The sequence below is a fragment of the Acomys russatus genome, chromosome 25 (assembly GCF_903995435.1).
Source record: "Acomys russatus chromosome 25, mAcoRus1.1, whole genome shotgun sequence".
NCBI classification, from domain to species: domain Eukaryota; kingdom Metazoa; phylum Chordata; class Mammalia; order Rodentia; family Muridae; genus Acomys; species Acomys russatus.
Window position 1 is genome coordinate 154,222 of NC_067161.1, and position 121,896 is coordinate 276,117.

General features: G+C 47.1%; 1 protein-coding gene across 1 annotated transcript; it reads right to left on the reverse strand.

The window, feature by feature from the left end:
* Nucleotides 1-24,663: 24,663 nt before the first annotated feature.
* Abcc1 (ATP binding cassette subfamily C member 1) lies at nt 24,664-121,370 on the reverse strand. Its single transcript, XM_051168230.1, is given in 32 exon segments — nt 24,664-25,057; nt 25,512-25,706; nt 26,359-26,525; nt 27,861-28,019; nt 29,176-29,322; nt 29,985-30,086; nt 31,292-31,418; nt 32,305-32,504; nt 38,634-38,944; nt 39,898-40,111; nt 40,793-40,928; nt 42,034-42,115; nt 49,651-49,834; nt 51,329-51,496; nt 53,493-53,657; nt 53,659-53,670; nt 55,510-55,636; nt 58,295-58,370; nt 60,524-60,611; nt 61,609-61,755; nt 65,487-65,690; nt 68,293-68,385; nt 70,161-70,322; nt 72,501-72,678; nt 73,198-73,431; nt 76,515-76,646; nt 77,857-77,918; nt 83,271-83,396; nt 84,728-84,865; nt 87,731-87,856; nt 89,222-89,398; nt 121,271-121,370. Coding segments are annotated over 32 exon segments (4,596 nt in total). The 5' UTR covers nt 121,319-121,370; the 3' UTR covers nt 24,664-24,948.
* Nucleotides 121,371-121,896: the final 526 nt, after the last annotated feature.

A 121,896-nucleotide genomic window follows, 5' to 3' on the forward strand; every position in this document is an offset into this window, starting at 1 on the left:
TGTTCAGAGCAAATAAAAGTGAAGTGTAGTCCCATTCTTAGGAATACACAGCATGTGATTAAACTGTATTACAGAAAAGACAGAACTTGGTAATATACTTTAAAAGCTTTTTTTATTTTATATACATTGGTGTCTTGCCTGCATGTGTGTCTATGTCAGGTGATCCCCTGGAACAGGAGTTACAGGCAGTTATGAGCTGCCATGTGGTGTTGGGAATCGTACCTGGGTCCTCTGAGATAACAGTCAGTGCTCTTAACTCCTGTGCCATCTCTCCAGCCCCTTTAAAAGTGTTTTACACATTTTCTGTGTATATGTGTGCTTCATGCTCATATGCCATGGCATGTACATGGAAGTGTGTATGTGTGCGTGCATGCTCATATGTCATGACATGTACATGGAAGTGTCAGAGGACTTGATGGACTCAATATTCTCTTTCCACCAGTCCTGGGAATGACACTCAGGACATTAGTTTTAGTGGCAAGTGCCTTTAATGCCTGCCTTTATCCTCTGCCATCTCAGCAGCCTAGTTGTGTGCTTTGTGCTTTTATATAGTGAATGGATATATGCTGTCTTTTGGGGGGCAGGGGGCTGTATTTTGTTTTGGTTTTGGTTTTGGTTTTGGTTTTGAGATAGGGTTTCTCTCTGTGACCTTGGCTGTCCTGCATTCACTCTGTAGACCAGGCTGGCCTCGAACTCATGAAGAGCCACCTGCCCCTGCTTCCTGAGTTCTGGGATTACAGGCATGCACCACCACACCCAGCACAGCCTTATATAATGTATGGTTAAACTACAAACTCATACATATCCAGCACTAGAGGAATTGTATGGTACTTTTAAACTAAGAGTGTATAACTATATTCCCTTCTCTATACTGTAGTTTAACCACACACTATATAAGATTGCATGTGCCTCCTCTTCCTCCAGCTTCCCCAGCAGAAGCAACAGAATTGGGTAGTCTGCAGGACCATGAGGAAGACACCAGCCATGAGAGGCCTTGGGCAATGGCGTCCTTAGGTGCCAGTGTTTGCAGGCATAGCAAACTTGGAGTCCCTGGCAATGAGCCTCTCTCCATCCCCACCTTCCTCGCTTCCTTTCACAGACTGCATTTGTTGTCCCCAGTTCTGTATCAAGAGGATCTGAGAGAGCAACACAGCCATCCACCCTCACCTTGCGAGCTGCCAACACTGCCATGTTGCTTCTCCTGCTCTCAGCGTGTATTTATTTTTTGTTTTCATTGAAAAGTAAAAGCAAGCAGGGCAGTGGTGGCATACACCTTTACCCTTTACCTTTACTAAGATAAATGACCTAAGTTCAGTCCCCAGAACTCACCTGGCAGGAGAACACTGACTCCCTCAAGTCCTCTGACACTTCCATGTACGTGTCATGGCACTGAGCGTGCATGCACACATACACTCAATGAACATATTCCAGCACTTGAGGGGCAGAGGCAGGCAGATCTCTGGGTGTTCAGGGCCAGCCTGGTCTGCAGAACTCGTTGCAGGACAACCAGGACTACACAGAGAAAATCAAAGTTATCCCACAAAGCTTATAAATATTTTTAGATTTATTTCACGCATTTGAGTGTTTACCTGCATATGTGTAAGTGCGCCTCATATGTGACTGGTGCCTGTGGAGGACAAAAGAGGGGGTCAGAGCCTCCAGAAGTAGAGGTACAGATGACCACAAGCCACTATGTGGGTGCTGGGAACTAAGCCTCTGTCTTGTACCAGAACAGCAAGTTCTCTTAACCTTTGATCCATCTCTCCAGGCCCCAAGAGTGTTTTGTTTTATCTGGAGTTTTGCTTGTGTTTACTGTCATTTGAGGGAGGCTCTCTGTAACAGGCTGCTTCAACTTGCTGTGGCCTTAGCTCCTTATCCTCCATCCTGACCTCCCCAATACTGAGACAGTGAATCTGAGAGCACCATGCCCACTGCTCTGAGTGTTGTGAGGAGAGGAGGGGGACATGCTTTCTAAAGGACAACCCTGGTCTCAGTTGCTTTCCTGTCACCACGGCTTCTTTTCCCATGTGTGTTCCAGGCTGAGATTTTAATGGGCCTTGCAGTGAATAACCCAACTGAGGCTGGGAAGGCTGCATGGGCTCTCCTAGAATGGGGGCTGCCAGGTCGCGGTCATTACCTTAGGGGCTTCAGGATGTGTGACCCTGTCACAGGAGGAGCCAGTTCCAAAGCACATTCCCACGGAAGCAGTCAAGGCGGTGGACACCACAGTAGATTCCAAACTTTCAGAATCCTTTTTATATTTAATAACAAAGAAAGCCTATCTAAAGATGTAGATGGTGACATAAGGCCTAGGAGGGGAGTGGCAGAAGAAAGCCAAGTTAGAGAACCCTCTCCTAGTCCCCTCAAAGTCACGGGGAGACTTTATGTCATCGACGCTCTCAAGCCTTTGTTTCCCTATCCATAAAATACTGTAATTTCCTATATACATTCATTCAGTAAATAAATATTCACTGACTGTGTGTTGAGTGCCAGCCGTGCTCTGGGTGCTGCGTACATAGAGGGAAGAAGACTGGAGCTTAAACTGCAGCAGTAAACGCAGCCACGGCTTATGAGCCTCTTGGTGGCAGGAATGGCAAGGCACACTGTTAAGAGAGCTCATTCTTTGTTTTGCTTTCTGTTGTTTAATCTTTAGGTTAGTAAACACAGCAATAGGTTTCATTCCAGCGTCTGCACATGCAAGTGTCATACAGTCACTTTCCTCTCATGTGCTCTCCTCCTGGCACTCCACCCTCCTGCTGAGCCATCTCTCCAGGCCCTCTTGTTTGCTTTCTTCTTGCACATGTCTTCCCACTCACTCTACTTCCCTGAACATCTCTTCCTCTCCTCTCATTATCTTCTTCCTGGCTGCACACACGCATGTGTGCATGCACACACACATACACACACACACTTACTTTTAAAACTGGGTTCTGCGTATAAGAGAAAATATGCCACTTGTCTTTGAGTCTGGTTTACGTTGCTTCGCGTCATGAACTCCACTTATGTCCTTTTCCTGTGATTGTCATGGTTTCACCTTTCTTCTGACTACATAACATTCCATTGTGTGTATGTGCCACGTGTTCTTTATCCGTTCATCTGTTCTATTTCCTGCTAGCTTGAATACTAGGACAATAAACACGGGGGTGCAAGTGCACAGACCACTCTTTTACACCGCAGACGATAACAGGTAACATCATGGCAAGCTTCTGTGTCTCCTGCATCTATCTCATTTAATCCTTGCCCAAAAAAAAATCACACAAAGCAACTGTACTCTTATCCTTGTTTTACCTCCTAGTGAGTAACAGAACTGTGGCTCCAAAAGCCGGTTTGTTTCCCCCACACAGGTGCTTTTGCAGGAAGGCCCTGCATTCATGGAAGGGCATGAAGCAGACAAGTCATGGCTACAACATGAAATGAAAAAGTGACAAATTGGAAAAATGGCTCCTGATACTCTAGCTAGGGAAATAAAAGCTCTTAGAATTCAGAAGAGCTAACCAGAAAAATGAGAAAGCAACATTGATAAAGAAAAAATTTTTAGGGTTTTCATTTATAAGGAATTTACGTACGTTTATTTTTAAAATACATTCTGGTCTGTTTTTATTAAGAAACAACTGCCTTTCTTGTTGTTTTCGAGACAGGATTTCTCTTAAGAAACAACTTTTAAATATAACTCATTTATCAAAAATGAAGCCTGGGGTGGGGGGAACCTGTTGAAAGTATAACTAAGTACTTTGCAAAATATCCCATCACTCTGGCAGCTGATACAGGAGGATTGTCACCAGATTGAGGACAGCCTGGACTACAGTATTAGACTCTCCATCCCACCCACTCACCCCCAAAATGAAAAGAAAGCTATAATCAAGCAAGAAGACTTGCACTATGAAGCTAATGCCCCTGGTTGCCTTCCATAGTGCGCCTCCTCAGGCACCCGTAGACTTGTGCTTGGTCTGCTGCCTTCATACTCAGGCACTTCTAGCAGTTACTTTATCTTTTCTGGTCTGTCAAGAAGGAAGGACCCTAAATTGGAAAGGTTCCTCAGTTCACTTCTCCATCTGACTAAAGTTGCTCCAAGTGTGGACCAAAGCAAGAGAAATTTCTTTTTCTTTTGCCAGCGTGACAAGAGGGGTCCTGAGGGATGTCAGACCTATACAGGTATGTGGAAGTGGCTTGGCCTCTGCTCAGCCTGTGGCAGTCACAGCCCTGCTTGGTTGCACACAGAAGCCCAATCTATCAGAGGCACGTGTGGTGCCTCCTGACTTGCTCCCCTGTCAGCTTTGTTCATCTTGTCATGGGCTTTGGACTCAGTAAGGCTCTTTCTTGAGTGTTCCCCTAAAATTCTGTTCCCTATCATGTGCCTCGCCACATCCCCCATCTTAAGACAAACAACTTCTAAGGAATTCATGCTCAAAACCACACAAGGGCACTAGATGGGTGGCAGGAGGCTGGGAACATTGAATGGGTGACAATGACTTGATTATTTCAGCTTGGAAGACTGGATTCCTTAGGTCCTGCTAATCAAAGCTTTGCCAATATTAACACAGCAACCTGTGCTCAGAGTTTTCACATTTTGGTGATGCTTTTTGTGTCTTTTATGTGGAGTCTGAGCACTTAGTGTTAAGTTTTAGGTTTCAGAAAATTAAATAAGTTTGAAGAGCTCAAATCCCAGTCAGTACAAAAGGTCTCCTCTGTAAGAGTCAACTAGAGGGGCCCTGCAGCTCTGCAGCCTGCTCCTCAGCAGTCAGCCAGGACTTGGGCAGGTCAGAACACCTCTTAGAGCCTTGAACACCTCCCTACCAAGCGCAGATCCTGGACTGGAAAGGGCACCTGGCCAGAGGACATGACAGACAGCTTCCTTCTGACTCAGAGTGCTGACTCGATATCCTCATTTCAGCTCCAGATGTTTGCATTCATTCATTCAACAAATGCCAGTTAAATTCTGACCATATACCAAGGAAAGAACTTTAAAAAGAAATAGTATGCATCCCAGCATTTGAAAGACTGAAACAGGGACTGTGAGCTTGAGGCCAGTCTGGCCTGTGTAGCTAGACCCTATGAGAGATAGAGACCAACAATGAGACAGAGAGAAAAATAGTAACATACCTAGGATGGTGAATATAGCCAGATTTTTTTATTTCCTTGCATAATCTGAAAGCGGATTAGAAACTGATATGGAAAACACTGAGGAAGTGGACTGGAAATTTAGCTTGCCTTGCATGGAAGAAGTCCAAAATGACCCCCTTAACAAAAGCAACAACATCAACAACAACAACAAAATGGGGATAACGATTGTATTGTAAAAATGAAAAGATAAAATGATTGTGTGTTTGTGTACACTAAATGGTCATCTTCCATATTTGAAAGTTAAGAAATATATCTAAGCCAGGCGAGGTGGTGCACGCGAGTAATCCCAGCACTTGGGACACAGAGGCAGGCCGATCTCTATGATTTTTGAGGCCAGCCTGATCCACAGAGCAAGTCCAGGACAGCCAGGATTACACAGAGAAACCATGTCTCAAAAAAACTAAAAACAAAACAAAACAAAAAAACAGAGAGAGAGAGAGAGAGAGAGAGAGAGAGAGAGAGAGAGAGAGAGTTGAAATGACAGCACAACACATTACCAGAAGTTCAAGATAAATGACAGAAATAAACTGTCAGAATTTAAAGACCTTACTTTATAGATAAGGGAATGGAGCATAATGGAGCATGTCATGTTGTCGAACATGAATGCATGGCTTTGACTTTAAAAATAACACAGAGGCTGGAGCAAGAGATCAGCAGTTAAGAGAACTGGCTGTTCTTACAAAGGATGCAAGTTCTGTTCCCAGCACTCACGTGGCAGCTCACAACCACTTGTAACTGCAGTTCAGGAGATCATATGTCCTCTTCTAGCCTCTGGGGTACCAGGTACATACATCGTACACATACATACATGCAGGCAAAACACTCATATGCATAACATAAATAAATATGCTTAAAAATTAGCACAGTGAGATACTTTATACCCACTAGAATATCCTAAACTAAACTCCAAGAGTAACAAGTGTGATCTAGACTGGAGACATTGGAACTCTTGTACATTGGTAGCAGGAGCTTGAAATAAAACATTCACTTTGGAGAATAGTCCGGAAGAAAAAAGTTAAGTATAAAGTCCACGAGTGACCAACAATGCTACTTCTAGGTAGATACCCAAGAAAAATGAAAATAAATGTATACACATATTCTAAGTAGCATCATTCCTAGGCACCCCAAACTAGAAAATCCCCAATGTTCACCAGTAGATAAGCAGACAAGCACTGTAGCATATCCGTACAGCTGAACAGCACTGAACACTAAAGGGACACTGTGTGCTTGGCTAGTGCTTTACGGATGTGGCATTCTCCCTAGCTCCTCCCTTGTCTCTTTCATGCTGTGTTTTTTCTTCTCATCCAGCAGCCTTGCCACCAATACTCTTGCCTGTTTAAGAAGTTAAAATAATGTCCCTGGTGGGGTGAGAAATTCCTGAACGAGACTCTCCCCTGAGCAAACAGCCCCTTGCTCTCTGCCAGCAGAGTATCACTTGCTGCTCTTGGCTCCTAACATTCTCACTGTCTCCTCCTCCAATTACAGACATCAGGCATGACATGGATGGTGAAGTATCCATTGGTTGGCACACTGTCCATCCAAGGCAGCCTGTACATCAGTGCTGCTGCATGCTGCTATATTCAGTTTTGCCTCTGTTAATAGTTGAATATATCATTTCTATTTTAACATCTGTTTTTCTTATTGTTCTGGTGATGCAGATGTTCTCCATGCAGTTTGGAATACATGACAGACGTGTCTCTTTACCCGTTTCTGTATCTCAGCCTCAGAGTGACAGTACTCATGTGTGTTCTATTCAGGAGTCATTGGCAGTGCATTCTGTATATTTCACACACACACACACACACACACACACACACACACACACACGGGGGGGGGGGGGGCTGGAGGGAGGGAGGGAGAGAGAAAGAGAGAAGAAGAAGAAGAAGAAGAAGAAGAAGAAGAAGAAGAAGAAGAAGAAGAAGAAGAAGAAGAAGAAGAAGAAGAAGAAGAAGAAGACTTAGGGATTATCATGTTAGTGTAATGAAATGGCACATTATATAATGCTGTCCTGTCATTTGGCACTGTGAGCTCTGTAATATCCTAATAATTGTTTTCCTTTTACAAATGCTTAAGTCCTAGAATCTTCCCTCTCACTGTCATTTCAAGAATGCAGGCCACAGGATAAATCTGTGCCTTCCTGGATCACTTGCTTTACTATACTATACCATAAATCAGGACAGATGAGTTAACCAAGAGTAAACAAAAGCCAGAGGCGAGGGCATCATCTTCTCTCTCTTTACTGTCCTTCCTTCTGTCTGCCTGAGTCTGGTAGGATTCAGAGCTGTTGGTGAGGCTCCCATCACATCTGCCCACATGCATGGACATCCCCTGGTGACTCAGAGCCTGAGAGTTTGCTCTAGCCTGGTAGGAAGTTCAGATTGTTCTGTGAGTTATCAGGGAAGCATGTGATTGCAGAGACTTGCTAGATACTCACAGAGTGACTTCTCTGGTGTAGTCTGCATCCTGGGGTCTGGCTTCAGCTGACTAGGTTGTGCTCAGGGGCAGGTTTCCCTTAATCCATCACTCACGTACAATAGCACTGGTAGCGCAAGCTGGAAACCCAGCATCTGAGGGGTTATTACTCCCATCTTAGTAGACCTGTATCCCACCTTTCTCCCTCCCTGCCCCCTGCACCTGGTCCCTTCCTGCTACATCACTACAACCAGTGCAAAGTACAACAGATAATGCCAAATGTAATTAGAACCAATGAATGTAGGTCACCCTAAGAGGTGTTTCACATCCCAGGTGCTCTGTAGCACGGTTTGCTCCCTAGCCATACGGAAGTCCACTGAAAAGACTGACAACTCCACTGTCAAAATAGCCTCTGACATTGGCCTGCTTTTCCCCAATTCCACACTTCATTCCTCCCTCTTTTTGCTTTCCAGTCAGTGTGCACCTTCATTATATGGGTGGAGTTTCTGCTGAGTCTTTGTAGCTATCTGTCCAGAACATAACAGAATGTTTGGGTGTCTTTCACTGTTGAACACTTAAGAGCTGGGAGAATAATGTAAAGAATAATAGAATGCTGGATACAGAAGAGATGACTGTTAATCCCTATAACTTTGGGAGCCTCTTCTGAAAGAAATAGCTTAAGGCGTATTATTCCCCCAAGCTGCTCTACCGACCAGAGACACAACCCAAAATTTTTGTCTTGTTGCCAAGTAGTTTGTCTTTTACCCTGGTCAGTAAAAGAAAGTATGAGTTGATTGCAGGGTGTGGGGTTACTTTGAATGTTATCAGTGACTGTCCATTTACATTTAGCATATTTGGGGTCTCTGGACAATTGGATGAGTCCAGTGGAAATAGATTTCCAGTGAGTGACATATTCCTCAAATCCCCATTCTGCACAGTACATGTCAACCATGGTCCCACAGTGTTCCCACCACCAAGGAGAATCAAAGGGGGCAGGACACATATAAAAATGTACCTTGGAACCTTCAGCTCTATATCTTGCTTATGTCTCTGATGGCATGGCAAGACCTAGGTCAAAGCTTAACTAGGGGAACCAAGTATTTTGAGGAACTACCCAAGATGCTGTAGCCAAAATGTTGCCATATTCACCCTACAGGACCCAAGTGTTATTTATAGGATTGTGGGGATTCCCAACAGTGGTACATACCATTAACATCCCTATCATGAATGTGATAGTTTTAGCTTGAGTGGTTAGGGTCTCTTTTTCACTTTCCATTTTGTTTCAGCGGGGGTCAAGGGGTCTTCTTGAGTTGATGGTGGGTTAGCTGGCTTAGCATGCGTGTGATGGACCCACGAAGTGATGCTGTTGGCCTTCAACGCAGTTGGGGTTGTCACAATATCACATATGGTCCCTTCAAACATGGTTCCAGTGACCCCTGGAGATATCTTCTAATGTAGACCCAATCTCCTGGTTGGAACCAGTGAGGTTCTGGTAGATTCATAAAGAGCTCTGAGTCTAGGCCAAGCATGTTCATGAGGCCACTGTATTCTTTTGAGGTCATCTAGCAGGTGCCGGTCCTCGAATTCTGTGATGACCTGCACCTAGAGGTTGCTGATAATGAGGAGAGGAGTACCAAACATAATCTCAAAAGGGGTGAGTCCCATCTGGTATGGAGAGTTTCACACTCAATAGAGTGTAAAAGGAAGAAAAGCCACCCAGTCCCCTCCGGTCTTCAAGGCCAATTTTGTTAAGGTCTCTTTTAGGGTTCTATTCATCCTCTCTACCTGTCATGACCTCTCTACCTGGGGTCTATAGGCACAATGTAGCTCTCAGAACTATGGCCAAACTTGACTTACCTTGGACACAAAAGCTGGTCCATTCATTGCCTGACCCTATCAACTGAGGGAATCCATACCTTGGGAGAATGACTTTATAGCACGCTTCTCATGACTGCCGACCTCACTGATTTCACAGGTTCAGTGACTACTACTACATGTGCCACAGAATGAGCTTTCCTCACCCTCACTTAGTCACTCAACCATTTACTCATTCATTCCTTGTGCAGGTACTGAGCTAAAAATCCCAGTCCTGGCCTTGAGGAGCTCTCCCAGCAGCAGAGAATCAGTTCTCCTCCTGGCTTTACCATTGCAGAGGCTTAGGGCAAGAAGCAACAAGAGATCTTTCCATACCTCAGCATTCCATCCCATACACCACCCAACAAGCCAGGCAGCCTGAGATGTGGGCCCTCAGAGTAAGGAAAGCTGGAGAACATCCAGGCCCCAGGACTCACAAGCCTGGACTATCCTACTTCCCAGAAGAAGCTTCCAGCCAAAAGGTTGTACCTATACAGACCCAAATGGTCAATCTGCTTTGAATGATACATGTTACATAGTGAAATCTGTATCCAATTGATTATTAATTAATTGTCAGGTCCCAAAGAAAGCCAGGACAAGGCTCACTCAGTACCTGTGGCTCCTCCCATCACTTCTCATCCTGCCCCCTACCCTAAACCTCTCCAGTGTGGGGCTCAGTCTCTTCCCAGCTCCTCATATTTATAGAAACCTGCCATTTTGGCCACACACTCTCTTGGGTCTCCTGGTCTGTGGTTCCTCTTGTTCCCTGCCCTCTCTCATCTTCTCTCCTCTTTGTTTCCTATCTCTCTCCTTCTTCCCCCTCTTCTCATGGCCTGGTTCTGTGTGATGGTCATGTTTTGTCCACCACTTTCTCTTCTTAGTCCAGAGACTTCCCAGATGCCTCTGGTTGTTCTCTCCCTCATATCTACAATAAAATCATTTTCCTCAACCAGACCTTGGAGTGGCCATGTCCTCATTCTCATTAATAATAAAAATTAAATTCACAGAGAAGTATGGTACCTTGATAATTTCCATTTATTTCCAGCCAAAAATACAATTTTTACTCTGGAAATCAACCATGTCACAGGAAGACACCAAGCCTAAACTAATGACGCATATGAAGTTCTCATCTTACTTGTCCATTTCCAGTGTGACTACTGATTTGGGGCTGTTTTTAAAAAGAGGTATTGTCTCATTGTGCTGCCTAGGTCAGCTCCAAATCCCTGCCAGCCTCCTGAGTAGATGGAATATGTGTGCCACTGTACTCAGCTTGAATTTTGTCAAGTGATAGCAGAATCACTTTGACTGTGAGAAAATATACAATATCAGAACCCAAGCTGGACATGGTGGTGCATGACTTTGATCCCTGTACTTAGGAGGCAGAGTCAGGTGGATCTCTATGAGTCCGAGGCTAACTTGGTCTACAAATCTAGTCCAGGACAGCCAGAGCTACACAGAGAAACCCAGACTCAAAAATGAACAAACAATCCCCACCCTACACCCCCCAAAAACCAACATCAGAACCCAGATGACCTGTAAGTCATATAAGTGTACTAACTACTTCATTTTAGAAATAGAAATTGGGGCTCAAGACATGGCTCAGCCGTTAAAATCACAGGCTGCTCTTGTAGAGGACCAGGGATCAGTTCTCACCCTATGTGGAAACTCAACCATCCTAACTACAGTCCAAGGGAATCTGATGCCCTCTTCTGCCCTCTTTCTGAAAGCAAAGTCACTATTTCTACGGACAACTGAATACACTAAACAAACACATGTATAAGATTCTCTCTCTAAAACTAAGCTCCCTGCTCACAGAAAAGTGAGAGAAACGTTCATTTCACTAAACACAGTCACTCAGAACTTGTACAACTGCATTGATAGGCAAAAGTTGTGTACTCTAAGGCATTACTCCTTAGGGGGAAAAAAAGATTTCTAATGATAGTAAACATATGCATCACTCACATCAGTAAGTTACTTCTTTAAAAGTACAGTACTTCTACACATGTGTTTGTTTGAGGAAGAAACACACATTAACGCATGTTTCTGAAAGCAAAGTCAGTTTCTTTGGAAAACTGAATACACTAAACAAATATGTGTGTAAGCCTCTCTCACTAAAACTAAGCTCCCTACACACAGAAAAGTGAGAGAAATGGTGATTTCACTAAGAATAGTCACATACTCAGAACCTGTACAATTGCATTGATAGACAACTGTTGTTTTCACTAAGGCATCGCTCCTTAGGAAAAAACCTGTTTCTAAAGAAAGTGAACACATGCATCACTCATGTTAGTAAGTTGCTTCCTTGGTAAGAACACATGTGTAAAAAAAGTCATTTTTTGAAAGCACAGTAAATCTACACATGTGTTTGTTTCAGGAAGAAGCACACTGTAAAGCATGTCTCGAAAGCAAAGTCACTGTTTCTATGGAAAACTAAATACACTAAACAAACATGTGTGTAAGCCTCTTTTGCTAAAACTAAGTTCCCTACTCACAGAAAAGTGAGAGAAACTGATTTCACTAAGCACAGTCACTTACTCAGCACCTGTACAACTGCATTTATAGGCAAAAGTAGTGTATTCTAAGGGAGCACTGCTTAGGCAAAAAACAAAAACAAAAACAACTGTTTCTAGAGAAACTGAACAAATGCATTTCCAACATTTGTAACTTGCTTCTTTGGTCAGAAAACTTGGAAAACCAGTCAGTTTTTGAAAGCACAGTACTTCTACACAGGTGTTTGTTTCAGGAAGAAACAACAGTGTAACACATGTTTCTGAAAGCAAAGTCACTGTTTCTATGGAAAACTGAACACACTGAACAAACACATGTGTGAGTTTCTGTCATTAAAACTAAGGTCCCTGTCCCCTGAAAAGTGAGAAAAATGCTGGTTTCACTAAGGACAGTCACTTACTCAGAACCAGTACAACTGCATTGATGGGTAAAAGTTTTGTACTGTAAGGCATCACTCCTTGGGGGGGAAAATCTATTTTAACAAAAGTTAACACATGTACCACTCACAAAGTTGTTTCTTTGGTTTGAAAACTTGTAGAAACATTTATTTCTCAAAGCACAGTCATTGTACAAAAATGTTTGTTTCAGGAATAATACACTCTAATGTGTCTTTTTTTTTTTTTTTTTTTCGAGACAGGGTTTCTCTGTGTATCCCTGGCTGTCCTAGACTCACTTTGTAGACCAGGCTGGCCTCAAACTCACAGCAATCCACCTGCCTCTGCCTCCCAAGTGCTGGGATTACAGGCCTGCGCCACCACACCCAGCTAATGTGTCTTTATTAAAGTAAAGTCACCGTTTCTAAGGAAAATTGAATACACTAACCACACATGTGAAAGCTTTGCAAACTAAATCTAAGCTCACTTCCTATTTTCAGAAATGTGTGGGAATCTTTCATTTCATCAAGAATGGTCAGTTATTGAGAACCTGTAAAACTGGGTTGGTTGACAAAAACCTGTGCTGTCTAAGACATCATTCCTTAGGGGGAAAACCTTGTTTCTAACAAAAGTGAACACATGCAACAGGCATGTTACTAATTTGGTTTTCTGGTTTGAAAACTTGTAGAAACACTCATTACTGAAAGCACAGTCCTTTTAGAAATCTATTTGTTTCAGGAAGAAATAAACTTTAACGCATGTATATTAAAGCAAGCCCACCATTTCTAAGGAAAACAGAATACACTAAACACACATGAGTAAGCTTCCCAGACTAAATCTCAGCTTCCTATTCTCAGAAATGTGTAAGAAATTTTGATTTCACTAAGCACAGTTACTTCTTCAAAACCTGTACAATTGGGTTGGTTGACAAAAACCTGTGCACTCCAATATATCACTCTTTAAGGGAAAAAATCTGTTACTAAGGAAAATGAGCACATTCAAGACTCACATTAGTAAGTTGCTTCTTGGTTTGAAAACTTATTACTGAAGCAAAGTCACTGTTTCTAAGGAAAACTCAATACACTAAACAAACATATCTGTAAGCTTCTCTCAATGAATCTAAGCTTTCGACTCTTAGAAAAGTGTGGCAAACTTTGATTTCACTAAGCACAGTAACTTACTCAGAACTTGTACAACTGCTTTGGTTGGCAAAAGCTGTATACTTTAACATACCATGCATGCCTTAGAGGGGGGAAAAACGTTTCTAAGAAAATGAATGCATTCAATACTCACGTTAGTAAGTTGCTTCTTTGGTTTGAAAACATGTAGAAATACTCATTTCTGAAAGTACAGTAATAGTACAAGTGTGTTTGTTTTAGGAAGAAACACATTGTAAAGAAAAGTCACCATTTCTAAGGAAAACTCAGTGCATTGAGCAAACAGATGTGTAAGCTTTTCTTACTAAATCTAACCTTCCTACTCTAGAGAAGTATGAGAAACATTGATTTCACTAAGTACAGTCACTTACTCAGACCTGTACAACTCTATTGGTTGGGAAAGCTGCACTCAGACATCATTCCTTAGGGGGGAAAATCCCATTTCTAATGAATGTTAAGTGATTCATCACTGTCATAAGTAAGCTGTTTCTTTGTATGGAAAACTTGTAAGAACACTCATGTCTGAAAGCACAGTACTTGTAGAAATATGTTTGTTTCAAGAAAAAACACTCTATAACGTATCTTTCTTAAAGAAAAGTCACCGTTTCTAAGGAAAACAGAATATGCTAAACACACTTATGTAAGCTTCTCTATCTAAAGCTAAGCTTCCTATTCTCAGAAATGTGTGAGAAATTTTGATTTCACTAAGCATAGTCACTTATTCAGAACTTGTACAAGTGGGTTGGCTGGCAAAACCTGTGCACTTTAATATATCACTCTTAAACACTCATTTCTGAAAGCACAGGGTTTTTGCAAATGTGTTTGTTTCAGGAAGAAATGTACTGTAACGTATTTTTCTTAAAGCAAAGTCACTGTTTTTATGGAAAACTGAATACACTAAAGAAACACAAGTGTAAGCTTCTCTTAATAAGTCTAACTTTCCTACTTATTGAAAAGTTTGAGAGACATTTATTTCACTAAGCAGAGTCACTTACTCACTACCTGTACAACTGCATTTGTTGGCAAAAGCAGTGCACTCTAAAAAACCATTCCTTGGGGCGGGGGGCGAGAATCGATTCTAATGAAAGTGAACACATGCAACACTCAGTAAGTTGTTTCTTTGGTTTTAAAACTTGTAGAAACACTCATTTCTGAAAGCACAGTACCTTACAATTCCCATCTATAATACCTGGATGCACAATAAAGCCTTGAGAAGTTAATTCACTTCTTCCCAAAGTTATTCTACTGTCCTTGAAGGTAAAGGATCATAAACACCGGTGGTTATTTTGTAACATACAACCTGTGGGGATAGTGTAAAAGACTTATCTGAGGCCAGATCCAAAGTCGTGCTGCCTTCAGTAGCATGCATTAAATCATTGATACCTAGTCTTCATCTTCTTGCATGTTTGTTACCTCCTGGCTGACCAAAGAAAGTTGGCTTATATTGTTTGCTGTGGCCTTGAGCTAACAAGCCCCTCCTTTCATTTCCTGATGGCAAGAGATTACCTCGTACTTCTCTCTAAGATTGGCAATCCCTAGACCAATATTTTCCCTTCCTACAGAGGTTACAATACCCTGGAAATCTTGGCATACCTTTACAATCATGGCCAGAATCTCCTTGTTCTCCTCTACAAGTACCATTTTCTCCAGAGTTAGTGCACCTGCTCTTTTGAGGTCTGGAACTTTCAACCTTACAGTTTCTTTGTAAATGGCCAAATTTATCACAATTAAAGCACTGGGTGTTTTGGTATCTGAGGCCTCTAGGTACAGCTTGTCCTATTATATTTGGCTTGATGCTCCTGAGAGCAAATGTTAGCTGTCTCTCTTACCCATTCATCTAAGGAGGCTCCTCATGCTTTTAACGGTCTAATTGCTCTCTTACATTCAGTATTTTCATTCTCACATGCCATGATCAGTGTCAAGGCCATTACCTGGGCAGGGCAAATGAGATGGGTGTGGCTAAGGTTCCTGAGCTAGGAGACAGAGAGAATCTTGGGAAGAAGAAAGGCCAGAGAAGAGAGAAGAAGGTTGTGCCATCATGGATTAGATGGACGAGAAGCACATGGCCAGCATAGACAGAAGATTTGGCCCAGAATAAAAACATTGCAAGTATATGGGATTATGGGTGGGAAGCAGCTTGATAAAATTATTAGAAACAGGTAGCATGGGATACCTGACCAACTATGGGAAGTAGTTTAGTGGATTAATGTCTGCCCTGCCCCAGATTAACTAAGACTGTTTTGAAATATAACAGTTGCCTGTGTCTTGATTGATGGCTAGCAGGCTATACTGCTGTAATAATAATAATTACAGGCCAAATAATAAACATTATTAAGCTGTACTGATAAATTAACAACAGATGGGTAGAAGAAAAAATAAGATCTGGGAGGAGGCATAAACTGAACAGGATAATTGAAGAGTATGCCTAGATGGATGGGGAGTGGAGGAGACTGCCTCAGCATAAAGGAAAGACAAGAAGCAAAATGCCTGGTGGAGAGAAGCTGGAGAGTGCCGAACAGAAGACAGGATAGACTGGTGGGTGGTTGTGTTGAAGGGGGTAGGCTAAAAGGATATTGAGTGTAGTGACAAGTCTTGTGCAGAAAAAAAAATCTTTCACATCCATGAGCTCTAAAGGCTGGGACAGACCTGCTTGGATGTGAACTTCATGCTCCTGTTACCTGGCAGGTGGACATTGTGGTCAGGACAGGACCCAGGAACTCCTTCCTGACTGGGAGCCTATTGTAGCTTCAGTTGGCAACTGAGGGTGGTGTCTGGATCAATAGGGACTCAAATCACCCATGTGGGGCTGCAACATTGTCCTGAATCACCATCATCTTCAGGTAAAGCCAGAGGCTGTGGAGAGGAGGCAGAGGAGGGAGTTATGGAATAGCCCAGCATCTCTCCTGCCAGGATCCTGTCATATTCCCAGGTTTTCTATGAATGAATCTGGTCCTGCTTCAGGAGCAAACAGATGAAGGCATTTGGAAAGAGTGCAGCCCAAGGCCTCCATAATAAGACTGCCAGGCCAGCTGCAATACAAACACACTGACCAGGAAGATGACATGAAAAATGGCCATCCACCAGTGGAAGTACCAGCTGGAAGTGTGAAAGGGCAGGGACATTCCTGGGCTCTGAACAGATTCCAGCAGCTCCTCAGTCCCCTTCTTCCAATCCAGGTCCCAATCCTCCACTACAGGTGCAAGACACAGAATCTCTTTGTCATGTTCCTTTTCATAGCAAAACCCAGTCTTGACTCTTCATCCCACTTTATTTTTACTACAAAAATACTATGCTTGATATTTGTTGGAGCTAAGTAATAACGTGTGTTCATCCATCTCTCTCTCTCTCTCTCTCTCTCTCTCTCTCTCTCTCTCTCTCTCTCTCTCTCTCTCTCTCTCTCTGTGTGTGTGTGTGTGTGGGTGTGTGTGTGTGTGTGTGTGTGTGGGTGGGTGGGTGTGGGTGTGGGTGTGTGTGTCACAGTTCAACCTTGAGTGTACTCTTCCGTTGTCTTGTTCTCCACCTTAGTTTCTGAGTCAGGGTCTCTCACTGAACCTGGAGATTATTGATTCTGCTAGACTGGCTGGCCAGCAAGCCCCAGGGATCCTCCTGTTTCTCCTTCTCCAGAGCTGGAATTACAGGTACATGCCATTGTGCTGTCAGGGAATCTGAACTTGGGTCCTCACATTTGTATGTCAGACATTTTGCTCACTGAGCAATCTTTCCAATAATGCTTTGTTTTTAGTAAGATATTTTAAGCATGAAATGCACATAACATCAACTTTATCATCATCGTTTTGTTTTTCAGTACAGGGCAATTAACGTAAGGCCTTGTACATGCTGAGTAAGTGTTCTACCACTGTACTACAGTTTATCTGGAATGGCACATAGCCTTTTCTGCTTAGCTCTGTAAAGTACCCTAATACATAGCTGGTCCTGGTGGTTCATGCTTGTGGTCCCAGCATTCAAGAGGTGGACACAGTAGGATTTCAAGTTTGAAGACAGTGAAACACTGTCAGGGGAGAACGGGCAGTTTCATACCTTTAAGACCAGACTTGGGAGGCGGAGGCAGGCAAATTTCTGAGTGCAAGACTGAGTCTATATAGTGTGCTCCAGGACAGCCAGAGCTACATAGTAAGACATGGTCTAAAACAAACAAAACAAAAAGATGACATTATCCGACTTTGTGGCTGATATGAAAACACTTAACAGGTTCTAATAGCAATGGCTGGAGAAGACTAGAGAGCAGGGGCTGGGGTGACTGGTGCTCAATAGGTAAAGTGCTTGCTGTGCAAGTGTAAGGCTGAGCACCCATGTAAATGCCAGGTGGGTGTAGCAGTTACCTACATTCTTAGTGTTCATGAACTGGAGGCAAGAGATCCTTAGGACAAACTGGCTAGCCAGGCTAGATAAATCACCCAGATCTGGGTTCAGGGAGAGACTCTGCTCCTATAAATTAAGTGGAGAGTGATTAAGGAAGATGTCTGATGTCAACCTCTGGCTTCTGCACATGTACACACATATACACCTGCAAGTGTGTGTCCACACACATGCACAGGGCACATGCAAAAGGAACGAAGCAAAGAAGCCATTTTACAGGCTGGGAAATGAAGGCACAGAAGGTGTGAATGACTTGCCCACAGTCAACCTACAAAACAAAAGAAATTGAGTTATCCAAGCCCAGCAGACTTTGATCATCATGGTGGGGACATCAGCAGCTGCCCCCAAAAGCCTGCTTGTGGAAAACCCTATTCTAAGTGATGACACCCACCTGGCCTAACCATGCAGCTTTTTCACAGTATTGATCAGAAGCAGCTTCCATGCTTGGAATATGTCCTTCTCCGGAAAATCCAGATCTTTATACTGGATGAGGCCACTGCCTCCAATAGACCCATGGACAGGGCTGCAGATGAAGGGAAACCTTGGGCACCCATTTACTAAACTAAACGCACAGTACTGGTCATCACTCAATGCCTGTGCTCTGTGACAAACTGTGATGGGTAGTGTTCCTCCTAACAGTGATGATAGGACCATGGAGGCATATAATGTGTTCATCTGGAAGTTTCTTGGGATGAATCAAGAAGTGCCCACTGTGCAGATGGCACAACCAAGGCCCCAGGGGAAAGAATGCAGCCTAGAATCTGTACTTGCAGGAAACTAGGTCAAGAAGCTGCTCAGAAAAATCAGACATTTTAGGGGTGAAATTTGGAGCAGAGCTGGGCTCTCAGTTATCCCAAGAACTGTTTCATGTCTCTCTTCCTTGCAGGGTGCTGGTCATGGACGAGGAGCAGGTAACAGTAGCAATGCAGGCCAGCTGCAGGCCCAGACAGGTCTACTTTACAGGCTAGCCCGGGAGTTGAGTCTTTCAATAGCCCCTTGAAGGCAGCTATAGAGTCTGCAGTGGCCAGAGATGCCAGAGACCCAAGGTCCCTCAGTGCTCCACCGGGTGTTCAATGTAGACTCCTCTATGGAAGGATGATGGCAAAGAAAGCAATGGACTGTTGGAATACCAACCTGGAAGGACCCAGCATGTCCAGATTGGCCTGGGCAAGGCCTGCACAGCCATGCTCACCCTACAAGCAGTGAACAGTGACTCTGAGCCCTAGCTGTCTACTCCAAGTCTACACCCACCCCAGGCCAATCAGGCTATAAGCCCTGAATCTCAGTGATGGTGTGCACATCTACCAACTCCTCTTATTTTGAGGTCATAGATTTCACATGCAGTTTTAAGAAATGAGAGGGAACCTATGGACCCTCTACCCTGCCTGTTTCTGGGACGTCCAATTCTAGGACAAGATCAAGTAACACATTGATACTATGTCCCTGTTTCCCCTATTGCTTGTGCATCTGCCTGTGAAACCAGTGCTTTTGTTGCCATTTTGTGAGACAGTGTGTCCCATAGCTCAGGCGGGCCTTAAACTCTTTGTAGTTGAGGATGGCCTTGAACTTCTGATGCTCCTGTATCCACTGCCAAAGTGCTGGTGTTACAGGCCAGTGTAACCATGCCCTGTGGGGCTCAAACCCAGGGCTTTGTGCATGCTAGGCAAGCACTCTACCAACTGCGTTACATTCACAGCTCTAGATTCATTTCGACACCTATTTAAAATTGTAAAATTGAGACTCTCACTACATAGCCCAGGCTGGACTCAAATTCAAGTTCCTCCTGTCTCAACAGCCAGAGAGCTGGAATAAGCTTGTGCCACTATATGCACCTTGATTCGTGACCGTTACCTAGCAACATCGCTGCCACTGCTGGCTGCAGGCTAGGGCTGGTGGGTCCTGTGCATACTACCTACGTTGAGCAGTATCACTGGGTTCTACTCAGAGATGTCCCTGTGGCAGAGCAATTCCCACACCAGGGCCCCATCACTAGTCTAATCTGCCCTAGTGCCATCCATTACTCACAAATACATGGGTCAGGAGAGGATGCCTGCCTGCTTCTAGGATACAGAACTCGCTCTACCCCAACCATTTCCAGAAGCTTTTCTGATAGCCCACCTTGATACAGGGTTCTAGGGTTGCCTTTCAGCCTCCTTTCCTAAGTATGCCCAGCGCAGAGGCTTTCCACATGGTGAAGTCAGCCTCATCACCATGCTGCCTTTGCTGTGCAGAAAAGGAAACAAACTAGAAAGTGGGATACAAGATGCCCAGTGACAAAGTGGAAACTTGCCCCTGGGCTTCTAATTACTCAGGTCCTGTTGGCAATTCTGCTCTGGGGAATGTAGTAATGCCTGGACTGGGCAGAGGCTGATGCATGTCTCTCAGTCCAGCTGGGGATGCTTACGAGGTTCAGTGGATACCCATGTCAGTCTAGGAATAGAGCCTGGGACACAGGGTGGTCGGCACATAGGAGCACCAGGTAAGACGACAGCAAGGTGATCCCGCCAAGGTCTCCTGCTGGCAGGGCCCAGCTGGTGGCAGAAGCAGGACTCAGGCCCAGCAGGCCTCAGCCACTCATCCTCAGCCTCTGACAGTTCCTGTAGGCTTCTTTCCTCCTCCTTTCTGTGGTGCTGGAGATGGAACCCATGCTGGGCAAACACTGAGCCACCTCCCAGGCTGGTACTGAAGATGTCTCACCTGTACCAGTTGTCTTCCTCACTACAGATACAGCTGTGTGCCGAGCATGGATGTAAATTGAGGTCACACAGCCATTCAGCCAGTGACAGCCACTGTCACTCACCCTTTCCTTCCTATGTCTCTTTGTGTATGTACTGACAGTCACTAAATCCATTTGACAGAAAGCTGAGGCCTGAGAATTTTAATGCCAATCTCTGCCCAGCAGCCTACCTTTCCAGTCAATCCAGCCTTCCTACCTCCTTAGCACATGCCCAGAACTGACTTCCATCCTAGACTCCCTTCTTAAGGGCAAACATGAGGAGCAAGTTTCCTTCCCTTCTTAAATTGAGAGATTCGCTTAAGAAGTTGCAGTTTCTCAGAGGAAGGATAGCAGGCTACTAAGAAGAGACTTAATACCCTATGAGCATATACAGAGGGAGGAGGTCCCCCTCAGTCACAGTCACAGGGGAGGGGAGTAGGGGGAAAGCGGAAGGGAGGGAGGAATGGGAGGATACAAGGGATGGGGTAACAACTGAGATGTAATATGAATAAATTAATAAAATATTTTTTTTTTAAAGATTTCTTCTACTCTAAAAAAAAAAAAAAAAAGAAATTGTAGTTTGTCTACAATGTCTCCAGAACCTTGCACAGTGCAAAACCCAGATACTCAATACATACTGACTGGGAGAGCCAGGGACAGGAAGTATTAGATAATACAAGCATTCTGATGGCAAATGGTCTCGGGGTCCAGGCATGGTACCAAGTGTCTTTCAACTGCTTCATATTCATTTAACTCCAGCCAGCAGTGTGACCTCAGTGGCAGGATCTATACTTCCTAGATGGGTCACATTCAAGAGTCCCTGGTGACAATGCACCTAGGCTCTGTGTAGGAGCTGCAGGAGATGCTCTAAAAGATACACTGGGCCTGGAGAAAACACAAATCGCAGAGGACTGTGCAGCAAAGCCAGCTTGAACCAGACCTGAGAGAGGACAGGAGGATGTGACAAGCATCACAGCATTGACTTATATATTCATGAAGCAAGTATGGCTGCTGGGCAGAAGACAGAGTATGCGGCTGGATGGGATGGTTAAGGACAGCCATTGAGAGAGCCTGGGGAGCTCTCTTTTTGCCTGTGCTCTGAAGTCCTAATCTGAGAATTTGATTGTTTTCTTTAACAGATTCTTCACAGGACTGATCAAGTTTGACCCCAGAACTCAATCCCAACTCTTTCTCCCCTCAGTGAGCTCTGAAGCCAGTCGAGGATCTGGCCTAGGACTGAGGCTCAGAAACACACCCCACATGTAAGGTTCAGGTCACACCAACAGGTCTTCACGGTCAGGGCTCCCCAGCCTCACTGCTTTGACATAGTCCCATTCCTGCTTTGTCCCCAAGCCAGACCAATGGTTTCAGTGAGGGACAGCAATGGCAGTATACCCATGCCTGGGGTATGATCTTAGTGCACAGCCCCCCACACACACACAGGAGGGGCATTCTTCAATACCCAAACTCCCCTGGACCAACCCAAAAGTCACCTCCCAGTCTTACTACCCCACTATCCAAACCGCTGAGCACTAGGAATGAGGAGATGGAGAAAATGTCCTTCTATCAGCACACTCCTCCACTTCGTGTTTTGGTTGTAGCCAAGCACATGGTTGACTTTGCCAAGGGACTGGGAGGGGACACAAGTATCCCCTCCAGTTTTAGAAATGTCTGGATGTCACCCACATTCTCCAGCCTCCCACCTATGAAGACCCAGAAGCCAGGCCTTGAGTGGCAAGGACAAGAGACCAATGTAAGTTCCTACTCTGGAGAGGGGCCCAACTCTCCTTGGAGATTGTCAAACCTGTGTCCATTTTGTGTGCATGTGTGGCCCAGAGACCATTTGGTATTTTTCCTCTACCCTTTTAAAAATATATCTATTTTATCTGTATGGGCATTTTGTCTACATATGTGCCTGTGCATGTTCATGCCTGGTGCTGAGGCCAGAAGAAACTGGAGTTACAGATGTTTGTGAGTTGCAAGCTACCATGTAGGTGTTAGGAATTGAACCCAGGTCCTCTGGAAGAACAACCAGTACTCTTAACCACTAAGCCATCTAACTTATCTATTTTGCTTTTTTAGATTCATTTCTTATGTAGATGTAAGCTTGTGTTTGTGTGCACGAGTGTGGATGACCTCAGAAGCCAGAAACTAATTACAGGTAGTTATGAGCTGCCCAGTGTGGGTGCTGGGGACTGAATCTGGCTCCTTTGCAAGAGCATCACCCATTTTAACCACTGAGCCATTGCCCCAGCCCCTACCTTATGCTGTCATTGAACAGAGTTTCACTGATTTGGCGAGGTTGGCTAGAGAGCCCCAGGAGCACTCCTGTTTTCTCCCCAGTGCTGGGACTATGTGCATATAATGTTACATCTGCTTTTGCTGAGGACTGCAATGCAGGGTCCTGCACACAAAGGGCAAGTGCTTTACCAACTGAGCCATCTCACCAGCCCCGTTTCCCAAGACCATAAGCATTCTTATTGCCCCCACCCCACGACAAAGAATTGGGCCACTGTGACTTTTGTCTCAGAACCTTAACTTGGCCACCTTACACAGACAGAATTGAGGCACACAGCTTAAGTGCCTGGCCCAGAGTCACACAACCAAAAAAATGACAGGACTTAAACCCATGTGTTTGTGTGCTTTGCCATTCTGCCTCACTGCCAGACCCCAGGCAGCTCTTAACCTTGGCCTCCCCAGTTTCTTTTTTATTTTTAATTTGTTTACTCAGAAGGGGACACTGGACCCCTTGGAGCTAGAAGTTTAGGCAACAGTCACCACTGGACGCAGGTACTGGGAATTGAGCTTCGGTCCTCTGCGAAAGGAGCAAGCACTCCTCACTGCTGAGCCGCCTCTCCAGTCCTGTCTTGTCACTGTTGACAGCAGCGGTAACACAGCTGTCCTAGCCTGGCTTTTCTAGAGTAGAGGCTGGAAACATTTGTGCCCAAAAGAAAATAAAGTGGCTGCTTAGAGAGAAATAAAATATTTTTTTTTACTGCAAATTATCTGTAAATATTCACATTTCCAGTGTCATTACAAAACAGACCCTCAGGAGAAATCTGGGTCCTTTAATGTGAAATGGTATTAATTTAACAACAACAACAACAAAAAATAAATACATATATTGACACCTGAAGAAAAAGGATGCTTCTCTGGGGCCTGAAATCAGGGCCAAAATTCAAAGCAAGCATGAACTGTGGCTGCCAGCAAGTTCTTGCTACCCATGGGCTCGTTCTCTGCTCTGTGACCCAAACACCTAGAAAAGCACTTTGAAGGATTCAGACTGAGGATCAACTGCAGAGCTGGGCACGGCTACTCCCTGAGTCTAGTACCTCCACCCTAGACGTCAAATTCTTGGGACCATCTCCCTGGAAAGATGCCCAAAACCTGGAGGGGAAGGGGGAAATCACTGGGAAGGGTTCTCTTCTTGTCCTGTAGGGAACTCCGGCTCTGTTTCTGGTGCCAGGTTCTTGCCTGTAGGTACCATGCCTTGCATTCTTGACATTCTTGACTTTTCCTGCTCGTAACTATCAATAGATTTTCTGTGAGGAGTGAGTCTTCCCCAGTGATGGGCAGAAGAGGTGGAGAACAAAGGAGGGATGGTGGGGCAGGGTGTAAGTCCTTGTGAAGCATGGAGTGTTGCCTGGCCGGGCTCCAAGCCTGCCTGACCAGGACCCATCACAAGAAAGGCTGCCTCTAAAGCAGGTCCAGCGGGAGCTGTGCTGGGCACAGGGAGCAGTGTCGGGGTGCCCGAAGACCAGATGGCAGGCAAGGAGACACCACTCTGAGGCAACATGGTTTTGCTTTTTTTTTCTTTCTTTTCTTTTCCTTTTGTTTTGTTTTTGGCGGTGGTGGTGGTGGTGGTGGTGGTTTGTTTGTTTCTTTCTTTTTGTTCTCATGTTTTCAACTGCAGGCCTCAAGAAAAGAAGCACTCTTCCATAACCAACAGGACTGTGGAAGTGATACAAGAGCTGGCAGGGCCGGGAGAGGCTTCCAAGGCTTGGCATCCATAGATGTGGCTGAAGAAACAGGCAGTGGCTTGTGTTTGGTCACTAGTGTGCTTAGCTGCCCAAGGCTGTGCTGTGGGCTACAGCAGGACCATGAGTGAGCCTCCAGGGGCTTCAGAGGTGGTGCCAGAGGCTACAGCAGGGCCATGAGTGAGACTCCAGGGGCCTCAGAAGTGGTGCCAGAGGCCAATGTGTATTTGAAATGGGTGCATCTGTCTCCCAGTCGCTTCCAGGTCAGAACCAGGATGGCACCAAATGGTGACTGCTGCTCTGTGAGTTTCGTTTCTTATTAGTTTGGTTTTCCTTTTCTTTATTTATTTTTTGGTTTTTGTCTAGGAAGCTATGTTCCCAGGGTTGCTGGCTCATCCCTAGACACTGGGATGCTGGCCCTGTAGTTCTTACCAGACATGCCAGAGGCCAGCTCACACCAAGCCAGAGTCCTTGGCCATGCTATAAAAGATGCCCCTCTGCTGCAGGAGCTCCGAGGGTGTACCGCACTCCCGAACTTCTCCTTTGTCCAGGACAATCACCCTGCATGGGGAGGGATGTAGATGTTAGCATTATCCAAAGAGATGCAGCTGATGTCTGTAGGATTGCTTGTTCTGCAGGAAGTATTATAACCTCTAGGGGCTGGAAAGATGGTATCAGCCTGGTACCACCCTCCCACCTCCTTCTTATCGCTTGTACCTAGCACATGCCAGCCTCTGAGATCACTGTTCTTTTTTGCTTAATTAAGTGTCCTGGTCCTTAAGATGGTTTTGAAGCCTTGTTTAAGAGGGGAACCGAGAGCCTAGAATAAAATGGGGCACATAACAGGCACCTCACACATATAAATAAGCTGACTGACATAATACTGGATAACTGGCTTCTTCTCGTGACACAAGAGTCCTACCAACTGGGGTTGTCCCTGAGCATAAAGAAGGTGACGCATGACTGTGAACATGGCCGACCCTTCAGGCCTACAGATCCATTCTGCAGAACTCACCTTGTATAGTCTATAATGGTATTAAGCCGATGAGCAATAGTAAGCACAGTACAGCCTTCAAACTGCGTCCGGATGGTGGACTGAATGAGGTCATCCGTCTCTAGGTCCACGGCTGCTGTAGCCTCATCCAACACTAGAATCTTTGTCTTCCTCAGCAGCGCCCGGGCCAGGCACACAAGCTGTCGCTGCCCCACACTAGGAAGGGAGAAAGGTCCAGAGACAGGGGCTCAAATTATCCTGATCGTGAACCAGGTCTGGTGAGGAGAAGGCTAGCAGACAGTCTGAGGGTGGGCTCTGGGGAGGAGAACAAGCCCACTCCCCATATCCCATGCCTGTAACAGACATTACTAATCAATCATGTTATACTTCCTGGTGAGCTTAGGATCATTCCTGGCTTAAAGCTCAGAGGTGATATTCAAAGTATCAGCCCAGCTCAGTGTGGATGACAGAGAGGATAGCACAGGTGGCTCAGTATCCACCATCTCACTGAGCTGCAGAGGCCTGGTTGGACTCAGCTATGTACCTGGCCTTAGCCAATGGGATACCAGGCAATGACTGCCAGTAGACACTGAGCATGCTCACTCTTACACATCATCATGACCACATGGGCCAGTCTGCTAGAGGATGAAAAACATACACACTGATTCTACTGAGGTCAAGCAACGCCAACGGTCAGCTGCACCCCAAGCCTGCCCCGTGAGTGAACCCAGCCCCTGGCTGACCCCCCGCACTGAAGCAGGACAGAAGCTGGCTGCGCTGGTGATGGACAACTGAAGGCAGCACAGAGGCAAGAGGGCGGAATCTTCCCACACCCAGCTCCTGCCCTCCTGCCCGCCTGCCCGCCTACCTCAGGTTTTCTCCTCCTTCTGCACACTCATGATTCAGCTTGTCAGGCAAGGCTGACACGAAGCCCTTCAGGTGAGCCAGCTCCAGGGCCATCCAAACTTCTTCATCAGAATACTGACTGAAAGGGTCCAGGTTCATGCGGAGGGAACCCGAGAACAAGACAGGATCCTGTGCAAGAACAGCAGGTGGCTTGTATGAGGGCCTGAATTTAGAGGTTCCCCACAGAGGTTCATATGTTTTGAGCACTTATTCCTCAGTTGGTGGTGTTATTTTGGGGTGCTGTGGAGTTTTTAAGGAGATGGAGCCTGGCTGAAAGAAGTAGGTTGCTAGGAGCAAACATCTGATTCTGGCTGGGCCCCGACTTCCTAATTGCTTAACATGGAGAAGTCATCAGCACATACACCATACTACATGACCATGCTCTCCCCACTGTTATGGACAGCAATCCTGTGACACTATGAATGAAAATAAACCTCTGTTCATGCAGATGATTCTATCAGAAAAGCAACTAAGAGCATATGATATTCACACCACAGTGAAGAAGGGAATCTTACAGATGTGAGGCATGAGATGTTCACACCAGAACAGAAAGAGGTCCCAGGGTCCCTCCAAAGCATGAACTCTGTGGGACTTCTGTAATGGAAAATGCCTGTAACTAGAATTTATGCAAAAGCTCTCCAAACTTTCAGTATACAAATCTTCTATGCTGCTTTTAGTGGTGGTGTTTCATCACGGCAACAGAAAAGTAATTACCTCACTCACTCAACCCCACCTCCAGAAGGCACTCTCAGAGAAACTTAAGGAAAACTCACAACCACAGGCAATGCATTAGAGAACTGCTGGCCACAGGGACTGGTTTAAAAAAATTCTTATTTGTAGTTTAGCTCCAGGAACTGTTAGAGATTATCACACTGACTCCTGCAACTGGCAAAGGCAAGTGTCTTATATTTTTGGTTGTGAGCCTAGCCTTTAATGGCTGAGCCATCTCTTCAGCCCATAGTCAGTGTCTTACTAAGTCTCCACCATCACCAAAACCCACAGATGCTTTGGTTATTTGAATGGAACAGTACAGTGTTTTCATATAACCTACTAGCAGCTCTTATATATAGCCATGTCTAGATGATGTACTGCCTAATGCCAAGAGAATGCTGGGAAAACAGCTGGGCACACTTAGAGATAAAAGTCTATGTATTAAATGGAAATACAAAACCCGGGGCTGGGGGAGGGGGGGGGGGGCACAGGGGGGCAGGCGGTGGGCAGGACACACGAGTCATGGGCTCGGTGATTAAAGGCGCATCCCACCAAGCTTGATGGCCTGAATTCGACCCTCAGAATCTACAAGGAAAGAAATGACGCCTGCAGGTTGTCATGGCTTTGACACACACATGTTCTGCTCCCTTACTCTCAATAAACACATGAATGGAAAAAACGCCATTCTCAATCTACCGTTGGCTGAGTCTATGGATGCAGAGGGTGGGTGTGGCTTCAGTGTGCAGGACCCACCTGGGGAATGATGGTGATCTTGAAGCGCAGGTTGTGCAGACCAATCTTGGCAATGTTCACCCCATCAATGATAATCTCCCCTTCTGAAGACTCATTGATCCGGAACAAACCCAGAGTGAGAGATGACTTCCCAGCTCCTGTACGACCCACAATACCAACCTGCAGTACAGAAAGAGGCTGTGGTGAGGTAGGAATGCTTCAGACTCAGTGTTCCCCCAGCAAGTGGCTGGGTCGGAGCTGGGTGGTCATCTGGCTGCTCCAATTACCATCACCCTCCCTGAGCTCCACCTTCAGAGGTTACTTTGACAAAAGGTTGGAAAGAACACCCTTTGCTTTGCAGGCTTCCAAAGGCTAAGGACTTTTTATAAGTCAGTAAAGATGTTCAAAGGAATAGGATGCAAACAGAGGAAGGTTTAGTTGAGCTTTGTTAGGTTCAGTTAAGAGTGTCAAAAAATTATGAGGTTTTACATGGTTTCCCACACAGTTCCTCTCTCCTCTGACAGGAATTCATTCCTGAGCCATAATAACACCTCAGATTCATGCAAGCCCCCCGAACCTATCTGCTATGACCTGGGCACCCCAGTGGCTGACCTTGCCAGTGTTCAGTGACAGTTCTTTCTCCTATGTTTGAGACAGACTCTCTCCCCTAGCACCTACACATGAATTCCCACAGCATATAAAGACTCAGACTATTTCATGGGAACAGGGCACATGTGGATGGACAGTTTAACAAATCAGTATGTATAGGATGTAAATGGCTGGGGTGATCCCTGACCAACTTTCCAAGAAAATTCTATGGGTCATAGTCTGGAATGTCTTTCAGGAACAGCTTGGAACCATAAGAAGGTCCTAAAATCCCAGCTCTTTCCTAATGTCCTTCGAGCCACCCTGGTGATGGTAACATCTCCTTACTACTCTAGGGCTCACATGCTTCAATGCCTTAGAGGGATCACATAAGCACATAGTACATGTTCTAACTGTCCAAGAAGAGCAGAGAGACCATTATATAAAATGTCGTGGACTTTTCAATATTTATAGTTCATGCAAATGTGCATGTCTACGCGCCTTGTCCTTCAGCAGTTCACCGTGAAGCCTGTTGAACACATTCAGCACCTTAATTTCCATGACTCCACCCTGTAAAAGCCCCTAAATCTCACAGTATGTATGTGCAGTGATTAACTACAAGCTGATGTGGGGGTTCATGATAGACCTTAAGTCAATAGAAATGGAGGGTGGCACACAGTCACCTTTTCTCCTTACTCCACTGACTATGAGTTGGTGCGGATGGGATGGGATGAGGGTAGTACACACCCACCTTTTCTCCACCCTCGATGGTGACATTTATGTGTTTGAGAACCAAGTCCAAGTCTTCTCGGTACCTCAAGCAGTAGTCCCGGAACTCCACACGGCCTGAATGGGGCCAGGTGCTGGGCGGAGCTGTCTCCTGGATTTGCCAAGGAGCCTGGATCACACAGCAAGAGGGATATGAGGAGAGCAAGTGCAAGCTGCCATACTCAGCTCTGGGGATCTGAACCCAGGTCCTCACACTTTCACCCACTGAGCTCCCCCCAGCCTCCTTCTAACACTGCCAATCAATTCATTTCTAGCTAATTCTTCAACTTACAAGGAAAATTTCTGCACAGACACGATTTAACTCCAGTTTAATTCCTTGTAACAAGAGGCCCTATAAACCTACATAGCAAATAGCAGACAGCTTGAGCAGGCAAAGGTTGCCCGGTGAAGGCTGTAAGAGAGAATGTTGCAGTTTACCAGTCAGTTGTGGAGAAACCATCTTAGTTAATAAGACGGTGGTGAGCCTCAAGCAAAAAGTAGTGCTAGGACTTTCTCTGTGACATCATCAGTGAAGGAAAGAATCCCAAGAGATAAGGCTCCTTAGTGAGTAACACAGCCCACAGGACCTGAGAGCACCTTGAGATTTCATATATGGAAAATACGACATGTGGGTGATTTTCTTCCTTTAAAATAAGGTAGCTCTAAGCAAGTGTTTAAAAAGACAGGACAAGCCTAAGAGGCCCTGGAAGGCATCCAGCTCACCCTCCGAATAAGGAGAGGACACCCACAGGAAGGCCAAGACCAAGGGGCCAGCCTGGGACCCTGCCTTACCTCCTTCTCCGTTTCAGAATACTCCTTCAGTCTCTCCACGGCCACAATGTTAGTCTCCATCTCAGAAGACATTCGAACCAGCCAGTTCAAATATGCAGTTATCTGCAGTGGAGAGAGCCATGTGAGGAGATCTCGTGGGGGAAGCACGGCTTCATCTTCATGAGTTATGCATCATGACATCGTTCAAACAAATAGAGAAACAAGTGACCCACAAAGAGGCATCACCTAGAGTGGACACACTGTACCTCTTAAGGACCACACCTGTCAAGGTGATGTATGATCTACACAAGTTGTCAGAAAGACTGCACCTCTCAAGGATCACACCTGTCAAGGTGACGTATGATCTACACAAGCTGTCAGAAGGAGGTCAGGAGCTGTGAGACAGCTGAGGGCAAAGCGCTTGCTGAGCAAGCCTGGTGACGTAAGTTCCACCTCTAGAACCATGTAAAGGTGCAAGGAAAGAAATTACTCTACAGAGCTGTCCCCTAACCTCCACATGTGCACTGTGGCACACTCTCCTGGAAGGAAGGGAGGAAGGGGGGAGGAGCGAGGGAGAGAGGGAGAAAAAAGAAGGAAGGAAGGAAGCAAGGAAGGGGAGAGGGCAGTGGGGGGGTGGGTGGGCAGAATGGATGGAAGGGAACAGAAAGAAAAGGAAGGGAAGGAAGCAAATGCCTATAATCCCAGCACTCAGGGAGGCAGAGGCAGGCGGATCTCTGAGTTCAAGGCCAGCCAGCCTGTTTTACAAAGCGAGTCCAGGACAGCCAAGGCTACGCAGAGAAACCCTGTCTCAAAACAAAAACAAAACAAAACAAAAAAAGAAATAAAAAGGGAAGAGGAAAAGTAGACAGAAAGAGAAAAAGAGAAGTCATATAGGAAATTGGAAAATATTGTGAACTAGGTGATTTTCATGTGATAGTTAGTGTCCACAGTTAATCCCAGTGCTCCAGAGCTGGAAACAAGAGAATTATGCTGAATTCTAGGCCAGCCTGACCTAGAGCAATAACCCATCTCAAGCACACAAAAGAAACTATTTTGAACTCAATGTGACAAATATCATAAGATACAATAACACAGTACTCGGAGGGAAACTCATAGCTTTGAAAACACTGAGAATATTTTGACTGAAGAAGAATGTAAGCCATGGGTCAGAATCTCCGTGCTGTAGTCACCAGGCTCTGTGACTACTTCTTAAACTCCACTCAAGCCCTCTCCCTTTCCGACCCCTGCAGCTACCCAAAGCCAAGATCCAGGAATTCAAAATCTGGTTGCCACAAGGAAACCACACAGCCCAAGACAGAATCTTCTACCTGCAGCGAGTAAGACACCGAGAGGCCCACCAAGCCAGCACTGAGCTTGTGCCGGGAGATGACTGCAAAGAGGGCAGCAAACATCACAATGCAGTTGCCCACACACTCAAGGCGCACAGCAAGCCACCTGTAAGGAGATACGTAGGAGTATAATTGACAAATAAGACAGATGCTCGGCTTCGAGCTGGGACAGAGCTGGGCCCTTCTGCTGACTGAGCTAATTTCCCAGCATTTATAGAGAAAGGCCTTGTGGGTACCACTCATCCAGGATGTGAGAACTAGATGGAGACAGGGGCGTGCACCAAGGCCCATGGGATTTGAGGTCCAGGGACTAAAATAGAATTCTCTGGAAACAATCACCATCCTGGAACCTCAACTTTTTCTTTAGAGAGACTTTTTCTTAGGATCTCTTTAAAATCAAAAAACAGTTCCCTGGAAATTCCTAAGATGTCACTGACAGTAAAAGCACTGCCATTTGCAAACAAGAGCCTTGGGGCAGGGGTGGATCACTGGCCTGACATGCACAAGGCCCTGGTTTTGAAAGTCACCACCATAAAATAACAGGATAATAAAAATAAAATAAATAAATAAAATCAGTCCCTTGGCAAGAGATGAACCTCGGCATAAGAAAGAAACAAGCTGCTGTTTCCAGGGTTAAACACTGAGCTCTTGGGACCACCCCCATCAGCACCCCACAATGCCAAGGTTATGTGGGAACACAAATATGGGTTCTTATACTTGCAGAGTAAGCAATTTTAGCCAACAAGCCATCTCTTCAGCCCTCAGACTGTTTCATTTTGGAGACAAGGTCTTATTCTATAGCCTAGCTGTCCTGGAACTCACTAGGTAATCAAGGCCTCTTCAAACTCATGCTAATCTTCCTACAGGCATGTGTCACCATGTTCTGTGCACTTTGGGTGACCTTTCTGTTTCCATTTCTCCCCTAGAAGAAGTGGAGGCTGCGGGACTGGACACTCAGCCGATTCCTCTATCCTACTGACCTCTGCACTCACCTGTTGGCCACAATGCTGGGGTAGTAGGCCTTCTGGTTCTCATCCACTTTCAGGTCGCTCTGCCTAATGAAACGCTCCTGCTCCTCAAAGGCACGGATGACACTAACACCCAGCAAGGTCTCATTGAAGTGTGAGTACACAGGGGAACGGCTGACAGACTCCAGGCGCTTCAGCTGTCGAGAGGAGGCCACGTAGAACCTCTGTGAGAGAGACACAGAATCAGCGCTGGTATTTCATCGCAGTCTCCTCAGGTATACTGGAAGAAGCTAGACACGGCTGATACCACCAGGGACCAAAACACTGGAGATGCACTGCTTACCTAGTAAACTTGTGAGACAGTAATGTCATTGACAGTAGTCACAGCTACCTGAATATGTATCTGCCACCTACAAACCTAGGCAGTGCTCTTTCTTGCTTTTGGATGCAGACTGCGAGACACAAGTGACCTCTTCTTTGGGTCCATGGCTAAAGAGCAGCAGGAAAGACCTGAGTATCTCCAAACTGACAGGCCTCTCAGAAGCCCTCGATGTTTGGGGCTTTCCTCTCACAACAGCACAGGATCAGAAACAGCCTTTGTGACTGCCAGATCTCTTTAATCTTCATTTGCTGCTAGCGCAAAAATCCAGTCAGGTCACTGTACTGCCTTAGCTTTTGTTTCTTCTGTACTGTAACAACACTAAAGCCATTTTGCACAGTGGGCTGTGAGGATAATAGCTAAGAGCCACGGGTGCTTCTCTGTGAGTCCCACACGTTTGCATGTACACAGATTGCACATGTCACACACATAGACATAGATGTCAATATGCATGGAAACCCATGAACTCCTTAAGCCAGAAGGAGCAATTGCCTGTGTCAACAGCCTTACTTGGCTGGCAACTCCACACCCTCCCATTTGCCCATCCTTGTTTTCTTTCAAATTCATAGCCTCTTCTTTCACTAATCACTACTGCATGCATAGAAGTGCATGTATACAAATAAATAGTCCTAAAAATAACCTGAGTAAAAATAATGCTGCCTATACATATGTCTTCAGGGCTGACCTTTTGGCACTGGACAACCAGCCAGTGTGCTCTTCCTTGGGAGAATTACCTCCCCTGTTCCTGGCTTTACTCAGTTGTGTATTGTCTTAGGCAGTTAGTTGCCTCGTTGCTGTGATGAAACACCACGACAAAAAGCAACTTTGAAACTCATAGTTCCATATAACAGTTCATCATTAAAAGCTGTGAGGGCATGCCGGGTGGTGATGGCGCACACTTTTAATCCCAGCACCTGGGAGGCAGAAACAGGCAGATTGCTGTGAGTTCAAGGCTAGCCTGGTCTACAGAGTTCCAGGACAGCCAGAGCTGCACAAAACCAAAAAAGAAAAATGATAAAAAGGGGGCGGGTGGAGTGAGGGAAGGAACTCAAGCAGGGCAGGAACCTGGAGGCAGGAGCTGATGCAGAGGCCATGGATGGTGCTGCTTACTGGCTTGCTCCCATGGCATGCACAGCATGCTGTCTTACAGAACCCAGAACCACCAGCCTAGGATGGCACCATTCATAATGGGCTGTGCCCTCCCACACTGATCACTAAATAAGAAAACGCCTTATAGGCTTGCCTGTATCCGTCGTGAGAAGCTATTTTCTCAATTTAGATTCCCTCCTCTCAGATGACTCTGGCTTGTGTTAAGGTGACATAAAACTATCCAGTACACCTGTATAGTTCTTTGTATACAAGGGCTAAGGCCTTGTAGGCTTTCTTCTATCCCTTTGGCATGTTCAGAGACTGAGCAACTCTTGTCTTCTTCTACCTCAGTGGGGGTCACCACTGTCCCTGGCTGACCTCATGTACCTGACTCTGCCTCTCCCTGCTGTCCTGTGCTAGTCACCTGACAGAAGAAAGACCAATGTCACTTCCTTTCTGTGTCCCCTCCCAGATACTGGGTCATAACCACGTTAGCCTTAAGACCTGTTTCACCTATCCTTGTGCACAGACGCCACATCCATCCTACTCCTGCCCTAGTCAAGTGCTCAGCACATGTTGAAAAACCTCAGTTCCTTCTTTCACCCTCTGGAAGCTACTGGAGGCCAATGAACAGACACTGCACTGACCCCCTGAGGATCCGTGAGTTCTTCTGGCCTCTGTAAAAACGAAATGAGTGAGAGTGAGGCCCCAGTTCTGAAGGTGCTGATGGGGTCCCTGGCAGGAAGTCACCTGATCATTAGTGGCACTCCTGTCCTTTTGTTGACTTGGACCACTGCAGCAGGGCAAGTTAATAAAGATGACCTCCAAGGTTCTTCCCCGGCCAGGAACAGGGAATACAGTGGTTCCCACCAGGCCATATACAGATGTGGCAGCCTCTGGGCAACTCTGCTGAGCTGAATCAGCTGCCCTGTCCTCTTGCATGGTTCACCCACATTACCTCCAGCCTGGCCTCTTCATCAGGCCACTCTCTCTATAGGCTCTCTTACAGACAGACTCTATCCTGACCAAATCACTCCATCTTCCACTTCAAATCCCATTACTACACAAATCCAAGCGGACATGAATTAAGCTCAAGAATGATCTCAGTTTTGCAAAAGTATTTGTTCTTTTTAATCCAAGCAAAGGAGCACAAACTATTGCTGGGTCTGAGCACCCTGAGACACCACTGCAGGAGAGCACATGGGACCAGGCGAGCCCCTGGAATTCTCAGCAGTGTGGCTAGCAGTTGCCATGAACACCAAATAAGTGCAACAGCAACCATGCTCCAGCCTAGTTGAATTCTGCATCACTGCACCTCCCACGCAAGTTTCTCAGGAAAAGCACTTATTTTTATTTATTTAATTTTAAATCTTATACGATGATGATGATGTGTTTGTGTGAGAGTGAGTGTGTGTGTGTGTGCGTGTGTGTGTGTGTGCGCGCGTGCGTGCGCAGTATGTGTGTGCATGCCCATGCCAGAATCCACATGTAGAGGTCAGAGAACAACGTTTGGTAGTCAATTCTATCTTTCCATCTTAGGATGTGATTCGAGAATAAGGTTTGTGTATCAAGAGTGGAGCAACCCTACCTGCTGAACTGTCTCATTGGCGCTGCTTTTAAAATTACAACAGCAACCACAAAGTATACTGACTATGGTAGTCTGAATGAGAATGTGCCCCAGAGGCTCAAATGTTTGAACACTTGGCCCTCAGTTGGTGGCACTGTTTGGGTAGGGTTAGGAGGAAGTGTGCCACTGGGTAATACCTGAGGTTTTAAAAGGCACATATGCCATTCCCAGTTTGTTTCCATCTCATCTTATAGTTCACGATGTGAGCTCTCAGCTATTCCTGTCACCAGGGCTAATGCTTATGATCAAGATTTGTTGATGTGAAGGTGTTAGACTCTTTTCACTCTGGAACTCTAAGTCTCAATAAACCCTTCCTTCAATAAGCTACCTTGGTCATGGCATTTTTATCACAGCCATGGAAATGTAATTAATACACTAAGAATGGTATAGAAAGAAAGACAAAGTAGTGCCTAAGTTTCAATGCGTAAGGGGCTGTGAGGGGAGTGTGGCTAAGTGGAAGACACTTGGCTGGTCTAGCGTATTTGAAGCTTTGGTTTCCATTCCCAGTACCACAAAATATGGATGGATAGATAGATAAATAGATAGATAGATAGATAGATAGATAGATAGATAGATAGATAGATAGATAGGAAGGAAGGAAAGAAGGAAGGAAGGAAGGAAGGAAGGAAGGAAGGAAGGAAGGAAGGAAATATGATGAATAGACCTTTCTTGGGGCGGGAGGGCTATGGGTACCTATAAATATGTATCTCAAAGCCAACTTTAAACTGTGGTACACATACACTGTTGTAACAGTGACTGATTGAGAGCTGCCAAAAGATCAGGGAAGCACAGCTTTGGGTGCAGGCACGAAAGTTTCCAGAGAGGATTAACTGAGGCCAGGTGACCTGCCTTGAATGTAAAAGCCACCACCTCATGGCCAGGTCTCTGGTGAAGACTGAATAAAGGAAAGAGGAAGCTGGCACGGGCATCTTCTTTTCCTACTTCCTGGCCATGCCATGCCCTGCCCTGCCCACCATCACAGACAGACACCGCTGAAACTGTGGGAAAAAAGTTCTCCTCCCTTAAGCTGTTTTGTCCGGTGTTTTGTCATGGTAACATAGAACTGACAGCACAGCTGTGAAGTGCACTAAATCCTCTCAGCAGCATCCTCTCAGCAGCATTGCTGAGCAAACACTCAAGGCTCAGGCTGAGGATCCACAGTCACAAGTTTGCCCAGCACACACGAGACTTGGGGCTCCATTCTCAGCACACAAAATAAAAACCACCATCTCACACTCATCTATTCCTGGAGAATGCCGTCAAGCTCTCCATGGCCCCCAGAGTTTCTCAGAGGCTCCTGGCAGTGATGCCCCTCCTCCAGACTTACCACTCCTCTGCCTTTAGTCACTAGTCATTGCATTGTTCTTAAACCTCCTGCCCATGGAGGGCAACAAGTGAGCTCTCAGCCTGGTGCTGCCCTTCTCTGTAGCACCTGTGAGGTTTATCCACAGGGTGTAGGGATGGGAAGCTCATGCCTTGCTAACGCAGCACCATGTTCAGCACACCACTGTACCAGAGTTATTTGCATATGTGCATGTTAATGTGCATAGAGGCCAGGGGTCAATGTCAAATCTTCCTTGATCTCTTTTCCAAATCTTGGTATCTGAGACAGGCTCTCTCACTAAACCTAGGGTTCACTCAATGGCTAGACTGTCTGGTTCATGAACCCCTGGGAACTCTCCATCTCTGCCTCCCCAGCTCTGGGATTATAAACACACTGGGCCTGCCTTTCTTTAAAAGAACAAACAAACAAACAAACAAAACCACCACTTTTTAAAAATTTATACTTCTTTATTTTGAGGAGCAGGGGGCATTCATGCTATAGAGCATGCAGAGAGGTCAGAGGTCAGAGACAATTTGAGAAAGCTAGGTTCTCACCTTCCACCATTTGGGTCCTGCTTGGTCATCAGGCTTGACAGCATCTTGATGGACCAGGCTTGGCTTTTTCTAGGGATCAAGCTCAGTTCTTCATGCTTGCAAAGTAAGTACTTTACTCTTATGAGGCCCTGAGGTCAAACCATTTCTAGTTTCTAGTGCTACACTGTACATGTTCTGACCTGGAGCCTTCAGGAAGCTTTCCAGGCAGCAATGAGCCCATTTACCACATTTTGGTAAATGCAGTCAAAATGTTCCATTAAACAGCTGGCACTGATTTAAAGAAGCTACAAAGGAGGTCTAGGATGTGGACTTTTTCCCTACAAGTCAATCTTTCTTTATGGTAATGTCACTGAACCACAGTGTGATGGGGTCCAGGTATGGGACAGGACAGCAGTACCAAGGTTCTCAGACCCTATGTGATGGTATTTTCAATTCTCCTCCCACCCCAGACAAGGTCTTGCTATGTAGCTTTGAACTCTCCATCCTCCTGTCTCAGTTCCCTGAATGCCATCATCCCCCCTACCCCGCGCCACCACAATCTCAACAGGCAACTTTATGAAACGAATACGCTTGAGCTAGAGCTCTCAGCGCACGCCTCAAAACCACACAGACCCAGGGTTCCACTCTTGACTCTGCCAGATGAGAAAGAGGCTTCCTCTCTGAGTCTCTACCCATTCATCTGTCACCTAAAAATGTAATCTACACAGAAATGACCCAAGAAAGTACACATATGCAAAGAAAAAAGTAGTTTCTACAGAAGAGACAAGGCATAAACCAGAACAGGCTGGCCCCTCCCAGAGGAAACTGGCTGCTAAGAGCCACAGTGTGCCCTGCCCTCCTTTGCGAATAGCAGCGGTCACACAACTACGCTGGGGGAATAGATGACTTAAGTGGGTAACTCTGGTCCAGTGGCCATAGGTTGCTTGCTTTGTTCACCTGTGCTCATCTCAGTGTCTGAACTACAGATACGACAGGATAAGCATTTTAGAGCATGAGACCAACTTAAAGACTGAAGACTATGTGAAGACAGCAAAGCGAACTTAACAAAAACAGAGGTGTTAGTGGCAGCAGTTAACAACCTGGGGTGTTGACTGAGCCACAGGGCCACACCAGTCTCTAAACAAGCTGCATCCTAATCTGCCATGAGTATCAGCATCCACCCAGATGAGGCTGTTTTTCATGTCTCCACTATAAAGTTTTGTATTTCAGTCTAATAACAACTGTCTTGGTAGCTGTAAGCTTTCCCCCTAATATACAACTTAAGAGTAACACCAATGAGAAAGAAAGCAAATATGGCTACTGCAAACTAAAAGCAGCCATGGTCACAGTCTCAGCAGCCCTCCCGGGGATACGGCAGACAAGGGAGCACCTGCAACTCACCTGCACAAAGAAGTAGACAAGGCCCAAGGGCGGGATGATGACAGCAGCAATGGGTGTGGCCAGCAGGATCACAATGACAGCTCCAATGACACTGAAGAGTGACCCCATGAACATCTTGATGACCTGCGGGATCATGGAGTCCACCGTGTCCAGCTCCTTGGAGAAGCGGTTCACTAGGTTCCCGCTGGGTGTACGCTCAAAGAAACTCATGGGTGATCGCAGAACATTGTGCAGCAGGTCCAGGTGCAGGCGACGGGAAGCAAAGATGCCCCCAATGGACACAGCCATGGAGTAGCCAAATATTGACACACCTAGGGCAGCAACAGAGATGCGAGTGTGAGATCCAGGAGTGTGATCTGGAGGCTGGCTCTAGGTGTTTCAGCAAGCCAAGGGTGATAGCCCTCTGTCACCAGAATTCACTGTATACTACACATTGTGCTGGGGCTTCTGAAGACCTGCATTTTCCTCTAATTATAATGAACTAAAATTCAAATCCCCTCTCATAGCTGGTGGCTACTGTACCAGGGAGCACAGCTCTAATAACAGATGCTGATGCTGTGTGAACTCAGGGAAATACCCCCCCTCCCCCGTTCTTTGCTTTTTCTCAAATACAAGATGAAGGCTGATGCAGTCCCTGGCTCTGTGGGAGAGGAGTGGGGGTTATAGATAGAGAAACTCAAGCATCACGCCTGATATTCTGATGGCTTATTCCAAAGCTACCTCAGAGATGAGGAGACATCTATGGCTCCCCCAAATAGCCCACAGTCCACAGAATTCTTTCTGGACTTCTATCTGAGCCTCTTTTACCAGCAACAGGGGAAAGGAGGGCTCTGGAGGCAGTGTTGTCAACCCTGTCGGCTGGAATCCTCCCATGTTAATCAATGTGAGTCACCTCATCTGTAAAATGGGGACAGTGACACGGAGCTCAGAGCCACAACCAGTACGAAGTGCCTTCCCAGCAGTGTGCCTGGATACGGGAGATGCTCATCCACCAAGAAGATTCATTTACTGCTCAAATTCATGAACCAAGGCTAGGGGCAGGACATGGGTGTACAAAGCAGTTTTATGAGCACAAAGGCCTACAGCTAGATCGCATGCTGCACAGCACAGCTTCAGAGTGAGCTCTGGACATGGGCTGCTTCCTTCAATGCCACCTGAGCCACCAATTAGCCATGTGGCTTGAACTGTGTGGCTCTGTAGAGAAATTCCCTGAGTACTTGGAGACTCAGTTATGAAATTACACATAAAGCAATCACAGCCATACCTTGCAAGATGCCCAAGGCCCCATAGACACTCAGTCGGAAATTCCTGTTCTCCTGAGTCCTATTGAGAGTGGAGGAGTGGTCATCTGTCCAGAGGCTCAGCCAATAATTGGAGGCCAGTGCAGACACATGGTTGCACAGGAAAAGGAAGATGCTCAAGAAGGAGATGAAGAGGCCAATGGCCTTCATGTAGCTCCAGTACACTGACAGCTTTACCTAGGACCCATAGAGTGCCAGCATGAGGTTAGCATCTCCTCTATGACTCCTCACAGCCCAGCTGACCCTCCTGTGCCCAGATCTGCCATACCCTGCCATCCCATTAGTCAATGATGTCGGCCAGCAGTGGCCAGGCCAGACTTTCTGCTTCCCACCGACCTTCCAGTTAAGCATCTGGACAGGCTAGTGCTCTATCATCACCACTCAAACACACAAGGACAGAAGGTCCATAAGAGGCACAGAACTCCATGCAAGTGCCCAGGTGGGTAGGTACCAGGGGAGGTTTTCCCTGAGGAAGTGGTGTTGATGACTTTAACCGCTATGAACGGAAAACCGGCAGGGAAGGGGGTGACCCTCGGGTGTAAAGGCCCTGAGGGGTGAGGGAACTCAACATGTTTGGGGAAGTGACAAAGATGGAGAGGTAGTTGCAGCTGCCCTATCTGCAGCCTGGATGTTCCCAGTCAATACTCCAGGCTGCTCACAGCCAGGTAGTCATGAGCATAGGCTGAGACTAAAGCACCAAGATGAAGTCAGCAGCTCAGATCCCAACTCCAGCAAAAGCCCCTTCAGCACTCTGACCCTGTCTCCAGCAACTGCGCAGAGCACCCTGACAGACTTGCTGTGAGCCTCATATACCAAGCAAAGCGCTCTGCCCTGTGCCTGGAATTGTGGTTCACTCACCTGCCCTGTCTGCACCTTGTCTGCTTCCATCAGCTTCCAGGTCTCCTCCTTGGCTCCAGCCCTCTGCAGTTCAGCCGTGCTGCCGTGCTGCTGGCCAGCATCCCCCCCACTGTGGGAGGAAGAGGTGCTGAGATGCCTGTTGCCAAGGAGAGTAGGGTACAGGTCAAGGAAGAGCCTTAGGGAGTACAAGTGCACATATGAGCACACATATTTGTGGTCCTGTGGCACTCCCTGGAAAAATCAAGTTTCCAGGGGAAAGGATGTGTATGTCAGGAATGGGGGGCTTCTGTGGTACGTGTGAGGAGCAACGGGCAGAAAGTATGTGGAAACAATATTTCATGTAAAGAAATTATTTGGGAGGTAGAGTTATAGCTCAGTTGGCAAAATGCATGAAGCCATGGGTTCAATCTCCAGCATAAACTAGGCATAGTAGCACACACATACAATCCCAACATCAAGGAGGTAGAAGCAGGATTAGGCATTCAAGTTCACCCTTAGCTACTTTTCCAGGATGCGTAAGACCCTGACTAAAAAAAAAAAAAATCTTGGGGCTGGAGAGATGGCTCAGTAGTTAAGAGCACTGGCTGCTCTTCCAGAGGTCCTGAGTTCAATTCCCAGTACCCACATGGTGGCTCACAACCATCTGTATTATGATCCGATGCCCACTTCTGGTATATATGAAGACAGAGTACTCATATACATAATAAATAAATATCCTTTTTTTAAAAAATCTTGAAGGAGCACAGATAGAACATAGGCCCACTGGCTCAGAGCCTCTGGGCACTGGGTCAAATCTGATCTGGGCATCTCTACAGTTGTACAACTGATAAGCCTCCGTCTGTTCGGTGTGAGACGGGAAAAGGCTAGAGCAAGCTAGAGCGTAGTAGACTGCAGGCCAGTAGCTGAGCCTAGCTCCCAAACAGGCATCATCACATGATGTGTGACTGCGTGATCACATGCTGGCTCACACAGCCCAACCTGTCAGGCCCTGCCTCAGGTACCTGAGAAGAGACACAAATCATACAGAAGGCAAGTCTGAGAAGTAGGAACAAATAATTCAAGGGCAGGCCTGTGTGAGTTGTAGGTCAGTGCTGGGAAGTTTCCTGAAGGATGAGGAGGCAGGCTAGATCGGCAGGTATTTCAAACACCTGGGGCTGTGGTGGGTTCAGTGAAGGTGCCACCTGCCCTTTCTCAGTTCCCACAGGCAGACATACAGGGCCAGGCTCCCTCCCGGTGCTTACCTCTGCAGGTGTTTCCCCACTGTGTCTGTCACCAGCATCCCATTCTCCACCGGCTTTGACTCCTTCCCTGAACCACTAACACCTGGCAGGAGACAGGAAGAGGGGAGAATGTGGCACAAAGCGCTGGGCAAGGCCAAAGAAAAGACCAGGAACCCAATCACTTCCAGAGGAGACAACTGTGACTTTGGCTGCCAGGGAGCTTGAGAAGACAAAACCACATTGTTCTCAGCTCCATCTACATCTCGGGCCCTCAGGGAGGGCTCTACTACTGACTGTTTGGCTGGGGACAGATGGCACCAGGAGCCATGGGTAAAATGCAACAACCACTCACAATCAAGTTCAGCTTCCTTGCAAGCCTCTGGAACCAAGGCAGGGAGAGGAGACAGGGCTGAGTGTGCTGGACTCTAAGTATCCAATAGGAGTCGCTGCATAACACAAACAAACTTCACACCACCCAAGCAGTGATGTAAGGAGGTCATCCAAGACTGGAGGATTGAAAGTTAAACACCAGCCTAGGCTACATGTTGAGACCTTGTCTCAAAAGCAAACAAGTGTCAACCACCACAGGTAAAGGCCCAGAGGCCTTCAGTGCCAGAGCTCACCCTGGGTGGTCCGATTACTCAGGAAATACCCAGAGCCCGGAGAAGCAGACCTGCTAAAACACCCATGTCTCTACTAAGCCAGTTTTGATGTCTGAACAATATAGAAGAGACCACGCGGGGCACAGCTGCTAGATGCCTGCCCTAATCCCCTGGGTCTCACTAGGGGCACCAGGCATCACTGTCCCTCCCACTCACCAGCCATCAATCTGGACTCCCACCCTACACTGGCTTCTCCATTCTTTGGTACTAAGAGAGAAGGACAGCCAGAGAAGACAGCAAAGACTGGGGCAGGTAGGGGTGTGTGTGCAAGTGCATGTGCAGAGGCTGCTATAGATATAAGCACAGGGCTAGCAACACTGTCGTGATGGCCTAGGGACTCCAAGGGTGACACACAGATCAACAGAAAATGCAGAGCCGGGCTCCCTCATGACAGTCCTGAGAGGCAGACGGTTAGAGGGAACAAGGGGCCCAGGATAGTCCCTGAGCTAGGGGACGGCTCCAAGCTGGGTTAGACTTAGCTAACAAAGAATCATTCCAAGGTGGGAGAGGCTCTATAAATGAGCAGGTCCCTGGCTCCTGCCTGGACCCGTACAAGGACTCCGTTCCAGCAGTCTGTGCGGCTGAGTTTTCACTTAGCTGTGTGCCCTGTGGAAATACAAAACCTCTCCCAGCCTCAAGCTGCACATCTGTACGTAAAAATGAGAATGTACCTGTCCCTCATATGCAGGAGGCACTGGGTTTATAAATATACACCATACTTGACGTTTTATATGGGCCCTGGGAATGCCACAAACCCCAAAACAGCTACATTACAAGGGTAAATAATAGCAAGCAGGCCTTCCCAGACACAAGCACGGCGCAGTCCCTCAATGGCTCCAGACAGGCTTCTGTGGGAGCTCCTTCTCCATCTACCAGGTGCCCATGGGCTGCTGGTCCACCTGGATCATCTTAGGGCATACTCTGCAAGAGGGAGTCTCAGATCTTGGTGCTCACCTCTCCCTTTAACCCAGTGCTCCCTTGGCCAGGAGGTGTTTGTCAGAGTCCCTCTTCTGAGACCCCACACTACTATCAGTGGCCATAGTGACCAAGGCCCACCCCATGACTCTGTCCTAGCAGGAACTCAGTTCCTGAGTCCCACTCATCTCTAGGCCTCTGATTTAGTGGTTACCTGCACACTTGTTTGTTTAAAATAGATTGAGTAGGTTCTATCACCTGCCCAAAGAGCCCTTGATCTGAACCTCAACCCACACTGTTGCATATAAGAAAGATGAGGAGAGCTCAGTACAGCGCTTAGATTTTGCTGCAGCACACCCCTCCTCTACCCCCAAGGTCACCTGCATCATTCTTCATGCCAGGAATGTATTAAACAGCTTTTTAAAGCCTGTCCTTTCCCTATTCATTGGCTGTGTGCCCAACACTCCCTGCCATGACCTCTGAAAAGCATGCTGGCCAAAGTCACTTGACCTGTGAGATAAGCAAGCTTGGATCTGGAAATATATCCCAGAGCCACCCACAAAGCCTCAAGATGAAATGAGTGCACCCCAGACTCCCCACCAAGCATGCAGCAACAGCAGCTGCCCCAGGATGCCTACAGCCTCCTACACCATAGGCCAGATTCTACCCCTTCTCTGGGAGACTGAAGAGAAAAACTGGGCTTCAGTCTCCCCACCTCACCGGCGCTGGGTAGAACCCTCACTAGCACCTTTCTTCAAAAGCTGCAATTATGTTTAAGTATCAAGATAGCAGGGAACCCAACCAGGGTGCACGGACCTGCAGTCCCAGCTACTCTTAGGCTGAGTCAGAAGGATGGCAAGTTCAAGGCCAACCTGGGCAACACTGCAACATGGAAAGCAAAAAGAGGACCGAAGATGCGACTCAATTATAGTATTTGCCCAGCCTGTAGCAGGGTCTGGGTTAGGTCTCCAGTACGCACAATAAATAATGAAAAAAAAGGAGAGCAGGTATAGCTCAGAGAGCAAGCACTGGCTTGGCATGAGTTCCATCCCCACACTACTGAGGGGAACCTGGAAAGAGCTGCAGTCACGGAAAGGAAGGCATGACAACAGGAGGCAGGTGAATCCATCTCACCACAGCCGCATGAGAAGCTACATGAAGGTGAGAGAAGGCCGTTAGGCTCGGATGTGTCCTGGACCCTTTCTCAGGGTGATGTGAGACTTTTTCTCTGGACACTCCCAGTACTCAGCCTTCCCCACTGATGAAGGCACCACCATGACACTCTTTGTAATTTAGTCCATCTCTCCTGCCAAACTCTAGGACACAGACAAGGTCTCGTCTGCTGTTCTACTCCCAGCTCCTGGTGCACCCCATACAGTCACACAGCACGGGGGGAGGGGGGCCTCTATTCAACCCAGCACACAGCAGGAACTTTGTACATCTCTGAGGGGAGATAGGATGACTGACAAGTGACAAGGAAGTGGAACTAACCCGCCACGAGGGATGGGCACCACAGCAGCTACATTCCACGTGCAAAGCTGACTGCAAAGCCTGAGGGAAATGAGCAAACAAGTTCAGCTCTTCTGCTCAGATGTTTTTATAGCTCTGTTCACACAATGATCTCTGACAGACACACAGGTGGTGCTGGAGTCTAACTCAGATCCCCATCAGAGCAGGCACTCTTAGCCACTGAGCTAAGTAAGGCCCTAGTCCCTCATCAGTATTTTTAAAGCAAACATATTGATACATGGAAGTCATCATTCACAAAATGTCCCTGGTGTCTCTTCTAGCACTGAGTAGAGGTCACTGAGCACACAAGCCAGGCGCTGTCCCCACCCCATACCACAGATGCCTGGCTGTGCTCACCTACCACCTTCATACAGTAGCACCAGTACTCAAGAAGGTTCTAGAACTCCTCCTAGGCTCAGCCAGCCAGCTTCCCTAAGGGGAAAGCTCTATTGCTTCTTAGTGGATTTCTTGTTTTTTGCCCCAAAACAGATTGGTGAGATTTCAAGCCCTAATGTCAGGCCTCTAGCATCACTTTGCAGCATCTCAGTGCCATGAGGGAAACAGGCAGCTGCTGGGAACTGTGACAGGAAACTGCCACCTTGCAAGCAGAAGGAGCTCTCTGCATCTGCTGCTTAGGGTGATGGCCAGGAAGTGGGGAGCTTCTGGGTTTCCCAGGGCAACAAACGGGGGCCTAGGCTGTCTTCAAACTTATGATCCTCCTGCCTGGGCTGTGTGAGATAAGTCCTCATCTCACCTGGCAGAAGGCTGGGTGGCTGAACTTGGGAAATTAGGCCACTATTGGGATGGGAATGTGATATTTTCACTGCCAAATAAAGTGACATGCATAGAAAGTAAGAAACTGGGGTCAGCAAGGGGATTCAGTGGGTAAAAGTGCTTGCTGCCAAGCCCTGAAGATCTGAGTTTGAATCACTACAAGTTGTTTTCTGAGTGTGACACGTGCACACATGCACACACATTGAACAGATGTAGAACTATTTTTTATATTTATTTATTTATTTATTTATTTATTTATTTGTGGTGGTGGACACCTTTACTCCCAGCACTCGGGAGGCAGATATTTTTTAAATATATTTTTTTTAAAAAGCATACACACAGTCCTCCACGTTGTGTACAAAGGGCCCTCATGGCCAGGGTCTGGGGCAGGAAGAGTAAGAGAGAGAGACAAGACATACTTCCTTCACAAACAGGGCTTCAGGAAAACCCTTACACATCGGGTTTAAAATGGACAAACGAAATACAGCGACAGAGAAAATCTGCCACAATCCATCACTTGAGCTAAGAGAGAATGACAATTCTGCCTAAGAACAAATAGGCCAGGCTTAGGCAGACCTTTGTAACCACAAGGACATGAACTCATGTAAAGAACTCATTACAATCAGACAGGAAGGCTGACAGGAATGCAGGCTGTCTCACAGACAAAAAGACAGGACACAGCTCCCCTCTCTGGCTCCAGCACACACTAAACATAAACTTACAGTCCTCCATTAGCCTCCCAGCTGCTGGGGTTACAGCACTGTAGCTTTTCTTTCAGGCCACTAGAGCAGAACAGTGATTAGGCAACCTGCAGGAGCAACCTCTGTCCCACCTCATGAGAGAGTAAGCTCTAAGTCTCTCACACCGTGTAGCACAATGAAGAATCATGCAGCCATGGAAGGACGTGTGGCTGCAATGCAGACAAGCCTTGAGAGCGTGAGGCTTGGCGCAGCCAGAAGACACCACAAACTGCAGACCTGGGAAGCTCAGAGTAGACCGGTCAGCAGAGACGGAGTACAGGAGTGGCTACCGAGGACTGGGGACTCTGGGAAAGTTTTCCTTTCAAGTGACCAGACGTTTTAAAGGTAATCATTGTGGCTACAAGACAGTATGTTAACAAGCACGAGCTGGCACAAATCTAATGGACATAAGGTTAGTATTTGAATTATAGAACAACAAAACTTTTGTGTTTTTGTCTCAAACTCCCAGTGATCCATCTGCCTCAGCCTCCTAAGTGCTAAGATTACAGATGTTCGTTATCACACTTGGTATCTTAACATGACATTTATTAAAAACTACTATGATAAGCTGGGCATAGTAAAACATGTCTTTAATGTCAGACTGGGAAGGTGGATCTTTTGCTTGAGTTCAAGGCCTACATGTTTTACCCAGAAAGTTCCAGCCACCCAGGACTACATAGTGAGACCCTGTGTCAACCTCAAGCTGTCCCTTCCCAACTAGGAAAAACAAAACAGAACAAGTAGAAAAACAGTAGGAGCCACTAGTGACACTCTAATGTGGACCTGAAAATTAGCCCCACTCTCCCAATATGAAACCAGATTTAACCTGCCTTGCTGTCAGCCACTTTGTGTCTTTAGACAGATGTTTCTTCTCTGACATTCAAGATTCAAGAGTTTCCCATACTTGGCTAAGAGAAGTGGCTCAGCGGTTGAGAGGATCTGCAGAGGACCAGGGTTTGATTCTCAGCATCCGCATGGCAGCTCACAACTGTCTATTTCTGCAGGTCCAGAGGATCTGACTCCCTCCTCTGGTCTCCTCACACAGTGCACTCATATTTATACACATATACACACTAAAAACAAAAAACTAATAGTAAGCGTGCCCCACTAAATTTAGACTAAAATTCAAACCTACTCCTTCAAGGTTCTTCTGGGTGAGTACCTCACTGTCTCACTTCCTATCTCCTACCTGATTTCCTTCCCTAACCTGATCTGACCACTGTAGCGTCTGGCTATTGTTTACAACAAGCTGGTCCTGAGACCTCTACATAGACCTAGCAAGTCTCTGGGTTGACGCCTCCCCAAGCCTATCATCTCCTCACAGAGGCTCCCAGAGCCTATGCCGGATCTCTGGTCTGTACTTTAAGACCCACTAGGAGAGGGATGTTCATGTCATCTTGTCCCTAAATCTGAACTGTGTATGTGTGTCCTTGTCAGTGCCATGTGTGATGCCTTCACCCCCAATCTCAGACTGTTACAGTGTCTGAGACAGAATCTTCCACAAAGACTAGTGGTCCTAAGTCACAGTGCAGTCAAGTGGCCCAACTTCCACTTCACTGCTTTCCTCACAAAGAGGTGGCTGTGAGACAGGCATGGCAGTGCACTAAGCAACAGGCGGATGGAGGATGGGTGAGAGGCATGGAAAAGAGAGAGGCCTGAGCACAGCACAATCCATTCTACAGCCAACTTCCAGCATCACAGCACTGACACAGGGACTGAACTCAATGGAAGGCATGCAGTCTGAGCCTAAGAAAGCAGAGTACTTCACACATAGGAGGTCTTCTACACATGCTCAGACGGCCAGGGAAGTGGATGGCAAACAGCTTTTTCTTAGTGACACCAAGCACTCAGGCCAGTCTTTGAGACTCCATGCTACCACCCACAGGGTCTCCATTCATTGACTTAGATGAGAGTTTTATCCTTAGGAAACTATAATGGGAGAGGCCCTGGAGCTCCATCTGAAGACCATCTCCATGAGATCTGTCTGGGGATGCATGGGATAACAGACAGGTCCCAGGGAGGCTGTGGCTAGGTGGAGGGCAATCAAACGAGTTTCAGACATGTTTTACAACAGTTGTAACCAAAGCAAGATGCTCAGATCAAAGGGGTGGTCCTGTGGGCTGCAGAGCAGACATTGATTGGCATCTTCCCTGTGCATGTCAACTGGGGCCACTACTCCCAGGAGGTCTTGAGAGTCTGTGTGACTAAAAGGACAAGAGGCTGCCTGAGAAGGCTGTAAAATGGTCTCCAACTTGCCAGCCTCTGATAGAGGGAACCAGGATGCTGGAGCCTGGGGCATTTGCTACCTATGGCCCCCAGCAACAAAGTCTGCAGAGGCAGATTCAACTGGCACCTAAAATTCAAGCCAACAGCAGAGCCCCAGGACAGTAGGTGGGGCAGCTGCAATGGCCTAGTGTGTGGTGTCCTGTGTCAGAGGAACAATACAGCTATGGTTATCAAGCACTCAGGATGTCCCAGATGCCCAAAAAAACTATACTAATCACCAGCACATGCTAGGCTGTCCCTGCTGTCACACTGCTCTTTGGGAATAGAGGGTAAGGGTAGAGACACAGCTCAGAGGGTCTCAAGGAGGGGCCCTGGGACACAAGCTATGAGAAACATGGTCATCATGAGTGTCCACACTGCCTTAGGCCACACCCTATGAGCCTCATGATGTCCTGAGCTACACCATGCTTGTCAAGTACCCCCTTGGAAATAGAGAAAACTATAATTATTATTGCTCCCATTTTAGTTGTTGAGGAGCTGAAAGTCCACAGAGAAAGTGGATGGAGGAAGGAAGGAGACTCATCCTGAGGTCACAAAACCAAAACCTGACCCTTTGTACCTGGGTGTCATGTGCTAAGAACCATCTCAACCTGACCTGCAAGGTTAAGCTATCCATCTGTCGGTCCCCGAAAGCCTGATGTGTTTGTCTCCCAATACTCTCATGAACTGCACCCCAGAGCACAGGTAAGACCCTCCCATATGTAGCTATGATGATCAGGGCCAGCCTCTGAAAGTCCCACGGCCATTCTTACTGTCATCCTCTGAAGGCAGGTCCTGCTCAGCACTGGCATAGATGCGCAGGAACTCAGCGAAGGCCCCATCCCGGTTTAGCAGCTCCTGGTAAGATCCCATCTCTGAGATCTTGCCACCACTCATAACAATGATGACATCCACTTGGGGCAGGTAGCTGATACCATGGGTGACAAGGATCCGTGTCTACGGGCAAAGCATAGACCTCACCCCATCAGCACTGTGAAAACACTAACACAGCCCTGTAGAGTGTAGGAATATCTCAGGACCTGGTAGCATGGCTCAGGTCCAAAGGCTTTGGATACACACACACACACACACACACACACACACACACACACACACACACACACACGGCAGAGCCTATCCTGTGCCAGGCAGGAACAGCAGGGGACAAAGCCAGTAGAGCCTGGACTCCAGGGATGGAGGCAAAATGAGCCACAGGCATAGAGCCAGTGCTTGGGTGACGGGGACAGTGTAGAGAGAAGGGTAATTCAGAGAGTAAGGGAGACAGAAATCACCCAAGAGTGTGGATGTGAGGATAGTGAGACCACTACACAAATCTGCCCCATTGTGTGTTTGCTCTGCTGGGGACTAAATTCAAAGCCTTCGGCACACTAGGCAGGTACCCTATTACTAGGCTACATCCCCAGCACTTGTCTCTTAAGACAAGCTCTTGCTACGTAGACCAGGCTAGCCTAAGTCTTCCATCTCTGCCTCCCCAGTGCTGAGCTTACAGATACACGCAACCATGTCTGATTCTGATGTTTGAGTTTTGGACAGTAACTTTCCATACCCTTCCAGCTCAAATCCACCACTAAACTGGTCTACGCTGCACAGTTCTGTTTGTTTTGCCATGCTGGGCAAATGCATGTGTACCAGACTATCAAGCGATGACAACCAATCTCTTCTTGAAGAGCCAGGTGGTGATGGCCAGGGCTTAAAAGTCAATACGCACATCACACCATCTCTAAGAGAAAGGATAAGAATACTTGCTTTGAATTTGCTACTTTTCTCGAACTACAGCATTGTTTCCTACACACATTACTACTTTACAATTAGGATGCAAGAACCAGTATGCTCCTCCATCACCCTAAAAACCAGCCTGTTTCCTCTCTGGCTAAGGTTGACTGGCCATCTTCCTACCCCGAGCCCCATCGTAAGCTCCAGCTGTCATGGGGAAGAAAGGTCCTTGAACCAATAAGGCAGTCAATACAAGTAGGGCAAAGAGCTCACCCTATGAAGACCTGGTAAGATACCTGCCTTGGGGAGCAGACACATGGCTGGGTTCACAAAGTGCTTGCCACACTAGGATCTGAGTTTGATACCCAGAACCCGTGTGAAAAAGCTAGACATTGTAGCACACCCCTATAATCCTGTCACCAGGGAGACAGAGACAGAAGGACCCTTGAGGGCAGCACAGTTTAAATGGTGAGCTCTAGGTTCAGGAAGAAACCTTGTCGGATGGTACCTGAGTAAGGATGCCCACAGGCGTCTTCTGGCCTCTACCTGCATATGTACATATATGCACACCAGTATATAAACACTACACACACACACACACACACACACACACACACACACACACACACACACACACACACACACACACCAAGCATGCAAGCAAGCCCAAGAATCCCCTGATTCTTTTCCAGGGTCACACTGGCCCTAGGAGAGTACCTTGTTCTTCAGCAGGCCCATGGGACCAACCACCTTCTCAAAGATGTGCTTCCCAACATGTGCATCTACAGCCGAGAGTGGGTCGTCGAAGAGGTAGATGTCGGAGTTACAGTACACGGCCCGGGCCAGGCTCACACGCTGCTTCTGGCCCCCTGACAGGTTCACGCCCTAGGAAGACAATGTGGAGTGTGGGTTTCTTGGAATCCTCAGGACCCCAGAATGGGAACAGAAAAGCTGCTGAGTGGTGGGGGGGGGGCAGGCCTGACACCCAGCAAGTACTCAGGGAAGGGAAGTAGACAGCCAGGCCTCCTGGCACAAGTCTATCAGCCCAGCTACTTGGAAGCTGAGAAGCAGAAGGATGGCAAGTTCAAAGCCAGCCTAGGCAACATCTCCAAGTGAAAAGTTACGGATCACGTGCCCAGCCTGCACAAGGGTCTGGGTTTGGTCTACAGTGTCACAGGAAAGGGGAGGAGATAGGAGCTATGACATCTCCAGACCCATCAACCTACTGAAGAGTCTATAGAAGACACAGTATGTGTGTGACAAAGATATTATTACTTGTATACCTATAGCTGACATCACTACCATTGCTGTTATTAGCTATGGTCTGTGGCGAGCTTCACTCTAAGCTATCATTCCTATTGAAAATTATACAATGAAGCTGGTGGCACCCAGGGCGCTGAGACTGAGCCAGCACTCCACTCATAGAAGCAGGGTTCAGCACTGACCACCCCAGCAGCCCACCCCGACAACAGGTGACCAACAGCATGGCCACGTACAGTTCAAATGCCCAACGACACCTACTGAATAAACTGTGCAAGCCTGTTGAGAAGGGCACTCCCCATTCCTGTGCGAAAGTGAACCCCAATTCTTTTCTTTCTGTCTTTTTTTGGGGGGGGAATATGGGGGGACAGTGCTAGGGATGGAGCTCAGGGCCTTTGTACATTTTGAACAAATGTTCTACAACTAAGCCACGCTGCTAGCTATTTTACATATTTTATTTAGAGAAGGGATCTTACTAGGTGGGCTAAGCTGGCCTCAAACTCATGATTCTCCTGCCTCAGCTTCCTACATGCTAAAATGATAGGTCCAGCTACAAAGGTCCCTTCTGATGCCCTTCAGACTCAGCTTACTGACCTGTAGTCAGATGCAATACACAAGGTCAATCAATCCTTGACTCCCTTGATTTTGGCACTAAGACTTAAAGGGCTAGATCCCAGCATCTATAAAATGGGACAAGGCTGATGAGCAGGCTGACTACTCACCCCAACCTGTCCTGGAGACCCTGGCAATCCTGCCTTAGAACCCTTCAGTTTGGTTGGCATCTCCAACCTAAGGGCCCAAGATGACTCAAAAGATTTCCAGGTTCACACCAAGTAAAAGGTAGCATGCGTCAAATAAGCAAGTTGGTGGGATGGTCCTTAGCTGGAGACAAACTCAGCTCCCCCAAGAAGTCCCTGTCACTGTGGGGTGGCTGCACGCCCAGCACACGGGCAGGACAACCACTTGCACTGAAGCAAGTGGGAGGCACACATAAGGCCTTCGTCAAAAGTGACAGTGGAACAGGTGACAAGACAGACGTAAGAGTTTCTCTGCTATGTGACTCGGTATCAGTGAAGTCCCCTCTGAGCCTCCGTTTCCTCAGCAACTTATTAGGGATCACAGCAAATCCCCCTTCGTGAGCCTCTGTGCAGGTAACTTAGGTTAAAAATGTCAGCATGGCAGCAGAGTGAAGAAGTGGGTGTCAGCTAGTCTAGAGCTGTCTGCGTTATCACTCATAGACACCTCCTAGGTGCACTGTGTGACTGACAAGGGGAATCACACTTCTAACGTCTTGTACTGTGGGTGGGGCAGTATGTGGCAAAAGCATAACGCACCTTTTGTTCTTATTCTCTTGGACTCTGCATCACCATGTGAAGAGGCTCCTATCTGGGTGGACACTGATACCTCAACTCAGACCATAGCACTAAGAGCCATATGGTATAGACCAGCCAAATTCACAGAGCTGGACAAAACGAGTAGAGCCACAGATTACAGACAGCAGGTTCCTGACGATCCACTTGCAAAAGAACAGCATTTTGTGTAAAAGGCAGTGACAAAGTGTGTGCCTGTTTGTTACACAGCAGCAGCTGACTGTTACAAGTTGTACCCATATCATACTCACCTTCTCACCAATCTCTGTCCGGTCCCCGCTAGGGAGGATTTCCAAATCTGGGAGGAGGGCACAGGCTTCCAACACTGCCTTGTAGTAACGTTCCTGCAGCGGGTGCCCAAACAGTATGTTCTCTCGGAGAGAGTCATTCTGAATCCAGGCCTGCTGGGGTACATAGGGCCACGGAGCCCTGTGTGGCAGGTAGTGGAAAGGAAAGACAGACAGACTTCATGAAAAGACAACAGCATACACGGGCCTGGAAAAAAAGAGCCAACAGCCCAAAACACACACAGCAAGGCCAAGAACAGAATGGCGTCGATCCACAGGGAACAATACAGACAAGGAAGAAATGAATCCAATTCTTTCAAGGGACAGAAAGGCCAGCCTGACTGGACACAGGTGACTCATGTGATGGCAGGACAGGCAGAAAGGCAGGTGACAGCGACCAGCCCACACATGACTGGTATCGTACCCACTCTTATCAAAAACGGTGATATAAAGCCACAGGTGATTCTAAGCTCAGGGAATAGAAAGCAGTGATCTGAATCTGGATCTAAGTCTCAGAAAAATGACTCAATTCCTATCGTAACATTCCAATTTCTATGAGCCTCAAGTGTCAGGGCACCTCAACTGTAAACTTCACAAGATATTCAGCCACAGGCCACATCTACCAAGACACTGGGGAAAACTAATGTTTCCAATACACTTTCTGAAATCGCCAGCTACAAATAGTTCTTGGACTCAAAACTTCAGTGCCTGGGATGGTAGGAACCCAGAAACTATACAACAGAATGCAGCATGGATCTAAATATGACAAGCAATTTCCTTTTATCAACCTTGTTCATACTGCTTGCCTGTGTACTGCTTGGAAGAGACAACAGGATGCATCCTGAAGCCTGGACCCAGACACTTCCACTTATTTCTAAAAGGGCACTGAACCAGCAAGGGAAGGATCTGGATTGAAATTACACAGTGACATAAGCCCACACCCCCAAACTTGAGTTCCTAAGAGAAGGGGATGCAGATGACAGACAGGTCCAGGCACACACATCTGATACAAGCTGGCTGGAGTAAAATACTTGGGTTTTTGTTTTGCTCTTTTCCTCTCCAGATGCTCCAGTGGCTGCTGACACTTTAAGGATCTTATTTACCTAGCAGGCAAAGGCCTCAGAGGGAATGAGATACATGTAGAAAGGCCCCAAGGGACTCATTTTTACAGCAGCCTTTTACTCTTCCCATGGGCCAAACTTCATGGAAGCTTAGCTCAGTTCAGAGTAATGCTGTAACTCAAATTGCTAAATCAATACTGTTCTCCCTCCAGGCCCACATTAAGGATTCAACTGACACTAGGTAAAGTATTTAAACTGTGCTTTCACACACCAGGTTCTGAGACGATTCCAGCCACATCTATCAGCACTGAAGTCATGCCCTATTTACAAGATTCAAAAGAAAAAAGAAGACACAAGATTCTGTCCATAGAGACTACAGGACGAAAGGGACGTGGGTGTAGGGCTTTGAGGAGTGAGGAGATAGAGTCAGAAGTCTTCACCCCTCTCTAACCTCTGTCCTGATATTTTCAAGCAGATATATCAATGTGCTTTGGTCATATTCACCCTTGTGTCCCTCCCTCAAATAGCCCCCTTTCTGCTTTCATGTCTCACATACACACAGAGACAGAGACAGAGACAGAGAGGGAGGGAGGGAGGGAGAAAGGGAGGGAGGGAGGGAGAGAAAGGGGGTGAGTATTATTCAGCCAGGAGCTGGAGATCACGTGAAGTTAAATAAGGCAAAACTAGAAGGCTGGAGCCATGACTTCCCTCTCCTCCGCAGCTCATTAGAGCATCACAGCCTGTTTACTGAGCAGCTACCAGACACCACGCTAGCCAAGGAAGTGGGGTGAAGCAAGGAGCAGCCTTGCCTTCCCAGGTGAGCAGAGAGTATGAGGGATGGCAGAAGGAGAGGGCTGCTTCCTTGAAAAATTTGAGCCTTCCGGCCAGACCACCTCTCCCCATCCTGGCCCCCATCCTACCTTGAGAGCCACGTGTCCCTCCACCTTGTCCATCTCAGCCAACAGGGCTGACAGCAAAGATGACTTTCCGCAGCCTACTTGGCCTACGACGGCCACAAGGGCTCCTTCAGGGATGGAGAAGCTGATGCTGTAAGGACACAAGGAGAAGGCTGATGGCTCAGGCCCTACGCCCTCCCTGCTCAGGTGGAGGCTGATGGCTCAGGGCCCTACGCCCTCCCTGCTCAGGTGGAGGCTGATGGCACGGGCCCTACGCCCTCCCTGCTCAGGTGGAGGCTGATGGCACGGGCCCTACGCCCTCCCTGCTCAGGTGGAGGCTGATGGCTCAGGGCCCTACGCCCTCCCTGCTCAGGTGGAGGCTGATGGCTCAGGGCCCTACGCCCTCCCTGCTCAGGTGGAGGCTGATGGCACGGGCCCTACGCCCTCCCTGCTCAGGTGGAGGCTGATGGCACGGGCCCTACGCCCTCCCTGCTCAGGTGGAGGCTGATGGCACGGGCCCTACGCCCTCCCTGCTCAGGTGGAGGCTGATGGCTCAGGGCCCTACGCCCTCCCTGCTCAGGTGGCACGTGCTCTCTGTGCTGTTCAGTGCCTGGAGACCTCCGAGGCTGTGGAACAAGGTAGGCCCTGGCCTGAGGGGCCCCATGTAAATGCATCACAAAGCCTGGCCAGCAGAGTCATCCAGAAGAGCTGATGAGGATATTCTCCTCACTGGTTCCATAGCAGTGTCCCCAATGACACACCACCTCCAAGTGAACTCAAATCCTCAGGCACCTGGGACTGGTTGAGAATATCCAGAGGGTAGAAGACCAAGGTAACAGGCCAGGCCTGGAAGAAGGTTCAGGAGACCGGTATGTTTGTGTGTGCACATGTGTGTATTTGTGATGGCTAGAAGTCAACACTGTTCCTCTCGCTCTGTCTGCCTTGTACTTTTTTGAGACCAGGTTTATCACCAGCCTGGAGCTTGTCAAGTACACTAGGATGGTTAGCCAGTAAGTCCAGGGATCCTCCTGTCTCTGCCTCCGCAGTGCTGGGATCTCAAGCACACGCTTCTATACCCAGCTAACGCTGTTTTCTGCAAACATGGCCCTGTTGAAGGAACCCAGGTCCTTATCTTGCACAGCAAGCACTTTACTGACTGAGCCCTCCCCCCAGAAATCCCCTACCCCAGGTAAGGTCTCAAATAGCCCAGGCTGGCTGTCAAGTCACTAGGTAAGCAAGGTTGACCACAACTCCTAATCCTCCTGCTTCTGGCTCCCAAGGGCTGAGACTACAGGTGTATATCAACCATACTCGACTTTAAAATGGTCTGCTAGCAAATAGAAGTGGTGGCACACAACTTTAATCCCACAACTCAGGAAGCAGAGACTGGCCTATCCCTACAAGTTTGAAGCCAGCCTGGTCTACGTGAGTTCCAAGCTATTTAAGACTACATGGTAAGGCTTTGTCTTTAAAAAAAAAAAAGAGCTGTAAGCGTTATGGCCACACTAGCTTGTTATCATGCATGACACAGCTGCTCCTGCAGCTGACAGCTCTGCACACTGGCCTCCATGCCCAAGCCAGCTACATAGGTATCCCAGACCCCCAGGCAGTAGCCTTTCCGATCCCTGGGCACTGGTTTCAAGGCAGCTAACCACAGAGATCAACTGTTTGATTGTTCTGTATATGCACACATGAGTGCAGAGCAGGGGGCTAACTCAGTATCATTTCTCAGGTACCATCCACCTTGTTTTTTCAAAGACAGTGTCTATCACTGGCTTAGAACTTACTAAGCAGGCTAGTGAGCCACCTATTTCTGCTTTCCCAGAGCTGGGGTTATATGGTGTCACCATGCCTAGCTTTTGTCAGATGGGTTCAGGTCTTGAGTCACCTCTCCAGCTCCTGGACTTCCCAGTGCTGTTGAGTCTTTTGTGCTGCACTGTTAGTGGAAGGGGCATGGGACCACCCTATGCAGGACACGCAGAGAAGCAGGCCCCTCCCTTCTTTCAGGGGAGACCAGGATATTCTTACAGGCTAAGGAGAGTCAAAGGGTGAACATAAAAGGTTGGACACTCCAAGTGGCAGGTGAGAGGACCAGGAAGCTGAGTGCCAGAAGCATGTCCGAGGGTGTATCGGCCAGGAAGGACGGGGGCTTCGCAGATGGAGCAGGCAGGATTTATGTTAGCCCTAAGGAAGATCTTATACTTTGAGTGCCTAGTGGAAGCAGAAAGGGAGCAACTCCTTTCTCTGAAGTCTGTATACTGTGCTTGATACATACAGCAGGCAAGCTCCCACGTCAGGGAACAATTATTTAGGGGCACAAATCACAAATTTGGCTCCAAAAAAAGTCCCACTGGCCTTGTGTTTTGGATTCCTTAAAGAGACTCGATCAGCAAGCAAGTCCAGTCACAGTGAATGAGAGGCACATGAAGAGGTGTCCAGGGAACAGGGACAGGGAGCATGCTATAGACACTAAGACAGGGACCCAGCCTAGACACCAGCACACCTGGGCCGCCAGCCATTGGGACTGGCTCAGACGGAAGCACCTCCTGAGGCCCCGGATCATGCTTCATCTAAAAACGAACCTTCTCACTTCCCCCTTGTGGCCCAGGAGCATGCTTGCCTGTCACAGTCAGCAGGGGCACCTACACCAGACACCTTATGAGCTGCTCCTCCCAACCACCAGGCAGTTGTGATTAGACCTTTTTCCAGATGGGGAAACTGAGGCACAGAAAAAACCAGGGTCACAGACGTGGAGAGTGTTCAGAGGCCACTGTCAGTGTAGGCCATGTGTGTTCACCTCCAGGCTTACCCACTCAGCGTGGGAGGTTCACCCCTGACCCATGTGAACGTCGCATTCTTCATCGTGACGCTGCTCACCCCTTCACCTGGAAGACAGCAAGGATAAGGTGTGAGGAGTCATGCAGAGGCTGAGGACAAGGACTCCTTACTCAGTGCTTAGGGGTGCCATCCTCTGTCTCAGGCTGGGAGGGCTGAGCATGAGCTGAGCTCAAGGACCCTTATGTAAACCTCTCTCCATCAGGTAACTACCACCACACCCATCATCAGGCCCCATGCCCTAAGCTGCCCTCTAGTTTAAAGGTAGGGTCTTTACCCCTCAACTCTTGGATCCTAAGACATCTTCCCTTTCTATTCCCTTCCCTTAGCCATTCCGCTCTGCCTAGCAGGTCTGTCGTTCTATAACTTCAGTGACAACCAACGGAAAACAAAGTCTACCAGGAGACTGCTAGAGAGCAGGAAATGCTGCAGGAGAGGATGGGCTGGAGGGGCCAAAGCCCACATTGTAAGGTCCCGACCCCTGAGGATCCTGCCCTGTTCCATTTGTCTCCCGCTGTTTTCCTTTTGCTTCTGTCTCTAGATTTTTTTTTTAAAGTCCCTTTATTAGCAGCCACCTTGAAAGCTGCCAGAAACACTTCCAAGGTGTTACAGGCCGTAAATCCACATCAAGAGGACTTAAACTAGCCACAGCTCCCCTAAAAGGAAAGGGCTTGTTTCTCACTGTGGTAGAGTTCAAACAAAGGTGCATGCTAAGCAGGATCTGCATGCACCCTCACAAAAGAGCAAGCTGGGAGCCACGTCAAGAACTGGACAGAAGCAGCTGCAGTAACAGAGCACCAGCAAACTGCACTTTAGTGGAGCAGGATACAGGTTGGCTGCAGGAGCTCCAAATGGCTGCCAAGTTGGCTTTAGAGAGCCTCGGGACAATAGGAAACCATGGAGGAGAGTTCCAGCAACAACTTGGGCTGTAGTTCTCAAAAAGAAACAACTTTCCTCCTAAGTGACACCTGGAAGTTCCTCGAGACAACTTTGGTTGTCACACTGGGATGGCTACTGATATGTAGTGGGGAGAGGCCAGGGACACTGCTCAATGGCCATAGTTATAAATAAGGCTGTCCTCAACAATAACTGTGAACCCCAAGGGGCACCCAGTGTGATAACCTGCTGAGGACAGTGGGGACCAGCTACTACCCTCACACAACAGCACACCTGTAACTCACACCTCTGATATCCTACAACAGCCCACAAGGCTCCTGGCACTATACACACCCCATCACCAACAGCCAGGCTCGGTCTTCAGCTCTGTTTACTGGGCTCGGAGCCAGAGGGTATGGATTTGAACCCCAGTGCTACCACTTCCCAGCTGGACAGTGTCTCTGGACCTCTCTACTCCTGTGAGAGCCAGGTCTGTGGCTCCTACGGCACCACACTGGACAACTACAGTCCGACACATGCACACAGAAGCCTGGGGACAAAAGCTGGCAGCAGAACAGGTACTCAGAAAACCTTAGCCAAGGACTTTCCTGCTGAGGGCCTCAGGCAAGTTTGCTGACCCTGGCTCCTGCTCCACACACCATGCTATACTGGGTGTATCTGAGTGAAACATACATGCCAGAAAAGGCTCACCACTGCCTCTTACAGTGGATGCAAAATGCCTAAAGACTACCAAACAAGACCCTAGCTCAGGGGTCACTCAGAAAGAAAGTCTGTGAAATAAACCCAGTGATAAAATCCATAGGATCCCTGGCTTGGCCTAGGGGCACAAGCTCTGAACTCCCAGCTACTCAAGGAGGCTGAAGATCCCAAGTGTGGCCAGCCTGAGCAACTTAGACCCTGTCTCAAAGAGTAAAACGGAGGCTGAGGCTGCAGCTCAGAAGTAGAGCATTTATGAAGTCCTATGTTTGATCCCCAGTAGTAAATAAATCAAGCAATTAAAACTGTCCAACGAAAAGCACATTTACCCCCCATGATCCAGATGAGGAAAATGAAGTTGAGTGCACAGACACAAGCTATCCCTCATCTAGGCCTGGGCTGAAAAGCCCAAGGTTTCGCTCACACTGCAGGAGCGAGGGGCACCAGACAATAGGAAACCCCTTTCCGGCCCTCTGCAGAGGGTGGACCCTGGGTCTTGTAGGCAGGCTGGGCAGTCAGGCCCTGGGGAGCCCAGGATAAGGTACTCACCATCCTTGATTTAGGCAGGCTGGGCAGTCAGGCCCTGGGGAGCCCAGGATAAGGTACTCACCATCCTTGATTGACCACCGTTCAATACTGTCTGGCTCCAGCTCCTCATGAGACAGAAAAATCCTGAGACGTTTGAGGGAGACACTTGCCTGCAGAAGAAGCACAGGATGTGTCACCATGGTAGGACCTGGGCCACCTGCCACCCTATGCCTGGTTCCAGGTACCAAGCCTTTGAATAAAACCTGATGTCCACAGAAATCAATAAATGATTTCTTCACGCAATGGACTTTGGAAGGCAGCCACCTCTGCACTGGTAGACTGAGCTTGACTTCAGCAAATTACTGGGTTCTGAGTCTGAATTATGGAAAGACAATTCACACTGCAATACATAGGGGCAAAGGGTCTGGGTTTGCTTTAAAATTCTTCAGCAAAGAAAGAATGAAACCAGGAAAGAGGGATGAAACAGGAAGAGGGAGAAAAGTCTTCAGAATTTTCAAAGAGCGGATCAGGACCCATCAGCAGAATATGAAATTAAAGTAGGCCAAGACCTGTGGGTTTTTGTTTGTTTGATTGTTTTTTAAACACCAGCTAAGAGAGACCAACGAAACAGAATATTCCAGAAAGATTTTTCAAGATTAAAAGACAAGTCTTATTCTAATGTCCATACCTCTTATCTGGGCTAGAATTGAATTCTAGGCCAACCTAGGCTACAAAGGCAGACATTCTGTGTCAAGGAGGAAACGTGTTTCTTTCTCAGAATAGAACCAGGTGACCCCTTACTGCTGACATAGGAGCCATGCTGGAGTCAGCAAGTGGATCCATGCACAGGGCTCTACTTGAGTCCTCCAGGACACAGCAGCATGAGCAACTTGGAAGAGTGTGGTCAGGGCTGCACAAGTAAATTAGTGGTACAGCTTATTCAAATGGCACTGCAAACACCATGTCTTGGAGCACACATGTCCACCCCTTGTTCCTTGTCACTCACACACCTACACAATGTTGCTAATGATGGAAGGATGGTGACAGTGCCCGTGTCCACTCCTGGGTCCCACTGTTCCCCCGCCCCCCACATCTTCATGATGCTAATGACCATGGGAGAATTCTGAGAGCCCTTATGTTACCTTCCTGGCCCTGTGGGATACGCACCTGCACAATGCTGCTGATGACCATGGGCAGGATATTGAGTGGAAAGCGCAAGATATTGAACAGGGCTAAAGACACGAAGGCTTTCTCTGCATCTAGGATGTTCTTCTCATCCACAGTCACATACACAGCAAAGGTTGACAGGGCCACCTGCAAACAGGGTACAAAGGTAAGTGATGGAGCCACAGCTGCACCACCCCCGGAGGGGAGTGAGGATTCACTTAAGTCAGACCTCCCTCTCCATGGAGCTTAAAATGGCAAAGCCCAATGGGAATGGGAAGGAGACAGGAGTGCAGAGGCAGCACTCCTGCATCATAAAGAACAGACCAGAAAGACAGATCATCAGGAGATCTTCAAGCACTTGGCCACTGTGGTAAGTATTCAGGAGATGCAGATGACCGTGGGGCCCATTTTGAATGGTACAAAAATACAGCTCAATTGGTAGAGGGCTCTCCTGGCATGCAAGAAGCTCTGAGCTCATCCCCAGCACTGCATGAACCAGGTAGAGTGGTACATATCTGTCATCCCAACCTGGGGAGAAGGAATCAAGAGGGTCAGAAATGCCCGGTCATCCCTGGCTACAGAGGGAGTTCAAGGTCAGTATGGACTATGAGAGACCCAGTTTCAGAAACAAAAGAAAAGCCAGAATGCCCCAGCAGTGAAGATGGCACATGACAGGCTGGTCATGTTCCAAAGTCAGGTTTCTCTGAGCAACAGCCCTTTGTTATGTCAACTTCATCCTTTGTCTGGAGAAAGAAGAGTCCTGAACAACCCTCAGAGGGTGGCTTGGTTCAAGAGGGGACAAGTGCCTGTTGAATCTGGGTCTGCACATCCTTCCTCTAATGCTCAGATGGGAGCCTCCCTGCTGCCACGTAGTGCGTGGGCAGCCACAGGGTCCCATGGGGGTCCGCTGGGACCCAAGTAAAATAAACAGTTCGGAAAAGCATACACAGGCAGATTGGTAGCCCTGGTCCAGGAGCCAGCGAAGGCTTTGCCCTGGTCATAACCTAAGCAGGAGCAGCCACGCACATCCATGCCACTTCATCTTCCCTAGAAGGGGGTGAAACTAGAACCTATTCATCCAGAACAAGCACGTCATCTGTGGCCAGTGTGGGCTCTGCTCCTCAGGTAGGTTGGCTCCCCATATGTGACACGGAGCTGACACACCTATGAGGACAGTCAAGCCAAATGCTGGGTGCAAATGCTACATGACCACCAAGGAGGCTGAGTTTACTCCACCTTACACTCTAACCAGGTCCCTTGAGCCATGCAGCCAAGGACTCCGTCCTCCTGGAAGCCTGGGTCTGATGCGACCAGCAAGAAGACTTGCTTCCTGTTCTGCCCATCACTAACTAGCCAGCAGTCCCAAAGAGACTTTTAGACCACTGTCAGCAGAATGACCCATAGTGAACAGTGCCTTGGAGAAGTGTCAGAGAGGCTCCGGGAGAAAAGGCAGAGAGCCTTTCACCCAATTCTGTACCCTGGACATGATTTTGTTCCTCGGACAAACATTTACATTCGCCTTATAAGACAAGTTTATTCCTATTGGCTGTCAGATTATAGCTATAGAACCCAACCTGGTCAGTGCACCCTGAATCTGGGTCTGTCCCTCTGCCTCGCTTTTGTGCCAGGAACTGGCCAGCAGAAAGGCAGCACAGATCACATATTTCCTCCTAATGTAGGCAGAGGCTGGACACCTTTACAGTGCCCAGGTCCCTGCCGACAACTGGCCTCAACTGTTTCTTGACAAAAGGCGCAGAAGACTGTCCTGGGAGTCCAGCATTTTCAGCCTTTCCTGCTACTGTGGTTTCAGGGTGAAATCCCTCCACAGGCTCATGTGTTGAGATACCTGCTCTCTAGGTTGTACCACTGACTGGGGAGAATGTAGAACCTCTGGGATACCAGGCCTGGTGACAGATCTTGGCCTCCAAGGCAGGCCCTGCAGGTTATAACCTGACCTTGCTTCCTGATCCACCAAGACGGGAAACAGCCATGCCGAAAGGTCTCAATGCACTACACACCCACATCACCCTAGGCAGCACAGTGGACTGGTCTCTATGAGTCAAAACCAAGCCATCCTCCATTAAGCTGTCTCTGTCAAGAGGTTTTCGTCAAGCAATTAGAAAAGCAACATAAACCCAATTCAGACAGAAACCGAGGGGCAAGCTCAGAGGTCCGGGATCCTTCTCTCCAGTAGTTCTGGCTTCAGAATGGAGACAAGGGAAAAACATCTTTGGAGGCCAAAACATTCAGTAACAGCCTAGAAAGTGCAGGTTCTATCAAGGGTTGTTATAAAAAAGTGTTTCAGGCCCGAATTATTCTTAGTTGGAACACAGCTCAGGTAAGCTTTGTCACCCACGCCCATCTGCCACACACCTAATTCTCAACAATGAGGACATCTTCAGTGCCTTTAATTACTGTGCCAAGGTATTTTTGTGGCCAAACGGGTTATGGACTCTGAGCAACAGCCAGCTGACAGGGTGAAAAAGGATGGGTGATTTGCCCATTTCATAACACACTTTTTTTTTTTCAGAGTAAAAATCAAATCCAGGGCATGAAGCATGTCAAGCTACGATAGTTCAATTCTACTAGAATACATAAAACTATTTTATAGATTTGTCTTATTTTTTATCTGTGTTTCTCTGTGCATGTGCCGAATGTGTGAGTGTCCACAGGGGCTAGAGAGGGCATCAGATCCCTGGGACTGGAACAGTCTCACTGGAGCAAAGAACTTGTCACAGCAGAGACATGAGGGACGGCATGTGTCCACACTTTAGAACTTCCTATGTGATCTGGTCATTACAATGAACCTCAGGGTACTAAGTGCTAGCCATGGACCTCTGAGGAACAGGGACAGGCTGTTCACAGACTCCCTCCCAGAGCTGACACTTCAGATACAGGCAATAAACAAAATTGTAATTGTAGAACGTATATGGCAGCGCCAGTGGACACATGATCTTAGGCCACTGACAAGCCACAGCTTGCAATCAGTCAGTAACAAGAAGGCACTGGTCCCCTGAAGTCAATCAGCTATGGTACCAGCTAACACTGTGTGCATGAACATGTTTATGTGCATATGTGTGTGCATGTGTATGTATGTGCATGTAGAGACCAAAGGACAATGTCAGCTGCCATTCTTTAGGCACTATCCACCCTGTTTTTTCTGTCACAGGCTAGATTGGCTGGCCAGGACGCCCAGGAATCTTCCTGTCTCTGCCTCCCCACCACTCCTGGCTCTGTTGTTGAACATAGGTGCTGGAGAGCGAGCACAAGTCCTCATTCTTGTAAGGCAAGTCTTCCAATGCTGAGTCATCACCCTAGCCCTACCACACTTTCTTATGAGACTTTCTCAATGAGGGAAGCTGAAAGCACACGTTTGCATTCTGTAACAGACAGCTGCTAGACTGGCCACATGGAGCTGCCAAGGGTGCAATAAAGAGGGCTGAGGGTATCAGCCTTGGAGAAGAGTGATTGGAAGGCCTTGCTCAAGAGGCAACCATATGTCTCTCTGGTTAGCTTTGTAGTGATGGGGCTAGAAACCAGAGCATCATACCTTAGCAAATGCTGTGCCACTGAGCCAAACCCCAGCCCTGAAAAATATTTAGGTGAGGGCTCAATGACAAAGGCACTTGCTGCCAAAACTGACAAGCTGAGTTCAATCCCTGGTTGTCCTCTGATCTCTGTATGTGTGCCACAGCACTCATAACTTACACACACACACACACACACACACACACACACACACACACACACACACAAACACACACACACACACACACACACAAATACATGTTTGATTTAAAAATTTTTACAAATATTTAGGTTTAAAAACTGAAGAAAACGTAACAAAAATCCGTCATGAAAATCACTGCCCCACTCACCAGGAAAGGTGTGCAGACCCAGGTGAACGTGCCCATAGCCGCCAGGTAGGCAGATTTCTTTAGCACCTTCAGCTCCTCCTGCCTGATGCTCAGAACCTTGTCCCGGAAGGCCAGCTCCCAGGCATACAACTTGAGTACTTTGATCCCATTGAGGATCTCGTTCATCAGCTTGATTCTGTTGTCTTTGCTCTTCATATGTGCCACCTGCAGGGGGAGAGAGATCAGCAACCTTGGCCCTAGGGACATCTACAACTCCTCCAGAGGGCGGGAGAGCTGGTCCCGGACACCATGAGCCACGGTGTCAGCTCAAGACCATGGCAAAAGACTCAACCACTATACACGTTGAAACCAGCTCAGAGCTAAGGGATGGAGGTGAGTGAGACAAGCTCCTGAGGCATTCAGGAGATGGATGGAATGCCACCTTATGCCGCTGACGTAAACGGGAAAATAATTCATTCCTCTTTTCCTTTTCCCTCCTCTTCCTTCTTTCCCCCCTCTCTCCTTCCTGTTCATTGCCCACCTCTAGCTCTCTTCTTTATGGGTTTTACTCTGTAAGCCCAGGCTGGCCTTGAACTCAAACTCCTCCTGCCTCACCTCCCTAAGTGCTGGTCTGGCACTATGATTTTTCTTTTCCTCACAACTGGTCTCCAGCCACTCTCTGGTCATTAAAATACTGAAACGTGCTGGGCAGTGGTGGCGTATGCCTTTAATCCCAGCACTTGGGAGGCAGAGGCAGGAGGATCTCTATGAATTTGAGGCCAGCCTGATCTACAAAGTGAGTCCAGAACAGCCAAGGCTACACAGAGAAACCCTGTCTCAAGAAAAAACAAAAACAACAAAAAAACCTGAAACATGCCAGGACTGGCTGGCACTGGTTCTGACCACCCATGACAAAGACATACAGTTGTTAAATACTTTAAAACCATCTGGCACATCACCCTTGCAGACAGTTTTCTAAGCATTTCATACACAGCCATGCCATGCTCAGACAGGCCAGTGTCGTGGTCACCCCTGGGTCACAGATAGGTGAGTGATATGCAACTAAACCTGAAAACAAAAAACAGATAGGAGCATTTTTAGAGGTAAGCCATTCACGGAAGCCTACTTATTCCAGGACACAAAGCTGCATATCCCAAACCTGATGGCTGGCCTGCACCATGACATCAACCTCAGGCCGCCACCAACCCTCCCCATCATAGTCAGACCACATGGAACCATCAGCACAGCCAAGGACAGCACAAAGCAAACACCCGATGATGAGACAGAGAAACGTGGGAGATGAAGAAGGTGGGTGTGAAGGCCACATGATCCATACAGGAAGAGCACTAGGCATGGGGTCAAAGGAAAAACCTGCTGTCACAAATGTCCACTGGATAAAAGTACATGGCAAAAATATCACCAGTTCAGTTTTTTTGGGTATTCCTAAGTATGTAAACAGTAAGTCTGTCTCTGGTGTCTTCTCTTGGGCTCTTTTCCTTCTATTTTTTTTTTGTTTTGTTTTGTTTTGTTTTTCCTAATTCCAATGCGTTAATTGTTTTATCTTTCATGTACATTATAGTATTATATTATATTATATTATATTTTCCCTTAGAAGCCTGTTTTGTTTTCTAATAAGATGCAGAAAGGGACCAGATCTCATCGGAGGGGAAGAGGGGAAGAACTGGAAGGGGTAGGGGAGAATATGTTATGTGAGGGAAAAAAATCTATTTTCAATAAAAGGAGGAAAAAAGAACTTTTAAAACTTAAAAGAAAAAAAGCACAATATTTCATAAAAAGTCTAATTATACAGTTGGTTAGAGCTAAATATCATATGTGGAAAGTTCTAGAGGCAAAGCCAGGCATGGTGGTGCAAGCCTGTAATCCTCACAGTTTGAGGCAGGAAGACTAAAAGTGAGGCCAGTATGGTTTACAAGGACAGGACAAGGAAGGAAGGAAGAAGAAAGTACTACAAGGATCCACATCAGTGTGGGTTCACAAGCGTAGCCGTGGCTGTCCTGGACTTGCTTGGTAGACCAGGCTATCCTCGGAACTCACACCGATCTGTCTGCCTCTGCCTCCCAAGTGCTGGGATTACAGGCGTGCACCACCACTGCCCAGATGACTCCACTCCTTCTAACCTACAGTCTTGTGCAGTTTACATTTTTTTATAATAAAAAAGCACTTACTATGTTAAAACACTTTAAAAGAAACAAAGTATCTCATAAAATAAGAGTCAGCATTACACATATTAGAAACCAAAGGGTGGCTGGAGAGAGAGCTCACCAATCAAGAGCATAGGCTACCCTTCCAGAGGACCCAGGGTCAATTCCTAATACCCACACTGCTGCCTCTAACGGGATCCGACACCTTCACACAAACATACATGCAGGCAAAATATCAATGCACACAAAATCAAAAATCATTTTAAAAAATAAGTTACCAATATGAGAAAAAGAGGTAAAGTTGTTACGAATTTTCTTTCTGGATTGGGGTGCTAGAACCTAGGTCTTTTCTCTTGAGCAAATGCTCCACACCTGGACCCCAGGCTCACCCCGTTACTCTACTCCTAAAAGTACATCAACAGGAAAAGGAAGTAGCAGGATGCGAAGGAGGCAGGGAGGCAGGCTCCAGCCACTATGATAGAGTTTCTGCCTTCCAGCTCAGACCAACTCTAGGGCACTGACCATGGCTGCCCTTTGGAAAACTTGCAGAAACTCCAAGGCCACACCAGTCAAAGAAGCAGTGTCCCTGTATCATGGCACCTACATGAGGCTGCCCGTCCCAGACCAGGGCTCAGGGCTCAGCCTCATGGAAATGGACATCCTACCTGGTAGGTCTTGGTCTTCATAGCCATCACAGCATTGAAGGGCACCATGAAGACCATCACAGCCACCCCAGCCAGCACAGAAGCGCCCAGGTTCTAAAGAAACACAGGTGGCAATTAGTCACTCAGCAAACAGAAGAGAAACCTAGATTCACGTCATCTAATGTGGACCATGCACTTCAGGTGGACCTCACCAAGCAAGTAAGATGCCAATCATTTATTCCTTTTATCCAAACATGGCACATCAAGAGTTTTTAGTGTTGGGGTCCTCCCAACCCTTTTAAGAATATGCAGGCAAACTATCCCTTATCTAAAGCTCCTGAGAGCCAGGGAAACTATACAAATTTGACATCTGGCACCCTAAGATGCTGGCTAGTTAACCTCCAGCCTTACGACTTATCTGGATGGCTGGAAAGGTGACTACAAGATTGGCTGGTGGCTGGCACCATAGGACTTGGGTTTCCCACCACTCACAGAACAGGTAAGTGAGACTTGCCTCACCTCAGCAGGCACCAACCTCCTTCCTTCTAGAAGGCTAGGCTTTTTGTACTTGCCAGGCCGAGTACACATGCCAGTGAGCTGTAACACCCACCTCCCCCATCTTCATACCTGTGGCCCTGACTTGCTAGAAACTCAAGCTTATTGCTGTTCAAGGTACTTTTGCATGGGTGCCTTATCCTTGCTGATTTGTGTGTGTGTGTGTGTGTGTGTGCATGTGCGCACACACGCACATGTATGCATGTACGTACACGCACACACACATAGAGGCCAGAAATTACCTTTGGTGTCTTCCTCAGTAACTTTTCACCTCATTTCTTGAGACAGGATAGTTTCATGAATTAATGAACCTGGAGCTCGCTGATTTTGACTGAAACAGCTGGCCAGTGAGCTCTCTGCCCTTCTTCCCAGTACTGGGATTTCAGACACGTGCTGCTTTGCTCAGCTTCTTGCATGGGTAATGAGGATCCAAACATTTATGAATTGAGCCGTCAGATCCCTAACATCCCTGATGGTTGTTATAATCAATTTGACTCTACTGTCCTAGCAGATCTGGGGTATGGCTCTGGGGACACTGACATATTACATGTCACACACTTCATGGCACTCTCAGCATAGGCTAGCAGAATATTCTATGACCAAATGCATTGATTTTTTTTAAAAAAAAAAACATTGATTATAATCATTTGCATGTGTACTTGTGCTTGTTGGGCAGGGTATGATACACAAGCATGTGTGCATGGGGTTGCCATACCCAGGTGAGTGCTTATGTGGGGTACAATACACAGGTGTGTGTGCCTGCATTCAGAACTCGAAGTTAGGTATCATTCCTCAGGATGCTATCTCAGCACTGTGGAGGCATAGGCAGGAGGATCTCTGTGAGTCTGAGGACAGCACAGTAGACATAGCAAGTTCCAGGGCAGCAAGGACTATGTCTCAAAAGGAAAAAAAAAAAAATGCTGGGTTTAACACTGTACATCTGTCTTCCCAGAGGTGGGGTAGGGAATGCAGAAACAGGCCTGGAGTTCACTGGCCCTAGCTATGAGCCCCAATTATTCAAAAAAAAATAAGGTGGAGAGAGATTGAGGAGCACATCTGAGGTCCACCTCTTGACACACACACATATGTACATACACCCCACATACACACACACAGAAATGACAACACATATATACCAAGCCACCAAATGGAACTTAACCCGGATGACATAAGGAAAAAAATAAAATAACCAGAAACTGGACAATGGACCAAAAATGGTAAAATGTAAAAGACAGCAAAAAACATTCTTTCCCACCTATGCCCTCCCTGTCAGTGCCTAGGTGAAGCCAACCTCTCCTCCCTGCACTAGAACGAGACCAAGGGAAAACACACACCAGCCATAGGAGGTAGAGGGCAAGGATGACTTGCAGAGGGGCTGACCAGATCATGTTAATGTACGTGGCCAAGTCCATGAAGCGCTGGGCGTCCACAGACATGAGGTTGACGATCTCCCCAACTGTGGAAGACTTTCTAGCTGAATTGGTGATCACAAGCGCCTGTGGGATACAGGAGAGGGGAAAAGTGAACCTACAGACGAAGGTAAAGGGTCAAAGACTCCTCCCAGACCTTGAACAAGACTCTGCACAGTGGTAACTGCTTTTCTTTCTCCTCTCCATCCTGAGTTATTCTCCGCACTTTCTAAACCACGGCCTTGCAGCTTCAATATTCAGGCCCATCACCTGAGGGTAGAACCCTGTGGTTTCTTGGTTTCTTGATCAGCAAGTCTATGTTTAGGCTAGGATTCTGGATTTCTAAGAAGTTTAAAGGTCATGTCCATGCTGTTGGCACCAGATCCCAACACAAGGTTCTTGGCCTTGGCACCCAGACACTGGGAGCTGGACAGTGCTTTGTTTGGCCAGTCTGCATACTGACTGCAAGACAATCTCTGGCCTATACATAGAAAATGCCCTTATCCCAAGCTGTGATATTTAAAGTGTCTTAAGGTACAAGTGACTGTAGCAGAGACATCTATCCAGGACATTTGCTGTCAAACACAGTTCTACACAATTAGCTGAGAAAGTCTTAAAAACATACCTATGACAGGCTTGACTTCAAGGTCCCACTGGTCTAGGCTGCAGTCTACACACCAAGACTCAAGAAAACAGATGAGGGTCCTTTATTTATTATGTGTACCTGCATGCTGGAAGAGGCCAATGGTCTCATAGATGGTTGTGCGCCACCATGTGGTTTCTGGGAATCGAACTCAGGACCTTTGGAAGGGTAGCCTGTGCTCTTAACCTCTGAGCAATCTCTCCAGCCCTGGTGAGTGTACTTTATAATCAAGGGTGAGAAACACTAGTAAAACTGCTTCTCTCGCCAGCCTGCGAGCCAGCCACACAGTGGTACTGCCCCAGAGGCCAGGGCATGAGTGACTAGAAGATCACTGGGTCCCTTTTAGTTACCTACTTGTTTTCTAACGAGAGAGAGAAAAAAATAGTGTGGATTTGAGTAGACGGGAAGGATCTGGAAGGCATTGGAGGAAGGGAAACCTTGATCAAAATATATTTTATTAAAAAAATCTATTTTCAATAAATATTAAAATTATGGAAAAACCTGAACAACAACAACAACAAAAAAGTAGAGTTGCAGCTACAGCCCAAGCCCTACGGGATAGTGCTGCCAGGCTCCTGTCCCTGATGCACGACAAAGCAAATAAAAACATCAAAAGCTCGTCCTCTTTTCAAAAACCACATGTCTTCTTCAGATCAAACCCAGGCACACCCAGGGTGTGAAACTAGAATAAAGATTTAACAGACCGCTTTTCTTTTTGAAAAACAAACAAAGAAAACAGCTGGGGGTGTTAGTGCATACCTTTAATCTCAGTATTCAAGAAGCAAAGGCAGGCGGATCTGAGTTCAAGGCCAGCCTGGTCTACAGAGTGAGTTCCAGGAGAGCCAGGGATGTTACACAGAGAAATCCTGTCTCAAAAACCAAAAAATTAGGGCTGGAGAGATGGCTCAGAGATTAAGAGCACTGTCTATTCTTCCAAAAGTCCTGAGTTCAATTCCCAGCAGCCACATGGCGGCTCACAACCATCTATGATGAGATCTGGTGCCCTCTTCTGACATGCAGGCGGAATACTGATTTAATAATAAATAATTTTTTTTAAAAAAATCAAGAAATTAAAAATGAAAAACTGTACACATGTATCAGTATGCACACTCAGACACATGCATCCATGGTGCACATGTGGAGGACAAACGTTGTCCTAGAGACGGGGTCTTATCACTACTGTACTCCTGGCTCAGGAGCTTCTAGGGATCCTCCTGTCTCACGGCTGGGTGTCTGCACATGCACTTCCTTGCCAACCTTAAATGGTTCTGTGGATCCAAACTCAAGTTGTCATGCTTTCACTTACCTAGTCAGCTACCTCCCCAGCCTCTGAACTTGGGATTTCCAACCATGACTTCGTCAACGATAGCCAAGCTGTCTAGGAAATCCTGCTACCCACAGGGATCATATGAGTTCACCGGCATCTCACACATCAGCCGCTGAGGCCATTTTGTTAAGAGACAAAGCCTGATGGGGGCCATCCTTGGTCCCACGTCCCCACAGCCCCTATCCTTTGCTTCTGAGGGTGCCGGGATAGAAATCTCTGCCCAGGTCCTCGAGAGCCCTAGACCAACCATCCTGGATTCTGAGGTCACAGGACTGGGTGTGGGTGCCTGGCCTACCTTGCGGTAGACAGCGCCCACCACGGCGGTCTTGATGCGCATGCCGCTGACGAAGCAGATATGAAAGTACTGGTGCAGCATCAGCGTCTGCAGACAGGAGCTGACAAACAGCAGTGCTGTGTAGAAGTAGCCCTGCCAGTCGGGGGCCTCCCTGTCATTCACGAAGTTGATAATCAATCTGTGGGGGAGAGGCCAGGAATTTGAGTATGATACATACAGCAGGGAGAAATATTTCCAAGTCACCATAGTGACTTCCACCTGAGACAGCCAGAAGCCAGACAACGCTTTACCTCTCAGGGGTGATATGACTGCCAGGTGCCAACCTCTTACAACAAGAACCTCCACCTTGGGATTACCACACTGATAGGTCTGTCTCCCCACCAGGGTGTCACCCAAATAGAGCACACTAGGACCAAGGTGATGGAGAGAAAGACCACAGAGGTCCCTTTGCTGCCTTCCTGATTGCCACTTGCAGATACTCATGAGATCTGCCTGCACTCTTGCTCTGGACAACCCCACATTCTCCCAACTTTGGATTCAGAAGGCTTCTGTAACTTGCAACCAAAGTGGCTGCAACTCAGATAGTAAGTAAAGAAAGCTGGAGAAGATGAAGGTAAGGGTAACAAGCCTGCTCCTGCATGTGGCAGGACTGCCCAGGGGGTTAAGGGGAGCCAGACAATCAGGCAAGAGTTCTTACTTCAAGATTTCAGGACCAGCAAACATCATCAGGTCATGAAGGGCCTTGAAGAGGAAGCTCATGAGGAAGTAGGGCCCAAAGGTCTTGTATAACACCTTGAACAGAGAGGGGTCCCGGTCCTTCTGGGGGGACTTGACAATCAGCGCCTCGACTTCCTCATTCACATCCAAATGGGAACTTGCCTTGGGCTTGTTGGAATCTTTGGGTGGGGCATACACAATCCGTACGGGCTGCCTATAACAAGAGAAGGGTAAAGCAGTTATCAGGTCTAGCAGAGAGGCAGCCCAGGCATGGAAGTTAAGAAGGGCAGAATCCAAGACAAGTAAGTCCCTTACAGAGTGGAAATCTTAATGCAGTGGGTATGACCCTAGACTATGGGTTCAGATCCTGCCTGGCCCATCTGCTGGCTGCAAATGCAGGGCTCACAGTAAGCCAGGTGTGGTGGCCGCATGACTGTAACCCCAGTGCTGGGGAAGCTGGGAGGGAGGCAAAAATGAGCAACACAATTAGGCTCTGTTGAAATAAACTGGAAGTCCTACCTCTCTCGTGGATGTACAAAGTGAGAGGCCATAGCAGCATGGCAGCCCCAAGCTCATCATGAGCTGTAACTAAAAGGCATGGCAGCATGGCAGCCCCAAGCTCTTCTACAGATACCCAATCCCTATCAGAAGCTCAGCTGGCTGCTTCACATCACAGGAAGTGATTGATCAGTTCTAAAATCTGTGATGGGAATTAAAGAGACCCAGATGAGCGAGAGCCGTCCTGAAAGAGAAGATGAAGCCAACAGATGTCAAGACAGAGACAAGGAAGTCCCACGGGCATCAGTATGGTAGAACTAAAGGCCCAAAATTAAACATCCAAAAGCAGGTGATTTCTATCAAGTCCATTCATGGGAGATGGAAGAGTTCTTTCAAAAACTAGTGACGGGCCAGGGAAGGTGGCTCATGAGTACAATCTTAGCACTTGGGAAGTAAGGCAGGAGGGCTGTCAGGGGTTAAAAGCAAGCGTGGACTACATACCTTGATAGCATATTATGTGCAAAAAGTACAGATTTTTTATTTATGTATGGGTATTTGCCTGCATGAGTTTATGTGCACCATGTAAGTGCAGGTACTTGTGAAAGGCAGAAATAGGATCCCCAGTTCTAGGTGATTGTGAGCTGATGTGGGTGCTGGGGCCGTAAGCTGGCCCTCCGTAATAGCAGCATGAGTTCTTATCCATGAAGCCATCACTCCAACACTACAGAAATACACTTACATAGATCTGACTTCTACAGGCAGAAGCTAAGAACTATGTATCCTTCTGAGCACAGTTTGCACACACTTACAGTCCTAGCACTTGGTAGATGGAGGCAGGAGAACCTTGAGGTTCAAGGTCATCCTTATACATAGGAAAGAAATTATCTCAAAACAAATACCACTTCCACAAAAGAAACTACCAACACTACACAAGTTTTCAAGCAGCCTTGACTCACAATGCCTTGCCCAGTGACCATCCTTCTGTATAGAGCTGTAGTTCTGTCATGTCCTACAAAGAAAAGTCCTGACAAATACCCCACCGGGCATCCACGACCTGGTTAGCTAAGGCTAGAACCTTCCCTCCATCGCAGACATAAGTCTATACAGACTATATTCTTACATATTTAAATATACAGTATTCCCTCTTATCCATGGATTTTACTAGCTGTTTTCTTACAAATACCTACGATAAAAATTAAACCTACAAGTGAAGTCATTTTTTTAAAATGAGACATTTACAATATCTTGTAATAAAAGTGACACAATATGGGTATGTTCTGTTACTCTCAAAACATCTTCTTATGCTGGTCTCATCCTTGTGACACTAAGAGATGGCAGACTGAGTCAGGCAACAACAGGCAGTGTGAGGCTGCTAACTAAAGATTACCTGACACAACAAATCTTAAGATCACTGCTGAGTAGCTGATGGCTAGCGGGTGAGTAGTGTACATAGTGTGGACACAGTAGACAAAAGCATTCTGTCACCTCAGGTGACAGAATACGATGGGATAAGAATAGTGCATAATTTAAAATTTAGGAATAGAATTTTAGACTTAGCATTTTCAGATCATGTTTGATCACGGTTAGCTAAAACTATAGAAATGGGGAGACCATACCTCAGTCTTTTAAACCAACACCTTTTAGAGCAATTAATAGCTACTTCATTTTGTTTTACACTGTCTCTTTTTAGATGAGCCGTCCTTTACAGATTTGTTCCTTGCAAAGTTCCTCAGCTGCCCTTTGCCTAATGCTGTAACTTCTAAACCAGCAGCAACAAGAAAAACCTTACGATGGCTAAAGAAATGAGCGATTACAGTCAACTATTACAGGGAAAGGGGATGGGGGAAACAACCTCTGGTTCCCAAACCTCCTGAAAAAATGCTTTTCATTTGTCAGAACATAAGAGCACCAGTGGTCTTTCAATAAGACAGAAGGTGGAGCAAAGGCCTTGTTGGGCTTTAATTTAAATATATATATTTAACTTGCCTAAAAATAAAGTATTTACCTAAAGAATTAGAAACTCAAGAGACAGGCTGGAGAAATGGCTTAATGGTTAAGAGCACTGTATGCTCTTCCAAAGGTCCCGGGTTCAATTCCCAGCACCCACATGGCAGCTCACAACTGTCTGTAACTCCAAGATCTGACACCCTCACACCAATGCACATTAATTTAAAAATTAAATAAAAATATTTTAAAAATCGATAAACTGGTAAAGTTCCAAAACTGAGAAGAGGGTAAATATCCCCTAGTGATAAATATCCCCTAGATATGAAACTCAATTCTGCTCTATAAGAGCTCTTTGAGCCATGAGTTCCCCAGGATGGAGCTTGCAGGTCAATAGTCTTTATATCTTCTCAAGATGTGGACCCTGTAATAAACCTGGAGCCATACGAGTCGTCTAACATGGGTACTTGGGAAGCAAACTCAAGTCCAACACACACAGCTGAGGACTGTGGCCAGATGAATCAACTCCCAGCCTGGCAGATGGCCTCCACTCTGGAGAGTAGAGAGGTGATATGCCTCCACGTCCACTCATTCGTACTTTTTGGAAGGCTAATCAGTGACTTAAAGATGCAACTTGCAGACAGCACAGGAGTGAGCTCTTGGGAGCTCCCTATGGTGTTAAACACTTCCACTGAACCCCATCTGACAGATGAGGACTGCAGCCTAGGGAGGTGATGCGGTTTCCCTAGAACCAAGAAGGTAAGGAGACTCAGGCCACCATGGCTACAGGGAGGAACCAGGTCTGCCTCAGCCAAGCCTCTCCTGCCTGGGAGGACACAGAGGTTGGGCACTCACTTCCTGGACTTAGCACATTCCTTCTTCCAGTTATTCACCAGCACAGGCACCACTGCTTCTGACGTGTCCTCCTGATTCAGTGACCAGAGGTCGCTGCTCTCCAAGGGCTGGCGGTAGCCCTGCACCATCATCCTGCGAGCAAGGCACAAAGGGAGACACAATGAGCATTGAAAGAAGAGTGCGGGGCTGGAGAGATGGCTCAGAGGTTAAGAGCACTGGCTGGTCTTCCAAAGGTCCTAAGTTCAATTCCCAGCAACCACATGCTAGTTTACAACCATCCACAATGAGATCTGGTGCCCTCTTCTGGCCTGCAGGCACATATGCAGGCAGATATTGTACAGAATAAATAAATAAATAAATATCTTTAAAAAAAGAAAAATGAAAGAAAGGAAAAGAAAAGAAAAAGAGTGCCATGGGGCTCCCCTCACACACCAGCCAGGACTGGAAAAACCTGAGAATGAGTGGACATGAAGGCATATTAACTAATTATAGCTAATTCTACTAGGTCTTTTAAAGAAACAGAATGGGCCCCATCTTAACAGACAGGTGCACGTGTATATAGAAAGAAATATTTGGGTGTTTCTAATTTTTGATCTCCTTTGTAAATTTTATTTTTAATTAATTTATTTCAAACATGGCCCAATTAGCCCAGATTGGCCCCAAACTCTCTATGTAGCCAAGGATGACCTTGAACTTCTGGTCTTCCTGCTTTCTATGTAAATATCAGCAAATTCTAGGTGTTTTCTTGTTGATGATCATGTATATTTTCCTTATGTATTTCTTTATGTATATATGACTTTGCTATAAGGGGACAACAACAATGCCAACACAGTCACTACTCTGCATCTGTGAGTTTGGCAAAGTCTTGTCTTCACAGGACATATCGTTCCTCTTCGTCCTTACTCCTTAAGCAGAAGAATGTGGCAGCTATTCATGCTGCATCAGGAGTCGTGCAGTGTCTAGAGGTAATTCAGAATACACGGCTGATGGGGTTAAATGCAAATGCTACTCTACTTTATATAGAGCAATCAGAAAAGGGTGGTATCTGTAGGGTCCTGGAACCAAGACTGCTAGGATACCACATTAAATAGTTACAAATTCCTTCAAGCCAAAGGCAAGCCTAGAGCAAGCCAGCTGAGAGCCTATGCCTGAAGCCAAAGGTGCTCACAGCCTGTATATTAATCATACTGGAGCTCATAAAATTGAAAGCTAATTGTTTACCTCAAGCTATAACGTGCAGACAGTAGGGGAGGGAACTATAGGGAGCAGAGCTGTGGGGAAGCATTCATTCACCACTGCATCCATGCCCCACTATCCACTCCACCTGGAGGCCCAGCCTTACCCTGTAATCCACCAGAAAGTGATCCTGGAAAGGAAAGAGGCGCTGGATTCCGGGCACGGATTCTAGGAGACAGAAGGCACATGGGGGCGGGGGGGAGGAGAAGGGAAATCCAAACTTAATTTGAACATCTGGGAGAGCTAGGCAGAGCTGCCCATTCTTCCTGCAAAGGGCTATGGCCCACATCCTCACACTTCTGCATCCCATATGGACTACTCTCAAGACCCTCAGGGGAAAACCAGAGCCCATCCCACCATTTTCACCCAACGAATGTTTCTTGAGTACCTACTATGCGCAGACACAGCACAGCACCATACCAACCCATCTCAGACATCTCCACAGCAACCCCAGCATTTGCAGAATGAATAGAAGGCAACCATGTCAAGAGGCAGAATAGACGGCAACTATATCAAGAAGCAAAGCAAGGCATTTCTCACAAAAGCAATGTGTACAGAGACCTTGGAACGTGGAGAAGCACGGTAGACCCAGGGACCCAGAAGAGACTTAAGAAGGCTACAACAAAAAGTGAGGCACAGCTCAGTGCCAAAACACTTGCCTAGACTGTGGAAATCCCTGGGCTCAATATCTGGCAGGAGAAGTGGAAGCAATCTGTGACGGGGGCTGTACAGTCTGTACTGAAGGTCAGGGTAGAAGTGTTGGTCTCCATGCCATGGGAGAGAGCCTTTAAAACTCTAATGATACTCTGCTATGCTTGCAGACAGGAGCCTAGCGTGACTGTCTTTGGAAAGACTTCATCCCACAGTAGACGGAAAAAGATGCAGAGACCCACAGCCAAACAATAGGCAGAGCTCTGGGAGTCTTGGGAAGAGTGAGAGGAAGGACAGAGGGAGCTGGAGGGGTCAAGGACAGTACGAGAAGACCTACTGAGTAAACTAACCTGGCCCCATGGGGGGCTCACTGAATCACCAACCAAAGAGCATGCATGGGCTGGACCTAGACCCCCACATGTACATAGATGTGCAGCTTGTTCTTCATGTGGGTCCCCTAACAACAGGAGTAGGGACAGTCTCTGACTCTGTCGCCTGCCTTTGGATCCCTTTCCCCTTGTCTGGCCTCAGAGGTAGAGGATTCACTGAGTCCTGCTTCAACTTAATGTGTCATGGCAAGTTGGTACCCATGGGGGGGGCTCTCCTTCTCTGAGAAGGAGACGGGTATTAGAGGGAGGGGTTGCGAGAATGGGACTGGGGCCGGGTTGCTGTGATCAGAATGTAATGTGAATAAATAATTAATGGGGGGCGGGGGAGAGAAATGTAGGAGCCATAGAGATTTTGAGCCAGCTATCAAAAATATCTCTTTCCAAGAGTCAGAAGGTCAGCTCAGCAAGTAGGTGAGAGATTACCAGCACAGAGCTCAAGCATTTAATATGTGCACACTGAGATCTCAATTCCAAATGGCCACCGTGAAGGGACAGCCAGGGTTTTCAATAGGGTTTTCAACCAAGACTGCTGCTCACAGTCTCAGAGTTTTGCTGAGAAAAGACATTCAGAGAGCAGAAGAGACTCTAATCATGGGTACCCCTTCTAGTCTGTTGACCCCAGTTCCACTCCCACAGCTCTAGAAGCTGCTGCTTTGGGGATAGAACCAGGGTATCATGTTTCTGTTTGAAACTTCCAAACTATTCTTGGGCATGAAGCACACAAGGTAAGGCCAGAACACTATGTTACACCCCACAGCCACTAGTCCAAAGGTGAGCGGGAGCGTTCAAAGCCCTAGAAGCAGTTAGCAGGGGCTCTGGTTGGCAAAAAGGGTGAGTTAGAGAGGCAGTCTTCCAAAACACACCACACTATGCGCCATACATAGACTTATATGGATGCTAAAAAGACACTTAGTAACACAAACCATTTTTCTGTTACACGGATTAAATGGAAAGAAAAAAAAATTTCTTTTCCCTTTTCTAAACAAAGCCCACATCAGGGCAGTCAAAGAGTAGAGAAAAACTGCAGCTAATAAGTGAAGCAATTGGCCCATGTAATGACACGACAGTTCATTTTGTAACCACAATGCCTTGCTGCAATGTTCAATGATGTTAAGAGAATTGTTATGAGTGACATTGGGCCAGATAATGGGCATATGTTTTTCAATCCTTATCTCTCAAATATTATTACTGAGTAAAGATTCAAGGGTACTTTATCGCTTTTGCTACTTAGTTGCAAGCCAGCCATGGCTTTCCACACTGCAATCCCAGAAAACTAAGGCAAGAAAACTGCTGTGAGTTTCAAGGCCAGTCTGGGCTACACAAATCTTTTTGGGTTTAATTAAGTTATTTTAAAAAATAAACAAAAAAATAGGGGTGGGGGATGCTTGACTAGCATGCAGCAAGCTCTGGGTCCTATTAATAAAATCGGGTGTGGTAATGCATGGTTCTAATCCCAGCACTCTGGGATCAAGAGACAGGGGGTCAGAAATTCACAGTTTTCCTCAGCAGCTACAGAGTGAACACCGGGGCCAGCACAGAGAGGAGAGCCTAACTCAACAAAAAGACAGAAAGAAAATCCATCTACCTAAGCAACGCATATGAAAGTACTTGTCCCGATGTCTTGGGGATTAAAATTCACAGTCGCTCACTGCACCACACCGATTTCACATAAATGTCAAACTGCAGCTATCCAGACCAAGAGAGGCCTTCAGAAATGGCAGGCTCCCTGCTCCATTGCTCACCAGACTCACGCAGGAGCATCTGACCAGAACAGTGCTCAGTCCTCACCCTAGCCCCAGCTAATCAGGAGTGGCTGTGCCTCGCTCCTACTACTCCAGCCACTAGGAGAGACCCACCAGCAAACACAGGAAGCTCATGTTCTCAGCAGGACATTCTAGTTCTCTATACGCCCTCTAGGAGCTTCCCTGGCCTCCTCCCTCCTCTGGATCCAACCAGGGACACTGAGATTATATCTGCAGTTGCAGCCACAAGGCTCCTCTGTACGAGCACAGAGGGCAATCTATCAACTTGGAGCTGGTTTCTTGAAGCCTCCATCTAACTTGGGAGGACTTTTTTGATAACAAAGATATCTGGAGCTATAATCAGCCTCAGCAGCAGCAAATTTCTTAGAAATAGAGAGTTCTAGCCATGCCCTGCACTATACTATCAAAAGGGTGGGGGCAGGGCAATAATCTATCCTCTAACAAGCTCTAGGTATAGATGTGTCCCCTGCGGAAAGACTCCTGAACTTCTCCGCTCTTACCCTCTGTGTTTTCACCTATAAAACAGGAGGCTGAACATGCTAAAGGAACTATTGCTATGCCAATGACTGGTTAAACTCCAAGGCCCGATAATAACACATTTCCAGGTGTCATACTAACACTGGCAATTTGCAGCCCTCCTTGCTGGAACACAGCACATGCCTGGACCTGTTTCCCAAGCCCCTTTCCCATAAACTTTCCATTTTCTAATCCTGGTACCAAGCCCTTTAGTATGCATAGACGTTATGTCCTTGCTCTGGCTGTTTGGCCATCTTTCTGAGTGCCACCAACCTCCCTAAGTCCCACGCATTCTCCTTTCAGCCCAAGGGATTCTCAAAAGCACATCCAAATTGAAGGTAACACTATCAGTGCAAAAGCTTTCATAGACCCCCACCACGATGAAGTTAAACTTCCACAGTAGAGCTGTGGCTGTTGGGTGGAAGCTAGCCTGGCATACACCAAGCACCTCATAAACCAGGCACGGTGGTCAGCATGTCCACCAGTCAGCATGGCCAGCAGTCAGGAAGTGGGGACTGCAGGACTAGGAATGCAAGGTCATTTTCTACTACAAAAGGAGTTTGAGGTCAGCCTGGGCTACATGAGACCTTGTCTCAATTTTTTTTATATATATTTTTATTCTTGATCACAAATATACTGTACTCAATTTCCAGTTCTTTCCTCTCCCCAAGCCTTGTCACTTAACTCCTAGAACCCATCAAGCAGATGTATCTATCCCTGAAACACAAATAAGTTCTATCATATACCAGGGCCTTTGTAGATGTTACTTCTCCTAGGAACTCCTCCCACAAATACACACACAAACCTTCCTCACTTAGCAGCGGCCAATCTCTTATTCCTCTGAGCCTTGCAGAACTGGCTCTCCTCTCCCTAGAGATCTGATTGTCTATTCTGACACACACACACACACACACACACACACACCGTTATCTCTCCTCAAGGACAAAGGTCAAAGTCGGTTCATCTTTAGCCCAGCTCAGCCTGGTGGTGTGGAGAAGGACACTGCTCAATTCCTGAAGGCCGCAAAGCAGAAATGAGGCAAGCAGGAAAGATGGAGAAGGAAGATAGAAGACAGGAAAGATGGGGTTGGAATACTCCAAGCAGCAGAACAGAGTCAGGCCTCTGGGGTGGAGTAGGAGGCTAGCCATGAAGGAAGGGAACCTTGTGGGATCCTGGTGACATACTGTATCTTCACAGGAGTTGAATTGACTCATTTAATGAAAATTTGCGGGACATTTTCACAAGTGAGCAAGAATATGTTCCAACAAAACTTTATTGACAGGTAGGCATGGCAGAGCACACCTGTAATCCCACCACTTGGGAAGGCAAGAGGCAGGCGGAGCTCCAGCCTGAGTTCAAAGTCAGCCTGGTCTGCAAGGTTACACAGAGAAACCCTGCCTCGGGGAGGCAAAAGAAGAAAGTTATTAACTAAAGCAAGTGGATGACAGGACCTTTTCTGTGACCTGCTGTCTGATGGGACCTAGTCCAGAGCCAAACTCCCAACAAGCACGTGGTACCCCATTGGGTTGACGAGAACCCCAAGGAGGCCAGGCTGTCTGGCAGGACACAGACCACAGGGCCTGAGAGGTGATACGCACTAGAAGAAGCGAGGGGTAAAGAAGGAAAAAAGGGGAAGGAAGGAGAAGCAGAGAAGGAAAGGACTAAGAACAGACTAAAGAGAAGGAAAGATGGGCTCACAAGAAGCGGCAGCTCACAGATGCCCTTGGAGCTGGCAGAGGTGGCAGAGGGCCTGGTGGGCACCACAGCACAGACTCAAGATCTAAGATAACATGGCTCCACAGCCCAGCACTAGCAGCTACCAACTGCTGTCCTGCAAGACCATGACCAAGACTCTCATTTTTCTAGAAAGCCTAGGCAGCTGGAGTTCATGTGACTCTGGTTTTCACCTGTGTGGGCTCTGTTCACATTTCCTAAAGTCACCATGCTAAGGAAAAGCTACCAACCGGCTTCTCAGGCACAGCCAGGGATACAGCAAAGCAGACTCTCTCCCCCAGAGACACTCGTGTACCCAAGCACAGGCTTCTACCTGGCAAGCAGGAAGGGTGATTTCTCTAAGGGTTCCTGGAAGAGTGGAAGGTGAGTCTGCACTGGTTACATGGGGCTCAGGACCAGTGCCCAGTCGGTGTTAGCTTGCACTGCCTACTTCTCTCCCACCTGGGAAATGTCTGGGTCCCACTTACCAGGTCACGGACAGTTTCGGAGAACAGGGGTGAGCAGTCTGAGAAACAGGACAGCACAAGCTGGACGAGAACAAGGGTGAAGTACACATAAAATGTGGTGTCTCGAAACACGTCCACTTGGGCATCCTGAGCAGGGGAGAAGACAGGGAACACAGATCACCATTATGTCCCCCAAAAGCAGGGTCACCATACACATGCCTCACCAGATCCTCACAGTCACAAAGAACGGTGTCCGGTCCTGGGACCCATGATGGTGTGAGGACTTGTATGGTTGGAAGGGCCACAAGCTGACACCTTCATGGTCCTGAGATGCCACGGGGCCTTTGCAGGGAATCTATCATCAAGACCGTCTCCAGATGCAGCCCAAAGACCTCAGACCTCCCAGCCTTCAGAACCACAAGCTCACTAAAGCTCTCTTTTCTCTAAATCATCCTGACGACGGGATTTGGTTACAGCAACAGTAAAAAAGTCCGAAGAGCAGGCTGCAGACACCCACTTCCCCGCCACAGGCTTCCTGTTTCCCTCCCTTGAAACAAGACTTAAGAAAGGTGACTCTATCTCCTACAACTAGACAGCATCCCACAGAGGGGAGTGGAACAGGTCTGCCCTGCTCCTTCTGGCTACGGGACCTTATCCATTCACTTAATGTTTCTGTGCCCTGGCTTCTCCACTGCCGAGCACATCAGTAGTCCTCAACCATGGGTAGTTTTGTCTCCCAGACAACCAATTCAAGTGTCTAGGGATGTTTGTCAATAACTTGAAGGGGTGCCCCTAGGTACCCCCTAAAACACAGGACAGTGTCTCACAATGAAGAAGTCTCTGTCCACTTGTCAGTCAGCACTGCGGTGGAGACGCCTCATCAGTCATTGCGCATTCTCCTCAGATTACTCATGAGAAACATGTGGTCCCTGGAGAAGCACTCAGGAAAACAAACTCGACTAATGGCAGCTGCTGTCACTAACAGAGGCTGTGCTCTCATAGGTGCTCCCCAATTGCTCCATCCCTCCTCCGTGCTCATGTCAGTCCCTGGCTCCCAGGTAACAAGAAACGGCAGATTAGCCAAGAAGTGCACATTCTTCAAAAGTTTTGGGAGTGGCACACAGAAGCCAGCCCCAACAACTTCCTGCCAGAGTTGCAGCTGGTAGCACCGAGGTAACATGGGGACATGTCTGGGGCCCTTGGGGAACAGCCACTGGGCAAACATAACTCCCAGCTCGGCTCAGCTCCAGCCCAACCAGCCTACAGAGGCACTGTAGGCAGAGGTCTAGCGTGACTTAGCATCTGCCTGCGGACATGTAAGAAGGCTCTAGAATAATGTCTGTACCTGATTTGCTGGAGTAGAGATGTTCCTGGAAAAGAAGCAGAGCCCATATGGTCCCTGTCCTGTGGTTCCCATGGCAATGTATGACCAACCATACAAGATAGAATAAGCATCTCCCCCACTGACCACCAATTACCTTTTTTAAGGCCGAGATGATCTTAGATCTCAATATGGCAATGGCACACAGTAGGGCTACAAGCCAGAAAGTAAGCATAATCCCCGAGGACTGGACTCCCTTCCTTCGCTCAAGCTGAATTAAAAAGGTGGCAAGCAGCTGGAAGAGAGAGATATGTAACAGTTTAGAGAACATAGGACCCTAGGGCCCCACAGTAATGCCTGGGTAATGCATGACTCAGGGACCCAAAAATTCCCTGGAGAGGCCCTTACCCCAGTACCATAGCAGCTACCTAAAGAGTCATAGCAATTTTCTAAAGGTCACCTTCTTTTTATTCTTTGTGTGTGTGTGTGTGTGTGTGTGTGTGTGTGTGTGTTGAGAGTGTGTGTGTGTGTGTGTGTGTGTGTGTGTGTGTGTGTGTTGAGTGTGTGTGTCATACATGCACATGTTTGTATGGGTGCACATGTGAACAATTCTGAGTGTCCTGCTCTATCACTTTGCCTTAGTAACTTGACACAGAGCCTCTCGTTTAACCTGGAGCTAGGCTGGTGGTCAAGTTGCCTCTGCTTCCCACAACATTAGGGTTAAAGATGTGTGTGGCCATGCCCAGCTTTTTACATGGGCGTTAGAGAGTTGAACAGCTCTTTAAGTTTATGCAGCAAGTGCTCCTAGCAAATCACCCAGTCCCTGAGTAACAGGATGGGGATGTGAGGAAGGCTCACCTTAGAGTAAGACCCAGCCTTGAGAGCACATAAAGCAGAGCAGACCCCACTTACTGTGAGGCTGCAGTTTCCTGGGGTCCTCCATAGCTCACACTCACACGTCACATCCTCTCCATCCATGTTCCGGGTACACAGCACAAGCCTCCATTTCTCCCTTACCCTAACTGTTGGACATGCTGTTCTCAACGGGATGGTCCTCTGCCCTCAGCCCCTTCATCCTATTCGCCCTGTGGCCTTCAGCTCCATCATTCCTCCCTTCAGTGAGGTCTCCTTAACTACAAGCCCAGATCCAAGGCCAGAGCCTGCCTCAAAGTTCTGCACACCAGAACACACAGCTGCAGTCTTTGTACAGAAACCATCTGATGTCTTCATGCTCATTCAGGCCACACAGTTTTATCTCACACTTAGTCAGGACAAAAACGTGTTAAACCTGTTAACTGACTGCCTACTAAGAGCCTGCAAGGAATCCAGCCCAGCAGGAGAGACAAAAGTAAGCCAAGAGCTACCACAGATATCAGGACAGCAATCGAAATGTGGCGCTACCATTTCCTGGCCCGGTTCCTTCACCTCTCTGGACTCCCACTCGCTTATCTAAATTATGGGAAGAATATGCAAATACATGAAAATAAGTCATGAACAAGTTAGCATTGTGCCTGGCACCTGGTTAACATAGCCATCAGCATCACTGTATCCCCAGTACTGGTCAGGCTGTCCACAACCCTCTCTCCCAAGCCTCCTCCATCCTTGCTTCACAGCATGTCCTTCCGTATACACCATTCAACCCCAACCCTTTAGATTCTCTGCTCCGAAGTCTGCTCTGAGCTTTTCCCTCTTCCTCTTCCAGCTGCCAAGGCCTCTCTGTTCTCTAAAAACCTTCTGGGCCTTTCAGAGGACTGCCCAAAGCATGTGGGTTAATTTGGGTACATTGCTCTGTGACTACAATGTAGCAGCTACACACATGACAGCACAAGGACCCAAACCTGCCTTAGCTACCCATGAATGACCTCAAGCACAGCCCTGGGCTGCTTAGTGCCTTATCTCATCATCTATTAGGAAGACACAGGTGGCTGTCCCATGGAGCCACTCTCAAAATGACCTCAACCTCAAGGACAACACCAGGAGTCCTGACACACTCTATACCTGCTCACATGGATCTGTGAATTTAAAGTCATACTGTCTGTGGCTGCTGAGGTGTGAGTTCCTGCTTTGCTCACTATTCTGCCTCCCTAAAGTCTCAGAAGGCCTGAATCCATCACTCTGGAGAAATTACTACAAATGACAGTCTGTGAACTGCACTTAAAGATGAAGGGAAGTGCACGGGAGGGGAGGGACTGTGGCACCTGTTGATGGCTCCCCTAAACATTAGAGATTCTGTATTTTGTTTTAGAGGTTTTAAAAATATTTTATTATTATTATATGTGCATATATGCATGCATACAAGATATGTGTGTGCACAGGTGCCGTAACAAACATGTGGAAGTCAAGAGGACAACTTTGTGGAGTTGGGTCCCTTCTCCACCTTTGCATGGGAGGTCTTTAGCTTTACACCACATGCATCCGAGCCATTTCATCAGTCTTGCCTCTTAGTTTTAGTTTTAGGTTTGGGGTTTGGTTCAGTTGGGTTGGTTTTGGGGTGGTTTGGTTTGGTTTGGTTTGGTTTGGTTTGGTTTGGTTTGGCTTGGCTTGGCTTGGCTTGGTTTGATTTGGTTTTGGTTTTTTGAAACAGGGTTTCTCTGTATAACCTTGGCTGTTCTACACTCACTCTGTAGACCAGGATGGCTTCAAACTCACAATGATCTGCTTGCCTCTGCCTCCCTGAGTGCTTGTTTTGTTTTTCTCAGACTTATTTTTATTTCTTGGTGTGTGTATGTGTATATGTGTATACCAAATGTATGTGTGTAACCGCAAAGGTCTGAAGAGGAATCCTCCTGGCGTTGCAATTAAAGGGTTGTAAGCCACCCTTTGCATATAATGCAACCAAATTTGGTTCCTCCGCAAGAACAGCAAGCCCTTTTAGCCACTGAGCCATCTCTCTAGCCTCTACTTCTTGGTTTTATGAACAGGGTCTCAAGTAGCCCAGGCTGGCCTCAAATTCACTTTTACAGCCAGGCTGGCCTTGACCTCCGCATCCCTCCAAGTGCTAGGATAAAAGCGTGTGCCACCATCCTGTTCGTTACAAAGTTTCTCTTTTGTTGATGGTACCCATGCCCTTGCTCACGCTGGGCCAATACTCTAGCACTCAGCCACACCACAGTCCAAGTCCTCTCATTTCTCACTGCCAGCCCCACCAGCCAACACTCACCATAGTGATGCCCAACAGTGTGGGGCTGACCAGTGACACTGGGGCCAGGAACACTCCCTGACTTCGTTCCCAGAAAGAGTAGAAGAGATCTGCCCAGCAGATAATCCACAGAAAGAATCCTAAGGCCTGGAAGAAAAGGGAACACCATGGCATGTTACGACAACCATCCTGGGATCTCTCGGAGCATCCACAGAAAAGTTCACCACGAGGACATCAGCTAACTTCAAGGTCCTCAGACAAAGCATTCAGCTTCCTTTTCTTTCTCTTTACAACAGGGATTGACTACATAGCCCAAGCTGGCCATGAACCCCTGGCCTTCCTGTCTCGGCCTCCTGAGTGTTAGGATAACTGGTGTGCTCCACCATGCCCAGTTGTCTATTTATCCTTATACCCGTAGTACCTTGCACAGAATCTGACATCTAGCCATAGCTACTGAGATGGCTCCATCCCTGCCTATCACTGATGATACTTAATTTAAAAAAAAAAACAGCCCAATGTGAGGATAGAATGACGGGCTAGGTGTGGTAGTCTGAAATCCTAGCATGGGAGAAACAGAAGCAAAGGCAGGGGGATCCCAGGTTCCAGGCCAGCCTAGGTTAAAGAGTAGGAAGCTGCCTCAAAAATATAAAAATAAAAAATAAAATAAAAAAGAATTAAGGAGCATAAGGGCACAGTAAATGTCACCTATCACAAATGGCTAAATCATATAAATGTGTACACATAGAAAACAGACTAAGAAAGGAACAAGTGACAATAATAGGAATCCTGGCCAACAGGAGCCTCAGGAGGAGGAGCCCTCGGGAGGAGGAGCTCTCAGGAGGACAAGCGAGCACAGACTATTATTCTTGCAATTTCCCTGTAGCCTGAAATTATTTCAAGGTGAAAACTTTTTTTTTTTTTTTTTTTTTTTTTTTTGGCAAGTTACTGTCATAGTTGTGAATATGGGTGGGAACACACGTGTGCATGGGTACAGGTGCACACTGAGGCCAGAGATGTTACCAGGTGTCTTTTGGTTGCCTTTCATGTTATTCCTGAGGCAAGGTCTCTTTGAAGCTGGAGGTCCCTTTCCACTAGTCTGGCTTGCCAGCTTGCCCAGGGGATGGGCACCTGTCTCCACCTCAACTTTCACAAGGATTTTGGGAAATTCAAATTCTGGTCCTCATATTGTGCAGCACTTTATCCAGTGAGACACCCCCTTAGCCCAGAAAACACTTTAAGTAAAAATAAACAAATACAAGGGAATTGCTTTAGTAAACAAAGAGCTTAGGATACTTTCCTGAGAATCCCTTGAGAAAGCGTCCAACAGGGAAGCTGAGACCACGGGAGGTTAAATATTTCACCCAAATGTCCTGTGGCCTGAGTTTTGAACATGTGTTTGGCTCCAAATTACCAGACTTGATCTACCACCTTTGTCTGCCTTCTTCACACAAGGCTAGCCTGGGCTACACACCTACCCAGGTGCCCCACCCCACACGAAACCAGGTAACTTACAGTTTTGGTTTTGTTAAGGTGTGTCATCTGGATGTAGCCTCGGTCATGTCGGGAGAGATAGAGGAAATAGAGGGGGAAACAGGACCAGAGGTAGAAACAAGGCACCCATGTGAGGACCGTGTTCTGAAAGCACTTGGTAAAGTCGGGGTTGCTGGTGTGCCACGTGAGATTCCAGTCCTGGGAACACAAGCACATGCAAAGGTCAGCTGCCACACCTTGAGGGAAGAAACAGACCATGATTCTTACCTCTAGGGACCTTTCAACACGAGTACATAAACCTCAAAGGGTCAATGGCCAGAGAGCCTGGGCACCAAGAAACAGGAGCAAAGAACAGGTAATCCTAGAGCCGCAGCAAGATCCCCTGCTCACAAGATGGATGGGGGGCTGTCACTTGAAGGGACCTTGAAGGACAAAAGGTTCTTTTAACCCTGAAGGACATGGGGGGCAGGGGCACCATACAGGTCGTTTACATGTTTGCTTCATGAACTAAAGACTCCAGACCTTTATCTCCATCAGCACGCACAATACCCAAATGGCAGTATTGTGTGTCCGCTGCTAGGCTAGATGGTCATAGAAAATGCTATTCTCAGGAGCTGAGGAAATAGCTCAGTTTCATGCCGAGCACATCTGAGGACGTGAGTTCAACTACAGCCTCCGTACAATCTAGAATGTTTTCAGCATCTGAGACTTACCGCTGAATAAACTCACCCTTTATAGTTCTTTCTGAGCTCTGACTGGCAGGTTCAGTTCAGCTGTTCTCGCTCAAACTCCTCTCCAAGCTGACTGATTCAAACTGGTTCCTTTCTGCTTCTGACTCAATTGCTCTGCTTGGCCTCATACTAACTTTGGCAATATGTTCTAATCTTCTGGCTCTTTCTCATTTTCTAGCTCATTCTGCCTTTACCTGTGTCTAGTTTGTTCTCTCTTTGCAAACTGTCTCTGTACAACTGTCGTAGTGAACTGCCTCCTCTATCTCCAATGCTCCCCTTTAAGACACCTCTCCTTCCTCTCTGTTCTCCTAAGAGTTGGACGTATCCTATTCTGTCAAATGTATCTCTGATTCACCACTTTGTCTGCCTCTAAATTAGACATCACTTTCAAAAATAGATGCTCCCTTCAACCAACTAATTTCACCTTCATTGTTTGGGATTAAGGGTATATACTAAGAGAGTGTCTATATTGCAGCCTAAGGGATTAAAGGGGTGTACTAACGGTGTGTCTGTACTCCAGTCAGAGCAGCCCTGTTGCTGGATTAAGAACCGTCTACAGAGCATGCTAGTGCATGACTTTAATTCCAGCAATTTACAAAGCAGAGACAGGAAGGTGCCTCCTGAGTTTGAGGCCAAGGTGAATTACAGAATGAAACTTTGTCTCCAACCTCCCCTCAAGACCCATTTTCTGGCCAGGCGCAGACACACACCTGTAATTCAGCACTCTGGGAGGCAGAGGCAGGCAAATCTCTCTAAGTTCAAAGCTACCCTGTCTCAAAAATCCAAAAGTAAGCCGGGTGTAGTGGCACACACCTGTAATCCTAGCACTCAGAGAGGCAGAGGCAGAGGAATCTCTGTGAGTTTGAGGCCAGCCTGGTCTACAAAGTGAGGCAGGACAGCCAAGGCTACACAGAGAAACCCTGTCTCAAAAGACCAAATAAATAAATAATTTTATAAAGACCCATTTTCTGGGGACAGAAACTGAGACCCAAGCAAATAACATGCAGGCAAATATACAGAGCCTGGAGCCTGAAGCCACACATAAAAGCTTGTCCAGAAATAGAAACATTTGTACTGTTTATCAGTTATGCATACCATTCTCCCATCTAAAATCAACATTAGTTGGGGAGGCTATGGTGCTGTGGATACACTCCTTGCAATGAAAACATGAGGATCTGAGTTTGATTCCCAGCACCCACATAAAAAACCCAAGTGCAGCAGTAAGTGTCTGTAGATCCGGTAAGAGCGAAATTCTGTCTCAAAAACTAAGGTAGGCAGAGGCCTCCCCTCCACATGTATAAGCACACACAGTGCATGTATACATGTACATATACATACAAAATATCACCATAGAGCTGTGCACTGCTGTGCACTACCTGTATGACTCCAGCACTTGAGAGGGTACAACAGGAAGATGAGGGGTGTGAGGCCAGCCTAGATTACATAACAAGCTATGTTTTATAAAATAAGTAATAATAGACAATTAATATCAGCCTAAAGAAGACACGCATGGCTAGGCAGGAACATTTTCTTAGACAGTCAAGAAAGAAACCAAGTCGTAGTTTGGTTGGGAGATTGTCTTGAACCCAAAGAAACCGGAAACCAGGGTTTTGGAGTTTATAATCTTTGGTCTTATTTGGACTTTTGTCTCTGAATATGTTGTTTCTAAAATACCAGCAACAGCTTCACTACACACATAATAAGCAAACAGCAGCAGAGCTGGAAGGTTGAGATTCCTAAGGTACAAACAAACCAGAAAGCCAGTACTGGCCAGTGCCAATGACAACAGCCAGTATAGCCATGCAGGTTAGAAACTTTGGTTCTGCCAGGCGTAGGGACGCACGCCTTTCATCCCAGCACCAGAGGCAGGTAGATCTCTGTGAGTTTGAGGCCAGCCTGGTCTACAAAGAGCGTTCCAAGACAGCCAGGGCTACACAGAGAATCCCTGTCTCAAAAAACAAAAAACAAAGGAACTCTGGTTCTTCTGGCACCAGTCCAAGCTGCCCTGCTATCGCCTCCAAGCTGGAGTAATAAACAGGGACATCATTTCAGCAGTGCAGGGAACGCAAGGTCAGCAGTGCAGGGGACGCAAGGTCAGCAGAACAGTTGACGAAGAAGGAAGGACTGTGGCTGCAGCTCAGTCAGTAGTTTTTACCTAATTCATGAGTCCCTGAGTTCAAGCCCCAGATTTGCAAATTGAAAAGGGGGAAAAAAAGCAAAACAAAAAACCCCTACTTTGTCCTTTTCAGGTAAGGGATATAAGGACAATATGCTTAGATTATTCACAAACTGCTCAGGAATAGAGACCCAGGGGTCTAAACCTGAGTTCCCATCTCTGATCTTGAAATTCGATCCTAAGATGCTGAGGGTGCAGTACCCAGACTTGCAGCAACCTACGTACGATAGCTCTGGGACACGATGGCACAGGATGGCCAACAGGTGCCCACTGGCTTCACAGAGTCCAAGTTAACCTGTGCTAAGCAGACAAGCCACGTACTGGCTCAGACTGGTGAAAACTCCAAAAACTGGCCCTCAGCAAGAGTGAGTAGTGGCCGAGATGGCAGGGGACAGGACATGGCTTGAATCAGACTCTAGCTGTTCACGAGCAGGCTGCAGTTCAGGGTCGGCAGCAGCCATGAGGAACAAGCACCAGGATGAGAGCAGGAGCAAGCCCAGGGTTAGACTAGCAAGACTGGAGACAGTAATCTGAGACTAGCTCTTCATACAAACAGACTGCACGCCAAGTGCTATGCTCAAGAGTCATGTGCTGCCCTCCATTTCTCCACTGAGAAGCCCTAAGTGTCACAGAAAGGAACATGGGGACAAGGAGGAGAGGCTGCAGGCTCCAAGTCCAAGAGCCGCATGTGGGGTCGGCCTCCAGCTCCGAGGCTCTCCAAGTTCCTCCTCCTGACAATGGGCAAGGGCCCAGCTCACAGGCCATTTACAAAGGCCCTGCCCAGAATAGGCCCAGGCTCAGTCACCTGGCCAAGGGGCAGTGCAGAAGCCAAGAGCAGCTGAGGAGAGGTAGCTGACCCTGGATGCTCCCAGCTTCAGGGCACAGGTCTACTTAAGAGAAAGCATGAGGTGTTTCCAATGGCAAGCGTGTAACAATTAGGAGGTTATAGTCCCTCTCCTCAATGTAACATTAGGCCCAGGGTCAAGAAAGGCTCTGGTGACATGTTGGCAGCAATGCCACCTGCCTGCTCCACCTACCCTGCTGTGCCTTCTGACTCATCAGAACTAAGAATAAAGCCCGGAAACACTGACCTAGGCACAGACAGACTTTGGACCACCAAGGGGAACCAGTAAGTGGTAGAAAATAGTGCCTGTCCTGGCCAGGCAAGCACACAACTCCTCAGGCCAGATGTACAGGCCAAGCATTCAAAAAGCTAGAGGAGCCCCTCCCATCTCCTTTTTAAGTTGAACCCTTGAGTGTCACTCAACTTCTCTGGCACCAGAGACTGGGGGTGGGGGAAGGAGCAAACACGTACCAAGCACAGGGGGTGTGTCTGGGGTCAGAGCAGGGACAGGGAACAGACATTCATCTATTGCCTGAGCATCCTTCCTAGGGGTGAGGAGCAGCACTGAGCCACGGGAATCAAGGTCTGTTGCTTGGTTTATCGGTGCCGGGTATCAAACACAGGACCTCGCACAGGCTAAGCAAGCTCTCTCAAACGAGCCATACCACACCCCTTAACTTTTATTTTAAAACAATGCTTTTCAAGCTAGTGGCCAGTCTGTCTTTCAAGTGACATGTGACATTGCTTGGAAAGATTTCTAGTTGTCACAGTGAGGTGGCGAGAGATTGTCCTACTGTCATTTGTGGGTAGAAGCCACAGATGTTTAAACAAGCCCAATACACAGAGCAAGGCAGCACACAAACAATCCACATGTCACCAACACTGACTAAGAAACTCCATCCTTGACTGTTCTTACACATTCCCCCAAAGGCAGCCTGTATGGGGCACCTAGGCCTTGGCGCCTGGACACCAGGAGAAGCTCTGAAATACTAGACAGAGACACACCGAGACCTTCTAGCTCCCCCTAAGGAGTAGTGGGGGGACAGTCACTGTCCTGGACAAGAAAACATCCCAAATCCTCATGCCTGGTGTGAAGACACTGGCAAGGATAGGCTGCAGTCTCATCAGAACTTTAAGAACAGGAGCTGGCAAGAAGATGAACAGCACTTAAACTGGCCCCTGCTTCAGCATGAGCTCAGGCACACAACAGCCACCCTGACTTCCACCTCCTGTTCTGCCCTTCCATATCTGCCAGCCTCTCACCCAATCAAGACTTACTTACAGGCCCACCAGGCATGGTGGAATAGGTCTGCAATCGCAGTACTTGGGAGGTTTTGGCAGAAAGATCCTGAGTTCAAAGCCAGCCTGAACTACAAAGCATGACGACCCTGTCTCACACAAACAAGCAGACGTCACACTCGGTTTCAATGATGTGTCAGGTATACTGGGAAGGGAGGCAACAGAACAGCCCCCAAGATACCTGGGTCCTGTCTCCAGACCTGTGAGGAAGTCACCTCACAGCCTGAGAGAGTTAAGAGATACAACAAAAAATCTTTCAATAGTAGGGCCAGTGAGATAGCTCAGTGGTTAAGGCACTTTCCACAAAGCCTAATGAATGGCCTTAGTTTTGTCCTTGCAACCCACATGATGGAAAGAAAACTCCTAAAAGTTGTCCTCTGGCCCCGACACATAGTAGTCACATGCATGCATGCATACAAGTAAATAAATTTAATTAAAATGTTTAAATACCAGATCTGTCCATCAGGATTTGGCCCAGGTGGCAAATGGGACCACAGGTAAAGATTTATACAGGAATATTAGAATCAGAGGACACATGATAGCATATGACTAGTGTCATGGTCACAAACCTCAAGAACATAGACTGACTCATATTCTGAACTGCAGATGGAAAAGAGAATAATCATGCTGTTTCAGCCACAAGTGTACAGTAATGTGTTGCTGTCATCAGCACCACAGGCAATGGCGGTAGACACTAGAAGTGGAGCCAGTGGCACACAGGCTTGGTCACTACCCTCACCTAGGTGATAGATACTCCTACATGCCTAGGACTTTTGTTCCTGCCCTTGCCTGGAAATCAGCAGAGGCCCACAGCCCTGGTGTGACACCCTAGGCCCTGCCTCCTGTACATACCTGTTGTTTAGAGGCCAGAAAATAAGGATTTTTTTTTCTCTTTCTTTCTTTCTTATTGTTGTTGTTGTTTTGGGGTTTTTTTTGGGGGGGTGGGTTGTTTTGTGGGGGGGGTTGTTTTGTTTTTTGAGACAGGGTTTCTCTGTTTAACAGCCCTGGCTGTCTTGGACTCACTTTGTAGACCAAGTTGGCCTCAAACTCACAGAAATCTGCCTGCCTCTGCTTCCCAAGTGCTGGGATTAAAGGTGTGTGCCACCATGCCCAGCTAAGAAATTATTTTTAAATTTCACTTTAATAGACAGTGTAAGGGAGGGGCTAGAAAGATGGCTCAGAGGTTAAGAGCACTGGCTGCTCTTCCATAGATCCTGAGTTCAATTCCCAGCAACTACATGGTGGCTCACAACCATCTATAATGTGATCTGATGCCCTCTTCTGGCATACAGGTACACATGCAAATAGACCATTCATAAACATAAAACAAATAAATAAATCTTTTTGGGCATGGTGGCCCACACCTGTATTCCCAGCACTCAGGAGGCAAAGGCAAGTGGATTGCTATGAGTTCAAGGCCAGCCTGGTCTACAAAGCGAGTCCAGGACAGCCATGGCTACATAGAGAAACCCTGTCTTGAAAAAAAAAAATTCTCAGGGCTGGAGACATGGCTCAGAGGTTAAGAGCACTGGCTGCTCTTCCCAGCAACCACATAGTGACTCACAACTATCTATAATGAGATCTGGCATGCAGGCACACATGCGGGCAGAACATTGTATACACAATAAATAAATCTTTAAAAAAAAGACTGAATCATGTTAAAACAAGGTCTTCCTATGCAGTCCAGACTGGCCTTTAACTCACAGCAACCGTCTCGCTTCAGCCTCCCACAACAGATAGGCACCATTATGCCCTGTCAATGCTGGTGGCAGTGCTGGTGGCAAAACCCTGGGCTTCGAACGTCAGGCCAGCACGCGGTCAGCTGAGCTACATCTCAGCCCATTGCCCTGTTTGTTTGCTTCCTTTTGGTTTTGTTTTTACTTTCTAAATTTTTGAGAAACTAAGGCAGAGACATGTACCTGCCTAGAATTCCACAGCTTTCCCATCAACACCAATGTCTAACTCTTGTTCCTGTGGAGACCAATAGGGCAACAACAGGCTTAGATGAAGTTGTACCCTCAGAAGACAGCACTTAATTTTTCTGGATGTTTCCTGTAGAACTTGACATTGCTTTACAACTACCTTTTCCCCTTCTTTTTTCTTTCCTCTACTTGGTGTATGTGTTGGTTGTGTGTATGGCTGGTGGCCCTGGGATTAAACCAAGGACCTTATGTGTGCTAGGCAAGTGCTCTACCACTGAGCTATGTTCTCAGCCTTTGTTTTGTCTGTTTTGTGGTGTTGGTGGTCCTGCATTTTAATCCCAGAACCACATACATGCTAGGCAAGCTCTCTAAAGCTGGACCTAGTTCAGATATTTCCATTTGTCACCTGGAGCACAAAAGGCCATGCACACCTGAGCACACCTGGAGCACAAAAGGCCATGCACACCTGAGCACACCTGGAGCACAGAAAGCCATGCACATCTGAGCACACCTGGAGCACAGAAGGCCATGCACAACTGAGCACACCTGGAGCACGGAAGGCCATGCACACCTGAGCACAAAGAGCACACCTTCTCTCCACTGCAGAGTAGGATAAGCAAAGGGAACTCACTGTGCTAACCAAAGCCACACTAGGGTAGTGACCAGCCTTTTGCTATTCCAAACTATGATACAATGTACTCCCTTAGAAACTGCTTCTTTTTTGTTTTTCTCAAGTCTGTGTGTGTGTGTGTGTGTGTGTGTGTGTGTGTGTGTGTGTGTGTGTGTGTGTGTGTTTGGAGGTGGGGAGTATATGCCACAATGTGCATGTGGAAGTCAGGGGACAACAGGAGAGTCAGTTTCATCTTTTGGCTATCTGGGTCCCAGAGATTGAACCCGGGTTGTTAGGTTCCCTAGACAAGCACCTTTACCCCCTGAGCCATCTCACCAACCTGTATCTGATTCTTAAGCTAAAGGAAACATGGAAAGTGACTCTCAGACTCACTGCACTTCACTTAGTTCCTAAGCCTCAGGCTAACAAAGAACAAAGGGAAACCCAGGATACACAGATGACTCTGAGAGATAAACCTGAGAAAGTAAAGCAGGGCATGCTGGCAGGTATCTGGACCGCAAGTCACTTACACCTCCCTGAGGCCACAGGGGAGAGATAAGCAGAGACCACAACCGACAGGAACTCAGGGACCCTGAGAAGCTGGCTTGTTCATTGCTGTCACTTCCTCTGGAGAGTCAGAGCAAGCTTCTCGAAGGAAGGCACTAAAGTCTGCCCAAGTAGAAACAGGAAAACAGAAACCCAAGAGGTAACTATGAGGATGGTCACTAGAGGGCCTGGGGATCACCTGGTAACAGACCTGATTCTGGGACAGGTCAACTGAAAAGGAAGCTTCCCACCAGGAAAAGCTAAAGCTCCACGCTATCAACAGATGTTACAAGAGCTTTGGGAACTGCCATATCTAGATAGGAAATGCATGACTTCTCTGCAAAGCAGCTACAAAGCACAAACTGAAAAATCCACTTTACCCTTAGATTCCTCAGGCACCCACCTCAGTGCACACATGATGGGCCAGAACCAAAGGCTGCAGGACCCACTGGCCATGCCAGTCAACCAATCACAAGGCTCTGGGCCTGACATCCATTTAGGAAAAGTGAAACAAGTCATAGGAACTCCAATTATTTATTCGCTGAACTTGGCAATATGCACCTGCCATCTCAGCACAGGAGAGGCTAAACAGGGCTATCAAGTTTGAGGGCAATGTCAGCTACATATTGAGATCCTGTCTCAAAACAAAAACAGAAACATTGGGCACATGGTCACAGCTTGTGCTTTTCACAACATAGGAACCCAGGAAGAACCATCAACACCACACAGGTACAGTGCAAGCTAGACCCAGACCTTGCAAGGACTATGGACTCCTGCACCCCTGGATACGCTGCCAATCCAAGATCACACAGCTAACAATCTGAACATCTGAACAGAATACACAAGGGCTTTGTATCACTGCTTCAGGTGCACCTGTGGTTTCTGTGAGTAAGGGTCAGCAATGTGTCAGTTGTTGGGATTATAGGCCACCATGCCCAACTTCTGCAGGTCAAACCCACACCTGGACGCAATCTGAGCCACATCCTTACCCATTCAGATTTCAGTACCTCGGCCATTGGTCACTTCCATGGACTCTGTCTATCAATGCTGCAGGCCACACATCCCTGTTGCTCTCTGACCCTGGGATGCAGCTCACAAGTTTGGCAGGGACCTCTTCTTTTATCCAACTGCACCATTCAGGAGGAGCTTTCTCCTACATTTCCAGAGTCAAGAAAGAAACACAGCAACTCTATGCTGAGTATGGTGGTTCAGGCCCACCATCCTAACTACTGGAAGAGCTGAGGCAAGGAGTATCAGAGGTTCAAATCTTGCCTGGGCTACAAAATTAATTAAAGGCTTGGATGGATGACTTAGTGAGACCCTGTCAGAAGAGCAAACAAAAAGGGGGCTGGGGATATGAGTATTTGCCCAACACTGAACAAAAAGAAGTGGAGGAAAAGAAAAAATTAAAAATGAGAAAGAAATACACGTGGGGATATGAGTGTTTGCCCAACACTGAGCAAAAAGAAGTAGAGGGGAAAAAAATTAAAAATGAGAAAGAAATACACAAAGTTTCTGCTTCTCAAAAAGTAGAACTGCACATGCCCACCTCCGCACTGACACTCCCTGACGCTCATCTTTAATGGGACAGCTGAGTATAACTGCCAAGGACCTGCCTGACCAGATCAGGGACTTGGCAACAGCTGCACTGTCTCCAGCGTCAGCGGCCTTCTTGTCTCCACCAGTCACATGCCCGAGCCAGCTTGCTTTTTGCCAAACCCAGGCAAAGAGATAGCAACAAGCTTCCCCCCTCACCCAGCCACCAGTTACTCACAGTCTGTGACTCTGACCAGGACCCAGGAAAATGTTCTCCAAAGGTGCTGCTTCTGCCAGCATGTATACTAGGGTAAGGCTTAGGTATTCTCTCAACATGAGCTCCCTAGACCCACAGTCATAAAATGTGTCTTTATGCCTACACCCTTTCACATGTCCCTGTAATTTTCCTTGTTCTGTCCTGCTCAGTTTCACTGCACAACTAGCAGTGCCATGATATTGACATCTATATCTTACTTTCTTTTATGTATGTGGTATGTATGCATGTATGCGTGTATGTGTGTGTGTGTGTCTGTGCGCACGCGCATGCACACAGGTGCATGTGTAGAAATGTGTGTGGAGACCAGAGGTTGACATTGAGAGTCTTTATTAGTCATTATCTTACTCTTTGAAACATTGTCTTTGAATTGAACCCAGAGCTTTCCAGTTTGTTTGTTTGTTTGTTTAGCTAGCCAATTTGCCCTGGGATCTCTTGTCTTTGGTTTCTAAGCTTTGTTCTTTTTATTTGGGGGGGGGGGGGTTAGTTTTTCGAGACAGGGTTTCTCTGTGTAGCCTTGGCTGACCTGGACTCACTTTGTAGACCAGGCTGGCCTCGAACTCACAGAGATCTACGTGTCTCTGCCTCTCGAGTGCTGGAATTAAAGCTGTGTGCCACCATGCCTGGCCAGCTAAGCTTTGCTCTTAACTCTGTGCCAGGACTAACAGTGCTGCAGTTCCCTGCACAAAAGCAGGCCAGTGGCGGGCTATCCAACTACTAGGACAAAGCACAGCTGCATGAAGAAGTGATTTGCCAACGCCCTGGTTCCCAGCAGCAGGTACACTGAGGCCAGGCATGGGTCTCCTCACTGTGAACTCCTGATGTCTAAGGCTTTCCTGACCTGTGACTCCCTCTACACATGAGTAGCAGCCTCACCCCTCATTTGGGGCCACCAAAAGTGTTAGTCCACACTACCATGCATCGGGATAAAGTCAACTACACAACACTGAGAACCGCTGAACAGTCTGGCTGATTTCAGAGCTTTTTCCCATCTTTTCCAGTATGGCTATATACTCAGTACTCCATATCCACAGGCCCTGCATCCTCAGATTCAACCAACTACACACTGAAAATGCTCAGAGGGGCTGGAGAGATGGCTCAGTGGTTGGGAGCACCACCTGCTCTTCCAGAGGTCCTGAGCTCAATTCCCAGCAACCACATCGTGGCTCACAACCATCTATAATGTGATCTGACGCCTTCTTTGGCAGATAAAGCACTCATATACAATAAATAAAATAAGTCAAAATGTTTTAAAGAAAAAAGAAAATGTTCACAAAGGCCAGTGCAATGTTTCAGCATATAATGGTGTCGGCCATTAAGCCTAAGAAACTGAATTCCATTCCCAGAGTCCATGTGGCAGGAAAAACTGATTCCCTCAAGTTGAGTGACTCACTCAAGTTGCCTGCTGATCTCCATATGTGTACCATGGCACAAGCACACATGAACAGACACGTATGTTTAAGTTTAGTATCATACCTGGAAATAAAACTGCACTATGCTGACTATGAAGAGAATATTTTGTCATTATTCCACAAATAATATAGAATAACTATTTAAACAGGACTGGCGTTTCATTTGGTGCTACAATTCATCTAGAGTCAAATAAAAGTATCTGGGAGGATGTGCATGGGTTTTATGCAACTACTAAGTCACTTTACCTGTGGGACTTGAGCATTCAAGGAATCAGGACTATGAGGTCATTGGGAACTAACACATTGTGGATACTGGTGGGCAATTAAATTCCCTTTAACAGTATCATGTGAACTCATGAATATGACTAGCCTCGGGCTGCATAGATACTTTTTTTTTTTAAACATGGGGGGGGGGGTGCGTGAATGCTCACACCTGCTCATGAGAACCTACACATCTCATGGCACACATGTGCAGTCTCCTGCTACCACATGGGTCCCCAGCACTGAACTCAGGTTGTCAGGGTGTGCAGTGAAGTGCCCTCGCCCTTTAAATCGTCTTGCAGCCCTCACAGATGTTTTAACTAACTGGAAACTTCCTTTGGGATTAAATTTTTAATTTAATTAATTAAATTAAATAAGTTAAATTACTCAACAACTGCACCTAACATACTGCTCCTGCCCTGTCTCCAACCACAACATATAAGCAAATGCTAGCTTTCCCTCCTTTAGAGCTAGACATGGTCATGTAACACAGTTCCAGCCAAGAAGACAGGAACCAAGTCTGTTCTGCAGGCAGAAGGGCCTCTGGGGTAAGACCTGAGCTTTCATGGATAAAAGGAAACACAAAAGGCTGGTGCAGTTCTTCCTTTGAATCTAGAGGTATTGGTTAGAGCTGCAGCAACCAGTTTGGAGCCTGGAGGAAAAGACTGTGAAAATGGCCAGGAGAGCAATGCCAGCAACTATAAGAGGTGTTGGGAATCCTGAGGTGTAACAATAAAAAGAGAATACCTTCATGTATAAGTCCCCTAGACAGGCTTTCTGTTTCCAGAAACCAAATGCAATCCTAAAAGATAGAAAACAAGACACAGGGCCTAGGGAGATGGTTTGCTGAGTAAAGCATCTAAGCATCTCGACTATCTAAAAAGGATGGAGCAGAGTTAGGATCCCCAGAAGGAGCGGTGGCCTGCTGTATTCTCAGTACTTAGAAGTCAACAAGCTGGCTAAACAGGCAAACTGGGAAGTTCTAGGCTCAATTCAACGGCAATGAGTCAGGAGTAAGATAGTGGTGGCTAAGAAAGATTCTCAATGCCAACCTCCATCCCTCATACACATTTCTACACATGCACCTGCACACACACCCACGCGTGAGAACACTCACTCACACATATACACGCAAGAAATCAAGGTGTAGGTGGCAGTATCATGGCACTGCTAGTTGAGCAAGACAGAAACAAGGAAAATTACTGGGCAAGGAAAGGAACCTGCCCAAAGCCTCTGGCCAACTGAGAGTCAAGAATTTAAATGCAATTAACATCTTCTGTGAAGGTCACTGACAGAGTTAATAATCCCTTCTCCTATGCATAGCTAATATTAAAATAGCAACGAACAAGGCTTACGCCCTGAATGCAAGGTCTGTTTCTTCACTGAGACATCATCTGGGAATCTCAAATGAGACTGTCCCCTTTGCTTATAGTAGCAATACCCTGTCTTCCTGCATCTGGGGTGAATACTTCTGTCTCAACAAGTGTCCCCCAGTCAGGGGCTCCTCAGGATCCACCCTGGATCTCAGTGATCTCATCTGGGCCCCTTAGAAGCTCTTTGAAGATAATAATGTCCTATATATGATTATTGAAAAAAAAACAATGGGACATTCCTTTCAAAGAAGCACAAAATTCCCAGCCTGAAATCTGGTAAATAGTCAAGAGTCTTTTGGGGACCATGTATGGACTGGGCCAGGACATGAGGTCATGAGTGGGGATAATGGGCTTTCAATGCCCCATGGGGCGGCTGGAAACTTGAAAGACCAGCCCACCTAAGCTTTATCTCACATCCCCCACAAGTAGCCCTGTGCACAGAGGTAACAAGCTAGACAAGCCCTGTAGCTAGGGCTGCCGAGGAAAGACGTTGTCATGACAGAGACAAATCATTATAAACAAAACATTTCATTGGGATCATGTTTACATTCATGTGCAAGTAAATATTGTCTAGTTAAGAAAAAATGGATTGTGTCCAAGATGAACTATCAGTGAAATCACAGACTAAAGAATGTAGGGGAACACTATTTCAGATCCCGAAATTTGGGAGACACAGGCAGATGGAATTCTGTGGGTAACAAGCTAACTAGAGCTGCATAGTGAGACCCTGCCTCAAAACAACTAAGAGCCCAAATGGTGGCCAAGCTTACAATCATGGCACCTGAGAGGCTGAGCCAGGAGGATCAGAAAATAACAATGCATTCCGCTTTTATGTAGAGGGGTCTGAAAAGTATATACACAAAAGGACCAATAGGACTATATCTAGTAGAAGACTATAAGGTACCACTTTCCTTTTTGGTTTTTTTTTTTTTTTTTTTTTTTTTTTGGTAGAGAAGATGTTTGTTGAGACAGAGTCTCATATAACCCAGGCTGGCCTTAAATTCACCAAGTAGCTAAAGATGACCTTGAACTCCTCTACCTCTCCAAGGGCTGGGATCACCTGGTTCTTTATCCTTTTTTAAGCATATTTTTAAGTGTGTGTATCTACGTGTGTGTGTGTGTGTCTATCTGTGTGTCTGTGTCTATGTATCTGTATGTCTGTGTGTCTGTATCTGTATGTGTCTGTGTGTGCATGTGTGTGTGTGTCTGTGTATCTGTATGTCTGTGTCTGTGTATCTGTGTGTATGCGCGCATGTGTGTGTGTGTGTGTGTGTGTGTGTGTGTGTGTGTGTGTGTGTACAGGTGCCTACAAAGTTCAGAAACTGGATCCCCTGAAGCTGGAGTGACAAGCAACTGTGAGCCACCCAATGTGTGCACTGGGAACTGAATTCAGAGCCTGTGCAAGAGCGGTATATGCTCTTAACCGCTGATCCAACTCTCCAGCCCCTGCATTTTTATTATATAAAGTGTCCTTCTCATAATCCAAAAGAAAAGGATGAGTGAAAGAACAATGTTTCCTGACTTTCCTATGGAAGGTATGGGGTACCAACCTGAGATGTCACACGTACTAATAGCAACTGTACTGACCCTGAGCTACAGCTCCGCTTCTTTTCACTTTTCCTTCTGACACAGAGACTAAGTTACCCAGGATGTCATGAGCTCCCCATCCTCCTGCCTGTGTAGTCCGGATTACAGGCCAGTGCCCCTTTAAGTAACTTGATCGCTGTGGTGTTGGGAGAGTACTAAAACCTGACCCACGCACATGCCCATGTGTTCCATCACCATTAGTTTCTGTGGCAGACTCCAGGCTGCACTGGATTTAGGTAGAGAGGCTAGTTTGCTTACACCTGAGCTTCAAAGGGAGCTGCAGACTGCGATCTAGACACACACACACACACACACACACACACACACACACACACACAGAGCATCAGAGGTAACTGGATAAAAAAAGAAATAAAAAGGAAAGGAAGGACATGACTTCTAGGCATGATGGAGGAGAAAGTTTATCATAGATAAAAAGGGAGACATAGGCAGAGGCAGACATATCTGGAAAAGTCCAAAGTGGTCATGACCTTGAACCTCGGGGATCGGGGGACGCGGGGGTGGGGGGGGACAAGTACAGCAGCCAGGAGGCCAAAGGTACAAAAGAGAGGGCAGGTAACCACAATGTCTGGATTATATAGGAAAGAGCCTCTAGGGGAAGGGCAGGCCAGCCCTGGGCTGAAGTGTTCAGGATAGGGGGTGGGGGGTATGACAGCCACACTCTGTAACAGGTAGGGACTGAAGGAGGCTAGGAGAATCTGAAGGCCTGCTCTGCTTTGGTATGTTAAATAGAAACTGGGGTGGGGGAGCTTGTCCTGGGTTTAAAACTTAACAGTGACACCCCATACTCACTTTGTCCCGGGCTCCACAGCCAAGTACCCTAGATACTCTAGGCAGACTGCTGGACCAACCTGAAATGTCTCAGACACCTGGATTGGGGTCTAGCTGGATGAGCCAGGAAAGACTCAAGATAGCTGGGCTCTGGCCTGATTCAGCCTGAATGAGCTCAGGACAGTGACCACAACAGAAATCCCCCTGCACGGTCCCTACTGTCCACCCACCTCCCCTATCATCCCATAATGGAGTCTGCCTAGAGTAACTACTACATGCTATGTGCTATAGTGTCCTGAGAAGCCTGTTAGCACACAGCTTGGGCACCACAGAGATGGCTCATTCAGTAAAGGACTTCATAGGCAGGAAGACAACCTGGTGCATCAGCCCACATCTGAAATCCCAGGGCCGGAAAGGAGGAAAGAAGCAGAACCTTGTAGCTCCCGCCAGAAGCCAGTCTAGCTGCATCTATGAACTAAAGGTTCAGTGATAGATCCTGTCTCACAAAGTGTAAAGGAAGACAGCCAGTGTCGACCTCTGGCTTCCAAATGTATACATACACACAGGCACACAGATCTGAGCACACACAAAAATATGTAGCATGACCATAGGACCCATTTTACAGATAAGGAAACAGAAGCTGCCATAAATCTAGCAACTAGCCTACTCCACGTGCTGGGAAGTAAGAAGTTTTCAAATCCAACTTCTCTCACAGCTAGCCTTGATTCCAGCCACATCTCTCCAGGTTTCTTTAGGGTATTACCTTCTCTCCCGCTGGACCCTCAAGCAATAAAAGGGCTGACTGCAAGGGAGCCTTTTCTCCTCCTCTTCCTCCTACCAAGAATCCTGCCATCCAGAGATGGGTCAGCTCTATCCCAGCACCAAGCATGAAGTGGCCCACCAGACATCATGAGTCATAGGCAAAGACAAAAAACACAGAAAAGCCTACTAGTTAAATTACAGCTGCAGTACCCCCAAGATATTGATAAGGGAAACATCCTGAGTTAATACATCAATGAAGCCTTATGAAAGCTCTCAAAGACATGCTGACCTAATTGTAAGTACCAGGTCACCTTCCCAGGCCTGGTGAATCCTACTCGCCTATGGGTCACTGGTCTCCAGCCTTACAAAGCTTTACAAAGAGGGAACAAGCAGCAAAGAGGCTACTGTCATTCATTTTGTTTTGTTACTGGTGCCTCATGCATGCTAGAAAAACGTTCTACCCCTTAGCTAAGTTAAGTTCCCGGTCCTGATCTATCTGTTGGTGCTGGATGAGGGGCAGGTGTTTTTCATTTTGTTTTGTTTTCTTTTGAGATAAAGCCCCATGTATCCAAGGCTGGACTGGAAATCACTACGTAGCTGAGAGCGACATTTAACTTCTTTCTGATCCTCCCGTCTCTACCTCCGAAATGCTAGGATTTACAGTCTTGCAGCACCACACCCAGTTTATAAAACTGGTGCTGAGATGGAATCCAGGGCTCAATCTACCAACTAAGCTACATCCCCAGACCTTCATCTTCTTTTAAGAACAGACTCTTAAACCAATAGAAATACAGCATAGCTCACTCGTGTTCTCTCTCTCTCTCTCTCTCTCTCTCTCTCTCTCTCTCTCTCTCTCTCTCTCTCTCTCACACACACACACACACACACACACACACACACACACACACACACACACACACACACACACACTACATGATGATGACGATGACAACAGCTATTCTTGGACCAGGCTAGAATTATGAGCTAGCCAACTCTTTTCTGGAAAACAAAGCAAAGGCTGGGGTGTAACCTTTCTGGGTGTTCTGGCCTGGTCCTTCTGCTCCGGGGAAGGCTTCCAAGGAAACAAGCCAACAGGCCCTATGTCCATGATAACAGCAGTACAATGTTTTCTCTCAAAAAAACAAAAGAGGGAAAAAATGCTATTGTAACTTAAATGTCAAACCACAGCTAAAATGACATGAATTATAGTCTACAGGTACAAGGAAGTGTGGTGGAACACTGAAAGTTGTCATTACAAGGTTATGAAGGATGAGAAATTCTTATGACAGCAATACCACAAAATGGAATGCAAGCTACCAGTGTGGTCACTCAAAACCCCAGAGAGGGGTAAGTCTTGAGGGTTAGCATACAAGCAGATATATGCTGGCCTAGGGAAGAATCTTCACAGCACTCAGGAGAAACAGAAGGCCAAGGTCCCTGGTACACGGTATGTCCTCAACCAATTAACAAGAAAAAGACCCACCACCATACATAAAGACAAGCAGCCTTGCTTTCACTGTAAGCTACCTCGGCTGACTCTCAAGTCCTCTGAACCCAATAGACCTTGTACTGAGAGCCTCCAGTCTCAGCCTCCCAGGTCTCTGGGATTGCACAACACTGACTTGGGTTTGAACAAATGGGTTTTGTTGGGTGTTTTGGTTTGGTTTGGTTGTTGTTGTCGCTTAGCACAGTCTCATGTCAAAGAGATTGGCCTCTGTCTCTCATAGCCCCTGTCTCAGCCTGAGATTACTGGTATGCACCGCCACACCAAGCTAGAAATGGGAATTTTCATTCACTAACATTCAGACTATAGACTTCTTGAAAAATAATCAGCTTTTATATTAAAGATTAAAATGTATGCAATTTTGACTCATGCACACAGACACATACTTGATAAAAGGAAACTCTAGACAAACAATGGGCCATATCACAGCTCTGTAATATGGAATATTACATAACTAGTGGAAAAGATTAACAAGATTCTGCGCATCTATGTGGGGGGACAAAATAAAGACTATAATCTGTGCAGACTTAAATATGCTATTCGTTTAATATACAGGTGGAAAAGCATGGCTGCACAAGCTGGCCCAACAGCATCTATATTAACACGTCTGTGTGGTTTGTTTGGCTACAGAGCGTGCATCATCTTTATAATCAAAAAACTCGGTGCTGCAAGTAGAAACTTTAAGGGGCGTGGATGTCATAATGACATCTGCGAACAGGATGTAAATAAAGCCTTACATGTTGTTTAACTGTTAATTCAAAGCACTTCTTAACTAATGGGGGAAATACTCAGTATTTAAAGACAACTTTGCAAAGCTGGACAGGACCCAACAACCCTCATTTAGTCTCTGACCTCAGCTCTCTGGTGTGCAAACTTTAACTTCACCCTCTCACATCCAGAAAAGCAGCTCCCACAAGCTTCCCTGCTTGCTCAAGATTCATATGCCAAGAACACAGTAGGTGTTTTATAAGTTCTGGTGGGATCGTCTATGGGAGTATAACCGTTGTATCAACCTAGTAATTAGCTAGCAAATTTCAAAAGGCAAATATCTCTTAACCAGGCAACCTCTGGGGGCAGAAACTTACTCTGCTGAGTCATATGCATATAAATGACCACAGAGCATGATCAGGAATGTTATTTCCCCCCACCAGCCCAACATGCTCCCCAGTGCTGATTAATAAGCTGAAAAACCAAAAATGACTGGCAGTCACCAACAGGGAACAAAGTCAGACCAGACCGTGGCTTCTTAGCTTTCCCACAGAAGGAAGGCCTGAAAAGAAATGTTACTTCCTTGTTCTTTCAGATGCCACAGGCTTCACACAGAGGGACATCAGCTCTTACTGTTAAGTGAAGGCTACACGATACAGAATATTTACAGGGGAAATGTGCACATATAAACACAAGCAGCAAAGATATGTGCACACGAAAGCACTTGCTCGTTGCAGAGGGCAGTGGGCAGGGAAGAACATGGAAACCTGATTTTTTACCTTCATATTCTTCTAGATTGTTTACTTTTGGGGTTTTTTTTGTCTTGTTTTTTGTTTTTGTTTTTGTTTTTTTAAGCAACAGTGCCATCCAGCCCTACTGGATTGTCATCTCAGCTTCTCTGGAGGCAGAGGCAAGCTGGGTTCAAGGCCAAGCTTGAACAAATCTGAAACTCCCTCACCCCAACAACACACCTATAATCACAGCACTTGGGAGGTGAAGGCAGTTAGTTCCAGGTCATCCTTGGCAACATAGGGAGTTTGAAAGCAGCTAAGGCTAAAGGCTCTGTCTCAAAAAGGAAAGGGGGAAAAAAAAAAGAACCATGAAGAAAACTGCACTCTAATTTTTAAAGCCATTTTCTAAAAAACGAGTAGAAAATCTTCCTAACCAGAAAGATTAAGTTTTGTTAGTCATTAAAAGCTGTTTGGGGGGCTGGAGAGATGGCTCAGCGGTTAAGAGCACTGCCTGCTCTTCCAGAGATCCTGAGTTCAATTCCCAGCAACCACATGGTGGCTCACAACCATCTATAATGTGATCTGATGCATACTATATACATAATAAATAAATCTTATTTAAAAAAAATAAATAAATAAAAGCTGTTTGCAGGATCAAAGGCAGCTGGGAAGGTTCTGAGCCATAGATGAGACAGGAATGGAGGTGGAGCACATAAACTTAATTTAAAGACAAAGAGACCTGGGGCTGAGGTGTAGTTCCAGGAGAACTTGGACTCCATCCCCAGCACACACCCCAATCTGCTCCAACACAGAATGACCTGGCCCCTGACTGCTCTGCACAAGCGCTGTTCCCCCACACACACACCCTGACTGCTCTGCACAAGTGCTGCTCCTTCCCCCCCACCGCACCCCCACCGTGACTGCTCTGCACAAGCAATGCTTCCCCCCCTGGCCTGGCCAGCAAAGCCCCCACCTGGGATTTCCAAGCCCTTTCTGTTTAGGCTTCATGCATCTGTGAAAAGCTTCAAGCAGGACTTCAGTGGTTTTTCTACTGAGCTCAAATTCACAGATACAGAGCCAGGGATAAAGCTGCATTGCCAGAGTGCTCACCTGGCATTTGTGAAGTCAGTTTCCACCCCCAAGTATGGAGAAACTGGGCCACTGCTGCTCCCTTCTAATCCCAGCACTCTGGGGGTGGAGGCAGGAGATCAAAGGTACAAGAGCATCCTTGGCTACATGTAAGTTCAAAGCCAGTTGGGCTACATAAAACTGTCTCAAAAAAAAAAGTATATATGGGCTGGATATGGTTTAGCAGTTAAAGAGCAGAGACTGTTCTGTGGAAGAGGACTCAGGTTCAATTCCTAGCACCACATGGCAGCTCACAGCCATCTGTAACTCCAGTTCCAGAAGACGATTCAATGTCTTCTCTTGGCCTCTGTAGGCACCAGACAAACATGTAATGCACACTTACACATATAATGCACACTTACATACATAAAACAAAAATAAACCTCTGTCTCTATCTCTGTCTGTCTGTCTCTCTCTCTCTGTGAGTATATATGTATGTGCATGAGTGGACTCGTGAGTGTGCACGTGAGTGTATGTGTGTGAGTGTGTCTGAGTGTGAGTATGTGTGTTTGTGTGTGCTACCCTGACCACATCATGCTCCTCAGGACACCTGCATGGGTTTTCTCTCTTTCTGGGACACAGCCAGCTCAACCACCAAGACACTGGGACAAACGTCATTTCTTGTTAAGGTGGCTTATACTCACCCTAGTTCCTCCCGTTTTGGTTTTCTGTGTGGTTTACCATGATCTGGAAGGGTTTGGGGGTACCCTGGAACAGATCCCATATGTTCAGGACCACATCTTCGGTGTCCAGAACAAAGCTAGAACTTAGTAGATGATCAATAATAAAATAGGGAGGGGTTGTGGAGGAAAAAGGGAACAAATCCAGGATTTTAAAAGCCACACAAAGCTCTCTAAACTTCAACACTTATCCACAGTCTCTATAAATAAAGTGTCCCCAAGTTGTCACCCAGGAGGCCAAGGAAACTGAGGTTCTCGAAGAGTAAACTCAGGAAAAGAGTAGGGATAAGTTCCATAAAATCTTCTTATGACTTGAGGGTGACAGGGTGGCAGCACAGAGCCACTCTCCCTGGTCGTGGTAAATCAGGAGAGCACTGCAGCAGACTCTGGATGCGTTACTGTCTACTTAACCTGAGGCAATTCAAAGTGCCGGCGTAAAAAAACCAGGTGTGGCGGGTGGCACACACCTACAGTCCTAGCACTGAGGAGACTGAGGAAAAAGAGAGAACATTCCAGACATACTGACTATAGAGTGACCCTGTGTCAGAGGGAAAGAGAGCTGTGGCAGTGGCTAAGTGGGCCTAAAGTGCTGCACAGGCATGAGGACCTGAGTTTGGATGCTAGCACCCACATAAAAGCTGAAAGCAATGGCATGCATTTGTAACCCCAGGGTGGGGAGGCAGAGACAAAAAATAACAAGAGGCGTCTGGGTGATGGGTAAACTCCAAGCTCAAAATAAAATGGTGAAGCCGGGCAGTGGTGGCTCACGCCTTTAATCCTGGCACTTGGGAAGCAGAGGCAGGCACTCTCTGTGAGTTCGAGGCCAGCTTGGTCTACAGAGAGAGTTCCAGAACAGCCAGAGCTGTTACACAGAGAAACCCTGTCTCAAAAATAATAATAATACAATAAAATAAAATGGTGATTGACCTAGTAAGACACCTGACATTAGCCTTTGGCCTCCACATATGAACAAAAAGGAATGAATAATGATGAACGGCTGAACATGGTAAAGCACCTTTGATCTCAGAGGCCAGCGAGGGCTACACAGTGAGTCCCTTTCTCATGGATGGATGGATGAGAACAGAAAGGAGTAGGGCCTCATAGCCACCTTCTATGTAAAAGACATTTTCACTGGTGATACCAAACTGTCCCCTACATGCCAACGGGAAGAATGGATGAGGGAAAACGACTCTTGGTGAAGGGAAGAAACAGACCACACCACTCCAAATTATCTCTTCTCCAAGTTCCCTCTCTGACTAAATGGAGTTTAACCTCTTTCACTTCTCTTTAAACTCCAGGGCAACTCCACAGGCCCATTATCCAGTGAGCTGCACAGACTGAAAGCCCAGGAACTCCAGGGTGGATCTGTCTCCTCAAGTTGGTCCTCCATCTTCCTCTATATCAGTGACTGTGGGTTAACCCCCAAGGGCCATGTGGCACTGCCTGGGGGCATTTTTAGTTGTTATAACAAGTGTGGGTATGCCTGGCAGCTTGTGGGCAGATACCCTACAGTTTGTTGCCAAATTTATGTTGCTAAATACCCTACAGTACCCAGGGTGCCCTACACCACAAAGAATAGTTTGGTCCAATTGTGAACAGGGCAGAGTTGAGAAACTAGGCCCTGTTCTCCCACACACCTCAACACTCACAGAAATACAGTGACTTGCCACAATGTGGTGTCCTCAATTAGCTAGCCCCAAGAAGAAAAAGACAGGCATACACCTCCATCAGGACAGATGCTATCCCTAACTTCTTGTCAAACCAAAGGAAGCTTGTTCCAGGCTCTCCTTAGGATTCTAACCCACTGATTTACTTTTGTAAAACATTCAGGCACGCTTTTACAAGCTGGGTGTCTTGTTTTTTCTGACCATTAGATCTGGTCATAACCACTTCCCCTTGGTGGGGAGGCCTGGTGGCACTCAGAGGAAGGGGAAGCAGGCTACCCAGATGAGACCTGAGATCATATGGTGAGGAAGAGGTCCCCTTCTGTCACAGGCCTAGGGAACGGGCATAGGGCGGAAAAGGGAGGAAGCGGGGAACGGGAAGATACAAGTGAGGGGATAACAATCAGGATGTAATCTGAATAAATTATTTAAATAAGAAAGAACAGAAAACAAAAAGATCTAGTCATAAAAGCCAGGCATTTGCCTGCTTGGAAAACCTAGAGACCACATGCACCTGCTTCAGAATCCTAGGGCACCTGGAATAATGACCCGAGAGCCCACCCCACACCTGAGCCTGAGACAGTCTAGCCGGATGCAGGTGAGGTGCAGCTCAGCAGCTGAGCACTTAGTAGATATTAAAGACCCTGGGCTCATTACCCAGAAACACACAAACAAAGCATTAAAGAATAAAACCCAGGGCCGGAGAGATGACCGAGCGGTTAAAAGCCTGTACTGCTTTTGCCGAGGAGCCAAGTTCAGTTCCCAGCACCTACATCAGGTGGCTCACAATTGCCTATAACTCCAACTGCAGGGCATCCAATGTTCTGGCTTCCTTAGGCATCCACATACATGTGCACACAGACAGACAGACAGACAGACAGTCACAGAGAATTAAAAACAGGCATGGCAGAACACACCTTTAACCTCAGTATTTAGGAAAAAAAAAAAGGTAAGGCAGTAGTGGCTCACCCCTGTAATCTCAGCACTTGGGAGGCAGAGGCAGGTGGATCTCTGAGTTCAAGACCAGCCTGGTCTACAGTGTCCCAAGACAGCCAAGACTACGCAGAAAAACCCTGACTCGGAAAAACAAATTTAATTAATTAATCTATATCAGTATTCTGGAGGCAGAGGCAGGCCAATCTCTATGTTTGAGGCCAGCCTGGTCTATATGTGAGTTCCTCACCAGCCAGAGCGATGTAGTAAAACCCTGTTTCAATGATGATGGTGATGATGTTGCTGTTGTTGATGATGATGTTGCTGTTGTTGATGATGATGGTGGTGGTGGTGATGGTGGTGGTGGTGGTGGTGATGGTGGTGGTGATGGTGGTGATGGTGGTGATGGTGGTGGTGGTGGTGGTGGTGGTGATGGTGGTGGTGGTGATGGTGGTGGTGGTGGTGGTGGTGATGATGGTGGTGGTGATGGTGTGATCTTTTTTTTTTTTTTTTTTTTTTTAATCTAAAGACCAAGCTTGGGTGATAATGAATGTGTTTTAAAAATCTAAAGGTCAGTCTTGGTGGCACAAATCTTCTAATCCCAGCACTTGGGAGGCTGAAACAGGAAGACCAAGAGTTTAAAGCAAGCCTGGGCTACACAGTAAGATCCAAGCCAGCCTTGTCCCAGCCAGACCTTGTCCCAAACAAACAAACAAAGCAAAATAACCTACTGAGTTTGAGTCAGGTGAGCTCTACTTCAGTCATCTTAAGGTTGGGCTATGAAGCAACAGATCCCAATTCAAATACTAACAGACAGATGCCAGGAAGAGAGCCAGCCAGGTGGGAGAAAGTATAAGCAGAGACAATGGACACTTGGCCTTCCAAGAGAGCAACAACAAGGAGGAATGGAGTCTACAGGCCTGTTTTCCAGGAGCAGCTACAATGAGGCACAGTGTTGTCCAATATTATTTGAGGTCAGAAACCCAGGTGTTTGTACAAAGCCTCCAGTAATTAGTGGAGATAACAGCAGTTCACGTCATTAAAATAAAGCCCAAAAACCACAGCTGGTGATGGTCTTGGGAGACTCAGGCAAGAGAATCAAAAGTTCAGGGTCATCCTCAGCTTTATAGCAAGTTTGACATCAGCCTGACTATATGAAACCCTATCCAACAAATTAGAGCTGGTGAGACAGATCAATAGGTAAAGGCACTCTGCACCAAGCTTGATAACCTGAGTTCAATCCCAAGGGACCACATGGTAAAAAGAGAAAACCACCAGGACATGGAGGGAGGGAGGGAGGGAGAGGGACTGGGGAGGGAGGGAAGAGGAGGAGGGAGGGAGGGAGGGAGGGAGGGAGGGAGGGAGGGAGACAGAGAACTCCTGAATGTTGTCCTCCAACCTCCACACATACCACGGCACTGGTGTACCCACGCACTCCTAAATCAATAAACAAGTATAATAAAAAAAAGAGACAGTCAGTGGTATGAGGAGATGCCCAGGTAAGCGTGCTTAAATGTGGGTGGGGCGTGTTGGCGCATGCCTTTAATCTCAGCACTCGGGAGGCAGAGGCAGGTGGATCTCTGTGAGTTTGAAAACAGCCTGGTCTACAAAGCAAGTCCAGGACAGCCAAAACTACAGAGAGAAAGAAACCATGTCTGGAAAAACAAAAACAAAACAAAAAACAAACAAACAAAAAAGATTAAAGACTAAGTAAAATAAATAAAACCAAGCCAGCCTAGAGGTACGATAGATCTAAAACCCAATTAAGAACACATATCTAGGGCACACACACTCAAACACTACCACCAGGCCTACTGGCACTGGCCTGTAATCCCAGCACTCAAAAGACTAAGGTAGGAGGATAGATTGTAAGATCCAGGCTAGCCTGAGCTACAAAACAAGACTTTCTCAAAAGGGAGCCCGAGGGGTCAAGGACAACACAAGACGATCTACAGAGTCAACTAACCTGGGCCCATGGGGGCTCACAGAGACTGAACTACCAGCCAAAGAGCATGTGTGGGCTGGACCTACGCCCCCTGCACATGTGTAGCAGATATAGTTGTCATGTGAGTCCCCTAACAACTGGAGTGGGGACAGTCTCTGACTCTGTTGCCTGCCTCTGGATCCGTTTCCCATAGCTTAGCTGCCTTGTCTGGCCTCAATGGGAGAGGATGCACCTAGTCTGCTACAACGTGATGTGCCAGGATTGGTCAGTACCCATGGTGTCTCCTTCACTTAGAAGGGAAGGGAGGAATGGGAGAAGCAAGTGGGGGGGGGGGAGTGAAGGGGGGCTGCGATCTAGATGCAAAGTGAATAATTAACGGGGAAAAAACAGCAACAAAAAGCCAGACATGGTGGTATGCACTTTCAATCCCAACACTTGGGAGGTAGAGGCTAGTGGCCTGTGAGTTTGAGGCTAGCCTGGTCTACACATCACGTTCCAGACCATCCAAGGTGATATAGGAAACCCTGTCTCTAAATAAATAAATAAAGTTTTATTTATTCTTATTTATTTGTTCAAATGTTGGTTGAGCCTACTATAAGCAAGGCTAGGGGAAAACAGATGATCTCAGAGGATCATTGCAAGACAAAAATATCAGCACACACAGAATAGCATTTTATCCTGAATGTCTCAGAGAGGATTCTGAGCAGCCTGAGAGCCATTCAAGGGTTTTAGGGCACCTAGTCATTCAACGAGCAACTCCTGAGCACCATACTCTGTCCTGGATACTAGGAGTTGAGTTACAAACACAGCAAACTAAGTAAACTCTTTGGTGTATGAGAAAAATAAGTGGGAGCAGAAAACTGGATGTGCGAGAAGTGGCAGGGATCAGAGAAAAGATGCCTGAGGAGTCCCGTGACTAAAGAAAGCAGCTACACAAGAACAGAGCTTGAGGGCCTGTGCTCCAGGCTTGGTTGGACAGTGGCTGGGGAGCCACTGAAGGGTGCTGAGCAGAGGAAGGGCAGGTTCTGGTGTGTCTCTCGACAGGATTCCTCTGGGCTGGAAATGGAATTCAGCAGAGAAGTGCTTGCCTAACAGTTGCCAGGCCCTAGATTCTATCTCCAGTATGGCAGAAGACAAATCAAAAGTAGACTCTCTGGCTGCTGAACTGATACTAAAATCCAGGGGTCAAGGGAGGACAAGGAGGGAAGAAAGCTGGGAGTGCCGGTGCAGGCCTGTTATCCCAGCTACTGGGAAGCGAAGGCAGAGGAATCACAAGTTCAGGACCCATCAGGCTACAGAGATGAAGGACAACCTGGGCCGTTTTAGTTAAGACTCTTGTCTCAAAACAAAAAGCAAAAAGAGCTCAGTCCCCAGTCCTACAAAAATAAACAATGACAAGTCATTAGATAGCACTTTAGGCCCGAGGAGATAGCCCTGACAAGTTTGGACGCGTTTCTTGGCAAGAATAGGAGGCAGATAAAGAATAAGAAGGAAGCTGGGCGAGATGGCGCACACCTGTAATCCCAGCACTCAGGGCGGCAGAGGCAGGAGGATCACTGTGAGTTCAAGGCCAGCCTGGTCTACAAAGTGAGTCCAGGAAAGCAAGGATACACAGAGTAACCCTGTCTCGAAAAACCAAAAGAAGAGGAGGAGGAGGAGGAAGAGGAAAGAGGAATCAAGGACAAAAGCTGGAGAAAAAACCTTAGTAGTTAAAAGTACTGGCTGCTCTTCTAGAGGACACAGATTCAGTTCCCAGCAGTTACATGACAGTTTACAACCATCTAACTCCAGTTCCAGGGGATCTGACTCCCACACACAGATATACATGCAAGCAAAACACCAATGCACATAAAAGTTTTTTTTTAATGTATTTGTTTTGTTTTTTGTTTTTTTGAGACAGGGTTTCTCTATGTAGCCTTGGCTGTCCTGGACTCGCTTTGTAGACCAGGCTGGCCTCAAACTCACAGTGCTGGGATTAAAGGCGTGCACCACCACACCTGGCAAAATAAATTATTTTTAACACCTGAAGGACACAATAGGTTTTGGCCCCCAAAGAGAAAGGACCATCTTCCTAAAGGTACTTCAGCTCCTCCCAGGACGCAGTAAGATAAGGATGTCCCCAAATCCCAACACCACCATGCTCCCAAAGTGAACCACCTCTGCAGTGGAAGCTTTGGTTTAAAAACTCAGTATGGGGCTGGAAAGGTGGCTCAGTGGTTAGGAGCACTGTCTACTCTTCCAGAGGTCATGAGTTCAATTCCCAGCAACCAAATGGTGGCTCACAACCATCTGTAATGGGATATAATGCCTTCTTCTGGCATGCAGGTGTACATGAATAAACACTCATATACATTAGATAAATAAATCTTAAAAAAAAAAAAAAAAACTCAGTATGCTATGTGAACAGGTTTTTGTTTCGATCCCAAACATGGGATATGGAGTTGCCTTTAGTTTGTCCATAGTTGATAATTGCCTCATGCAGGGCGTGGTCTACGCCAGCTGGTAACAGCCTCATGCAGCATGGAGAGGTGTGTAATCTTTGCCAGGTGCAGTTATGGGAGTCTGAGGACTGTGGGAGAGTATAAATACCAAAGTCCAGGGAGAGGTTGAAAGCGTTAGGGGAGAGGGACAGAGGAAGGCGGCTGCTGGTGCATCCTGCTGTGGTTACCATTTGCTGACGCTGGACTGCAAGGCAACAGGCGTGGTAAACGGCAGTGGAAGGAGTTTGAAAAGCAACAAGGTCCCTGTGAGAAGTGGAGGAAACGCTTCCCAAAGCCACTTGCTACTCCAGGAGCAGTTCCACAAGTCACCGAGAAGATGCATCAGATACAGTTTTCAGGCCACCCAGAGTCTGCACCACCGGTCGGCTGCTGCCAACTTTTGTGTATAGCCAAATGTTCTCAGCAGGTACAGCAAAAATCAACCTTGGAGTCCCACCCAACTGCAAGCACTTACATCTACTGCGTGTTAACTAAGTACCGAGCAGTACTGTTCCCAGTGCTTGCCAAGGATGCATTCAAATTACCATTTGTTAGATACTCCGTTATTCTACATGGGGAAACTTAGGAAGAGTAAAAAAGTAACCCATCTTAGCTGCAGGACCACCTTCTGAATGCAGGGCACACAGGTACTTACTCTGAGTTCTCCAATATTTATTTCTACTTTAGGCATGAAATTAGCACATGTCTTTTTCTTTATCTTTGGGTTTTGGTTGGTTGGTTGGTTTTGGTTTTAGAGGTACTGGGAATTGAGTGTGGAGCCTCACACATGCTAAGCAACTATTGTACCATAGAGCTAAATCTCCAGTCATTTTTAACATGTAATTTTTATGTATTTATTTGTTTGGTTGGTTGGTTTTTGTTTTGCTTTTCCAGACAGGGTTTCTTCTCTGTGTAGCGTTGGCTGTCCTGGACTTTCTTTGCAGACCAGGCTGGCCTTGAACTCACAGCGATCCACCTGCCTCTGCCTCCTGAGTGATGAGATTAAAGGCATGCGCCAACACGCCCCGGCCACATTAAGCACACTTGCCCTGGGCATCTCCTCATACCTTTTTTTATTTTAAAATAACTTACAGAGAGGTGCAGGCCCCTTTTCTCAACCATCCTCAAAAGATCAGCCACAAAACATCTGCCTCCTACCAGCTCCACACTCCAGTGAGAAAAGAGAGCCACTGCCAGCTCTCAGCGCCAACTTTCCACTTAGATAACACTGTCTCTCTTCTCTTCCCAGACCTCTGCCTAAGGGAAGGTGATAAGCTCTTCGCAGCAGCCCCTACCTCAGGAGCAAGGCTGAGAGTCCCTAATGAGCGGGATCGTGACTTCTCTAAGCATGATGTCGGTCCTAGAAGGACCCAAGCATGAGTATCAAAAAGACTAGACTGTAGCCCACTCCCACGGAGGAGAAAGTGAGCCCCACTTAGTTGATTCTGTGGGCCACCCTTCTCCTATTGTCCTCAACCCCGCTGGCTTCTACAATTCTGCCTCCCCCTCTTCTGCAGGGTTCCCCAAGTTCCACCTAATATTTGACTAGGGGCGGTCTCTGCATCTGCTCCCATCGAAGGGATCTGGGGAAAGAGAGCACGTGGAGGGAGGGACTGGGGAGGGGGTGAGACTGGGGTCAGGATGTAATATATAAGAATTAAAACAAAAGCTCAAAACAACAAAAAAAAAAAAAAAAAAAAAAAAGCACAGTGCAGACTAAACCCCTCACACTGATAAACCCCTAACCACAGCACAGGCTAGACCACTCACACCACAGCCCTAGAAGGCTCGGAAGCTTTCCCCATACTCTTAACCTACAGATAAACTGAGGCACAGTCAGCAGTGAAACAACTTACTCAAGATGGTAAGGTTTAGCAAAGGATGCTAACACAGCGGTAAAGTGTGTGTGTGAGGCCCTAGGTTCAATCTCTAGGAACCAGAGGGGGAGGGCGCAGGTGCCTGCCAACTGGAAGGTTAGTCTGTGATGAGTGCAACGCTTAGCCTTGGAAAACACAAGCCACCTGCTCCGGTTTGTTGTCCTTTGAGGCACAGGCTCATTCTAGCAAAAGCTGCCCTGGAGCTCAATCCTCCTACCTCATTCCTCAGTGTTGTGATTACAGGTATGTGCACACCAGGCCAAGCAACCCACTCTGGACTGTCTCTGGATTCTCTAGCTACATGAAGTTGTTGTTTGTTTGTTTGTTTGCTTGCTTGTTTTGTTTTTGTTTTTGAGACAGGGTTTCTCTGTGTAGCCTTGGCTATCTTGGACTCACTCTGTAGACCAGGCTGGCCTCAAAATCACAGAGATCCGCCTGCCTCTGCCTCCCAGGTGCTGAGATTAAAGGTGTGCGCCACTGCCACCACCACCCAGCTTACATGGAAGTCCTTACTTGCCATCTACCCTCTCCTTCGTTCTGATTTCAGGACTCCAGAAGCCAGCAAGCCTAGATCAGTGACAGGAGAGGCACAGGAAGTCTACAAGGTGAACACTCAGGGAAGGTAGGAACCTGCCTAAGGTGAAGGCCAGCCCCCACTACTGCCAAGCACAATTCATCCAGCTTCCTTTTCTGTGGCAAAAAAGCCCATAGAAGGAGAGAACACAAAACCAGGTTTCTTGGGTAGGCTTCTTAGCAGATTAGAAGCTAGAGAATACACCAGAAACTTTTCTTTTGTCATCATTGCCCAGCAATAAAATACATTCAGGTATCGGCTGACCAAGACGCTTGCCATCAAGCGTGATGACCTGAGTTCAATCCTCAGAACCTACATAATGGAAGGAGAGACCCAAGTCCCGAAGGAGTCTTCCACATGTGTGCCATGGTATGCATGAATGCACACATCATACATACATACATACATACATACACAAGATGTATTGTACATGCAAAAATAAAATATACAAACTGATAGAGAATCTCATGTCTGGTAACCTACTTTCCCTCCATCACAGGTGAATAAACCAGGAAATACACCCGTATCCATATAACACTGAGCCAGATCCCACCGGGTCCTTGCAAAATAATTCTGTTTTCTCCACACAACAGGTCCACGGGGAGAGAACACACAGGTGTTCCTTTGTAGCAAACAGGCACCAATTTCTTGCGGACTCTTGAACGCAAGTCATGAGCACTGTTTCCAACTCTGGAGGAACCTCCAGCCTCTTTGGCTTTAAAATAATCATAGCCAAATGTGGCACCCACTTCACCCAAAAGACTTCACAGGTCGCCATTCCTGGTGTAGCCTATTAGCGAGGTACATCAAAACAGAACAAGTACTTGTGGGTACTAATCGGCAGCTGCTAAAAAACAGAAGTGTTTTTCCTGTTTCTCAAACAAAAACAAGAGTCATCATGTCCAGGCTGTCCTACTGTATTCATTAATAATCAGGACAGCAGCATACAGGAGTGCTCTGTAACAAGAGGCAAATCGCATTACAGGAACGAGAAATCCACCAGCACTAGGGATTAGAGCAGTCAGCCAGGGAACCCAGCCTAGGATTGCTTCAGAAGAAAGCTTCCTTGGGAGGGCCTATAGTGCCGGGCACATCTCCAGAGCGGCGGAGCCTCACTGCCTCACCGGGTAGAAGACACTCCCCTGGGTACTAGGGTCCCGAGCATTTTCCACTGCACCCCAAACCTGCAAAGAAGGACAAAAAAGGCCCCACTTTCCGCTCTTGTCCTCTCTCTGCTGTTTCCTTAAACTTCCCCGGTAGAATTTGGGCAGAAAGGAAAGAAAGGATGAAAAGACCAAAAAAAAAAACCATGAAACTAGAGTTACCGGGAAGAAAAACAAACGGTGGGGGAACCCCAACACAAGCGGTGGGAAGTCCCTTTTCTAGAGTCTGGGCTCCTACATGGTGCTCGGTGATGGGGTGTACCTGGTGAGTAGGGACCCTACCCCCAACAGAGGACGGGGTAAAAAAAATACCCAATTTGCTGCCTCCAGATCTGGCGTTCCCTCCCGAGGGCAGAACACTAAAGCAGAGAGGCCCAGCTCTCCCGAAACCGAGTCCCCAGAGTCTGAGAGCGGCGGCTGCACCCGGGCGTGGGCGGCCGGTCCCCACGTCCGCAGACCGGAGCTCCGGCTGGAGAGCCGATCGGTCCGCCCGTCCCAGCGTCCCCGGTCCACGGGGCCTCCCCGGCTGCCCCGCACCGCTCCCCGCCGCCCACCACCTACCCAGAGTGGATCGGAGCCATCAGCGCTGCAGAAGCTGCGCAGCGCCATGCGGGTGGCCAGCGGAGCTAGGAGCCGCAGCGCCGCGCGGTTGGCTCGCGTCACCAGGATGCAGCCCCGCCCCGCCCCGCCCCGCCCAGTGCGTGAGAAGAGCGCAGCCTCTCTGTGCCCAGGGTTGGGCCTGATGCAGGCCTGGTCTGCGCTTCTCATCCTCCGATGCTTCCTAAGCTTCCTGGGCCCGAAGAACCCCTCGCTGGGCCCTGCATGCCCCCTGACTTTGTCCCAGGTGATCCTAACTGTACAGCCTTTCCCCTGCTGCGGGAGAATGCCCCGCGCTTGCGTGATTTAGGCCTTTTTCCTTCAGGTTCAACTGGCTTGCAACTGACGGGGTAGGGATGCGAGCTCTCAAGAAAGGGAAGGGAAAACATGGGGAAACTGAGGCGCAGAGAAGTAGGAGGCTCCCTCAGAGCCACTCAACCAAGTAGAAGTTCGAGTAGGAGTTCATTTGAATCAGGAGCCCTATACTTCGATCCTAAACACTGAGATTTCCATCCTAAACAGCAGTTTGCTAACCCCTCCTCCATGGTCTGCAAAGCACCCTGGGAATTTCTCCCACTCTGAGCCCAGCC